This window comes from Hippocampus guttulatus, chromosome 15 (genome assembly GCF_054856545.1).
Source record: "Hippocampus guttulatus isolate MCC_2025c chromosome 15, RoL_Hgut_1.0, whole genome shotgun sequence".
Lineage (NCBI taxonomy): Eukaryota > Metazoa > Chordata > Actinopteri > Syngnathiformes > Syngnathidae > Hippocampus > Hippocampus guttulatus.
Genome location: NC_141275.1, coordinates 2118337 through 2238304, shown reverse-complemented (window position 1 = coordinate 2238304; position 119968 = coordinate 2118337). Strand labels below are relative to the sequence as shown.

Here is a 119968-nt window from a genome sequence, read left to right as displayed (position 1 = left end):
GATGTTTGGCCTGCAATTGGCTGACAACCAGTCCAGGGTATCCCCCGCCTACTGCCTGAAGACAGCAAGGATAGGCTCCAGCATGCCCTGTGATCTTTGTGAGGATAAGCGGATCAGCAAATGGATGGATGTAGCAGATGGAAAAGTCCGAGAAGTCCTGGAAAATAATTTCAAGAAAAGAATGGGAACCCTGCACCAAAATATTCACTCAAAATCAAGAAAAACACATTTTATCATTCTGATTGCTGTAGTGGTTGGCAATGGTTGCCCACTAAAATAGGTGTCAAATCCAGGGCCAGAAAGTAAAATTCCTGCCACAGTTTGGCTTTAGCCAGAGGTGCTTCTAATCAACCAGCAGGTAATTGAACTCCTGGATACTAGCTTGAGGGCGGCCCGGTAGTCCAGTGTTTAGCACGTCAGCTTCACAGTGCAGAGGTACCGGGTTCGATTCCAGCTCCGGCCTCCCTGTGTGGAGTTTGCATGTTCTCCCCGGGCTTGCGTGGGTTTTCTCCGGGTGCTCCGGTTTCCTCCCACATTCCAAAAACATGCATGGCAGGCTGATTGGACGCTCTAAATTGTCCCAAGGTGTGAGTGTGGGTGTGGATGGTTGTTCGTCTCTGTGTGCCCTGCGATTGGCTGGCAACTGATTCAGGGTGTCCCCCGCCTACTGCCCGAAGACGGCTGGGATAGGCTCCAGCACCCCCCGCGACCCTAGTGAGGATCAAGCGGTTCGGAAAATGGATGGATGGATACAAGCTTGTTAACCTGCTGACTGCCGACTGCCAGGCAGCAGGTTAACAAGCTAGCACCCGTTACTCCATCTGTCAAAATGTTTTATTGTGCATTTCTTTGTTGAGATAAGCCATTCCAACATCGCAGGTGTGGCATATCAAGGTGCTGATTAGATAGCATGATTATCGCACAGGTGTGCCTTAGGCTGGCCATAATAAAAGGCCACTCTGAAATGTGAGTTTTGCTTTATTGTGGAATTTTAGGGGGTCAGAAAAGCAGTGAGAACCTTGTGGTGAAACCACCATTTGCTTCAGGCATCTTCTTTGCAGAGTTGATCAGGTTATTGATTGTGGCCTGTGGAATGTTGGTCCTCTTCAATATCTGTGCCAAATTATTGGCTATTGACAGGAACTGGAACACACAGTCGTATGTGCCGATACAAATCATCCCCAAACATGCTAAATAGGTGACATGTTCGGGAGTATGTTGGCCATGCAAGAACAAGGATGTTTTCAACTTCCACGAATTGTGTACAGATCCTAAAGCCCATTTGGATATTCTGCCAAATTGTCTAAAACGCCTTTGGAAGATGACTTATGATAAAAAAAAAAGAACATTCAATTCATGTGCAACAGCTCTGGTGGACATTCCTGTAGTCACCATGCCAAATGCATGCTCCCTCAAAACTTGCAAATTTCACAGTTGCATTTTATCGTGGTCAGTCTAAGGCACACCTGTGCAATAACCACGCTGTCTCATCAGCATCTTGATTTGCCACACCTGTGAGGTGGGATTAGATTATTTTGTCATTAAGAATTTGTGTTCTAACTTAACCCTGGAGAACCCAAGAACCCTTTTCTTCTTTGGAAAATTATGAAGTATACATTAAATGACTGCTATAAATTCACTGAAGACCAAAATATACAGTATGTTTTATCAATTTTAACCCTTTATTCCCTAATTTATGATTAGGGTGAAAGTTGACCATTTGGGATTTAGGGGTATCATTTTGAAAAATCTGAATAACAAAAACTGTCAGTAAACTATTTAGAATTTAAGAAAATAATCAATCTAATACACAGCTGCATTGAACAATATAATTTTTTGTTTTGTTTGTTGCATTTTAGAACTGGATTTTGAATGTACAAACACACTTAGGCAAATGGAAACAAGGTGATTTTCCTTCTTGACAGGACAATGGCCGATTTGGTCAAAACGGACATCTGCACTCTGATAAACTCGAACAAATCTTGGTGGTGGCAGGGATGAAGAGCTAGGAGTTGATGGCCAACCCCGCTTTCTTGCTGTTCCAACTTCAACCAAATCTTGAGCAACGAAACCCTTAAACTTACGAAGCTTGAGAACTTTAGATCCAGTGATTCCCTGTGCCTCACAATCACACAGGTAAAGGAGCCATGCATTGATCACTGCAACAGACATGAAGTGCCAGCAAAGTATCATATACCAGCGACGGGTCCTGATGGGAAATTTACAGCGTGCAAGATGCGCATCCAGCATGTCAACACCTCTCATGGAAGCGTTGTACTCTTTGATGATGTTCGGTTGATCTATGTAGGTGTACTCTTTTTTTAGACTTGTCCCAGCGCCTAACCTTTCTCAAAGGTTTTGGTCCAGCATATGTTGACATCAAACTGACTGCTTTCGTGTCTTGCCATTTCAAACAAGCTGTTTTGGTGTTGGACTCCAATTGATAATCGTAGGATCCACGGCCTTTCTTGGACAGGTCTTTGTCAGGTATCAGGTTGCACTTGGACATACGGTTTTTCCTCACAGTTCCTGTGTAGTACATTCCATTTGCCAATAATTTCTCAATGAAGGGCATGGAATTGAAGAAATTGTCAGCAAAAATCAGGAAATTTACTTTCTCTGCAAGCGATTCGCATAACTTCACGACAATGTCTCCACCAACTCCCAACTGACTCTTTTTTTGGCCCTTTTTGTCCATTGCCACCACCTTTTCCTTGATATATGTCAAAGTCGTACAGGAGGCCAGTGACACAACAGCGCGCCCACACTTTGAATCCCCAGGGATGTCGCTTTCCTTTGATATATTGCCTTATGCCACCAAATTTACCTTTGTAACTGGCCATACTCCCTGAAAAGATATCGGTATTTATTAGTCGCTGTACCTTTAACTTAGTAAAATATATTACACAAATGAACTAATTTCAAGTCTTTAGCCAAATACAAGACTGTCACCATTCTCTGTAACAAAGTCACCAGAACCAATGTGGCTGACATTTTTTACCCCATACACCTAAAGATACTCCTAGGCATTCTGCAACATGATATGAAATAGATAAAAAAAAAAACACACACACACACAATTGTACTATCTGATGGTTTGCTGAGAAGATGGGTTTATTTGGATTGATTTCCAACTCAACAAAACAGTATGTTGCCAGCCATCTTGTCACCGCCACTCTGGTTCATGTAAGTGCAATATTCATCCACTAGATGGCCCCATGCAATAATAAGAAGTGGCACTCTGGTCTTTTGAAGTTAAATCCATCCATCCATCCATTTTCCAAACCGCTTGATCCTCACTAGGGCTGCGGGGGGTGCTGGAGCCTATCCCAGCCGTCTTCGGGCAGTAGGCGGGGGACACCCTGAATCAGTTGCCAGCCAATCGCAGGGCACACAGAGACGAACAACCATCCACGCCCACACTCACACCTAGGGACAATTTAGAGCGTCCAATCAGCCTGACATGCATGTTTTTGGAATGTGGGAGGAAACCGGAGCACCCGGAGAAAACCCACGCAGGCCCGGGGAGAACATGCAAACTCCACACAGGGAGGTCGGAGCTGGAATCGAACCCGGTACCTCTGCACTGTGAAGCCGACGTGCTAACCACTGGTAGGGCCGCCCCGAAGTTAAATCCGTAAAAAAAAAAAAAAGGTCTTTGTTATTTGCGTAGCAGTCTTCATAGGGGCCAAATTTGACCCCATGGGTTCTCTAGGTTTTAATACAGTACAACTTTGAAGAAGCTCCAAAGATATTGACACGGAGCACAAACTGAACGCTACTCAACAGCAGTTTACACTTAGTCCATACACAACCATGCAACATGGGGACACATTGTGGTGGTGGAAAGTAGTGATGAGAAAATGAAGCTTCACATTTGCTTCATGAACCAGTTGTAATTTTTGACTCTTCTAGATGGCAGTGTTGTTTTAAAGAGTATGAGTAAGTCAGTATGGTTTCAGCCCAATCTTGAACAAAGAGTCCTCATTTAACACAAGTTAATGAAGCATCTTGAAGATTCATTTCTCATCACTGTTGGAAAGGCTAGATAGAGGAGAGTGCAGGCGGCGGGATGTTCAAATAGGTCGATGCACCTGCTCCCTGACCACTGGCGTGGTTACAGTCAGGCGAGGCTAAATGGGAAAATTTGAGACCTCCCTTTGTCATGTATTACAGCAATCAGAACAAGAAAAAGGTGTTTTATTTATTCTTTGGTGAATATTTTTGTGAATGTAGGGCTATTTTCGTCTTGAAAATGACTTGTTCAAATTCACGTGTGATCAAAGTTAGTGGTGTAGTTATTAGTGACCTAGCTTTTGTCATGTACTACACTACAACATTCAGAATGAGAAAAGATGGTTTGCTTGTTTTTTGGGTGACTATTTTTGTCAATGTAGGACGACATTCGTCCTTGAAATGACTACTACTTCTCCAAAATCACATACATTATATGATAACAATTTGAGATGTAGTAATTAATGGTTAACCACTAAATGAGGAAATTTTAAAAACCACCAAGCAAAGGAATCACTCACTTTTCTGAATTCAGGAAAAGTATTGATGAGCAGAAACGAGGTCAACAGGCTCATGAAGAAGGCAAAGGCAGGTTTTTTTTAAATGAAAAAAAAACTTTGATGATGGATCTTTGTCCTCGAGGACACACCTTTGTCAAACATGTCCTGATAGTCAAATTATTTTCAAAGTCTTCTAGATGTACCATCATTTTCATCCAGATCTGTTTCATAAGTTGTTGTTGTTATTGTTTTTTTTTTACTAATTCTGTTGAACTATGAATGAAAAGCTATGTCTGATTTTCAATGGTTGGTTATCATTACATTTCTACGGTATTTATAATTGTTTTTGCTAGATTTCAATTATTTCTGTGACCACTGGGAGATTTTATTTCATTAAAAGGGGAATCAACAATTTTTTCCAAGTATATGTTACTAATTTGGCCAACATTGGCATCTTTTCACCAGTTGACCCACAAATTTGGCTTTCACAGAAACCAGTTTTCCATATATTTGCAACTCAGTTGCCCAAAAACACAACACCGTTCCCCCCCCAAATTTTTCATCTGTAATTCTGACAAACACCAGAGTTAACATCATGTATTTATTGAATCACAAACCAGACAAGGGACGAGAGTAAGTTCCTTACAAGTACTGAAAAGAAGTAGAAGGGATCAAATGTAAATGTACATAGTAAGACATGATTGAGAAACATTGCAGATGAAATCTGGATATAAATACAGTTAACCACAGACCAGACACAAATCACAAATATGTATGGTTTTTTTTCGCAGTTCTTCTTGGTGTGAATGAATATTATGATTTTTATTTTAGCAGTTTCTCTTGGTGCGGATGAGAAGATCTCTCTGCAAATTCACTTCAAGATTCCCAACAGGTTTGCTGCCAGGTGGGTCCGTAAGAAGAGTGAGTTTGTTAAAAACTCCTCGGCCAAAGTAGTCAGCCACCACAGAGAATCCATCATGAGAGCTCTGTAACTGAAAACCGAAAGAACAAAGAGCTTACATTTTCTTTCAATAACATCCACGTAATAACACGCAGTGGACATCTTAAAAAAATACAATGGGTAAATGGGCTTGGAAAGTGCTTTTCTACCTTCGGTATGCAAAACGCCTCATAGTGTTCCCTCATTTACTGACTGATGACGCAGCATCAGGAGCGACAGGGGGTTCGGTATCTTGCAGAAGGACACTTCGACATAGTCGCAATGGCCAGGGGTCGAACCCCAAACATCTGGGTTGGGAAACGATCACTGTACCACTGAGCCCTGCTGCCCACAATTTAGTCTGAATTCGAAAATATATTTTTCCCAGTCTTGACGGGAAAGGTAAAATTGCGCCATTGCATGGACATATCCACTAGCCAAGTAAAAGTACCCACAATAACAATACGGTCTGTATAAATGTTGGACACTTAATCTACTGGAAGTTCATGTAGCATGTGTATTGTTCTCCTATGCTGGTTGAATATCAGTAGCATTTCTTTTTATGGTTGTAATTTATGAAAGAAAAGCACAAGTCTGCGGGTTGATTTGTCAGAACTTCAACAACACGCTGGATGAGAGTTCTGTGTACTGTCGGTGTAACTCCACACTAGTATTGTACTCAGTGACAAATTGGATTGTACCGTATTTTTTGCACTATAAGGCACACCTAAAAGCAATCCATTTTCTCAAAAGCCGACATTCTGTGTATAGGGTGCTCCAATATTCTCAACAGAGAGCACCAAGCATTCAAATTCTGTTCCACCACTGATCTCGAAAGTTCTCAGAGGCAGAAATATTGAGTGATCACAAAAACAAAAAAGAAGAGAAACTTCCTGATATGCACCAAGTGTTTCCGAAAAGGTTCGGCAATGGGAGCATTGTGGTCAAAATAGTCTTGCTTTGAAAAATGATCCTTGCTGTCTTGGGAATGCAGACATCATCACATATCCAGGAGTGTCTGTTCTTTCTTGTTTTTGAGAGATCACGGGAGATTTCTGCGTCGGAGGATTTGTTTCAAGAATGGTGAATCTTTGTGTGTGTGGTGTTTCATGTTGATATGCATGGGGGGCAGGGAAAGAGTGGAAATCTAACCCAATTTATTATTATTTTTTAATCGGAAAAAAACAACAACATAATTCATTGGTGCCGAACCTTGAGTATGCGTGGGTCCAGTCTGTAATGAATTCAATTCTAAATTAACTGACTAGTTATTTGGGGGAAAAAAGCATCAAAACAATAATGATACAGACCGTATAATAATTTCTGATGCAGCAACAAACAAGATGCCTATTTCAAAGTACCTGTCTATTGAAGCGGTCATGCAGGTCACGCTTCTGGTCCTGGGCACGTAGCATGTCCATGACTTTGCGGTTTTCTGGAGCACACGTTGGGCACTCAGCCTCGTTGTCTGCATAACTTTCGAAGCAGTGTTGGTGAAAGGAGTGGCTGCACAGGAAGTGAACGGATGGCAACTCCAGGGGACTGTTGCACATGTTGCACTTGGTCTTCTGGAATATTTTGGCACTGTGGGTATACATTGATTTTTAGTTACAGTGTTAGGAAGTTTCTAACTTTTCATGCACAGATGGCTTGGGAGACAGAATTATAATAGCTGTGCAGACCACACCACACTTCAATTATTACTTGCACTTCATAACTAACCGTATATCATAACTAACTGTACAGTCAAACCTCGGTTTTCGAACGTCTCTGTTCTCGACCAGAAAATTCGAGATTTTTACGCCTCGGATTACGACTGAAAACCGGTTTTCAACCAAACTGAGCAAACCTGAATACACCACTTGACTCCTCTCGGCTTCCTTACGCGAGGAAGTGACGCTTCCTCATGTCGCCTTCATTGTGAGCATACGTGTTTGTTGTGATTTATGCAAATCTGACTCTTATTATGTTATTTCGGCAGAGCGTATTAGCCCCGTAATCATGAGCGAATAAAATAGTTTTGGATTTCGAACAGCCTTCTGGAACGGATTATGGTCGAAAACCTGTATTGTACTGTATTGTTCTCTTACAGTACAGTAAATATTCCCATCCCCGGAATTCTATGGAAAGGAATATCCTTCACCCGGAATAAAAACCTATGCATTAACATTTTGACTACGATATTACATGTTACCGGAAGTTGCGTAAGCGGAAATTCCACTACCCGTAACCCGGATGGAGGTGTAATGCCGCGGGAGCTTAAATACACGCAACGCCCACCCGATGCGACGGAAAAGACAACGCTGAAACAAGTTTTCACTTCGCGTTTTTCGATCATCAGATTCTAAACAACGACGTGCAAGTGAGTTTTTATTGCCGTGCGTTTTACTGTAATTGTGAATGATTTTAACTTTATTCACTTACGTCCTGTAGAACGCGGCACTAGCTTAAAAGCAGCACCCACTTGACACGACCGAAGAAACGTGTTCGCTTCGCCGTTTTCATTCATCAGATTCGAAACGAAGACGTGTAAGCGACTTTTTATTGGCGTGCGTTTTACTGTAATTGCGAAAGTTTCATCGCATCGAAACGTAGAAGAACTGTAACAACTGGAGCGGAGCGAGTGAAATGCATCCGTTTGAGTGAGGCTGGACACAAAGTTAAAAAGATCCAGCAGACACTTGGAGTCGGAAAGACGCAAATCTACGAAACTTTAAACAACAAGGCATCGATTCAACTCCTGATGACAAGCCACCATCCAGCAAGGAAGCAATGCAAATGGCAACAAAAATCCTTCAGTATGCACAAGAATTACCAGACATCGGTGATCAACGGGACAGTTACCAAAGAATGCATCCAACAAAACAATCCAAAATAGACACTTTTTTTTTCCCAAGACAGAAAAGAATAAACATTAAAAAACTGGACGTATTTTACTGTTGTGATTTTTTTTGGATACACCTGTATTGCAGTTTTTGTTATATAAACAGTTTTTGGACAGTAAATTTTTGTATTTTATTGATTGTGTTGTTGCACGTGCATTTTGTCAACATATTTGCAGGTTCATAAAGGACATGTACCATGCTCATTTCCCAAATGAGGAATTTCTGTTATCAGGACAAATTGGACAGCGCAAACACAAGTCCGTACTAGAGAATATTTACTGTATTGTAAAATTAACAGAGATGAAAGTGGACTTTCCTGAAGAAAAAAAAACGGAAAAAAATACATATATATATATATATATATACACACGCGCACACACACCTGGCCTATCACGCATGAATTAGTTTACACAAAACGCAATTCAAACACTCGACAGTCAATGATTAACCTTCCTTTTGTGTGCACACGTGCATCCACTAGATGGAGTTACGCACAAGGAAATGCAAACAGAAGGATCAGATGTCAGGAAAATGTCGGAGACTGGACTGTCTGAGAAGTCTATTTATTCCTTTGTTGTGTATTCACAAACGAGGAAATCACAGAATAAATTCTGCAGAGATGAAAGTGGACTTTCCTGAAAATTCCGAAAAAAACCCCTAATATATATATATATATATATATCAACCATGAGAGACGGAATGTGGGAAAAAAAATCAGAAAATTACATTGTTTGATTTTTAAAGAATTTATTTGCAAATTAGAGTGGAAAATAAGTATTTGGTCAGCTTCAAAGAAGCAAGATTTCTGGCTGTCAAAGAGGTCTAACTTCTTCTAATGAGGTCTAACGAGGCTCCACTCGTTACCTATATTAATGGTGCCTGTTTTAACTCATTATTGGTATAAAAGACACCTGTCTACAACCTCAGTCAGTCACACTCCAAACTCCACTATGGCCAAGACCAAAGAGCTGTCGAAGGACATCAGAGACAAAATTGTAGACCTGCACCAGGCTGGGAAGACTGAATCTGCAATAGGTAAAACGCTTGGTGTAAATAAAGCAATTATTAGAAAATGGAAGACATACAAGACCACTGATAATCTCACTCGATCTGGGGCTCCATGCAAGATCTCACCCCGTGGCGTCAAAATGATAACAAGAACGGTGAGCAAAAATCCCAGAACCACACGGGGGGACCTAGTGAATGACCTACAGAGAGCTGGGACCACAGTAACAAAGGCTACAATCAGTAATACAATGTGCCGCCAGGGACTCAAATCCTGCACTGCCAGACGTGTCCCGCTGCTGAAGCCAGTACACGTCCAGGCCCGTCTGCGGTTCGCGAGAGAGCATTTGGATGATCCAGAAGAGGACTGGGAGAATGTGTTATGGTCAGATAAAACCAAAATAGAACTTTTTGGGAGAAACACAGGTTCTCATGTTTGGAGGAGAAAGAATACTGAATTGCATCCGAAGAACACCATACCCAAGAATGAATGGGGCCATTATCGAGAGATTTTGAGTGAAAATCTCCTTCCATCAGCAAGGGCATTGAAGATGAGACGTGGCTGGGTCTTTCGGCATGACAATGATCCCAAACACACAGCCAGGGCAACAAAGGAGTGGCTTGGTAAGAAGCATTTCAAGGTCCTGGAGTGGCCTAGCCAGTCTCCAGATCTCAACCCCATAGAAAATCTGTGGAGGGAGTTGAAAGTCCGTGTTGCCCAACGACAGCCCCAAAACATCACTGCTCTAGAGGAGATCTGCATGGAGGAATGGGCCAAAATACCAGCAACAGTGTGAAAAGCTTGTGAAGAGAGTTACAGAAAACGTTTGGCCTCCGTTAATGCCAACAAAGGGTACATAAAGTATTGAGATGAACTTTTGGAATTGACCAAATACTTATTTTCCACCATGATTTGCAAATAAATTCTTTAAAAATCAAACAATGTAATTTTCTGAGTTTTCCCCCCACATTCTGTCTCTCATGGTTGAGGTTTACCCATGTTGACAATTACAGGCCTCTCTAATCTTTTCAAGGAGGAGAACTTGCAAAATTGGTGGTTGACTAAATACTTATTTGCCCCACTGTATAGATGTAAAATTCCTCGTCTCACCCCTCGGGTGATGTCCGTCCTCCATTCAGCTCGCGTCCTCTACCAGAGGCCAGGAAGCTTGAGGGTTCTGCGCAGTATCCTTGCTGTTCCCAACATTGCGCTTTTCTGGACTGAGATGTCCGATGTTGTTCCCGGGATCTGTGGCAACCACTCATCTAGTTTGGGGGTCACTGCCCCGAGTGCTCCGACCACCACAGGCACGACTGTCACCTTTACCTTCCAGGCTCTCTCCAGCTCCTCTCTGAGCCCTTGGTATTTCTCCAGTTTCTCGTGTTCCTTCTTTCTGATGTTTCCATCACTTGGGACCGCTACATCCACTACAACGGCTTTCCTCTGCCCTTTATCTATGATCACGATATCTGGTTGGTTCGCCATTACCATCTTGTCAGTCTGGATCTGGGAGTCCCACAGGATCTTCGCTCGGTCATTCTCCACCACCTTCGGATGTGTTTCCCATTTTGACCTTGGGGTTTCCAGTCCATACTTAGCACAGATGTTTTGGTAGACTATGCCAGCCACCTGGTTATGGCGTTCCATGTAGGCTTTCCCAGCCAGCATCTTACACTGCAGTTATGTGTTGGATCGTCTCAGGTGCCTCTTTGCACAACCTACACCTTGGGTCTTGTCTGGTGTGGTATATCTGGGCCTCAATGGCTCTGGTGCTCAGGGCCTGCTCCTGAGCAGCCAGGATGAGTGCCTCTGTGCTGTCCTTCAGGCCAGCCCTCTCTAGCCACTGATAGGACTTCTTGAGATCTACCACTTCAGTTATGGTCCGGTGGTACATCCCGTTTAGGGGCTTGTCCTCCCATGATGGCCCCTCTTCCAGCACTTCATCCTCTGTTCCCCATTGTCTGAGACATTCTCTGAGTACGTCATCCGTTGGAGCCTTCTCCTTGATGTATTCATGGAGCTTGGATGTTTCATCCTGGACAGTGGCTCTCACACTCACTAGTCCCCGGCCTCCTTCCTTTCGGCTTGCGTACAGTCTCAGGGTGCTGGATTTGGGATGGAACCCTCCATGCATGGTTAGGAGCTTTCGGGTCTTAACGTCCGTGGTCTGAATCTCTTCCTTTGGCCACCTTATTATTCCTGCAGGGTATCTGATCACTGGCAGGGCATAGCTGTTTATGGCCCGGGTCTTATTCTTGCCATTGAGCTGGCTTCTTAGGACTTTCCTTGTTGCCAGTTCGAGGTTGCCGTTGGCTTGTGATAGACCGAGGTACTTGTAGCTGTCCTCAATGTCTGCTATTGTTCCTTCAGGGAGTGAGACCCCTTCAGTGCGGACTACCATTCCTCTCTTAGTCACCATCCGACTACATTTATTAAGCCCGAATGACATCCCGATGTCGCTGCTGTAGATCCTGGTTGTGTGGATCAAGGAGTCTATGTCCCTTTCGCTCTTAGCATACAGCTTTATGTCATCCATGTAGAGGAGGTGACTGATTATAGCTCCATTTCTGAGGCGGTATCCAAAGCCTGTCTTGGTGATTACTTGGCTTAGGGCAGTGGTTTTCAATTATTTTCTGTCATGCCCCCCCAAGGAAGAGGAAAACATCTCACGCCCCCCCCCCCGCCCCCCCCGCACGTCTATAAATAGTATAATTTGTCTATTAAATTGTTATAAGTACACCTTTGCATAACACTGTATCCTTATTAATGTATAAGAGAATAAAAAAAGAAAGAAATATGGACCAACTTTATGGACCAACTTACAACAAAGAATAGCTTTTGTAACTGGAACAGAAAAGATTGAAAGTGCATCTGAAATTCAAAAATAACATTGAATCCTTAATTTAACAATAAATATTTTTTGACTGACCATGTCAAACCATACGATACTGAAAAATGACAAACTCAATAACAAATAATGCATTCAAAGTAATCACCAACATTATCTCAGAGCACAAGATTTAAAAAAAAAAACTTTAACCAGCAAAACAAAAATATATAAAAGAATTTGTGCTTTTTTTTCTTTTTTTAATCAAAGATGATGTCTGGATTAATGGCTACAATGAGCACATTTTGCAATGCACAGCTTTTCGAAGCGAGGTTTGAAGCAGGACACAGCAACTCTTGCCTCCTGCTCAATGTGTATTATTAGTTGACTGAAGTAGCAGTCACAAAGCGGCATGATTGTTGGCAATATTCGGCACGTTTTCGCTGAAAAAAAACTCAAGCAGCTTAACAGCGTGATTGGGGTGTCATGTCTTTAAGTGACGCCTTAATTTGTTTGGCTTCATGCTGTCCGCAACCAAAATTTTTAGACAAAGTAAGCACATCGATCTTCCCTCGTCTGCCACTGCAGGCACATTGAAGCCAAGCTCTACATACGCCTCGTCATATTTCCTCCCTGAGAATGCTCCCTGCGCAAACTCTGCCAATGAGAGCGCCACTGCCCCCTCACGTATTGGAGTTGCAACTGCAAGTTATTTTAGGACAGTAAAAAAATAAAAAAGCATGTTCCCCGAGGTACAACGCGCCCCCCCCCCCCAACCCCCCTGACGGAGTCTCGCGCGCCCCACTATTTGAGAAACACTGGCTTAGGGGGTTCAGTCCTATGCAGAACAGCAGTGGGGATCACCTTGGTACAGTGCTGTTCAAAATAACGGCAGTGCAATGTGACTAACCAGAATATCTTAAAAATATTCTGGTGAGTCATAATCATAATAATGCATAATCAGATTTGGACGGGAGGTGTCACGTTGGAAAGCCGAATAGCTGTAGTTATCCCGAGACCTACAGCCCTAACGGGATAACAAACTTTTGATTTTTAGGAATTTTTTCAAAACGGCCGAAAATGTCAACAGGTTCACATCAACTTGTCGGGCGCAGGTCATCTTGCCACATTTCAGAGGCCTCTTATTCCAAAATGCATAATCAGATTTGGACGGGAGGTGTCACGTTGGAAAGCCGAAGAGCTGTAGTTATCTCCAGACCTACAGCCCTCACGGGATAACAAACTTTCAAGTTTTAGGAATTTTTTCAAAACGATCGAAAATGTCAAAATATCAGATGAAATTGATGTGGAATTACCATTTTTATTTTCTATCTCCACTTGAGAATGCTTTTTTGTGCTGACAGCCAAGAAATTACTTATTTTATACGTTTATTAATTTCCTTTAACCCGAACAAATGACGTTTATGCATGAGTGGTGGCTCTTTTATTTTGAAGGTGGCCAACGCCGCTCGCAGGCGACAGATTACCGTAATGCACAGTATTGACAATCGCAGTGGCGGCTCACTTGACTTCGATTTTGCGAGTGGAGGCTGGCTTGACCGCAGTGTTTGAGCGAGGCTGGACACAGAGTAAAAAACATCCAGCAGACACTTGGAGTCGGAAAGACGCAAATCTACGAAACTTTAAAAAACAAGGCATCGATTCAACTCCTGATGACAAGCCACCATCCAGCAAGGAAGCAATGCAAATGGCAACAAAAATCCTTCAGTATGCAAAAGAATTACCAGACATCAGTGATCAACGGGACAGTTACTTGCAACTAGCAAGAAAACTGTGTGACACGCAGGCAAACATTGTCATAAACCAAAGAATGCATCCAACAAAACAATCCAAAATAGACACATTTTTTTTTCCCAAGACAGAAAAAAATAAACATTAAAATACTGGACGTATTTTACTGTTGTGATTTTTTTTGGATACACCTGTATTGCAGTTTTTGTTCTATAAACAGTTTTTGGACAGTATATTTTTGTATTTTATTGATTGTGTTGTTACACGTGTATTTTGTCAACATATTTGCAGGTTCATAAAGAACATGTACCATGCTAATTTTCATGACAGATTGGACAGCGCAAACACGAGTCCGTACTAGAGAATATTTACTGTATATTATATATATATATATACAGTATATATAAAATGTATGTATGTACACACACACACACACACACACACACACACACACACACACACACACACACACACACACACACACACACACACACACACACACACACACACACACACACGCACTCACCTGGCCGATCATGCATGAATTAGTTTACACAAAACGCTATTCAAATCCTCGATAGTCAATGATTAATCTTCCTTTTCCACGTGCACCCTTTGTGGCTTCCGTTCTCGCCAAAATTTGTGTGTTGTGAAATAAAAACAACAAAGGGACAATATCATTGCGGCTTCTGGGACCAGGAAGGATAAAAAAACAGCCAGCTTCCAACGGTGGCTGGGAGTCAAAAAAGAGCAGGCTTGGAGAAGGGGAAGTGAGGAGGTTGGTTTATCTGGTGAGTGTATTGACTTGTTTACAACTGTTGAAGGGTCAACCAAGATAGCATTTTGCAGCCGTCACAGTGACCGGAAACCTGGCGCATTTGATTGTGAACTTGCCTCGCTGTTCATTTTGGGTACAGAAGATTTGGACTTTGATGGACTTGATAATGAGGATTGATCAAAAAATAACGTGCGCAAATTGTTAAATACAACGAAATTAGGTTTGCTGCCGCTGCCTTTTTAAACAATACGCTAGCATGCAATGTTTAAGATAGCCTACGTTTTACCATGCCTGCGTCCAATTATACAATGCATCTTGTGTATGTGTTGAATAGAGAAATAGCACCCGTTACTGACACTACGCCTTCTAATATGGTGCGCCGTATGGTCGTGAAAATACGGTAATTTAGCAGGATGATTAATTAATTAATTAATGAAAACACAATTAATTACTTTATGAAAATGTGTCCAAGTTAAGTCTTCTGAATTTTGCAGGATTTTGATCTGACAGAGCAACTAATTTACGCAACACGACAAGTTTGCCCACTCAAGGATTGGCAGGTGATAAGACGAAGACACACAAAAACGCTATCATGTCAAAGCAGAGCTGCAGTGTTAACACAGAATAGTGGAAGCTAACATGTTAGCTTCTCAGAGGCACATCCTTGAATGTACTGCTAAGCTTTAAAAGGCGGTCGGGAGGGTTTTGGGGGTGGGGGGGGGGGGGGGTTAAGTGTGCTGTAATTCGGCAGTTTGGTGATAAAGTGCTGCATCCATGAGTGAAAGTGCCACTTTTTTTATCATTGTGGCGGCGCTCACTTTTCTTTGAACAAGTAGACAACTGTCGAGTTGCAAGACCCTAGCTCTGCCCCTCGGTTGTTAGCTTAACAAATGAATGAGACAGATTCAAGTGATTTTAAAGTGAAGTGACCAGATAAATGCAATTTTCTTCTAACTTCTAAATCTTGAATGGCATTCTGGTTAACAGAGGTCACAACCTGTTATGTTGCTTTTTAGTCGCATTGCAAATACTACTTAAAAATAATGTCAATGAGACACCAGAAATGACAAATTCGGTTTTAAGATTGCAACAGTTTGGATTTCACAGAGAACTATTCCAAGTATCACTTATTTTTAAGAAGAAATATTGTTTTGAAAACCCACCTAATCAACATTCGAACAGTGTCATGGGACTGATTGTGGACCATCTTCGTATTACCATGGTGCGGTGCAGCAAAAACTAAAGGTACAACAAACTCCTATTAACCCACCTTGTCTTGAGCTCCTGAATCTCAGAGCGTAGATGAGCAGTTTCTTCCCGATATTGGCGTATTTTACATTCATCATCCTCAATCTGTTGGTTCTCCCTCTGCAACTTGTTGATCAGGTAGTCTTTGATAACGGACAAGGTTGCTGTCGAGTTGTGTGCCAGCGTTTGCACTACTGCAATCACACAGCGATCAAGCTCACTATTTATTTATTTTTAAACTGGGGGGAGAATGACATGTAGATCTTAAAACATACCAAGTAAAGGAGGCATCAGATTATTTTGGTCAATGTGACCCAAAACCTCACTGATGTAGGCCTTGCAGTCTTCTTCTTTTCTGGCAAAGTAGCCCAGGGCTTGTTCCCACAGGCAACCTTCCTGGTCACCGTAACGTTTACAAGCTTCAACCACTTTATCATAGACCTCATTCTGCATGTGGTAGTGCATGATCTGTTGGTACCTGTGGGGTAAAAAGCAAACCACGGTCATGTGGAGATCAGGGTTCCGACATGTTTCTTCAAGTTAAGACCTAGAGTATTTAAGACTATTTTCAAAAAACGTATTAAACCTATTACACAGCCATATCGGCGATAAAGAAATAAAATCTGTGTATTTGTGTTAATGTATTTCTCCAATGTGCAGGATGGAAGAATGCAGCTCGAACATCAGCACAGAGCAGACAACAGGCAAAGTGAAAAACATCTGCACCAAAGGGCGTATGTGTAGTCGTGTTGTAGCGCGTGCTTTTCAGTGAACTTTCAATGTAATTTGACCACAGATTGCGACCAGGGGCTGTTTTTTGCGTTTTCAATGATTCACTCCACTGTACCATTCATTTCAGCTACGCTGTTGAATTAAAATAAGAAAGGACACTTTTTGAGAAAATGTGGGACACAGACAAGTTACATCCAGCACAAATTCTAAGACCCAGATATCAAAATTTAAGACTTAGTAAGGGGTAAGTAATTTCCACATTTATGAATTGAACGCTTGTAAGATTTTTTTAAGGCCCCGCGTGAACCATGGGAGATGTGGCAAATGATGAAATGATGAGACAAAGGCAAGTCATGTCTCATTTACTCTCCACAAAGAAAACGGTTTCCCAAGCATACTCGCATGTGTCATTGTCGAGTTTGGTGCACTGTAAACTCGAAGGAGTGTCAGATATGAACTTGGAGTGAAGGCAACAAAATCTGTTCTGCAACATGATTTGCATGTATGTACTGTATTGTGTAGACTGGTACTTACAGTTTGCCCTTCTCATACAGGTAAAGAACACCCTCTTTAAAATTGTGCATCTGACAGAGGACCAGGGCTTTATCAAACACAGTATTGTCACTCCTCAGGAGTGACAACGCTTCATCCTGCAAGATCTTTTTTCTCTGCAAACAGTTAACGTTAAAAATAAATAAATACACACATATATATATATATATATATATATATATATATAAAATCAAGAATTATGAAATGTATTCAATAGAAAATATCTGTATTTTTCAAATCAATAAAACACATCGCTCCACAAAAAAAAACCCTGCACCAAATACAGTACATGATTACTATACATACTGCATCAACAGGATACATAAAACAAATGGTTCATAAGTGAAGTCAAGTCAAGTCAACTGTATTTATAGAGCACTTTCAAACAGCCATCGCTGCATACAAAGTGCTGTACATGGATTAATATAACATGCACAATAAACAGTAAGACAAATCGGTAATAAAGACGGTAGAAAGCACCAAACATAAATTGTTGTGTTGCTCTGACCTCAGGGTCCTCTTCGTGTGCCCAGTCTTGCAGTCGGAGCTCCAGCAATGTGTCATAAACACCTTGAGACGAATTGGGATCTACCTCAATCATGTGCTCAAGGTAGGCTTTGAGCTCCCGCGGGTTGTTAGCAAAAACTGGAATGAATTCTTCAGAGTTGGCCTGAAACCAAAAGACAAAAGTAGGTAAAATTGTTGGTGTACCTCTGGTGGGAAAAATGTATGAAAATTATATATATATATACACAATAATAAAGGAAAAAGAGTAATAGTAATTTGGAACATCCCATGAATAACGCACCCAATTATAATACGCCTCCCCCAAATCACTCTTTACAAGATTTTGTGGACGCCTGCCGCCTTGCATCAAAAATATAGCATCAAGAATACAGTATGAAAATGCTTGAAAAGACAGCCTCAAAGTGGTAGCAGAAAGAGAATATCAATGTCAACATTTTTGTATTTTTCAAACTTTTGTTCGAAAATATGGAATCTCAAAAACTAGAGGCAAAAAAATAAATATATCACATTTTCGGATTCAGCGACATCAAAATATTCTAAAATCCATGGCACCAAAATGTGTGTTAGGCAGTGAATATCCATCCTTTATCCATTTTCTAACCTGCTTATTCTCATCAAGGTAGGGGGCGTGCTGGAGCCTATCCCAACTGTCTACATGCGGGGTACATACACTCAAAACTGGTTGCCAGTCAATCGCAGCGCACACATAGAAAAACAACCATTCACATTCACACCTCGGAACAATATAGTGTGTCCAATTAAACTACCATGCATGTGTTTTTGAAATGTGGAAGGAAACCGCAGTACCCGGAGAAAACCCACGCAGGCACGGGGAGAACATACAAACTCGACACAGGAAGGCCATGGCTAGATTTGAATCTGTGACCTCTGCACAATGAGTCGGACATGCTAACCAGTCCCCACATGCCGTCCGTCGAGTAAATCATATGAATGACTAAAGATTCAAAACATACATGCTGCACCAAACAATCTCAGCGGAATTTATTTGAGATTTTTTGCATTCTTAAAATGTATTTCTGGCAACCCATTTTGAGCTACTGATGGGAAATGGAGCAAAATTGTCACGTTTGATGCATATCTGATCTTCCCATTTCTAGTCTTGTATTGGCAAAAATGATACCCCTGGTTACCGTATTTTCCGCACTATAAGGTGTTTATTTATTATTGTTTATTGGTTTGTTTATTGAACATAAAACATATACAGTAATAATTTGACAGAAAATAAGGTAGATAAAATAGTAAAAAGAAAGAAATCAGTCTTCATTCAACACAGTTATTATGTTCAAGGGAGTAGGAAGAAGTAAAAAACTTATCTAGTCCTACCCCGTTATGTGTTTATATCTAATAAATCATTTTTATATCAATCAGAAAAGAAAAAAAAGTAAGAAGAAAGAAGTCTCAATTAAGGCTCATACTTTACCCTTAACGGTGATATTTTTACAACTTTTGGTTTGTATCGGGATTATATACAGTACTTCCACACCCTGGCACTCTTGTGTCAATTTTCTCTTGTATTCATAATGGATATTTCAATACCTTTCTCTATTTATCAACTTAGTTCTGATTTATCATTATATTTAATGTTTAGAATTTATCATTTTAACTCTGATTGATGTAGGTTGTTTGTACTATTTTTTTGAATTTGTTTTTGAACTCAGCGATTTACTCATTTTCAGGTCCGTTTCGAAATTATTCCACAGATTAACACCTTTGATAGATACACTTCTTTGCTTGATGTTTGTTCTTGTTTTGAGTTTTTTGAATTTTTTTGAATAAGTTGGTACCTCTTAAATCATAGCTGCTTTCTCGAATTTCGAAAAACTTCTGAATGTTTTGGCAGAGCAGGTTATTGTGTGCTTTGTACATTAATTGGGCAATTTTAAAGTCAACCAGGTCATAAAATTTCATCGTATTTAATTTGATAAATAGTGGATTTGTGGGTTCCATATATTCTATTAATAATTGGAATTGCTTTCGGTGCACCGAAAAGTCTTCCATTTCCTTAAAAGCTCACAGCGTGCCTTAAAATCCGGTGCGCTTTGTGTATGGTCATTACGGTAATATGCAGACCCCAAAATGGCTCCTTGCTGGAAACATGCTGACAATGTTACAACTTGATGTTGGTTCAGTGAACTGTGTTGCTGCTTTATTAAATACGTTTTTGTTGCAGCGCCGAAAAAAGGAGAGCTGTGGTGTTGTTTTATTTAAAACGCACACTTTATTTATGGTTTTCACAGTCTCAACAAATAAGATAAGATAAGAAAACCTTTATTAGTCTCGCAATGAAGAAATTCCCGATTCACAGCAGCAAAGTTATGAAAGGAAGAAGTAGAACAACAAAATATAGGAGCTGCTGGAAAGGCAGCCACTCACGCGGCGCCATTTTGAAGTCAAAATAACACAACACAACACATAGGACACAGACAGTCGTGCAATCTTCACCACTTTTCTGCATACATACAGGCACGTCTTTGTCTGTCTCAGTGCCTTCTCTTCTTCTGTTCGGCTCGAGAGGCGTTCATGACAGCCTCAGAAAAACGTAAATTAACGATTCCTTCAATGAAACTACGAAAATTGAAAATAATACATCAAAACAGTGTAATGACATCTGATCGTTCTGTTGGAGCTATGCTCAATGACATGCCAAGGGGGGCTATAGAATTTATTTTGTGATTTCCTCGCTTGATTTTCTGTTTTGATGCATTATTTTCAATTTTCGTAGTTTCATTGAAGTAATCATTAATTTGATTTTCGGTGGCGGTCATGAACGCCTCTCGAGTCGAACGGAAGGAGCGTAGCTCCATCTAGTGGATGCGTTTGTCGATTGCGTTTTATAATCCAGTGCGTCCAATATATGAAAAAAGTTAAAAAATAGCCCATTCATTGAAGGTGCGCTTCATAATCCAGTGCGCCTTTAGTGCGGAAAATACTGTAATTTTAATGCAGGGCGGCATGTTAGGAATGGATGTGACGTCAAGTCGATGACTGGTTCGTCCCCTTGCCCGCACCAGTTGAAATTGAATGAAACGCCAGATTACTTGTCGATCAATGTGTATCTGTCATTTCTTATGATTTTTTTCTTGCTAAGTGACCCTAATTAGTAGTCAAACTTAAAGCAAAAGAAAAGTCCACATCAGCACCACCCGCTTCCTCGTCGGACAGCGAGACATCCCGAGACCCACCCGGCTGGTAAGATGGTGGCGTGCATGGCATCCAGACTTGGATATCTATCTATTTATTCATTTCAACAGAATGGATATAAACTAAACTGCATCACATAAATGCGGCGGCTAATTAGCTAGTATGTGCTGCTGCACTGGCCTTTTCTGACACAGAGCCAGCAAAACAGGCATCATCACTGATGGCTTGATGGACCTTGACTGATTGACAGACTCTATCGAATCTGTCTGAGAAAATATTGCATTGGGCAAGACGGCTTTTAACTTTTTGACGTCACGGCTCTGCTTCTTGCAGGCAAGTATGGCTGCACGCATCAGCTGTCATGGCATTTTGACAAATAGGTTAAATGAGCTATTATAATGTGCCTGTCCTGTGAAAAACACTAATGTCCATTTTTGTTTTCCGAACGGCAAGTGAGGAAGGACATATTACATTGGTGTCGGCATGGACTGAGCTGGACAAGAGCTGGTCGACCACTTGGAGGCGCTACTATTAAGATTTCTTTATTGACCAACTGGGCCAGTTTCAGATGGGGACCCACCTCTCCAAAGGCTGCAGTGTTTTCATCTTGTTAAATTGACTTTTTATATAATTCTAATTAACATTAATACAGTACAATATTGTGTCCAATGTTGCCCACTGGGCATCCATTGCAGCCTGGTCATCCTAGAAGGGGATTCTCCCATCTGCGGCCCTTTCTCAAGGTTTCTCACTTTTCCCCCAGATGGGGTTTTTTGAGTTTGTCCTTGCCTTTCTGGGGGTTAAGGTCGGGGATGTCGTTAATATGTGTCAACTGTGGGCATGTGAAGCCCTTTGAGACTGTTTGTGATGAAGGGCTGTGGAAATAAATGTCACTTCACTTGAAATCTTGTGCCCTTAATTCCCCAATGATTGGAAAAACATGGGCACAGCCCACCAACCTTGTTGAAGGGGTTCCTTTCCAAGTGGCTGTCAATTTCAGCAGTGTCCCCACTTGGATGGTAGTTGGTGCATAAGCCCTTTAAAAGCAGTGTTGTACCTTCAGGAATATGATGCATTAACGTCTTGCCATAACGCTTCATGTTGCTTTCAGCTTGATCAAAAGGTAGCCGTCCAATGTAGCGTAACCCTTCCTCATAGTTCTGGGTTTTGGAAGAAAACAATATGGTAAGTAACCAATTCACACACACACACACACACACACACACACACACACACACACACACACACACACACACATATATATATATATAAAAACAGTGGTGCAACGAAGCATAGTGCAGCTCAAGACAGGCCAGCCTCAATTCAAAGTCAAGTCACTCGCCACAATGATTGCTTCCCTTCCAAGGGAAAACAAAACAAAAGCTTAGTAAGGCATTGATATCCAGAGGTGATGGATCGGGAACAAAAATTGCACCAAACAAGAACCTCTGGTGCTCAGTTGACAATGTATTTGTGTATGTGTGTATTCATATATTATATTTCTGTATATATGCAGGTACTGTATATGCATATGTAAATATAAAACATACATGTCCACGAATCACTTATTTTTAATAAACCTTTGGGCTGCTTGGAAATGAAAATCAAGACCTTAAGGAAGGTATTTTGGGGAAAAATGTCAAAATAATTTTTTTGGACCAAACAATTTTTGTCAATAATTTTAATCTCCGTGACATTATGCCTGATTTTGTGAAAATACATCACATACATGCCCACACATCTTGATGTCCATTTGGAGGGCTGTCGTTTCCTCTTAGATGTTGCACTAATGATGCTCACTAGTCCACACACCGCCTCTCCGCTTTGTGTAGTCTCAGGATGCTGAACTTGGGGTGGACTGTGCACTGTAAGGAGCTTTCTTGTCTTGATGTCAGTGGCTTGCATGTCCTCCAGCGGCCATGGTATTATTATGCCTGTGGGATATGTGATGACTGACTAGCAGAGTGTTTATGGCCTGGATCTTATTCTTGCCATTCAGCTGACTATTCAGGATCTGTCTCACTATTGGTATTTGTCTGTGGAATTCCATGGTATTTGTAGCTGTCTTTTGCATCTGTTATACTGCCTTGAGGTAGTACAATCCTTCAGGTGTGATCACCTTCACTCGCCTACATATCATTTGCCCACACTTATCTTGTCCGAATGACATTCCGATATACCGTATTTTCACGACCATTCGACGCACCGTATGGTTGGGCGCAGTCTCATTAATGGGTGCTATTTCTGTATTTTACACATAGACAAAACGCACTGTATTATTGGGCGCAATTTTAAAGTGGTAAAACATACGCCAGCTTAAACATACGGCATGCATGCGCGCACGCTAAAAACACGTTAGCTTGTAGCATACGGTAGCATGCCAAGACATACAGCTAAAAACACGTTTTTAAAAAGGCAACGAAGCAAAACGGAGTTCCGTTGTATTTTATTTAGCCATCGTACAATGTACTCACGTTTTTCGATCAATCATCACCCAGAAATCCATCAAAGTCCTCATCCTCTGCATCAGAATTGAACAATTGTGCAAGTACCGGTAATCCATCAAAAACGCCGTGTTCCCTCTCGTTGTCAGTCACTCTCATTGCCATGTGGCTCCACAGAAATGATGCCGGCTTTGCCAAAAACTCGAACAACAGTGCAAGCAGACACGTTCGTCCAAGCAGCCACAATCCATTCGCAAATTGTGGCGTAACTCGCCCGGCGCTGCCTCTCACACAAGTTGTGTTTGCCATCGATCATTCATTGTTCCCATGCCGCTCGCAACTTTACTTTGAACGCCCGGTTGATGCCGATGTCCATCGGTTGGAGTTCTTTAGTCAAGCCTCCGGGAATAACGGCAAGCTCAGAGTTCATTTGCTTGACTTGGTTTTTCACTGCTGCTGTGAGATGGGCACGCATGCCAAAAGCATAACCGATGGCTTGAAGTTTGAACTGAGCTTCGTAGGCGTGTCTCTTTGTAGAATTTATTTTCGGGGGTTCTTAGAAACCAAAACCGAAGTTGTTTTGCAACAATGCACATAGCCACACTCTATACAGGTGTTGGTACCTGCTTGTCGCGTCCCTTTAGCGTCCACTTACACGCCCACCCTTCACTGATTGGCGGACTGCTTCCCCGCATGCCTGTCACTCACGTCTGCCTTTTCTCTCTCTTTCTCTCCATATATGTATATATACACGCCCACCCTTCACTGATTGGCCGACTTCTTTGCCGCATGCCTGTCCACAGTCACTTCCGCCTTTTCTCTATATAAACAGCGTGTCGGCTATCAGTCAGATTTTGGAACTCAGCGCATTGACAAGACGCTCCGCATCATAAGGCGTCCTGTCCATTTTGGAGAAAATTTTAGACTTTTAATGGCGCCTTATAGTCGTGAAAATACGGTAATTGCCTTTTGAGGTGAATCAGGAAGTCAATGTCACGCTCATTCTGAGCATACAGCTTTATGTCACACTTGGAGATGATGTGGTTCCTGCCACAGGTTTCCGGCAAATACTCAAAATACGTTTGGGTCTGCCAGGTTGGACTGGCATCTTTCCCTACCAGCGGCGCTGCCACTCAACCAAGGGGTGATCAGTTGACAGCTCCACTCCTCTCTTCACCAAAAAGCCAAAACGGGTAGGAAACCTTGCTTCCTCGAGAGCCATCTTCTGCTTGTGTTATACGTAAATCCTACTGGACCCCCCGCTCTCTGCCCACCACCTTTTCCAGCTACTCCCCTCAGGCAGGCGCTACCGATCCATGCGCACCAAAACCAGCAGACACTGAAACAGCTTCGTCCCTCTAGCCATTAACTCCCTAAGCAGTAACCCAAATCTACCTGTATAGTGGCTTTTTGCAATTTTGCACAACCCTGTGGACAGTATCCCGTTATATTTATTGTAGCTCCAGCTCTGTACTCACTTGAACCACTCTCACTGATCTATATTTCACAGCACCAGACACCTTAAAGCGCTCAAGGACATCTGCATAATTGCACACTTGTTGTACTACAAATACTGCTACTGGTCACTTTAAAATGGTTCAATGATTTTCTGCACCAACTGTACAACTGTTATCATATTTTATTCTACCACTGATCACTTTAGCTCTGCTTGATACTTTGCACATTGTCTCACAGTTGTCACTGGGAGGTACCACAACGGTTCACTTATATTACGGAATGCCCTTCCATACCTATTTGTCATGCCCTTGTTTATGATGATACGAGTGCAGTGTGTTCTACCGGAGACAAATTCCTTGTGTGTTCTACATACTTGACCAATAAAGACGATTCTGATTCTGATGTCTCCCTACTTCAACACAAATGAGTCAAATCAACCAAGTACTGTATCAGCAAGCTCTGTAGAAACCTGAAACGATCCTCATCATTTGAATGAGGTGTGTTGGCGCAGGAAGAGATATAAATCAGGCAGGATACGGCTCTCCAGGAAACAAAATTCTCTACACTTGGACCAAAATATGCAGCCACAAATCCAGTGACAAAGTCAATCATCGAACAGCGACTTAGGGTGCCAAGTGCAAGTATGGACACCCCTTATGTTTGAACGTGCTGTTTCAACAAACACCCCCTAACAATCCAACACACCCCGTTTTTAGCGAAAAACATTTAATGAATGTTAATCAGAATTTTTTTGAAGATTTTTTTTTTCTCCATCAAAGCATTTTAATGGTTGTAAATCAGAGGTGGATTTCTCTATTTGCAGGCTGGCCTGGTCTCTTTTCCCATTGATTAGCAGGGTTCTATCGATGCCAGGGATGTATATTGACAGGCAGAACAATAAAATACTTTTCCATGGGATGGCAGATGGCACAATGAACCTCTGTATCGACCTGATGTATTTCAAACAAAAGATTTTGTCTTGGCTGACTGCAATTATTTCTAAAATGCACAGGCAGCCAGTACAGGGAAATAAGAACAGGAGGGAAATGCGCTGTCTTGCATGTCCCTGTCAGCAGGCAAGCAATGCACTGTTAGCTGGCGTGACAGTGATCCCATGTAATCAGATCTTAACGTGTACAGCATTTCATCACAATGGCAAGCTATTACTTTTCCCCCCATTTTATTTGTAATTTACCTTGAGATCTTCCAGTTGAATCTTTAAATACCACTCATGGTGCATGTGCTTTTCTGCCAAGAAAACAGCGTGGCTGTGGTAGCCGGCCTGTCGAAGAACCTTAATGGCGATCTCAACATCAAAGTGAACCTCGCTTTCACTGCTCTGTATAGCACATGGGAAATCAAGGAGGATAAACATGCAAAACAAGTTATTAACTTTTTGTAATGAAACCACACAACAATGGCACTGCAGATTAAGACTTTTTTTCATAATTTCTCACATCTCCGAGTCACCTTAATAAAATCTTCCAGCTTCAAACTGTCCTTGAGCTTTGTATAACAGTTGAGCAGCAGTGTGGTGTGGTCTGCATTGGCCAGTGACTGCCGATGCAATGCTTGTAGATAAGCCGTCAGGTTATGTATCCTTTGTGCATCAAGAAATTTCCTGATAACATAAGATGGCTCGAGTTTTCCAATCGTGCTGTGGGAAATATTAAACACATGTTTAATGTCTCCATTTCCAGAGAAACAATGAAAATTAACCATTTTGCTCATCAATGACTGAAGTGGAGATTCGCAAAATTTGAGGATAATTTTCTTGCAGGTTGATCTCAGGGACCTGAAGTAAAGATTTTATAAAACAAAATATGATAATATGATAGGGGGGTTGAATATAAGGCTGCAGTTATTTAATATTTAATATTTGAGTCTCCTACAGAAAATCCTGGAGAATAATTGTGTATTTGGAATAAAGATATAATGGTATGTTCGGATAAATGATATTTTTACTTATTGATACATTTCACTTTGGAACAAACATCAAATTGGCATCCTGCTTTACACAATCAACAGTTTTAAATCTCTTAAATTCACAATTTGCATAACAGCAAACTGTATTTAATTTTATAGAAACATTTTCAGGCGGCACTGTGATCGACTGGTTATCACGTCGGCCTCACAGTGTGGAGGTGCAGCGTTCGATTCCAGCTCTGGCCTTCCTGTGTGGAGTTTGCATGTTCTCCCCGTGCCTACATGGGTTTTCTCTGGGTATTCTGGTTTGCACATTTAAACTGCATGTGATATTATCATATGCATTTGAATAAGTAGACCATTTCAGAATTCGAAATTTGGGACTCTCTAAATGCATAATGGGACTCATACTTTTCTGATCAGCAAGTCCCTGGGACTAGCTGGGGGTAAACTGTAAAATTATCACTGTATAGGGCGCACCGCATTATAAGGCGCATAGGAGAGAAGCTACAATAGTGGCTGCGGTTGCGTTATGCGTCCATTAGATGGTGGTGCGCTAAAGGGAATACAATACAATAAAGCTTTATTTATAAGATAAGATAAGATATCCTTTATTTGTCCCACACTGGGGAAATTTACAGCCTCCAGCAGCAAGAATGTGGGTAGAAAGAAGAAAGAAGAAAAACAAACAGACACCGTTCAATTAAGTGCAATATAAATACAAAAGGGATAAATCGCAGTGCTATTTACAATTGTTTTTCACATCATGTAATTATTATTATTATTATTGTTGTTATTTTTATTCAGCAGCCTGACAGCAGTCGGTAGGAACAGCGCGGGTGTAACAGTCTCTGGCTGAAGGAGCTACCGAGTGCTGTCAGGGCGGGCTGGAGAGGTTATATAGAGCTTTCGCAACCGCTGCAGCTGTAACAAAGCGCTTTGCAGAACATTTAAGATACTACATCCAAGAAAACAGAATATTGATCCATATATAAGGCACATCGGATTATAAGGTGCACTGTTGGCTTTTGAGAAAGTGGAATGCTTTTAGGTGCGCCTTATAGTGTGGAAGACACGGTCATTTCAAACAAATATGAGTGTTTCTCAGAAAGTGTGGTCCAACAAGATGGTCAAATGTCCATTATGTGATATGCCACGAGAAAAACATAGTTTAGTTCATTACCAAGCGATTGGCTGTCAACAAGTTAAGGGTGTACCGCACCTGCTCCCTGAAAGCTGGGATAGCCTCCAGCATGCCCACGACCTTCATGCGGACAAGCGAATCAAATCAGGGATGGATGGAAGAAAGGGTCATTCCCTTGGGTGTCCTTTTTATTGGTCATGAACGTTCAATAAAATAGATCGATAAAGGTTTTTGGGCCATTTTCATGCACTATTTCTGACGTGTATTCTTGTGTGTGAGTTGCCAAGCTTTTTCACAGCGTACAATTCAGCTGCAGGCTTCACATATTTAGCAAAGCATATCATTAAAGCTGATATGCTGATAATTAAAGATACAGTGATACTCCTCGAGAACGAAACCTACATGGGCGAAAATACCCCCAATGAAAAAATCTTCATGCATTAACACCATTCCCATGCCCCCCATACGACGAAAACCCCTACGTTGCCTTATACGAAATGATTTTCTCTGCTCTAGCCTCGCGAAGAGATTCACTCCAACGAAGTCTAAACCAACAGCGACCTCTAGTGCTTCGTTCGGAAACGGCATCAGCAACCACCACATTGGTTTACAGAGCTCCGAGTTCCCTGAACGCAACATACTCATAGCTGCTCTGCCATTGGCTTACCGAGCATCATCCTGGCCTCCGATTGGCTAAGAGGGACCTCACTGTCTATGTGTGTAGAAACTGTAACTAGATCCGTGAAAGATAGAGTGGAATGCATCCGATTGGCTGCTCAGAGTAAATTGCTTATGGCTCGACGGACATTCAAATAAATGAACGTTTCCTCGAATGCTTTACTTGTTATCATGCTGAAAACCTTACGCTAACTGGAGCGCTAATGAGAGAGAAGGCGAGTTCCATGGCACTAACTATGGCCATCGAGGACTACGAAGCGTGCCGTGGTTGGCTTAAAAGTTCATGGCATGACATCAGTTGAGCAACGCTGTCTTGGGTGGCGATCGAGGGGGGGGTCGAGTTAGAGACAGTGAGATAGTGGAAAGAAAAGCCACCGGGTCCAGGAAGTACCGTATTTTCACGACTATAAGGCGCCATCAAAAGTCTTAAATTTTCTCCAAAATGGACAGGATGCCTTCGGAGCGTCTAGTGTATGAGCCGAGTTCCAAAGCATGACTGAGAGCGCTTCTGGCCGACACGCTGTTTATATAGAGAAAAGGCGGAGTGAGTGACGACAGGCATGCGGAAGTCTGCCAATGAGTGAAGGGTGGGCGTGTAAGAGGACGCTAAAGGCACATCCCTAGCAGGTACCAGTCGCCAATGAGTGAAGGGTGGGCGTGTAAGAGGACGCTAAAGGCACGCCCCTAGCAGGTACCAGTCGCCAATGAGTGAAGGGTGGGCGTGTAAGAGGACGCTAAAGGCACGCCCCGAGCAGGTACCAGTCGCCAATGAGTGAAGGGTGAGCGTGTAGGAGGTGAAGAGAAAAACGTGAGTACATTGTAAAATGGCTAAATAAAGTACAACCGAACTCAGTTTTGCTTCCGTTGCCTTTTTAAAAACGTGTTTTTAGCGTGCGTTGCATGCATGCCGCATGTTTAAGCTGGCGTATGTTTTACCATGCCTGGCTGCGCCCAATAATACAGTGCGCCGAATGGTCGTGAAAATACAGTATCTATTATTGTTGGATTCAGACGCAGCATGAACGTTGCATTGCTAAAATGGCTACAACACGGACCTTTGGATGTCAAGCAGCTAAGACAAGAAGCGCTCTGACGCTGGAAGAGAGGGTAAAAGTGATCAAAATGAAAGACAGAGGAAGCAAAATAAAAGACACTATCCAAGAAATTGATGTAAGTGAAAGTGAATGCTGATCGTAAATTTCGCAATTTCTTCCCCTTTTTTTCTTTCTACACTGACAATATGAAGTGTTTTATTGTTGTTGTTGTTTTATTGTTTATTGTTTGTTTATTGAGCATATATAGTATACACAATAACAGGTTGACAAAAGTCAAACAAAAATTATGTAAGGAAAATTAGAAAGTAGATAGAAGAAAACACACATCATCACGGTTGTATGCTCAAGGGAGTAGGAAGAAGTAAGTAACTTATCTAGTCCTACCCCTTATTTTGTAGAAATTTGATTTGATCATTTTTTCAAAACAAAGAAGAAAAGAAAAATCTACATATCATCAAATGCTTTTACCCTTATGTATACTATACACCTTTTGGTTTGTATATATATAGTTATTCTTTCTCCTTTTGTATTTCAATTTTCTGATATTCATTATAATTTTCATTTCTTGAATACAATTGATAAGTTGATCAAACCCAAAACAAGAACCAACGGTTGTCTTACTATATTTTATAAGTATATCAAATGTATCTTTTTAATTCTGATTCATGTAGTTTTTTTGTACTAATCTTTTGAATTGGTTTTTGAACTCCTCCAACGATTTGCTCATTTTCAGGTCCGTTTCAAGCTTGTTCCACAGGTTAACACCTATTACTGATACACACCTTTGTTTGATGTTTGTTCTTGTTCTGGATTTTTTGTATTGATTTGTACCCCTTAGATGATAACAGCTCTCTCTAATTTCAAAAAGCTGCTGGATATTTTGGCAGACGAGAATGTTATGTACTTTATACATTAATTGGGTAATCTTGAAGTCAACCAAGTCGTAGAATTTCATTGTGTTTAATTTGATGAATATTGGATTTGTGGGTTCTATATATTTAGACCTATTGATTATTCTGATTGCTTTTTTTTGTAGTTTTAAAACAGGGAGTGTGTTTGTTTTACAAGCTTTTCCCCATATTTCTACACAGTAGGTCATATATGGGAGTAATAATGAGTAATATAATGTATACAAGGAGCTCTTACTCAACACATCCTTCGTTTTGTGGAGTATCCCGATAGTTTTGGATATTTTTATTATGTTATCTATGTGTGGCTTCCAGGATAGTTTTGTATCTATTACTAGTCCAAGAAACTTATTTTCATAGACTCGTTCTATTTCAATTGAATTTATCTTTATTTTAACTTGGTCTTTGATTGGTCTCGTGCCAAAGACAACTAACTTAGTTTTTGTTAAATTTAAAGATAGTTTATTTCTGTCTAACCAGTTTTTTAATTTTGTCAATTCATTTTCCACAATTTTCAGGAGTTGTTTCATATTTTTTCCAGAGCAGTAAAAGGTTGTGTCATCGGCGAATAGGACGGATTTGAGTTGATTTGATACCCTACAGATATCGTTTATATATAAAATGAATAGTTTTGGTCCAATCACTGACCCCTGAGGCACTCCATGGATAATCTTCAGTAGATTGGATTTTTTGTTTTTGAACTGCACATACTGATATCTGTTTTCTAAATAACTTTCAATCCATTTATATGCTGTGCCTCTTATGCCATATCTCTCTAATTTATTCAATAATATAGTATGGTCTATAGTATCAAAAGCTTTTTTTAGATCAAGAAAAATCCAGACCGTGTATTCTTTATTATCTATATTAGTAGCTATTGCTTCCACAAACTCCATTGCTGCCATTGAGGTGGTCCGTTTTTCTCTGAAGCCAGAAAAGAATTGTCAAATAAGTGTGTGCTCATACTTATGCACTATTGAAATAAAAATAGAGTACACATACGATTGTGTGTGCGTGTAAACTTATGTTTGTGTGTGTGTGTTTACATCTGAGATCAAATTTGCTACTTTCGCAATTTATTTTCCTTTTTCCTTTCTACACTGACTATATGAAGTGTCAAATAAGTGTGTGCTCATAATTATGCACTATTGGAATAAAAAAGAGTACACATACGTTTGTGTGTGCATGTACACATTCATTTGTGTGTGTGTGTGTTTACATCTGAGAACAAATTTGCTACAGTGAAAAAAAACCCTGTTGTGAAAAATTTCTTGCTGCAAACATGATTTCATTGTAGAGGAGTTTCACCGGATCCAACATACCACCAAAGTAAGGCTACGCAATGATGGCCATTGTTTCAACACTATTCACTATTCAGAGTTCATTTTCAATGTACATTTAATCATTTGTACCAATTGTTTGTATAGAGGTAGTGAAGCTGTTTAAGTGTCAGATTTTTTTCTGACTTGAGTGCTCACTGCTCAGGTACCAAGCAATTCAATATGAAACAATGGACGAGCACAACATTTAACAATCTCTTGCGATCAAAGGGGGAACTGTCTTTATTTATTCAGAGCACACGGTCGGAACGTTTTATTCAAAGTAAATATCATTTTGACCTGGTTCTGAACAAGATTATTTTTGGCCTCTCATGTCACACTCCTGGACCACAGTTTCTTTGAGAACCACCCATACACATTTAAACTAAAAGGTCAAGTGTGAAATAATTGCAGAAAATCCCAAACAAAATTTTTCTATGTCACAAGTATTAAAAAAAATAAAACTGGTTTACGTAATCACTCTGATTGTTCCATGCTGTGACACGCTGCTACTCATTTTTGGACTTGTTTCCTGGTGTATTGTACCATAAATATGCTGTATGGCTTCGTCAAGTATTGCCATAAATTACCGTATTTTCCACACTAAAAGGCGCACTGGATTATGAGGCGCACCTTCAATGAATGGCCTATTTTGTAATTTTTTTCATATGTAGGACGCATCAAATTATAAAATGCACTCTACAATGCATCCACTAGATGGAGCTACGCTCAAGGAAATGAAAACAGAAGGATCAGATGTCAGTAAAATGTAGGAGACTGGACTGTCTGAGAATTCCTTTGTTGTGTATACACAAACAAGGAAATCACAAAATAAATTCTGCAGAGATGAAAGTGGACTTTCCTGAAAATTCCGGGAAAAAAAAAATATACAGTATATATATATATATATATATATATATATATATATATATATATATATACAGTGATCCCTCGCTATTTCGCGGTTCGTTTATCGCGGCTTCTGTGCATCGTGGATTTTTTCAAAATATTCATAAAAATATATATATTTTTGAAGTCCGCAAACGGTCCGCGAGAAGCAGTGAAAGTCAGCAAAACAACAGTGAGTCACATAGAGCAACATATACAGTACATGTGGGGTGGGGGGGGGGGGGGGCTGAGAAGATGTAAAGCCATGTTGATTGGCTGTGCATCTTCTTTCTGTCTTATCGCGTGGGTTACTCTTTGATCTTTCATCAGTGTCTAAGTGTTGTTTACGATGCTTCTAGTGTGTGCGTGAGTGTCTGTGTGGCTGAGCGCGAGAGAGAGAGAAAGAGAGAGAGAGAGAGAGGAGGCTTATAAGAACAAAAGCAGGCCTCTTCCATCCTTAATTGTCTGTGTGTGTGTGTGTGTGTGTGTGTGTGTTTGTGCGCTCTGCTCAAGCGCAAAGGCCCATGTGGGGCAATTTAATTTTTTTTTTTATACATAGGTTAACTGGTCGCTATTTCGCGGATTTTCGTTTATCACGTGTGGTTTTGGTCCCTATTAACCACGATAAACGAGGGATCACTGTGTGTGTGTGTGTGTATATATATCTATATATATAAAATTCATCGTCTCACCCCCCCTCGGGTGGTGTCCGTCCCTCATTCAGCTCGGGTCCTCTACCAGAGGCCAGGAAGCTTGAGGGTTCTGCGCAGTATCATTGCTGTTCCCAGCACTGCACATTTCTGGACTGAGATGTCCGATGTTGTTCCCGGGATCTGTTGCAACCACTCATCTAGTTTGGGGGTCACTGCCCCGAGTGCTCCGACCACCACAGGCACGACTGTCACCTTTACCTTCCAGGCTCTTTCCAGCTCCTCTCTGAGCCCTTGGTATTTCTAGAGTTTCTCGTGTTCCTTCTTTCTGATGTTTCCATCACTTGGGACCGCTACATCCACTACAACGGCTTTCCTCTGCCCTTTATCTATGATCACGATATCTGGTTGGTTCGCCATTACCATCTTGTCAGTCTGGATCTAGGAGTCCCACAGGATCTTCGCTCTGTCATTCTCCACCACCTTCGGAGGTGTTTTGACCTTGGGGTTTCCAGTCCATACTCCGCACAGATGTTTCGGTAGACTATGCCAGCCACCTGGTTATGGCGTTCCATGTAGGCTTTCCCTGCCAGCATCTTACACCCTGCAGTTATGTGTTGGATCGTCTCAAGTGCCTCTTTGCACAACCTACACCTTGGGTCTTGTCTGGTGTGGTATATCTGGGCCACAATGGATCTGGTGCTCAGGGCCTGCTCCTGAGCAGCCAGGATAGGTGCCTCTGTGCTGTCCTTCAGGCCAGCCCTCTCTAGCCACTGATAGGACCTCTTGAGCCACTTCAGTCACTTCAGTTATGGTCCGGTTGTACATCCCGTGTAGGGGCTTGTCCTCCCATGATGGGCCCTCTTCCAGCGCCTCATCCTCTGTTCCCCATTGTCTGAGACATTCTCTGAGTACGTCATCCGTTGGAGCCTTCTCCTTGATGTATTCATGGAGCTTGGATGTTTCATCCTGGACAGTGGCTCTCACACTCACTAGTCCCCGGCCTCCTTCCTTTCGGCTTGTGTACAGTCTCAAGGTGCTGGATTTGGGATGGAACCCTCCATGCATGGTTAGGAGCTTTTGGGTCTTAACGTCCGTGGTCTGAATCTCTTCCTTTGGCCACCTTATTATTCCTGCAGGGTATCTGATCACTGGCAGGGCATAGCTGTTTATTGCCCGGGTCTTATTCTTGCCATTGAGCTGGCTTCTTAGGACTTGCCTCACTCGATGGAGGTATTTGGCCGTAGCCGCTTTCCTTGTTGCCAGTTCGAGGTTGCCATTGGCTTGTGGTATACTGAGGTACTTGTAGCTGTCCTCAATGTCTGCTATTGTTCCTTCAGGGAGAGAGACCCCTTCAGTGCGGACTACCTTTCCTCTCTTAGTCACCATCCATAGCCTGTCTTGGTGATTACTTGGTTCAGTCCTATGCAGAACAGCAGTGGGGAGAGTGCATCACCTTGGTATATGCCACATTTGATGGACACTTGGGTAAGTGGCTTGTCATTGGCTTCAAGTGTGGTTTTCCACATCCTCATCGAGTTTGTAACAAAGGCTCTTAGGGTCCTGTTCACCTTATACAACTCCAAGCATTCAGTGATCCATGTATGTGGCATCGAGTCATAGGCTTTCTTGTAATCAATCCAGGCTGTGCACAGGTTGGTACGTCGGGACCTGCAGTCTTGTGCGACTGTTCTGTCAACCAGGAGCTGATGTTTGGCTCCTCTGGTATGTCTACCAATGCCCTTCTGTGCTTCGCTCATGTATTGATCCATGTGTCCACTTATCTTAGCCGCAATGATGCCTGAGCTTCCATGTTGTGGAGAGACAGGTTATTGGCCGATAGTTGGATGGGACTGCACCCCTTGAGGGATCCTTCATGATCAGGATCGTTCGCCCTTTGGTTAGCCATCCTGGGTGAGTCCCATCCCTCAGCAGCTGGTTCATTTGTGTTGCTAGGCGCTCATGGAGTGCTGCGAGTTTCTTTAGCCAGTAGGTGTGGACCATGTCCGGGCCTGGTGCTGTCTAGTTCTTCATATCCGAGACTCTTTCCTGTATGTCTGCCACTGTTATGGTAACTGGGTTCTGTTCAGGGAGGTTGCTGTGCTCCTCTCTCAGGGTCACCAGCCATTGTGCACTGCTGTTATGTGCAACCTCCTTCTCCCATATGCCTTTCCAGTACCTTTCAGTTTCCAGTCTTGGTGGGTCAGCTCTGTTGTTAGGACCCTGCCACTGAGCGTACACTTTCGCAGGTTGTGTTGCGAACAGCCTGTTTATTCGTCTGGCCTGATTCTCTTTCGTGTACCGCTTTAGGCGGCTGGACAAGGCTTGGAGCCTTTGTTTGGCAGTTTCGAGTGCTTCAGGTATGGTCATCTTGATGTACCTCTCGGGTATCGGCCTTTTCATCACACCTCTCTGGGCCTCCGTCAATTGACTCACATCTTTCCGAGCCGCCTTGATCTTAGCCTCCAGCCGTCTTTTCCATGGTGGGTAACGTATCTCATGGCTTCCATGGTTGCTCTTATAGCCAAGCATCTCAAGGATCACTGATGCTGAAGCGTATATCAGCTCATTGGTTTCCGTGATCATTACGGTAGGGATCGCCCTCAGTGCTGCATTCACACTTTCCATGAGACTTTCAGGTGGTACTTCACATAGCCATTGTAATCGGTTTCTAGGATGCCCAGCTTTCATTCTCGCCATGATCTTAGCTTTCAGGTCAGTTGCTCAGCATTTCATTCATTGAGGCTTGCCTCCCAATCTCTGGTATGACCTCCTCCTCTGATCTGGAAGCCTGGGGCCCTTCACCATGGAACCTGCGTTGTACCTCATCAATCTCAAGTTGTGACAGCAGTTGCTGTTTGTGGATGTTGGAACACTGAGCTACTAGTTGTTTCGTGGTCAACCGTGACTGTGGGTTTCGAAGTAACCATTTAGCCCACATTCTCTGCATGTAACCCCTCTGACTAGGGTTGCTTGAGTAGTAGCATTCCAACAGAGCTATCTTTTCGCATCTCGCCCATCTCCGCTTTGTTCCAGTAGCCCATTTTTCATCAAGGTGCTCTGGTTCCCCAGCACCTGACGCAGACCTTGTTTGGCCGGGCGACGTCTGAGCCGGCATGTCATTCATTTTATTGTCTCTCATCATTGTATGAGGTAGGCATTCGCGTGAAGGATCTTGCCCAAGGACCCACACTGGATGGTGTTATGTGCTCATTTTTTTGCCAACTGAGCTATCCAGCCGAGCTTTATATATACACACACACACACACACACACACACACACACACACACACACACACACACACACACACACACACACACACACACACACACACACACACACACACACAGTATATAGCTCTCACTGAAATACATTTCCAAATATTTTGCTTTCATGGCTCTCTTAGTCAAAAAGGTTCCCGACTCCTGGTCTACAGGATGTTACTCTTGACGCGGGTAAAAGGCGTGCTTCTCGCTCACGTGATAGGTTACAGCGGAAATAAAATCCAGGACCTCGCAAAATAAGTAAGAAACAAACATCTTTGGAAAGTTGCTTTGGGAAGGGGAAAAGGCCCAGCCAGGATAAAGAAGAGGAGCCTACGACTTTCAAGAAAAAGACTCCATTTAATAGACAGCAGTAGGAGTCCTACTTAAAATGTGGATTCATCTCAACATACCAAGCCCACTCTGCGTAATATGTGGCGATGGTGAGTCATATTTTTCATGCACTTTGTATTTGCGGTGTATCTTATTTTGAAGGTACGTTTAAACGTTACCATAGCGACCAGAGAGTGTTGCGGCCATATCGGATGTTCTTCGTGTCAGGATTTGTGTTTAATATTATGTTTAGAAAATACCACCGTTTTCATGCAGGTCATATCATATTATTTTGTTGTTTTTGTCGGGCCATTGTATTTATCCGGCGGATCCCTGAAAATATTGTCTGACATCGAACCGGTTCGTGGGCCAAAAAACTTTGGGGACCACTGTTATAGAATACAGGGGCACACAAATGTGGCATTTCCACCAACAGGATTTTGTTGTTGGTGTATGTCCATGGGAATACCCCGTTTCTTGGGCAAGCCAGCTAAGTGACGTGTGATCTAATTACCGAATGTACTGTTGAATGGCCCCATCATGGTCTCCCTTAAGGTAGAGGTGGTCGCCATACTGTCTGAAGATCTCTGACAATCCGTCACTGTCTAGATGCTGGCTTTTAGCCAAGTTTATGGCCATCACAAATAAATTCTTCTTAAACAACATCTATAACAACAACAATAAAGACAAGGATGTTGAGAAAGTAAAAAATTAGCAGTGTGGCAAATACTAAATGAGAATGTTGATACAATCATTCAATCAAATTACTACGAAGACACTTTACAGTATGTACCCCGAGGTATTTAGTCTTACTTCCAACTTGGTCTGTGTGTCCTTCTCCTGGAGAATGTGCATTTTACCATCTCTGGTGAGGACGTAGAAAGAGCCCCACTCGGCCACCACATCAATGACATCATCAAATAAGGCACTATAGGCGATGAACTTGTTGTCCAAGTCATAGATGGTCAAGAGCTGTTTATCTGATGGACCGCTACCAAACCTTGTCCTGTGTAGGCATCAACATAATAACGTTGATTTTTCCTTCAAGAAAGTAATAAATATATAATTTCATAAACCTGGAAAAACGTTGAACAGATGCCAGTTGTCGTGTGTGTGTTTGTGTGTGCGTCTCACACACACACACACACACACACACACACACACACACACACACACACACACACACACACACACACACACACACACACAGGAAATGACTTAACTCATTCAGTACCAGCCAATTCTAGACCCCATTTTTCTTTTCTTTTTTTTTTTTTAACCCTAAGTCTTGGAAAATTTGGAGAAAAAAAATAAGTATTTGGGCTTGAACGTGTGGAGTGTGAAAAGACATAAATGTGTCTTTGGAGTGAATGAGTTTTAATTGTCAAACAGTGTCAATAATTATGAAAAAAAAACATGATCATGAGAATAACGTCATATGATATTGCATTTTGTATATACAGTCTGTGTTATGCCCAAGAACTTTAGTTTCAATATATTTGAAAGGTTACTGAGAATTTAAAGAGTATGTGAAGACAAGTCGAATCTTTTCAGGAAGCTCAGTTTAAAACATGCCACTCACTAATGATTTGCCTTTCATTTTTACCATTTGTATTCTTATTTGTTGGGTGACTGTGTATTCACGGTTGGTGTTCTTACTTTGTATTCCGAATGATTAAGAAAAGATATCCACGATGCCAGCGGGCCAAAAGTTTGGTTCCATCAAAGGCAAAGCAGGGACCTCGTTCATCAGGCTGGTAAAGATAGACACATTCATCACCAGCCACAATAAACTGAGAATCCTGCGAAGGATCTGTGAGTGATGAGCAGCGAAGAGCACACCCATGGTTATCCAGCTCTACTTTTGGATACTCTTTGATCGTCAGGGTGTAGCACTAAAAGAAGTGAGAGAAGGTGATTGAATAAGAAATGACTCTCACATTAATATTGCCATAAACAGTGTTTTAACCCATTCATGCACCCTGGAATGGATTCACATGATAAACTGTCCACTGTAGTAACCGCTGTCCCTGAAAGGGTTGAAGTTGACAAACAATAGCACAGCAAAGCCCCATATTCATATATAGTGGCAGTTCTTCGACTTACATGGACTTTCTCAAGCGTGACAACATACAGATGTGTGACTTTAGCTACTTGACGGAAGGCAAGGCCCGTGACTGGGATGGTTCCCTCATGCAGAGTCAGGGTTTTACTGTGACGATCTCGAGTTATGTCACCTTTGGTCAGAACCACACTGCCATCTGTGAAACCTGTCAAGAGACATGACATGCCTTTTTAGCCTGTGCCAAGGAAACTCAAAGTCAGATACAATTAAACACCAGAGAGAAGAAAACATTTCTTAGCCTCATACCAATGGCCATGTAGTTGAGGTTCTCATGTACACTGAGACAAGAAACCTCTGTTGGTTTGTTGCCTGGAATTGCAGGGAAAATCCTTGTGCAGAGGGGACTTCCACTGTCTCTTTTGTCTAAGTTCCAGACCTTCACCTGAGAAACAATTACAGGTTAGTAGGTGTCCATCACTGGCTCAAACATTCAGAGTAAAATGCCTCATTTGACAACAGTACAGGACTTACGAGAGGGTTTATTCCATGTTCATCCTGTCCCACGGTCACAAGAATACTGTGTTGTTTCAGTTGGTAGAGATGTGTTACGCGTAATTTATACGCCTGAAAATTCGTCAGCTGCAAGAGCCGCATCAAAAGCCAGATGTTGCCATCCATATGTATTAGGGCTAAGGAAAAAAACTATACAAATGCAGTCAATGCCTAGTTAGCTTGGCAATGGCATGCCCACAGACAGACCTGTCTGTTGATAAAATTTGCTTGCATTTCTGAACCTCAGTGCACAATTTGTCCTGGCTCAGAATCAGCTATCAGTGTTACCAAACATTGCCCAGTAAACCCACCTATCAAATCAACTGTATTTATAGAGCACCAGATGATGAAGAGATGGGGATGTCTTGCCAGACAGAGAAAGGAGGAGATAAGTCAAACTGCCATATATCTATAAACACACACACACACACATATATATATATATATATATATATAATGTATAAAAAATTCCTCGTCTCACCCCCCCTCGGGTGGTGTCCGTCCCTCATTCAGCTCGGGTCCTCTACCAGAGGCCAGGAAGCTTGAGGGTTCTGCGCAGTATCCTTGCTGTTCCCAGCACTGCACATTTCTGGACTGAGATGTCCGATGTTGTTCATTATGTGCCGCTGTATTCAAAACTGCTGGCCGTAGAAACAAGCGCACGCACTTCCCCCTTGCTGCTGGAGCAAACCATTCTGAAAGGGGGGGGGGGGGTTCACTCCCTCTAACACAGTCAGGCTATGTTGATTGTGTTGGTCCTTCTTGCGCGGAAGTCTCTCTACGGTTTTGTGTAGACCTCATTTTGAATGACTACACTTGGTTCGATGACAACACTGGAGACGTTTTATTTTTGCTAGGTTGCTATCACTGCAGCGCACTGTCACTGTCAGACGAACACAGAGAAGCTCCACCCGCTCTATTTATATGGACACAGAACACTGTAACCTTCCACACAAAATAGTTCCAAACAAGTAACAATCGCGTTAGTGGCATACATCGTATACCTGTATGATACAGAGAGAGAGAAGAACAGATAACTTTGGTCTTGTCAGTGGATCAATCTGGCAACTTTTTAAAAGTAAACTTTCCATTCATAAACTCTTGAAGTATCCGTTTTCGGTGTCTCGTGCTGCTGTGGCTGGCAAAACAGACATGGGCGTGGACTTCTGCAGCGCGCTTGTTGTTTTGTTTCTGGTGTATTTATAGAGCAACGTAACATCCGCTTGTGACGTGTGCCGCGTTAATCTCGCGAGAAAAAATTTAATCCCGTTAAAATTCATTTAAATTAATGCCAATAAAAACGCGCTAAACTGACAGCTCTAATATATATATATATACATATAGAAGCTACTCTCATCCTGTTATTCCTTTGCTCTGACTGTCTCTATAATAAGCCGCTCTCGCACAACTCTAATTGCCCCACGGGGATAAAGTTTTCTGAATCTGAACATATATATATATATATATATATATATATATGTACAGTGTATATACACACACACATATATATATGTATATATACAGATATATATATATCACTCATCTTATCCCTCTCTCTGGAATGACCTCCCACTGAACATTCGGCAAGCCTCCTCGCTGCCCATCTTCAAAACCCTCCTCAAAACTCACTTGTATTCTTTGGCATTCGACTCAGCATGACTTAGATTTGTTCTTGGTTTTACTGTTTGGTGCTTTCTACCGTCTTTATTACCGATTTGTCTTACTGTTTATTGTGCATGTTATATTGCTCCATGTACAGCACTTTGTATGCAGCGATGGCTGTTTGAAAGTGCTCTATAAATACAGTTGAGTTGAGTCAAGTCAAGTCAACTGTATTTATAGAGCACGTTCAAACAGCCTGTTATATATATATATATATATATATATATATATATATATATATATATATGCCACAGTAGAGGCTAAACAACTACATTATTCCAAAATATACTGATAGTGATTTTAAAAAATCATAGTGATGGCTCATAACATTCAATGAGCATGCATTTTGAATGTTCAACAACTGTAAATGTGCATCTTGTGTAGACAAAAATAGCAAGCAGCTAGAGTAAATTTAGGTTGGGGTTTAAGCTCCAGTACATTTTTGTGTAGAAATGGAAAGCTCAAAAACATCAAGCACTTCGTCAGATTTTGTCTTCGGATAGAAATGAATGAGCTACTTGACACGATATATGACGTAGGCGTTGCTTGTCACCTTGCTTTGATCATCGATAATCGTAGGCACCGTGGAACATGCATGAGAACGCTTTTCGTTTTAACTGCCGCTTTACGATTAAGCTGTGCTTCGAGGCTAAGCGCAATTTAAATAAAGCCTATAGCCTAGCATAACAACAGCTGTGCGGGCTAACTACTTAAAGGATATCTCCAAGAACAATGTGACCACGTCCAGAGTCGCAGGCCGATATTCCATTTGGAAGAATAAAGCTTTTGCCATTATCCAAAGGGTATTGAACTGTATCTTTGTCAAAAAATACAAACTTTCTCCACTGTAAGAATGCTGCCATCGTGTTTTGGGCGTCCCGCTAACGCTAAACAGAACAGTACATCATGTGACAGTGCGTTCACGTGAGTAATGCTGCATTCGAGGAAAATGGGAAATCGAAATACGTAGTTTTTTTTCTTTTTTTCCCCCCTTTTTTAAGCTATCTTAAATTACATTCTTTTGAAATTACCAAAATCGTATTCATCTATTCAAAACATTAACAAATTTAAAGCCACTTCATTTTTTTAAGTCGGTTCTGTCATATAAGAACTATATGCATTGAACTTTACGACAGCAGTTCGACATGCCGTAAAGCGCTGCTATCGGGTTACCATAGCAACCGACCTATTGCATGTGAAGAGAACGTGTCTTCTTACTGTTATACTGGCCTGTAGTGATGGGAATTCCGGCTCTTTTTAGAGAGACGGTTCTTTTGGCTCGGCTCACTAAAAAGAGCCGGCTCTTTCGGCTCCCAAATGGCTCCTCAGTTTTTTTGTTGCTTAAATTAATTTACTACCAAAAATCATGTAAAAATATGTGTAAAATGAATTACTAATGTAAAAATATACAGTATATGAAATATTTATTTCTATGGCTTTATTTACATTCTTCTGAACATCTCAACATGGAGTACAACATGGAGTGCTACAAAAAATAAATTACAAAGTACAAAAACAAAGACCCATCTCAAAACAAGGTCAACAAAAAGTTCCAATCTCTGATTGTGTATATTTATACGCTTTTAACTATTTACAGTAAAACAACATAAGTAAGCTTTGATTACCACACAACAAATTATAAATTAAAATTTGATATTGGATATTTTAACCTTGCAGTCTACACACTGCCTTTTAACTATCAATTAAGTTGAAATCAGTCCAAATTTCACTGCGTTTCCTATCCATTTTCTCACCTTTCCACCGTGTTGTCTTTTTCTCTGTCGCGCTACCTGTTCGCGTGCTGCTCACAGTGTGCTGCTGTGTGTGTCTCTAACGCCTCCCTCTTCTCTTCGCTGCAGCATGTGTGTTACCCTCCCCTCCCTCTTCTACCACGGATCTTGACCAATCACGTGCGGCTTTAACCAAAGGGGGGGGGGGGGCAGGAGAAAAAAAAGTCGGCTCCTATTCGGAGCAGCTCCCTATTAGGAGCCGGCTCCCGTCGTTCACTTCAAAGAGCCGGCTCTACGAGCCGGTTCGTTCGCGAACGAGACATCACTACTGGCCTGCACTGTTCCCGAGCGACGAGCGAAGAACCTCTGTTCAGCACAACTCTCTGAGTGGACATTTTCAATAACATTACAGGTTGTACTTTTCCAGGTTCACATTGGAAGCTAAAAGTATGACCACCTTCCCTCGGCTTAAGCAACATTTTGCACTGTGGATGCTCAATCAGAGTATGACATTTAAAAAATGTTGATGCTCTGCCAATAAAGTCAGAAATATGCTATGCATTGATGTACAGTATTTAAATATTTTTTCTGGGATAACATATTTGAAATGTATTACGAATATATACGTTTGTGTGCCCGAGTGTACCCTAGGCCTGTTCTGGTTGAGGGATAACTAAAATTCATTTTTAAATTATTTTTTTTAAAATCAGGTGAAAAGGTCAAAATGTCATATTTTGAAATGGAAAATCAGATCTGAATGCCAGGATTGTGGTTGAATACCTGGGGTGCCCTCGCGTGTTGAAAACCTGGTGTGGTTGTGGGATAACTAAGATTCATTTTCTAAAATATCAGGTGAAATGTAATCATTGATAGTTACGATTGACTTTATTTTCAATCTCAACTTTAGAATGCTTCTTGGCGCTATTCTGACAGAGTTTTAATTCTCCATGGGTGAACTCATCGTTGCCTGACAGCCAATAAATTATTTTAGAACAAGCGTCCTACATTTGGCATGCGAGTTTGAGACCCCTGTTCTACAGGTTGTAAAACATCTGAGTTTGATGTGACTGCAATCGTATGCACAAGCATTTTTTTCCCATCCATCCAAAATGTAATCTTGATTTTTTTTCCCTATGAGTGTAACAGATCAGTTAATTTGATTTATTTTTGGTATCCTGAGTAAATAATGTGGGTACATGTACTGTATGCCATTACTCCCCAAGCTTGTGTATTTTTTAAAACGTTATGTATTCATATTGACAAAAACAAGAAACTCTTTGTATAGGTGTGATATATGCCATTTTATTAAGTGTTCACAAGCGAATAGTTTTTTTTCCCAGCAGAAAATGTAAAAAGACTACGAATTACATCAGCAGTGTTATGATGCAAGTTGTAAGATGGCATACTAAGAGAAGATGGGCTGAGAGAATCATCACCAAGCAGGGTAGGCAAGGCTACATTTATCAACAGATCTTAACAAATATTTCAGTTGTGAAAAGAACCAAGAAAGTCAATGAAATAAGACGTTTTAAAGGTAAAGACGTGAAGATCTGGAATAATCTATTCATGGGGGAAAAAAACGATCTACATTCCAGTTAAGGGTTTATCGAGTAAAAAATGACCATACACTCTATTACTAATGCATATTCTGCCATAGATCAAATGTATTTTATTCGACTAAACCTTACAAAAACAACAATAAATACATTTTAAACTCCAAGATATACTTACTCTAATTGCAGCCGTCTCCCTGCCATATGAACCAACATGAACCAACTTAATTTGTACTGTAAGGAAAACATCAAAATGGGGGAAAGCGCTAATAAATCTACATATGATTCAATGAATTTGGTGGACTTTTAACTTCTTACATCTTTGCCTCGCTCTGCAGCTTTCTCACCATAAGATCTCGTCAAACTATGCACCACCAAATTTTAGACCTTCATAGTTGACAGTACAATCAATACTGAAATTAGAAAAATACAGGTATAAAATCATTTACATTCAACACGACCGTATTAGCACAAAAGGGGATCTAGTAATTCGTGTCCTTAAAATAGGAATTTGAGAGAACCTTGTTAAGTAGTTTAGGTGAGTTTATGGCTATTTCCTGGATGTCAACTTATCTTTTTCAAGGATGCATTTTTGCTCCAGGGGAGGTAAAAAGTATATACCTTCTTCAAAGACAATTATTCATTTTGGTTTGAGTCATTATTGTGCAAATATTACATTAGAAGGAGCATGCCCCCCCCGCCCTCCCTTTAAAAATAAAATCCTATTTAAATTGGACACTTGTGCTGACAGGTTTTGAGAAAAAAAGCAGTGCAACTGTTCTAGCCTTGTTTAAAAAAAAAACCAATATTAATATTTCCAACCCTTTTCTTTGGCAATTTGTCTCACTATACATCAGTATTGTGTACTTTTGCGGAAGATATTTTGTTTATGTGAAAGACTTCATTGATGAAAAATGTGTTTACCGCTCAAATGCATCACAAATGTAATGTCCCTATTTTCAAAAAGTCTGACTAAAATCGAATAGCTTCAGTTGATGGTGGAATGCAAGATGTTAGGGAGTACAGATATGGCGCTTGCTTATTAAAGTCTCGGGCTGACTTTAATAAATATTACTTTGTACCTTGTTGAACCTGATTTTGGAGAAAATAGGCAAGAATCACAATTTCTCCAGGAGATTTTCCATTCATCAAACATCCAAAAGCATGACACCGTTTACAAAATTAGTTGAAATACTCAAGACTCAAAGACTTTGAGAAGAAAAGAGACAATCTCATTTCCTAGAGCTGCGCTAGCTTCTGTCCCTGACAGCTTAGCTAGGTGACAGCTTAGCTAGCAAGGACACATTTATCATCATTGAGTTTGACCTTAAGTATAGTTGACATTGGGACAAATAATCAAGTTCCTAATAAATAACTACAATGTAGTAGTTAGTTGTTCTAAATGCAAATACATTTTAAAAATAAATGTTAAATGTGTCCATGTGCCTGAATTTTTAAAAATGTCATTCTGAACACAGGAATAAAAAATCTTGGCGGCAAGTGAGGAAATCTATAAACGAGTGAAATCTCTGAGCTTGTAATAAGTCTCGGCAAGTTAATAATTCAACAATTTTGAGTTGCAGTACTTGTCTCATTTACAGATGGTATTATGTATATGCCCTACACAAGAAACAACTCATGGAAGGGACAGAAAACAAGACTTATGTAACAGACAAAAAAAAGACGAGCCAGGAACAAATATCAGCATCATATGAAACATTTTTCATCTATGAGAGTTTGCATATTAATATATGTTCTGATTGGAACGTCTGATGCAGTTGGGTCTTTGAATTTTCCTGCAACTATTAGAACATTGCTGAAACAAGAATCAACTTTAGTTCAAGGTCTTGTCTGTTGGTGTTTGTGTTTTGAAGACACTGAAGATACAGATGAGACAGTAGTATGAAGACAATCTTTGATTGGGATTCGGATACACTTTCAAGATTAATGACAATAAAATGGGGACTGATATCATAACCAAGTAAACAATGATGCTTATTCCAATTTTACAAGTGGCTCATCAAGTGGTAATAAAAACTGTAATGTTAAATATTGAAGAAATCTTTTTCTTTTCCCCCATTCAAAAATTCAAACACTAAATGAAAGACTGCAACGCACGGAGCAAGCAAACTGGTGAATGACTTTGCAGTGAGATTTCGGGCATAAACTGCATGAGCTATTATCATCGCTTTCACAATAAATTCATTTTGATAACCTGCTTGTCTCAATGACAGGGACAATGAGCCACGGATTAAGGGAGGGGGTGGGGGGAACACCTTCAACTATGGTTAACTCTAATACAAAAACAAGGGTAAGTGAAGGTTTAAACTTTCAAAGATTCAATCTTCTTTTTTTCTAGCAACAACATACCACCTTTGTCTGTGTAGTATAGTTTGTAAAAATACCATAGGACATATATACAATGTACAATTTCAAATACTCAACCGTGGTTTCTTCATGTTTAAAAGACATAATGTATGTATTATAGGCCAAAGCTAAGGAACACACAGAATATCCTACGTGACCATTTACCCTGGTTAACAACATTAGAGGTTAAAGCTACTAAAAGTGATGGTGGTCCCCTTTTTATCAGAGGAGAAGGTCTTATGAGTGTGGTGGTGACTTAAAAAAAGTGACAGTAACTTCATTTATATCCTTTTGTTGTTTTGTTTGATTATCCGCCAGTTGTGTTTTGTTTTAAATTGCAAGTTTAGTTTATGACCCTGATAATGGCCAATGTGAACCACTCTTAATGTGAGCAACGCACTGAGGAGTATGTAAAGGGTTAAGAGAAGTTTAAAAAAAAGGCATTTTACGCATCTAAAAGGAAGGCTTTCAGCCACAAAAATAGTGAGTGATGAGCAAGGAAAGGTCAGGGGTTTTTCCCCTTTATAGAGGGCTTGCCATACTTGCCATAAAAAAAAAATATATATATCAGCAAACTTTCACTGATCAGCACAAGAGATGAGGACAGGAGTCTGGGCGAGTTCTCTCTTCAAACTCTCAGCCATGCCTTTCTGGCCTCTGAAACGAGAGATTGAAGTAAACTTGAAGCAGACGATTTCCAACAGTAATCCTTGTAAATGCTGCATCACAAGCACAAGAGTCATGATTATTTCGTTTGCCCCCTTCAGACAGAATTCACGAAAATGGACCTTGCTGTGTCTGAAGCCCTCAGTCGGACAGCCATTGCCCCATTAAAATGACTACACTTGCTATGTCGATGCAGCATTTGCTTTTAACACAAAGGGGCGTAGGTATAAGTCTCGGGTGCAAAATGTCAAACTGTGGTTGCATATTATGGTGGCATTCCACCTCTGTTATGTCTCTCATACAGTACTACCTCAGAGGGCCAAAAAATTCCAGTGTCAAAATTAACCCTTTGACTTTTCTTGCTGAGTTTAAAAATGTGAAAAGTTCAAGGTGGCAAATAATCACAAAGATGTTCACAGTTTTAACGTTTGTAAACAGTTCTTGTCGGCAAGAAATTTTCAACAGGTTTGAAACACTTACAAACATTCACCGCTCAGTGGGATATGGTCTTAAATAGAAAAAGAAAAAAGAACAAAGACAAAATGGCGGGCCATATCAGGCTGGCTGCTCTGCAAACAACTGGCAGTTCATGATTATTGGCAGGGATGGGCATTCCCTGGGAGGGAGGAAAGGAAGTTATTTTTTAAAAAAAGGATGAACTAAGCAAGGACGGAACTGGGTTTTCATCCGTCCCTCATGGTCCCTAACCGGGGCAAGTACCTATGGACACCCATTTCTTGTTTTATGTTGAGAGGGAAGAAATTTCATCTGTGCTGTATGTAGCACATACAACACATTTGACAATAAAGTTGTATTCAATTCAATTCAATTTCAATAATGACTGACGGAAACACATCCATGCCTGTTTTACGTGTATAATCCCACAATACACGACTTCAGACCGAATGTGACACACAGCTTGTCTTGTGCGTATTCACCGTGTTTGTATGCAGGGAGGGAGTAACTTCACTTTGCTTCAAGCAAACAAGAGGAGGGGCAGTCGCCCTCCGTCCAAAAAAGTTTACATTTTGCCAGTCATTCTTGTGAATGACGGTGGTTGTAATGGCAGCTAAATGCTATCTTGGTTTACACTTAAACAATTCAATCCAGCTGGTTAAGAAAGCTGGCTGTGTTGTATGTCAGTGTTTTCCAAACTTTTTTGAGCCAAGGCACACTTCTTTCATTGAAAAAAAATCTCGCGGCACACCACTAGCTGAAAATGTGAAAACCCCCCCGCTTATTTTAACAATTAACGTCTTATATTGTTACTATAACCGTTTTTAACATTGAAGAATGACGTTATAACAGCTTGAATTGGAATCAAATGAGCACAAAACAAAAGTATTTTATAATCTTTCATATTTTTGACAATAAAGTTGAATTCAATTCAATTCAATTGTTTCACTGTCGTCCTGCATTCATGCGGCACAAATTCGCTTGTCTCTAGTGGTCGAAACACAAGGCAATTGGCGAGCTGTTGCTGGTCCCTAGCGGTATGGGACAGTACTACATGATTACTTTCTGGACGATAGACCGCACAGGCATAAAAATTGGATATTTTACCACGGCACACGGTTTGAAGAACACTGTTGTACAGTATGTCTCTCGGTGCCTGCTCACCAAGAGGCTTATATACCCCTATTTGAGGCACGGACTTCTAAAAGTAAACTTTTTATTATTATTATGGCAAGATGGCATGTGTTTTGTCTTTTATGGATGACACATTTCTCTCGTGAAGTGACATACGCTTTGTAGTGAGCGCCTCTATGAAGAAGAAAACACACTGAAATCCCTAATGCTTGAGCGATCACGCTTATATTTTCAGCGGTTTATGTGAGCATAAGTAAAGATGTCAACATACATTTTGCAGTTTTGGCACATTAGGTGCTGTTTAGATTCCGACATTATGGGCAGGGGTGCCCAAACTTTTCGGATCGAAGATCTACTTTTCGATCAACTAACCTCCCGGGATCTACCCTTACCGGCGCGCACGCACACGCACACGCACACGCACACGCACACACACACACACACACACACACACACACACACACACACACTATGATGAGAAACAGCCTGAATCTGAGGCATGCGATGCACTTTTGCAGCCTGTTAACTATCGTAGCTCACACGTACCGTTTTAAAGTGCTTCATTGCAGACTGCTGAGCGCTAACAACTTCCGGTGACGTAATCACAAGCCACCCTAAATTCAGATGTACCTGCTTTATTTTTATTTTTTTTATATTTTTTGGTGAAAATGAGACTGATAAGATGATTATGGTGCAGCGTACATTAACACAAAAAAATATGTTACTAACATATACAAAGACACACAAACGGTTGTTTGTTTTTTTTCTCCTCGACACTCTTCGGATCTACTTGGGACCTGTCTTAGATCTACCGGTAGATCAGGATCCAAGTAATGGGCACCCCTGGTTTAGACTGTCATGGTGGATCACTGTACGGCAAGTAAGGGGCGACACATTAGTGTCCGCAACTAAAGAGCCTTTTGAAGGTTTCAATACAAGATTCCATGGGAACCATAAACTCTTTGGAAATCTAAAATAAAGATACAAATCATTTTCCCTTTTTTTTTTTGTCAATTCTGTAGCAGGCAATTCTTGAACCGGGTTGAAGAGATATGTCAGCCCGTCCGCCATATTGTATTGTGGCTTTAATATGAGACATAAATTCGGCAAATAATTTTATAAAACGAGCTAGAATAACATCCATCCATCCATCCATCTTCTACCGCTTATCCGGGGCCGGGTCGCGGGGGCAACAGCTTTAGCAGGGAAGCCCAGACTTCCCTCTCCCTAGCTACTTCTTCCAGCTCTCCCCGGGGGATCCCGAGGCGTTCCCAGGCCAGCTGGGTGACATAGTCACTCCAGCGTGTCCTGGGTCTTCCTCGGGGTCTCCTCCCGGTGGGACATGCCCGGAACACCTCACCAGGGAGGCGTTCAGGAGGCATCCGAATCAGATGCCCAAGCCACCTCATCTGGCTCCTCTCGATGTGGAGGAGAAGCGGCTCGACTCTGAGCCCCTCCCGGATGACCGAGCTTCTCACCTTATCTCTAAGGGAGAGCCCGGACACCCTGCGGAGAAAACTCATTTCGGCCGCTTGTATCCGGGATCTCGTTCTTTCGGTCACGACCCATAGCTCGTGACCATAGATGAGGGTTGGAACATAGATCGACCGGTAAATTGAGAGCTTCGCCCTTTGGCTCAGCTCCTTCTTCACCACGACAGACCGATACAACGTCCGCATCACAGCAGACGCTGCACCGATCCGCCTGTCGATCTCTCGCTCCCTCCTGCCCTCACTCGTGAACAAGACCCCAAGATACTTAAACTCCTCCACTTGGGGCAAGATCTCTCCCCCGACCCGGAGGGGGCACTCCACCCTTTTCCGACTGAGGACCATGGTTTCAGATTTGGAGGTGCTGATTTTCATCCCAACCGCTTCACACTCAGCTGCGAAACGCTCCAGTGAGAGTTGGAGAGCCCCGTTTGAAGGAGCCAACAGCACCACATCATCTGCAAAAAGCAGGGATGCAATACTGAGGCCACCAAAACGGACGCCCTCAACGCTTCGGCTGCGCCTAGAAATTCTGTCCATAAAGATTATGAACAGAATCGGCGACAAAGGGCAGCCTTGGCGGAGTCCTACCCTCACTGGAAACGATTCCGACTTACTGCCGGCAATGCGAACCAAACTCTGACATCGGTGGTATAGTGACCGAATAGCCCGTATCAGGGGGTTCGGTACCCCATACCCACGAAGCACCCCCCACAGAACTCCCCGAGGGACACGGTCAAACGCCTTCTCCAAGTCCACAAAACACATGTAGACTGGTTGGGCGAATTCCCACATACCCTCGAGGACCCTGCTAAGGGTGTAGAGCTGGTCCACTGTTCCACGGCCGGGACGAAAACCACACTGCTCCTCCTCAATCTGAGGCTCGACTTCCTGACGGACCCTCCTCTCCAGCACCCCTGAATAGACCTTACCAGGGAGGCTGAGGAGTGTGATCCCTCTGTAGTTGGAACACACCCTCCGGTCCCCCTTTTTAAAAAGAGGGACTACCACCCCGGTCTGCCAATCCAGAGGCACTCTCCCCGTTGACCACGCGATGTTGCAGAGGCGTGTCAACCAGGACAGCCCCACAACATCCAGAGCCTTGAGGAACTCCGGGCGGATCTCATCCACCCCTGGGGCCCTGCCACCGAGGAGCTTTTTAACCACATCGGTGACTTCAACCACAGAGATAGGAGAGCCCACCTCAGGGTCCTCAGACTCTGCTTCCTCCAAGGAAGACGTGTTGGTGGAGTTGAGGAGGTCTTCGAAGTACTCTGCCCACCGGTTCACAACGTCCCGAGTCGAAGTCAGCAGTGCCCCATCCCCACTGTACACAGTGTTAGTGGTGCACTGCTTCCCCCTCCTGAGACGTCGGATGGTGGACCAGAATTTCCTCGAAGCCGTCCGGAAGTCGGCTTCCATGGCCTCACCGAACTCTTCCCACGCTCGGGTTTTTGCCTCGGCGACCACCGAAGCTGCGTTCCGCTTGGCCAGTCGATACCCGTCAGCTGCCTCTGGGGTCCCACAGGCCATAAAGGCTCGATAGGACTCCTTCTTCAGCTTGACGGCATCCCTTACTGCTGGTGTCCACCAGCGAGTACGAGGGTTGCCGCCACGACAGGCACCAACCACCTTACGGCCACAACTCAGATTGGCCGCCTCAACAATAGAGGCACGGAACATGGTCCACTCGGACTCAATGTCCCCCGTCTCCCCCGGAACATGGGAAAAGCTCTGTCGGAGGTGGGAGTTGAAACTCCTTCTGACAGGGGATTCTGCCAGACGCTCCCAACAAACCCTCACAATACGTTTGGGTCTGCCAGGACGGACCGGCATCTTCCCCCACCATCGGAGCCTACTCACCACCAGGTGGTGATCAGTTGACAGCTCCGCCCCTCTCTTCACCCGAGTGTCCAAAACATGCGGCCGCAAATCCGATGATACAACCACAAGGTCGATCATCGAACTACGGCCTAGGGTGTCCTGGTGCCAAGTGCACATATGGACACCCTTATGTTTGAACAAGGTGTTCGTTATGGACAATCCGTGGCGAGCACAGAAGTCCAATAACAAAACACCACTCGAGTTCTGATCGGGGGGGCCGTTCCTCCCAATCACGCCCCTCCAGGTCTCACTGTCATTGCCCACGTGAGCATTGAAGTCCCCCAGCAGAACAAGGGAGTCCCCAGCAGGAGTACTCTCCAGCACACCCTCCAAGGACTCCAAAAAGGGTGGGTATGCTGAGCTGCCGTTTGGTGCATATGCACAAACAACAGTCAGGACCCGTCCCCCCACCCGAAGGCGGAGGGAAGCAACCCTCTCGTCTACCGGTGTGAACCCCAATGTACAGGCACTGAGCCGGGGGGCAATGAGTATGCCCACACCTGCTCTGCGCCTCTCACCATGAGCAACTCCAGAGTGGAAGAGAGTCCAACCCCTCTCGAGAGAACTAGTACCAGAACCCAGGCTGTGTGTGGAGGCAAGTCCAACTATATCCAGTCGGAGCTTCTCTACCTCACACACCAGCTCGGGCTCCTTCCCTGCCAGAGAGGTGACATTCCATGTCCCAAGAGCTAGCTTCTGCAGCCGAGGATCGGACCGCCAGGGTCCCCGCCTTTGGCTGCCGCCCAGCTCGCATTGCACCCGACCCCTTTGACCCCTCCCACGGGTGGTGAGACCATGAGAAGGGGGACCCACGTTGCCTCTTCGGGCTGAGCCCGGCCGGGCCCCATGGGTGTAGGCCCGGCCACCAGGCGCTCGCCAACGAGCCCCACCTCCAGGCCTGGCTCCAGAGGGGGGCCCCGGTGACCCGCGTCCGGGCAAGGGAAACTGAGATCCTTTAATTTTTTTTATCATAAGGGGTCTTGGAGCCGTGCTTTGTCTGGTCCCTCACCTAGAACCTGTTTGCCATGGGTGACCCTGCCAGGGGCATAAAGCCCCAGACAACTTAGCTCCTAGGATCATTGGGACACACAAACCCCTCCACCACGGTAAGGTGACGGCTCACGGAGAGGCTAGAATAACATCATATAATCAAAAGCAGTAATTCTGTATTGTTTGAATGAGTTTTTGCTTGATGATACATCTCCAAGATGAAAGCATCTTTACAATTTGCTACCAATATGGCTGTGGCGTAGACGTACTCCAGAAGGCATCTTTGTATATGTAATAAGATAAGATATCCTTTATTTGTCCCGCAATGGGGAAATCACAGTCAGAATTCAGAAAGGAAAACACTGGGTAGGGAGAGGGGAAAAAACCCCACGCTCGAACTATCCTCTTCTGAGGATAATTTAAGTCCAGGATAAAAAAAGACCCTAGCACATAAATAAGCATACGACAGTTACAACAAGTCACAAGACATAACATGTAATAAGGGGGAGGATGAATGGGAAGGGGGGGGGGGTGACCACGACGCGGCACCCCTGGCCAGCTGCACGGACCACCTTGCGCTCCGCAGATCGTACCACGTCACGGGGGAAAAGAATCGGAGCGATGAAGACGGTGATAATAAGGATGTGTATGCACGTGTGATTGTCTAGTTGTGTATGTGTATGCGTGTACAGGTCATAGCTGCTTCGTCGAGGTCTGCTCATCATGAAGACAGTCCCGGCTTATCAGTCCATGGCCGAGAAGGAGGGGGGTGATGGTGGGGGGCACTAGCTTCCATGCATACTTCCATCCAGGGGAAAGGGTCCAGATAGCGTTGTTTGTTTTGGAGGGACGGCCGCCAACAATTTCAGACAGCCTTGAGTCTGTGGTCTGTATCTCTTCACTGGCACCGATCAGCCAAATCCGCAATCTCTTTCCACAGCGTGGATTCCAACTTCTCTAAGTTGTTGTCGATCGTACGGAGTCGTTCCAAAACCGCATCTATATTGCGGTTGAGCTCAGTCACCGCTTGAGTCTGAGTGTTGGACATTCGCGCCAAACCAGCCAGAATGACCGGCAGCTTCTTCACTTCCAATAAAGCCGCTCCCGTCGGTTGAATTTTGCGATAGAACAGGAAGCTGCTAACACCAAACAGCAGCATACCTGCTATCAGAAGGCCGATAATGTAGATGTCTTCCTTCTCCTTAACGGACAGTATTGACAGGCACACCATTCTCCAGTTTCTCCATGGATCAAGGGCGTATCCGGCAGCAAATGTCCCAGAGGGGCAAGCAGGCTCCCCACTGCCTGCTCTTTTCGTCGAAATTTTTTTCTTGTCGATTGCATCGAGAGACCAGCCAACTAATTCCATGGTTAGTTCTTTGGATGAAAATACGGTAGGAGGCTAGGAAAAGTTAGACAAAGACAGCACAAAGACTAAGTGGCGAGCAAGGAGAGGGTGGGGGGAGGACAGGAGCTGTGCAAAAAGCGTCCGCCTTCGTCGAGAGCCAAGCAGGAAAAAGTATGTATGTAAGTAATGTACATGCTGTCTGATAATACAGTACTTGCTTGCGGTTGTCGCAAAAAGCACCACTCAAGATGGGATTGGCAGTGCTACACAAATATACGGAGCAATGTAAGTGCTACCTGTAGGGTATTAATTGACCCCCCCCCCCCCCCCCAACCCATGCATTTCATGTGTCCACCTTAATGCTGGGTTCTGGTGACAGGTCTGCCACTCCCGTTAAAGACTCACTCTCATGCACGAGCGCTTAGTTTTTTTTCCCGGGTTGGGGGATGTCCTGGTGAAATGCAAGGATGGAAGCGCTTCAAAAGGATGAGGACGGATGGGGACAGGTGATGATTATTTTATGAATGAGGACGGAGGGACGATGACAGAAGGGTACCCTAACAGCATGGACGGAGGACGGACTCGCAAAATAGCGTAAAGTGCCGCTCTGTTTATTGGTATTATTTTTATAAAATGTAAAATGTATACACCTTTTTAACCGCATTATTGGACAACTATAAAATATTGCTAGTCAACGGGTGTTTTATTTTGTTGAGAGCATGTGATTCAAAAGGTGAGAGCATTTTGGCCTTTAAAACAAACACAAACATCATACATTACATTTAATGAAGTGCTGTGCGACACAATCTTTGGGGTTTGAACAACTTGGTGATTGACATTGCACTGATTCTACGTACCTGTGCATGTTTTCCATGGCCGCAACTTCTGCAAGAGCAGCTAAGCTGAAGAAAGCAGGTAGCTCTTCCGTTCCAGCGCTCCCCTCCACTGGTCTGGAATCACTGCTATATCCTTTTTCATTGCATAAAGTGAGTTGGGGAAATGGAATATTCTCCTGCACCGGAGTCAGATCGCTAATTTTGTCCTCTGCAAGACAAGACAAAAATACCAGTTCAGAGAAAAGTCTGATGTTCTTAACCCATTGCATGATAAAATTAGCTGTGACAGTCTCCACCTGAATAATGCCAAACAGTTCAAAGAAAAGCATGAAATACCTTCAGATCAGGATCTTGCCTGTTCCGCACGACTATAAATAGTATCATTTGTCTGTAAAATTGTTATAAGTACACCTTTGCAAAACACTGTATCTTATTAATGTATAAGAGAATAAAAAAAGAAGGAAATATGGACCAACTTTATGGACCAACTTACAACAAAGAATAGCTTTAGAAACTGGAACAGAAAATATTTAAAGTGCATCTGAAATTCAAAAATAACATCAAATCCTTAATTTAACAATAAATATTTTTTGACTGACCATGTCAAACCATACGATACTGAAAAATAAAATTACATAAAATCAATAATAATGCATTCAAACTAATCACCAACATTATCTCAGGAGCACAATACTGTATTAAAAAAAACTTTAACCAGCAAAACAAAAATATATAAAATAAGTTTTTTATTTTTATTTTTTAAAATCAAAGATGATGTCTGGATTAATGGCTACAATGAGCACGTTTTGCAATGCACAGCTTTTCGAAGCGAGGTTTGAAGCAAGACACAGCAAGTCTCGGCTTCTGCTCCATGTGTAGCCGGGACCTGTATTATTAGTTGACTGAAGTAGCAGTCACAAAGCGGCATGATTGTTGGCAATATTCGGCACGTTTTCGCTGAAAAAAACTCAAGCAGCTTATCAGCGTGATTGGGGTGTAATGTTTTTAAGTGACGCCTTAATTTATTTGGCTTCATGCTGTCCGCTACCACAACTTTTAGCACATCGATCTTTCCTCGTCTGCCACCGCAGTCACATTAAAGCCAAGCGCTGCATACGCCTAGTCATATTTCCTCCCTGAGAATGCTCCCTGCGCAAACTCTGCCAATGAGAGCGTCACTGCCCCCTAACGTAGTCTGTTGCACGTTATTCTAGGACAGTAAAAAAATTAAAAAGCATGTTCCCCGAGGTCAAATGCGCCCCCCTTGATGGAGCCTCGCGCCCCCCCAGGGGCACTATTTGAGAAACACTGCTGTAAAGTAAGGCTGGGAGGTAGAACATTGACATTCCGATCTAGAGCGGTGGTTCTTAATCTGGGTTCGATCGAACCGCAGGGGTTCGGTGAATCAGTCTCATGGGTTCGACGAAGCCTCTGCCATGGCGGTTAAGACACATCCGACTCAAAATGTCATTAAGTTATGACGCCCGGTTTGCCATCACTGGCTGCAGATGATCACATGACATTGCTTGTCCAATCAGTGCTGTGGGAAATTTAGTTCGCTCAGTAGTCAGCGCGTGACTGTCGTGACTGTACATTGTGTGATCATTGTTATTTAAAAAAACATTTTTAACACATGCTATGTCGAGCAAAAAAAGAAAGTGGTCAGACGAATATGTACAACATGGATTCACATGCATCACGAATGCTACACTTGTGTGCAGGCGTCCCCAATTGGACGGCCATATTGGCAAAACATTAGGTAAGACCCAATTCAAAGTTTTACACTGTTCACAATCGAAATTAAACATGTTCAGCTCATTTATTACACCTTGGGTAAATAAATAATAAAAAATCTGACCAATATATTGGGACATGCCACAATTATATTGCTGAAAGCAACATGCCGCTGAAAATTAATTGCCCTTTATTTGGTTAGGCAGTCTGTATAAACATTGAGAACAAATATCAATGGCATCTGATTCCGTGAAAGAAGTTTCAACCGATTGAGTATCAACATAATGACCTGCTCAGCAACATCTTCAGCATTTTTGAGCAGTTCACGTAATGACTGGGATCTAACCCATGCTGTCACATGGCACTTGGCTTGGTCTATTTTGCCAAGATGCTGTTTAGCATTGTCAAGTATTGCCATAATTTAGATACCATTGCACTACTTGCTGTCTCAGGTTTCATATGTTCTTTCGTCAAGAAAGGTGAAAAAAAAAACATTAATTCAGACATTAGCAGTAGCAATGGCTGGATAATGCACCCGGGTCTGCGAGCCTCCAAAATAGTCTATGAAAAGCTCTACATCCAAAAACCCTGGTTGATCCTCACGAAAATGTACGTGTACATTGTATATGCATTCCCACTTCACATTCCGAAAATGTTAGAATGCTTGCTTCAATATTTTGGATTTAATTAAGGTCATGAGCCCTTGTCGATGAATTGGCAACCTTGCAAGCCAACCATAAAATCAAAACTATTGCAACTTCCACATAACTCATAGTATGATTGGGCATGCATATACCTGTACATGTGCACGTAAAATTGGGTGAGGATCGATCACGGTTTTTGGACAGAGAACCTTTCACTGACCTATTTTGGAGGTTCGCAGCCTGGCTGCATTCGTAAGACACTGCCTGCATAAATACCTTTTTTCTCCCTCTTTCTCGAAGGAAGAACATATGAAATCTGAGACGGTAAAGAATATTATGACAACACTTGACAACGCCATATGAAACTTCAGATAAAAATATAGACCAAGAAACAAGTTACAAATGAACAGTGCCATGTTGTTGCAAGTGTTACGTCACAGTGATTATTGCTCAAAATAATAAAAAACAAGAGGGTGCAGCGCAGGGTAAAGCATTATTTTTGATACTTCGTCAAACATTTTTTCAGGAATCAGATGGCATTGATATTTACACTATTAATGTATATACAGGGCGGCCCGGTAGTCCAGTGGTTAGCACGTCGGCTTCACAGTGCAGAGGTACCGGGTTCGATTCCAGCTCCGACCTCCCTGTGTGGAGTTTGCATGTTCTCCCCGGGCCTGCGTGGGTTTTCTCCGGGTGCTCCGGTTTCCTCCCACATTCCAAAAAACATGCGTGGCAGGCTGATTGAACACTTTAAATTGTCCCTCGGTGTGAGTGTGAGCGCGGATGGTTGTTCTTCTCTGTGTGCCCTGCGATTGGCTGGCAACCGATTCAGGGTGTCCCCTGCCTACTGCCCGAAGACAGGCTCCAGCACCCCCCGCGACCCTAGTGAGGATCAAGCGGTTCGGAAGATGAATGAATGAATGAATGTATATACACACTGCCTATTCAGAGGTGTGTTTCTTTAATAAGAATAAATTGATTATTGAATGTGATGGCTCATCAGGCACTGACTGTATTTTCCAAACTAAAAGGCGAACTGGATTATGAGGCACACCTTCAATGAATGGCCTATTTTATAACTTTTTTCATACATTGGGCGCACCGCTTTTTAAGACGCAATCTACAATGCATCCACTAGATGGCGCTACGCTCGAGGAAACACCAACAGAACGATCAAATATCAGTAAACCTTATTTAATAAAGCAACGACACAGTTCACTTAACCAACAGCAAGTTATAACATTGATTCGTTAACATTGAACTCTCTTGCCGCTGCTCCATTTCCGTGTTCAACTGCGTAACCCAGTGGTGTCAAACATATGGCCTGCGGACTGGAACCGGCCCGCAAGAGGTTTTATCAGGCCCACAGGATAATTTAAAAGTGAAAAATGCATAAAAGACACGGAATGAATATTTTTAATAAGGTGCAATTCGTGGAATATCCGCTAGGGGACACAGTTTTGATCAGAGGAAAAGACAACATTGTTTTGATCTGAGAAGAAGACAACAGCAGCCTCAGTCTGTCACTGAGACAGACCCAACACAGCAGACGCTATCAAGGACATGTGAATACTTTATTCTTTACACATATTATAGCACTCTCCTTAGTTTGTAAGGTGTAGGCAGGGATTACATTTAGCAGAGATGAAAGTGGACTTTTCTGAAAATCCCGGAAAAATAAATATACACACGCACACACACACCTGGCCGATCACGCATGAATCAGTTTACACAAAACACTATTCAAATACTCGACATTCAATGACTAATCTTCCTTTTGTGTGCACACGTGCACCCTTTGTGGCTTCCGTTCGACAAAATTTCAAAATCTCAGAGAAATGGCGAGGCAATGAGAATGCGAGGCGAGGGTATGACTGTTGTGGCGACGCCACTCAAGCTCAGCGAGCCTCAGCAGTAGATAGTCCGCTGCTCCCTGCTGTGCGTGCTTCAGCGCGAACATGTACGCAAGCGCGTCTTTTGATTTCAACCAATCAGTGCCGACGCAACGACCACACACACCCGATGTCACACACGACAACAGCTAAGCTAAACTAGCCGACGCTCTAAGTTGGACGGACACGTTTTTCTGCCAATCTGTGTGTTTCCCTTTTTGTCCAAATATATTTTTTACGACAACTGTCTTGTCCACGGTGTCTTTTATTCGTTCCACTGGGGTTTAGCAAGTGTGTTTATAAAGAGACGAAAATCTCTTTACTGTTACTAGTGTTAGTGTCTCAACATGGCTACGCTCGTGAAAGCAAAACAACGAACTCAAACGCGTATTCGTTCAATGTTGTCAACTCATATCATTTCTGACTTCTGGGTTGAGTGAACGCTGGCGCGTTTTGGCTGCCGCTGCTCAACCCGTATTGTTTTGTGTTTTTTGTTATTGTAAAGTGTCCTTGGGTGTCTTGAAAGGCGCTTATAAATAAAATGTATTATTATTATTATTATTATTATATCCGGATTAATTTTAGGCAAATTTTCCACAATTCTCCAGAGAGATTTTCATAAAAAATTAAAAAACCCGCAATTCCGGAAGACTTTCATCTCTGATTTAGATTTTATATGCTCGTGTAAATGGTTTAAAAAGTCCTTTCTTTATAAGTCTCATTTAATCTTAAAAGTGCATTACTATATTTTTCAATACCAATTACTTGTCAAGGTTTTGTGCCTTTGTACAGTCAGTGGGATCAGTTGCAATGCATATATGTGAATGACAAAAGTAAATTGCACATTTGTCTAAGGAAATCTTAGGTGCTTCATGAAATGTTTTGTAAAAGATATGTTCATTAAATTTCAACATTTTCCTAGTGTTCTTGTGCTTCTTTAGACCAAAACAAAGGAAAGACATATTATTTTGGTTATTTATAGCAGAGTATGGTATAATTTTTAATGGTCCGGCCCACTTGACATATACTGAGGCCGTATGTGGCCCACAATGTGAAATGAGTTTGACACCCCTGGCGTAACAGATCGCCTTAAGTTTGAACTCTGCGTTGTTAGCATGTCTCGAGCAAGGAGCCATTTTGGGGTGGAAATATTACGGTAATGGCCATACCAAGGCGCATCGGATTTTATGCATAAATGATGCACTTATGCCGCACAAAATTCCTTGATATCGTCGGCTGACATGAGCATAAAAGAAGAGAAAATTGTGTGTGGACCCATGTCCTCTGACCATCAACCCCATTGAGAACCTCTGAAACATCATTAAAGCCCATAGCTCACTGAAGTGTGAAGGTGAGCTGATGTTCAATTCTGTTTCTGGAACAGGATTTCCAATATTTTATCATGTACAATGTGCTTGTACGGAAATAAGCAATTTTGGCAAGAAGGCTACCTTTTTGGTATGCTCTGGACTGAACATTTGTTAGCTAGCTTTTGTATGGGTATGCCGTATCCTCTTTTTTTTTTAATGTATGTTTTATCTTCACCATTGATATTGTCATTGTGCACCTTGGGCATGTAGAAAACTCAGAAAGTAAAAGTACCTTATCATCAATGAGAGAAAAATATTGTTCTTGTGTTGTCAAAGTAGGGGAGGGAAGGTGCAATTCTGAGTTTAGTTTGAAAGACTACTGACCTTAAATTTGTAATTGTGAGTGCGAAATTTTAATCCCGACTGCCATGTATAACAAAATTAAAAGAAACATTATGAAACAAATTTTCAATAAGGACTTGGCATTATAACTACTCAGGAATGCACATAAGATGTTACGAATGTAATTCTGAACTGCAATTTCTTGAATATAAACTGTGTGTCTTTGTGAGTACAGTACCCTAGACATTGATTATTAATATTTTTCTCTGTAGTAAAGCTTTGCAGTTAAGCTCATCGAATACATGAAGTTAACCAAAACAGGGGATCAGCACACACTTAACCCTTTCATGCACCCTGTAACCTGATAACATGATAAGCACTGTAGTAGCTCCTGTGCCTGAAAAGGTTAAACCTCCCAAAAAAAAAAAATTGCTACACGATACTAAACTTTGTTCAGCGGAGAGATCTGTGCTGTTGAACGGTCTGCGGCTGGATGGATGTAAGTCTTGAGGAGCCGACGATGAGAAGAAAGGAGCGTTAGCGCATAGCGCCGATGCGGATTTGGAACTGGGAGTCGCGGCTTGGAGTTTGAAGCGGATTACGTGGGACAGAAGAAGTGAACTAATCTCTTTTCGTCAATGGACGCTACAGCTTCGTGTTTGCTTTCAGAATTTAGCTTGTAGCAGACGTGTGCACATTTTCAGCATGACGTCTGTGATCCACTGGTGAAAGGACACTTTGATCCTCTCCTCTTTCATCTAGAACTGCTTCAGACAACAAAGTGTATGCAGAAAATTGGTGAAGATTGCATGACTGTCTGTGTCCTATGTGTTATTTTGACTTCAAAATGGCGCCTTTCCAGAGTGGCTGCCTTTCCAGCAGCTCCTATATTGTGTCGCCGGGTTATAGTACAATTAGATTAAATATATGCAATATTCACAATGCATTAAGATAAGAAGATAAGATAAGAAAACCTTTATTAGTCTCGCAATGGAGAAATTGCCAATTCACAGCAGCAGAGTTATGAAAGGAAGAAGTAGTACAACAAAATATAGGAGCTGCTGGAAAGGCAGCCACTCTGGAAAGGCGCCATTTTGAAGTCAAAATAACAAAAATAACACATAGGACACAGACAGTCATGCAATCTTCACCAATTTTCTGCATACACTTTGTTGTCTGAAGCAGTTCTAGATGAAAGAGGAGAGGATCAAAGTATCATCGGATTTGCGGCCGCATGTTTTGGACACTCGGGTGAAGAGAGGAGCGGAACTATCAACTGATCACCACATGGTGGTGAGTAGGCTCCGATGGTTGGGGAAGATGCCGGTCCATCCTGGCAGACCCAAACGTATTGTGAGGGTTTGTTGGGAGCGTCTGGCGGAATCCCCTGTCAGAAAGACTTTCAACTCCCACCTCCGGCAGAGCTTTTCCCATGTCCCGGGGGGTGCGGGGGACATTGAGTCCGAATGTACCATGTTCCGTGCCTCTATTGTTGAGGCGGCCAATCTGAGTTATGGACGTAAGGTGGTTGGTGCCTGTCATGGCGGCAATCCCCGTACTCGCTGGTGGACACCAGCAGGAAGGGATGCCGTCAAGCTGAAGAACGAGTCCTATCGGGCTTTTATGGCCAGTGGGACCACAGAGTCAGCTCACGGGCATTGACTGGCTAAGCGGAACGCAGCTTCGGTGGTCGCCGAGGCAAAAACCCGGGCGTGGGAAGAGTTCGGTGAGGCCATGGAAGCCGACTTCCGGGCGGCTTTGAGGAAATTCTGGTCCACCATCCGACATCTCAGGAGGGGGAAGCAGTGCACCTCTAACACTGTGTACAGTGGGGATGGGGCGCTGCTGACTTCGACTCGGGACGTTGTGAACCGGTGGGCAGAGTACATCGAAGACCTCCTCAACTCCACCAACACGCCTTCCTTGGAGGAAGCGGAGTCTGAGGACCCTGAGGTGGGCTCTCCTATCTCTGTGGTTGAAGTCACCGATGTGGTTAAAAAGCTCCTCGGTGGCAAGGCCCCAGGGGTGGATGAGATCCGCCCGGAGTTCCTCAAGGCTCTGGATGTTGTGGGGCTGTCCTGGTTGACATGCCTCTGCAACATCGCGTGGTCAGCGGGGAGAGTGCCTCTGGATTGGTAGACCAGGGTGGTGGTCCCTCTTTTTAAAAAGGGGGACCGGAGGGTGTGTTCCAATTACAGAGGGATCATACTTCTCAGCCTCCCTGGTAAGGTCTATTCAGGGGTGCTGGAGAGGAGGGTCCGTCAGGAAGTCGAACCTCAGATTGAGGAGGAGCAGTGTGGTTTTCGTCCCGGCCGTGGAACACTGGACCAGCTCCACACCCTTAGCAGGGTCCTCGAGGGTATGTGGGAATTCGCCCAACCAGTCTACATGTGTTTTGTGGACTAGGAGAAGGTGTTTGACCGTGTCCCTCGGGGAGTTCTGTGGGGGGTGCTTTGTGGGTATGGGGTACCGAACCTCCTGATACGGGCTGTTTGGTCACTATACCACCAATGTCAGAGTTTGGTTCACATTGCTGGCAGTAAGTCGGAATCGTTTCCAGTGAGGGTAGGACTCTGCCAAGGCTGCCCTTTGTCGCCGATTCTGTTCATAACCTTTATGGACAGAATTTCTAGGCGCAGCCGAAGCGTTGAGGGGGTCCGTTTTGGTGGCCTCAGTATTACATCTTTGCTTTTTGCAGATGATGTGGTCCTGTTGGCTCCTTCAAGCAGGGCTCTCCAACTCTCACTGGAGCGTTTCGCAGCCGAGTGTGAAGCGGTTGGGATGAAAATCAGCACCTCCAAATCTGAAACAATGGTCCTCAGTTGGAAAAGGGTGGAGTGCCCCCTCTGGGTCGGGGAGGAGATCTTGCCCCAAGTGGAGGAGTTTAAGTATCTTGGGGTCTTGTTCACGAGTGAGGGCAGGAGAGAGCGAGAGATCGACAGGCGGATCGGTGCAGCATCTGCTGTGATGCGGACGTTGTATCGGTCTGTCGTGGTAAAGAAGGAGCTGAGCCAAAGGGCGAAGCTCTCAATTTACCGGTCGATCTACGTTCCAACCCTCATCTCTGGTCACGAGCTATGGGTCGTGACCGAAAGAACGAGATCCCGGACACAAGCGGCCGAAATGAGTTTTCTCCTCAGGGTGTCCATGCTCTTCCTTAGAGATAAGTGAGAAGCTTGGTCATCCGGGAGGGGCTCAGAGTCGAACCGCTTCTCCTCCACATCGAGAGGAGCCAGATGAGGTGGCTTAGGCATCTGATTCGGATGCCTCCTGAACGCCTCCCTGGTGAGGTGCTCCGGCATATCCCACCAGAAGGAGACCCCGAGGATGACCCAGGACACGCTGGAGACACGCTATGTCACCCCGCTGGCCTGGGAACACCTCGGGATCCCCCGGGGAGAGCTGGAAGAAGTAGCTAGGGAGAGGGAAGTCTGGGCATTTGGCTAATGAGCTAGCTGGCATGTATGTATTACACTGTTGGATCTGTACAAAGATCTTTTCCCTGTCAATGTTATAATAATAATAATAATAATACATTTTATTTATAAGACACCCAAGGACACTTTACAATAACAAAAAACACAAAACAATACGGGTTGAGCAGCGGCAGCCAAAACGCGCCAGCCATCCATCCATTATCTGAGCTGCTTATGATCACAAGGTTCGTGGGCATGCTGGAGCCTGTCCCGGCTGTCCACGGCCGCGATACCCTGAACCAAGTGCCAGCCAATCACAGGACACACATAGACGAGCAACCGTTCACACTCACAATCATACCGAGGGACAAAATTTAGAGTATTCAGTTAACATGTCATGCATCTATTTGGAATATGGGAGGAAACCGGAATTCCCAGAGAAAACCCACGCAGACATGGGGAGAACATTCAAACTCGACACAGGAAGGCCGGAGTCGGATTCGAACCCATGACCTCTGCACTGTGAAGCGGACGTGCTACCCAGTTGTGTCGCCGGGTTATAGTACAATTAGATTAAATATATGCCACAAAGTCAATCATCGAACTGCGGCCTAGGGTGTCATGGTGCACATATGGACACCCTTATGTTTGAACAAGGTGTTCGTTATGGACAATCCGTGACAAGCACAGAAGTCCAATTCCAAAACACCACTCGAGTTCTGATCAGGGCGGGGGGGGGGGGGGCGTTCCTCCCAATCATGCCCTTCCAGGTCTCACTGTCATTGCCCACGTGAGCATTGAAGTTCCCCAGCAGAACAAGGGAGTCCCCAGCAGGAGTACTCTCCAGCACACCCTCCAAGGACTCCAAAAAGGGTGGGTACGCTTCGCTGCTGTTTGGTGCATATGCACAAACAACAGTCAGGACCTGTCCCCCCACCTGAAGGCGGAGGGAGGCATCCCTCTCGTCTACCGGTGTGAACCAGGCACTGAGCCGGGGGGCAATGAGTATGCCCACACCTGCTCTGCGCCTCTCACCGTGAGCAACTCCAGAGTGGAAGAGAGTCCAACCCCTCTCGAGAGAACTGGTACCAGAACCCAGGCTGTGTGTGGAGGCAAGTCCGACTATATCCAGTCGGAACTTCTCTGCCTCACACACCAGCTCGGTCTCCTTCCCTGCCAGAGAGGTGACATTCCATGTCCCAAGAGCTAGCTTCTGCAGCCGAGGATCAGACCGCCAGGGTCCCCGCCTTTGGCTGCTGCCCAGCTCACATTGCACCCGACCCCTTTGGCCCCTCCCATGGGTGGTGAGACCATGAGAAGGGGGACCCACGTTGCCTCTTTGGGCAGAGCCCAGCCGGGTGTAGGCCCGCCCACCAGGCGCTTGCCAACGAGCCCCACCTCCAGGCCTGGCTCCAGAGGGGGGCCCCGGTGACCCGCGTTCGGGCAAGGGAAACTGAGTGCCATTGATTTTATTCATCATTAGGGGGTTTGTGAGCCGTGCTTTGTCTGGTCCCTCACCTAGGACCTGTTTGCCGTGGGTGACCCTGCCAGGGGCATAAAGCCCCAGACAACTTAGCTCCTAGGATCATTGGGACACACTAACCCCTCCACCACGGTACGGTGACGGCTCACAGAGGGGTAAGCAAAATGAATTCCTCACAATTACATATTTTTTTTCCATAAAACTACAAATATGTGACATTTTCATGATACAAGTTACTATTGCACCAAACATCCATGCTCAGTGGCCCTCAGCTCAGTGGCCCTCGTTCGTTGCAGGCATATGCACATGGCCACTCGCCCAGTCCAAGACACAGAACAAATCTGGTAATCTGACAGAGCGACTGTCGTGGACAACACTTTTTTGTGTAGTTTGACAGATGGATGATGCAGTGATGGACTGACTAGTGGCATCGCCTGACTCCTTTTAGTGGCAGACTCGCCATCGGACTGGCAGGTAAGGCCGAAGTGGGAAGAAAAAAAATAATTGCTGTGCAGTTGTTCATATGTCACAGCGAGCAACAGTGTTTCTCAACATTCATTAATTTACAACCTAGGCGTTGCTTTTTCCCGTCCTTCCTCCTCACCCCTCCCTTCCCCACTCATTGTGTGTCATGCGGCACTAGCAGGTGGGCCCCACCTCCGACAGATGGCTGATATTGGCCTATATCAACACAAATCTAAAAGGTCATTCCAATGACATGTTATGCATCAGACACTACTATCAAGTTTGTAGAAAAGACAAAAAAAAAAAAGAATGTATGGCGCACACTTAGTGAATCAGGTCACGCAAAAAGAAGATAAAAAAAACCTAACGGGTGCAGAAAAAACCCCAAAGAGATGGTGGTGCTTTATGTTACATCAGAAAAGTAGTGCTGATAGTTTGTCCAAGGATCAAGAACCACCACAATGTTAACTACACATGAGCAGCTAACATTAAAAAGCAAATCAGCAGATGAAACAAAAGAGTGTGTACCGTGTCGGTTTGAATTTGTTTACACATAACAGTTATTTCATTATTAGCCATGTGACAATAAGTCAGTCTTGGTTGACATTGATCATTTCCGATTAGAATTCTTGATCTGTCCAAACTTATTATTTTGTTTGGGAAGATATTACATATATCTCCAGGAATTTTCTAGTTGAAGCTAATTATTACATTAACCAAAAGGTAAACATGAAACATTGGAGTTGAAACTGTAAATGCAAATTCATTATTCCATACAGATATCAGTGTTTAAATTGACCAATACAGTTCTTCACTTACATGAACATATTAAATAACCCTATCAGGGACAGCGGTTTCTGCAGTGGACAGCATATTATACAGGGTGTCCATAAAGTCTCTTTACCATTTCGAAAATTTATTAATAATGCAATTGATTAGATATTTTATTCAGATTTGTTCTCTTGTATTCAGTGTTTATTAAAGTTTTTTTTTACCTCTTTTCATACACTTCTACATGGGCACCTTTAGTTGCACGAAGCACATCAAGACGGTACTCGATTTCTTGCCATGTTCACTGTAGCATAGCCTCATCAAATGTGGCAATGGCATCAGTAATCCTTTGCTTTAGGTCAGTAATGTCCCTTATCTTTGTGCGATATACGATATCTTTAACATAGCCCCATAGAAAGAAGTCCAGGGGAGTGATATCTGGTGAACGTGGCGGCCAAGGATTTGGCCCATCCCTTCCAATCCACCGGTCTGGAAATGTTTGATTGAGGAACCCACGAACATGCAGCCCCCAATATGGTGGTGCACCATTTTGCTGAAAAATTATGGTTAAAAGTTCAAGGTAAACATTTGCAGAAATTGATGTCTCGTTGAAGAAAAATGGACCAATTATTTGTTTGCACATGATGCACACACAAATGCAGTGTGATAAAAAAAAAACTTGAATAAACATTGAATACAATAGAACAAATCTGAAAAAAAATCTAATCAATTGCATTTTTAATAAATTTTTGAAATGGTAAAGAGACTCTATGGACACCCTGTATTATCAAGTTACAGGGTGCATGAAAGAGTTAAAGCGAGCTGACCAAATTTATAGCTTATTCAAGCTATAAAGTTTTTGGATACCAACAGCAACTGTCTTCCAATCCAAAGAGGACTTTATCAAGTTTGTACACATACATGGTGCCATCCATGCAAGCCCCTTCCATGAGCCGGTGGGTACTTACTGTGGTGGAGGGGCTTACATATCCCAATGATCACAGGAGCTGTTGTCTGGGGCTTTATGCCCCTGGAAGGTTCACCCCTAGAAAACAAGTCCTCGGTGAGGGGCCAGACAAAGCACAACTCAGGGACCCCTTATGATGAGTAAAATTATTGGTCCACGACTTCCCTTGCCCAGACATCGGTCACTGGGGCCCTCCTCTGAAGCCAGGCCTGGAGGTGGGGGTCCCTGGCAAGCACCTGGTGGCTGCACAAGGCAGTCCGATCTCCGGCGACAGAAACTAGCTCTCGGGACATGGAACATCACCTCTCTGGTCGTGAAGGGGCCCAAGCTGGTGTGCAAGGCAGAGAACTTCCGACTAGATATTGTCAGGCTCACCTCTACGCACAGCTTGGGCTCTCGTACCAGTCCTCTTGAGTGGGGTTGGACACACTTCCACTCTGGAGTTGCCAAAGGTGAGAGGTGCCGAGCAGATGTGTGGGCATAGTTATTGCCCCACAGCTTAGTGACTGTACGTTTAGGTTCACACAGGTGGACGAGATGGTAGCCCCCCACCGCCTTCGGGTAGGGGGTTTGGTCTTAACTGTGGTTTGTGCCTATGCACCAAACAGCAGTTCGGAGGTGCCACACTTTTTAGAGTCCTTGGAAGGTATGCTGAAGAGTACCCCCCTGGGAACTCCATTGTTTTGCTGGGGGTTTCAATGCCCAAGTGCCCAATGCTGGTGAGACCAGAGAAGGGTGTGACTGGAAGGAACGGCCACCCCAATCTGAACCCGAGCGGTGTTCTTTTACTCGACTTCTGTGCTCATCACAGATTGTCCATAACATACACCATGTTCTAACTTATGGGTGTCCATATGTAGACTTGGCACCAGGACACTCTAGGACACAGTTTGATGATCATCAACTTTGTAGGTGCGTCATTGGATTTGTGGCCGCATGTTTTGGACACTCGGGTGAAAAGAGGGGAAGAGCTATCAACTAATCACCACCTGGTGTTGTGCTGGCTCCGATGGTGAGGAAAGATGCCAGTCCGACCTGGTAGAGGCAAATGGATTGTGAGAGTTTGCTGAGAACATCAAGTAGAATACCCAGTCATAGAGAATCACCCCCGGGAGAACTTTGCTAACGTCCCGGGTGACGTAGGGGACATTGAGTCCAAGTGAAACATGTTTTGTCCCGTCTTAAGACGGCTGATCTGAGCTTTGGCAGTTTGGTGGTCGGTGCCTGTCATGGTGGCAATCCTCGAACCCGCAGGTGGACACTGGTGGTAAGGGATGCTGTCAAGCTGAAGAAAGAGTCCGACTGGGCCTTTTTGGCCTGTGAGACTCCGGAGGCAATTGACAGGTATCGGCTGGCCAAGCAGAATGCTCAGTGGTTCAGTTGGTCATACCCCAGTCAGGGAAAACAGTAACCTCCAGGTGAGTCCTCAGATAAAATAGATGGGTTTTTCGTTGACAACCAAACATATCACATGAGTGTCTCGCTGTGGCAACCAGACAGGAAAAAGTCGAGAGTCACATCTTCGCTGAAGCTTGAACTATTCACCTTGGTGGTTGGTTGCCTGATACCTGATTGAGAAAGAAGTGCTTTATCAGATATACAGAAGAGCCTGGAGTGAGCCGGGTGCACTTACAGTCAAGGGGCCAAATAGTACCTCACGCCCTACTTGTCATTTTTTTTAAATTTCTAAAAAAAATAAAATAAAAAATAAAAAAAGGAAAATATCGTATGAATGTCATTCCACTTCACGATTGTGTCCCACTTGGTTTTGAATCTTCATAAAAACTTAAATTTGATAACTTTGAAGCCTGAAATGTAGCAAAAAGTTCAAGGGGACGAAAACTTTCTCAAGCCACTGTATAAAATGCACTACAAGCACATAAATCATTCATTCAGTGGTAGGCGGCCAACAAATCCGAAACAAGGTCTTTTGGTTACTTTGGTTTTATCAACTTGGGTCCGCATATCTCACCCGTGAACCTATGTAGCTACAACCTGAAAGGTTTTGACAACCCAACCAAAACTGGTGATTACTCCTAATTGATCGCAATCCACTTTAATGAAGAGTCTGCTCACCCTTACTACTTTGGCTGATATGGCAGAGGAAAGCTGGTTTTGGTAACCGCCAAAGGAGTACACCATCACTTTTGTCCACAGCAAACAAAAATTATTGCACACATCATCAGTGAGTGCTAAACGTTAGTTTTTATGAAGCTGAATTGTCGATGTTAGATCACACAGTCAATACAGTACAGGAAATGTATATGCGTTATGGCTAAGAGGACTGTTCATGATACTTACCCTCAAGCAGAGATGCACTGCCCTCAGCTGTGCGAACCAAGTGTGTGATCTTAGTCTTCCTAGCCTTCCTCTTCTGGCTACCAACTAGCATATCGACACTAGTGGTGCCTTGCACATCTGGGCAAATTATGGCAGTCGTGGCACATGATTTGGCTTTTGAAACAGAAAACAACATGGTGGAATCCGTCTGTCCCACTGCTGTTGAAAAGGGTCTCATTAGAAAGTTACACAATTTTATTTCTACACAAACAAAGTAATCAGATTATCGGACTAAAATTTGGTCAGTTTCTTGATGATGTTGATATCCCCGCTATCAAGATTTGAGATCACAATTTTCTACTGCACCTGGTTTCTCCTTTAAGTACTTGTGCTTCCTAACAATCTTGTGGAATGAAGTCTTTTTCTGTGATGGAGATGGTCCTAATACAGAAAAAATACAAATAAACAAAAATGAATGTACATGCTATGTTACGGAGCATACAAATCATAGACATGATGGTGGAAAACATGCCGCGAAAGACTGAGTCATCTCTATAAAGCTCAAGAATGCCCTGAAATAATCACATCTTTCCCGTAAATTTTAAGACAGTGCGAGTATATCTTTCATCTACTTGACATATTTTATTTTAGGAATATCAACTCTGTTTTGCTGCTATCTAACTAGTGCGCAAAGTTCAACCCAGTCGGCTATCGTGGACAAATGAGCGAAAACACAACAATGGCAGCTTTTCAATTAGTTCATCCTTGTGCCTTACTTTCTAGGCTTGACTAATCGATTTATGATTGAGGATTAAACGTTGTTTGATTGGTCATGCCTTGAAAAGTGTCACAGAGCTGATGTGCTAATGAGGCAACTCTTATCGTTGCATTGGTTGTTGTAACAGATGCCAGCATGCATTGTGCAAAAGTACGTTAAACCTCACTCTTCAATAACCTTAAGCGTAGCGTCAGCCAGTGTGTTAGCAACCCGGGCTCTTAGTCAGGTTAGCGCACTCAAGCTAAAACCTGGGGACGTTGGTCACAAAAGTTCAAATTTCAGCCAGGACTGCAATGAATTACCACAATGCGCTCTAAGATAAGATGTGCTCCTGAGGTTTTAAGTGCAGAGTGACTTTTACCCTGCACCTCTGGAATCGAAATGATTTAAGATTAATGAAACTGGAGCAACATTAGAACTTCACCCGCAAATACTGGTTTACAGCTCTGCTAGAGAAACATGGATGAAAACATTACACGGCATTACAATATACACAACATTGTACATACTGTATTTTCCGGATTATATCGTATTGGCCCGAATATAAAACGGCCCTGATTATAAGACGACCCCTTCTTTTTCAAGACTCAAGTTTGAAAAAAGACTTTTTGAACACCAAATTAATTTTTATACAGAAAATAATTACAGTACATCTGAAACAAATGATTCTTCTTCTTCTTCTCCTTTCGGCTTGTCCCTTCTCAGGGGTTGCCACAGCGAGTCATTAATTTCCATCTTTCCCTGTTCTCTGCATCCTCTACTCTGACTCCAACTACCTGCATGTCCTCCCTCACGGCATCCATGAATCTCCTCTTTCTGAAACAAATGATTATAACAATATATTTGAGAGAAAAAGCATGTTATTTTGCCTCATTCAAAACTAAAGTGCAATCAAATTCGTAAATGAATGGCTTCTGGTTTTGGAAATGTAAATTACATTATAACTTCTCCTCAGATGCCGGTTAACCTTGCCGATCTTCGGCCCACTTTTCTCCAGATTGTCACTACGTTTCTCCATTTTCTGTTATCTCTTCTATTATTTTCTTCTCTTTTTCTTCTTACTGCTATTTTTTTTTCTTCGTGCTACCACTAATTTTATTTTTATTCTTCGTGGCAGGGGTCACTTTGGCCTGGGGAGTCAAGTTCAACATTCGCTTCCTTGATATCCGGTGCCATCTAGCGTCGTGAATGGGTATAATGTCTAGACCCCGAATATAAGACGACCCCCACTTTTTCAGTCTTATTTCAATGCAAAAAACACCGTCTTATATTCGAGCCAATACGGTAAATCACATTTTTTTTGGCCGGGGGTGCGATTTACTCTCTGGAGCAGGGGTCCCCAACCGCCGGTCCGCGGACCGGTACCGGTCCCCAGGGCATTTGGTACCGGGCCCCACAGAAAGAACTTGCCTTAATTCCATTTTATTTATTTCGGAATACGAAAGATGTTTTATTTTGAAAAATTACTGGATTCTTCGTTACATCCGTCTGTGTCACGCTTGACGCACATCAAGCCACGCTTCTCCGTCAAGTAACCGATTACGCTAAAAACAAAACTCCGGAGCTCGCAAAATGAGTAAAAAAACTGCTGCAGATCGCAAATGACGGCGGTCTTAAAAGTACGTTCGAGACAACTGGATTAAAGTTATGGCTGAATACTCTGAGATCGCCACAATAGCACTGTTGCTATTTCCGACATCCTACCTGTGTGAGGCGGTTTTCTGCAGCAACGGCGACTAAAACAAAATTACGAAGTAGACTGGACATAAACCACACACTTGAGGTGTCATTGTCTCCTATTACCCCGAGATGGGACCGTTTGGTTGCAGAAAAGCAAGCTCGGGTCTGTGGTGAGTCGTCATTTTCATGCACTTTGAATTTGCGTTGTATTGTATTTTGAAGGCATTAAACATTACCATAGCGATCAGTGTTGCGGCTAGATTAGACACGACTTGTGTTTATAATTATATTTCGAAAACACCACAGTTTTCATGCAGCTCATACCATATTATTTAGTTGTATTATTTCCGCCACACCGTAAATGCCGGTCCCTGAAAATATTGTCTGACATAAACGGGTCCGTGGGGCAAAAAAGGTTGGGGACCCCTGCTCTGGAGCGACTTAGGCGTGAAATGATTAACACATTTTATCATTTCACAGGATATTTTCACATTAAACCGCAAGTGGGTGCTCTAGGTCTGTGTTGATACTTTCCACATTGGTGGTAAGTGATAAAAACAACTGACGATGACTCTGACGTAAGCGACGTAGAAGAGGAAGCGTCGCATCTTCTACCTCTGGAGTTGGCAGAGTTCTTTAAAAGTGACAGCGAGGATGAAGATTTCATTGGATTTAGTGATAGGAGTGACAATGAATGTTTGGTAAACTTGTTAGCATGTTCTTTATGCTTTAAGTGATCTGAATAACTCTTAATATGTTATGTGAACATACCAGGCACGTATAATTTTTTATGCGTCATGTAACGTTAGCATATCGTACACTTATTCAGCCTGTTATTCTCTATTTTTATTTGCCTTTCAGGATGACATGCCTGTTCTTGGTGTTGGATTTTATTCAATAAATGTCCCCCCAAAATGCGATTTATACTCCAGTGGGACTTATATATATGTTTATTTCTTCTTTAGTACGCATTTTATGGCTGGTGCGACTTATACTCAGGAGCAACTTATAGTCCGGAAAACACGGTACAGTGAAACTCATCTACAACGAAATCATGTTTGCAGCAAGAAATTTTTCACAACAGGGGGTTTTTCACTGGAGCAAATTTGATCTCAGATGTAAACACACACACACAAACACAAACGTATTTGTCTAACAATAACAAATACTTCTTGGACCCGGTGGCTTTTCTTTCCACCATCTCACTGTCTTTAACTCGACCTCCCCTCGATCGCCACTCAAGACAGCATTGCTCAACTGATGTCATGCAATGAACTTTTAAGCCAGCCACGGGACGCTTCGTAGTCCTCGATGGCCAGAGTTAGCTCTCAAAGGCTAAAAACCTTACGCTAACTGGAGCGCTTCTCTCTCATTAGCGCTCCAGTTAGCGTAAGGTTTTTAGCATGATAACAAGTAATTTTTGTTTATTTGAATGTCCGTCGAGCCATAAGCAATTTACTCTGAGCAGCTAATGGCATGTATTCCACTCTATCTTCTCCTAGCTTCAGTATCTACACACATAGACAGTGAGGTCCCTCTTGGCCAATCGGAGGCCAGGATGATGCTCGGTAAGCCAATGGCAGAGCAGCTATGAGTACCGTATTTTCACGACTATAAGGCGCCATTAAAAGTCTAAAATTTTCTCCAAAATGGACAGGACGCCTTATGATGCGGAGCGTCTTGTCTATGCGCTGAGTTTCAAAACCTGACTGACAGCCGACACGCTGTTTATATAGAGAAAAGGCGGAAGTGACTGTGGACAGGCATGCGGCAAAGAAGTCGGCCAATCAGTGAAGGGTGGGCGTGTATATATATACACATATGGAGAGCGAGAGAGAGAAAAGGCAGATGTGAGTGAGGACAGGCATGCGGGGAAGAAGTCCGCCAATGAGTGAAGGGTGGGCGTGTAAGTGGACGCTAAAGGTACGCCCCAAGCAGGTACCAACACCTGTATAGAGTGTGGCTATGTGCATTGTTGCAAAACAACTTCGGTTTTGGTTTCTAAGAACCCCCGAAAATAAATTCTACAAAGAGACACGCCTACGAAGCTCAGTTCAAACTTCAAGCCGTCGCTTATGCTTTTGGCATGCGTGCCCATCTCACAGCAGCGGTGAAAAACCAAGTCAAGCAAATGAACTCTGAGCTTGCCGTTATTCCCGGAGGCTTGACTAAAGAACTCCAACCGCTGGACATCGGCATCAACCGGGCGTTCAAAGTAAAGTTGCGAACGGCATGGGAACAATGAATGATCGATGGCAAACACAACTTTACAAAGAGTGAGAGGCAGCGCCGGGCGAGTTACGCCACAATTTGCGAATGGATTGTGGCTGCTTGGACGAACGTGTCTGCTTGCACTGTTGTTCGAGTTTTTGGCAAAGCCGGCATCATTTCTGTGGAGCCACATGGCAATGAGAGTGACTCTGACAACGAGAGGGAACCCGGCGTTCTTGATGGATTACCGGTACTTGCACAATTGTTCAATTCTGATACAGAGGATGAGGACTTTGATGGATTTCTGGGTGATGATTGATCGAAAAACGTGAGTACATTGTACGATGGCTAAATAAAATACAACGGAACTCAGTTTTCCGTTGCCTTTTTAAAAACATGTTTTTAGCTTGTATCTGTATGTCTTGGCATGCTACCGTATGCTACAAGCTAACGTGTTTTTAGCATGCGCGCATGCATGCCGTATGTTTAAGCTGGCGTATGTTTTACCACTGTAAAACTGCGCCCAATAATACAGTGCGTTTTGTCTATGTGTAAAATACAGAAATAGCACCCATTAATGAGACTGCGCCCAACCATACGGTGCGTCGAATGGTCGTGAAAATACGGTATGTTGCGTTCAGGAAACTCGCAGCTGTGACCGAAATAAACATCGTTCACTATGTAAACCAGTGTGGTGGTTGCTGCTGCCGTTTCCGAACGAAGCAGTAGAGGTCGCTGTTGGATTAGACTTCGTTGTAGTGAATGTCTTTGCGAGGCTGGAGCAGAGAAAATGATTTTGTATAACCCAACAGGGTTTTTTTTCGTCGTATGGGGGGCAGTAGAATGGGAATGGTGTTAATGCATGAAGATTTTCTTCACATTAGGGGGTATTTTCGCCCATGTAGGGTTCGTTCTAGAGGAGTTTCACTGTAGCTTGACTGTTTGTACTACCAGATATTTTGACTGGTACTTCTACATATTTATTGTACTTTTATCTTTGAGTTCATTAATATTTCATCTACAGGGTTCCCACTCTTCCACTTGCTTTTTATTTATGGACCTTTTTATGACTTTTGTGGACCAATTTAGCCATTTTTAAGGACTTTTTCTCCATTCAGCTGGGGATTCACGGTGGATTTAATGCCCGCTCAGCAATACACAGGCTGAACAGAAAGCCACATATCACTGAGCTGGTGTTCAAATCATTGCTGCCAAAGGAAGGGCACATCTTTATTTTTAGAGGCAATCACTTAACCCTTTATTTGACATACTGTATGTCAAATTTTTACTTTGCTACCTGTATCACCGGTACAAAAATGAAAAAAAAAGTTTTTTTAATTCATTCTCAAATAAAACACACAAAGAAAAATTTAAATTGAGAAAATATAAAACTTCAATTTATTTTCGAATAAACACAACTCTAAGAACAGAGCTAATGGTCATATGGGTCACCTGGACAGGGTTTAGAAAAATCTGGTTTCACGAACAGTAGTACTGATTGCCCCTTTTAGCAGTCCAGTATACCTGAACAGCTGAAATGCATGTCAGAAGTCTAAATCCCAAATGGTCCAACCCTATTCTTTTCCCTCATATCACCTTCAATGATCAGACATGTTTTATAATGACAAATATGAAACTGATATGACAATTAGGGAATAGCAGACAGTGACTTAGTTTTCTCCTCAATCTCTTTTGCAAGTTCTTGGCGATCAATTTTCTTCTGTTTTGCTGTGTGCTATGACAAGTTTTACCTCTCACGGAGATGCCCTTCTTGCACACTCGGCAGTAGGCCGATGTATAATCGCCAGCAATTTTTCCGACCCAAACACGGAACTCCGGCTTCTCCAGCCACACCACTTAAAAATAGCATTGTCCCAGAATATTTGTAGCGACGCCACTCGAGCGAAGCGCGCCTCAGCAGTCGAAAGTCCGCTGCTCTCTGCTGTGTGCGTCCGCGCGAACATGTACGCAGGCGCACGTCTTTTGGTTTCAACCAAGCAACCGACGTCACAAATCAAATACGCTTTGATCTACGACAACAAAAAGCTAGCCTAGCCGAAACGATAGCTAAGCTTAGCTGACGCACACACAGCAGAGAGCAGTGGACTATCGACTGCTGAGGCGCGCTTCGCTCGAGTGGCGTCGCTACATATTTGTCTGTCACTTGTTGAGATCGATAAATTATATGAATAGATTTTTCCAGGAAATACGGTAATTGTTTGCCGAGCCGGCAACCAAACCATCCATTCACTGCCCCAGGATGGCATCAATCTATTGTTGTTTCCCGGAATGACCCGAAGTGATCACGTGATCATCGTCGGAACGGATCGGAGACGGCGAAAAAGCAGAGCGGGTACCAGGTCCTGCATGTTCTGACAAAACTATGAATTGGAAGGGTGGGGAAAATACACAAATGAAATGAACACCGCAGGTTAATTTTTATGGATTTTAGAAGATTTCCCTGAAAATTATGGACAATTAAGAACATAATTTTAAAAATTCTTTTTTCATTGATTTTTATTAACTTTATGGACCCGTACGAACCCTGATCTAATTTAAATACATTGGAACCTTGAGTGAAAACGTTCCCGAAACGTTCATAAACCATGGGGGGAAAAAGAGGAGGAGGACTGCAGCTTTCTCAATGAAGAAGAGTCCTCGTCCATAACACATGGAAATTCGGATTCAGTTGTTTTTTTTTTCCTTTTTGTCAGTTCAATTCATTAGTATATTTCAGCCTAACAAACCGAAACATGTGTTTTTCTACTCGGAACAAAACAAAACAAAACATCGGAACGTTATGTTTTTGACAACTAATAACTCCAGTGGCTAATTTGCTGCATATTTCTTTTGATCATTATTTGATGGCTTCACTCATGCTATCTCCAGCTCATTTTTGTTGTGTAATAAAGAGAGAGAGAGAGAGAGAGAGAGAGAGAGAGAGAGAGAGAGAGAGAGAGGAAAAAAAGATACAGTATCCTAATAGGGTGAATGTGTGGAGGCGGGACTTGTGCCAAACTTATGTCTTGACACATGTGTGGAGACCTATTTTGAAGTGACTCCGCCAACATTAGCTATTGTCTTAATTAAAGAGATGCCGTAATTCACTAAAGAACATGCACTGCTATTTGATTTGTGATTCGAGGACGCTGAGGTGAAACTTCCACCTACAAGAGGAAGAAGATGAAGAAGAATCATCATCATCATCTTTATTCGTTACGTACACACTTACACACAATTTGACCTCTGCATGTCACCCAGCACAGTAGTGGACATAGCAAATACACTGAGTGGCACACAGCGGAGCAGCGTGGTACTTAAGCGTAATTTTTCTATGAGTCGCTCGTAACCTCTGGTTCCACTGTATTTGTTTTATTACTAAATGGAGAAATGATCAGCGAAAACAAGTTTCATGTAATTTTTAGGAAAATTACAATACCAACATAATTGTCCGACATATATTAAAAATATGTATATTGTTACATATTTCTTTCCCCAAATTACACTAATTGGACCATTGTTGAAATTAGGTTGGAATTTAGGTCATTATACGATTTCACTGAATTTAATACTCAATATGAAATATTTTACTGTCGTTTGGGAGCTTTTTTAGTGGTGTGTGTTTGCTTTGGCTGAGACACAATGTACAGAATTTGAGGGATGAAAACAGAGAATGGCCAAACCTAGTGTGCCAAATGAGACAATTCTTGATGATGAATATGACTCATTTTTTGAGGAAAAAGTTGCGATAATGAAATATTTGTTTTTTACGATGAGTGGCTGCAAAAGTTCAACCTGGCTGGGGTATTTCAGGGAGACATTCAATGAACTGCAAATTCCACTGTCGATACACAGGGCACAGTTGGCCTAAAAATGAATTTTATATTTTTTTAATTGGGACAGTGCAATGAAAAAGTAATTGCACATCTCCTGATTTTTGTTTTCTTTGTTTGTCTGACACACACAAAGGTTTGAAATAATCAAACCAATTATAATATCATTCAGAAACAACCCAAAAAAATACAAAATGCTGTTTTCAAATGACAATTAAATTTATTAAGGCATAAGAAAATCCAAAACTTTCTGATCCTCTGTGAAAAAGTAATTGCCCCCTGAACCTAATAAGGGGTTGTGCCACCCTTGGCTAACTGAACTCAAGCGTTTGCGATAATCAGTGATGAGTCTTTCACATTCCTCTGGAGGAATTTTGTCCCACTCTTCTTTGCAGAATTGCTTCACCTCCACCATATTGGAAAGTTTTCTCACACCACAGCATCTCAATTGGATTTTAATCCGGACTTTGACTTGGCCACTCCAAAACCTTAATTTTGTTCTCTTTTTGGACAAAAATTTGGACTTGATGGTGTGTTTCGGCTCATTGTCCAACTAAATGATCCAAGAGCGCTTCAGTTTGACAGCACGAACTGATGGCCAGACGTTCTTCTTCAGGATTTTCTGGTACACGTCAAAATTCATTGGTCCATCCCTCATAGCGAGTTGTCCTGGTCCTAAAGCAGGTAAGCAGCCCCCACCCATCGCACTGCCACCATCTTGTGTCATTGTTGGCATAATGTTCTTTTTATCAAATGCTGTGCCATTTCTGGGCAGTTTTAACAGGTCGCACAACGTTCAAAAAGTTACATTTTTGACTAGTCAGTCCAAAGAATGTTTCTCCAAAAGTCCAAGATGTTTTTTTGGCAAATATGAGACGAGCCTTTGTATTCTTTGCTGACAGCAGGGGTTTTCACCTGGGAACTCTCCAATGGATGCCATTTTTGGCCAGTGTCTTTCTTATGGCCTCCTTGCTGCCCATCTTCAAAACCCGCCTCAAAACTCACTTGTAGTCTTTGGCATTTGACTCAGCATGACTTAGATTTGTTCTTGGTTTTGCTGTTCGGTGCTTTCTACCGTCTTTATGACCGATTTGCTTTACTGTTTGTTGTATATGTTAAATTGCTCCATGTACAGCACTTTGTATGCAGCGATGGCTGTTTGAAAGTGCTGTATAAATACAGTTGAGTTGAGTTGAGTTATCGACACTGAACTTAACTAAGGCCAGCAGGTATTTAGAGATTGTTCAAGGTTCTTTTGTGACCTCCTGAATGAGTCGTCATCACACTGTTGAGGTAAGGTGGGAAGGTTTGCCACTGTTCCCAATTTTCTGCATTTGTGGATAATAGCTCTGACAGTGGTTCGCTGGAGTGCGAAAGCCTTGGTTATGGCTGTGTAAGATTTTCCAGACTGATGGATTTCAAATTACTTTTTTCTCATTTCTTCTTCAATTTCTTTGGACCATGGCATGATGCTTTGATTCTTGAGATCTTGGAGCCTACTTCACATTCTCTGATAGATTCTATTTCAGTGATTTTTTGATTCAACAAATACCGTATTTCCCGCACTAAAAGACGCACTGGATTATGACGCGCACCTTCAATAAATGGCTATTTTGTAATTTTTTTTCATACATTGGACGCTTCACATTATAAGGCGCGATTTACAATGCCTCCACTAGATGGTGCTACACTCCTTCCATTCAACTTGAGAGGCGTTCATGACCGCCTCTGAAAAATGTAAATTAACTATTACTGTACTTAAATGAAACTACGAAAATTGAAAATAATGCATCAAAACAGAAAATCAAGCGATGAAATCACAAAATAAATTATATATCCTCCCGACAGAATTTATTTTGTGATTTCCTCGCTTGATTTTCTTCGTGGTTTCATTGAAGTAAAAATTAATTTACGTTTTTCGGAGGCGGCCATGAACGCTCTGGAGTGGAACGGAAGAAGGCACAGAGACGGACAAAGGCGTACAGTACCTGTATATGTTGAGACTGTGAAAACCATTAATAAAGTCTGCATTAAAAAAAATAAATTAAACCACAGCTCTCCTTTTTTTAACAAATACAGGTGAGTCTATGTCCGTCTCCGTGCCTTCTCTTATTCCGTTCAACTTGAGAGGCGTTCATGACCGCCTCCGAAAAACGCATTGGCATTTACTTGATCATAGCTCCACGACTACTACAATCAGATGTCAGGAGTAGCTATTTATTCCTTTGTTGTGTATTCACAAATGATGAAATCACAATATAAATTCTGTAGGGGTGTCTATAGAATTTATTTTGTGATATCCTCGCTTGCTTTTCAGTTTTGATGTATTATTTTCTATTTTTGTAGTTTCATTGAAGTAATTGTTAGTTTGTTTTTCGGAGGCGGTCTTGAACGCCTCTCGAGTGGATCGGAAGAAGGCACGTAGACAGATAAAGACGTACCTGTATTTGTTGAGACTGTTTTAAAAAATGAACACCACAGCTCTCCTTTTTTCGGAGCTGCAACAAAAACTTATTTAATAAAGCAGCGACACAGTTCACTGAACCAACAGCAAGTTATAATATTGGGAGCAGTCTCCAGGGAGGAGCCATCTTGGAGTCAATGTATTACCGTAATGACCATACAAAAGACGCACTGGATTTTAAGGCGCTCGTGAGCTTTTAAGAAAATTGAATGCTTTTTGGTGCGCCCTATAGTGCGGAAAATACGGTAATCAGGTTTTGGTGTGGCTTGTGAAATTGAAGTCACCTTTGCCAAACTTGTGGCTAGTCACAGTGACTTTGTGATTTAATAAGGGTGGGGCACTAACCTTTTCACAGAGGGTCAGAAAGAATTTGATTTTTTGCTGTGCCTTAAATTTAATCCTTTGAAAACTGCCTTTTGCATTTCCTTGAATAGTTTTTGAGTGATATTAACTGGTTTGATGATTTGAAACCTTTGTGTGCGATAGATAAGCAAAAACAAAAGAAAACAAAAACAAAAAAACAGAAATCAGGGGATGCCGGGGGCAATTGCACTGTAACATGTATATTGCTGCCGTCATGCGGAATTACTGTACCTCCAAAATTATCATTTTTCACCACACTTCAAAAACGGCATTGCTCACAAATACTATAGATTTGTGAAAAGAAAATATGACATTTATCTGACTGTGACATTGGAGGACTCGGTCAAACGCTTATATTTCTGTGTTAGAACTTACACAACAAAATGTGAATTTACACCACCGTAGTTTCTGCATTTATTGTCAAAGTAGTGATCACTAATAGTGAAAATTTTACGAAAATGCAAATATTTACAACAGGAATTTACTGCTTTAATAAAACAAATTTGAAGTCCCGCTTATACAGTATGAGCTGGAAAAACGGTTACATATTCATGATGTTTTGTCCTCACCTTTGCCTGTTTTGGATATCTCCACGTGGGCAGAAGAACAATCAGTCTTCTTTCTCTTTACGACAGAAGGCCCCTTCCTATCAAATGTTGTTGGACTATACTGTGGCAGGCTGTTAAACTTCTTTTCAAATTCTTCTTCGAGTTTTCTGTTGGGTTGAGATTCGTGTTAACATGACTGACCAAGTGACCATATAACTAAAGGGAAACAGAGCAACAAGCAACTGGCTATTTCTCAACGGTGATTCTTGGAGCAGAATGTAGAGCCTAAGAGACGCTACTTGAAGCATATTTTTCAAGTACGCTAAAATGAATGTGATTGAGCGACCTATGTAATATTAAAACAGTTTATAACTTCAATGTCTACCTGCTTGCATCAAAAATTTAAGTAGAAAAAGTCAAAACAACATGAACTCTAATTTCTGTAAAATTTAGTGGTGCAATATTTTATCGGACAGCGGGGCTATAGTCAAGTCCATCTTTATCGAGTCCATGTTAAGGAGGTGGTCGACATTGGGGTAAACTGGGCGCTGGGGAGCAGCTAACGGCACTGTGCAGTGAGAGGCAGCTACAAAACAGCACCGAACTGAAAGCTAATGAATTAACATGAATGCATTGCTGAGACGGGGTTTGTTGTCCCGATTCTCACCAAGATTCTGTGAATACACAATAAACAATGCACGATGATCGCTTGGTTCAGCATATGAAGAGAACTGTTGTTTTTGTTTTTAAGGTTGACATTTTTGAAGTGTCTGTCTAAATGCCTATGTCGTCGATCGTGATTGACCGGTAGCTCGCGGACTGGTCCCAAGTCGATCGTGAAGGAAAGTTTACAGTAAACCCCCCCCCCCCCCCCAAAAAACTATGAAACATTTGTGTGTCTCTGTACATGTTAGTAATATATTGTTTTGTGCTGCACACTGCAGCCTAATCATCCTATCAGTCTTACTTTGACAAAAAGTATTTTATAATTAAAATAAAATATAATAAAGCAGATCACCTTGAACTTACGGTGGCGGGTGACTTGCGTCACCGGAAGTTGTTAACGCTTAGCAGTCTGCAATTGCGGCTTGCGATCAGAGCTGTTACGATAGAGCTTTTATTATTATTCTTACTATTATTATTATTACGATCAGTCAAAGTTTGTTTCGTGTACATTTCACCGATGGCACTGAATGCAAAGAATGCATTCTGTAGGGCCGAGAGAAGCGTTTTAAAACGGTGTATGAGCTACGATAGTTAAGAGGCTGCACAAGTGTGTCACATGCCTCCGCGTCAGGTATCCCACTAAGGTATGCACGTAATCGTTTTCACAAACTCATAAACTCTTGTGTCTGCTAAGGTATGCACGTAATCGTTTTCACAAACTCATAAACTCTTGTGTCTGCTAAGGTATGCACGTAATCGTTTTCACAAACTCATAAACTCTTGTGTCTGCTTTAGTTTTCTGTTTCGTTCATCTTAGGGACCGTTATGGCTGTTGCTCATCATGGCATGCGTGTGTGCATATGCGCGCATGCGCAGTAATGGGTCGATCACGGGTGGTTGGTTGATCGAAAAGTAGATCTTCGGTCCAAAAAGTTTGGGCACCCCTGTCTAAATGAACAATAAAATTTGGTGCTCACGGTCAGGGTAACCAATCAGATGGCTATTTTGATTACATGAACAACAATTTCAAGTTTCTTTTGAAAGAGGATATTGATTTTCAGGAATAAAAACTGTTGGACTAAGTAGAGTCGATAAAAATAGTTTGAGAATCCAGTGGCCGAGGCCAAGTCAAGTCTGAGACAAAAAAAAATGTGTTGAGTCCAGACTCAAGTTCTAGAGCCCTGCAGGATAGCAACTCAAGTGTGTGGCTTTTGAAATAGTCTTTGCTGCTTTTAGTTTAAGTTCTGTTAACATGAATTATTTGAGAGCTGTGACTCACCCTTGTGAAGAATCATCTTTGGACTTAGACTTTTTTAGTCTCTTGCTATTAGATGATATTTGAGAAAGCATCCAGCTATCCTCACCCCAGTTTGCTTCATAATCAGAAGTACGAAAGCCGCTTCGTTTACCTAGACATAAGACCAGAATATTATCAACATTGTTCATAAGACTAATTGTGAACATTTTGGATATGTATTGGTCAAACAAGAAGTACCCCGGTCAATATTGGCTCTCAACGAGGTCAGCATTCCTTCAGAAACAAGGGTCTTGTACAAGGCGCCTTTACAGGTTCTCTCAGATTTCCTTGCACCACGGACCTCTGTACTGGACTCTACTTCACTTGGGCTTTCCATCTTATTGTCATCTTCTTTCAGCATCATAAGTGAAGACCTGCCAGGGACTTTTTGGCATCCCTCCATGTTGTCCTTAATTTCCTTGCTTTCTCTACCTGTTTCCTCTATTTCTGTCATAGGGTTCATCTCTTCTTTTATTTCCACCTTAGAGACACTGGGCAGCACATATTTGCCACTGTGGTCAACTAGTTCTTTGTCTTTAACAGAAGTCTTATTTTTGGGCTTTGTCTTGTTTTTGGGTGGACAAGACTCATAGTCACTTGAAACATCTTGGATTTTCACCTTGGGCTTCTCTGAATCCATCCAGACATTTTCAGCCACTGTCTCAATTCCAAAGCTAACATCGCCATTTGATTCGACAGGTTTAAGCTTTTGTTGAAATTGCTTTGATGAATGCAGGCTTTCATCAATGTTATTTAACATGAACCACTCTTTCTGTCCGTTTTTCTTTTTGACACATTGATTTTGACTGTCAACTTCAAGGGAAATTGTGTCAGTACAAGTGACTGAAGTGGGAGAGGGTAAAAATGTCTCAGAGGTTAGGGGGCAACTAAAATTATCCAGGGTCTCCTCCTTCACCTGAAGACTATTTGATGTAGTTTTTTGGAACGAGGATGAAGACGAGGTGGTTCCTTGCGTAGATATGACTGTGTCCATTTTCTCAGCTTCAGTTGATAAACACATCTAAACAGAAACAAAAACGTCCATTTGTCAGTAATTTCTTGCTTTATTGGAACTATGAAGCATTAACCACATACTGTATGTGCATAGTGTCAATTCACGTCAGCAGCCCTCTTTTTATCACGATCCCAAATCGAGGGGGGAGGTGGTATTATATAGGGGGCTTAAAAAGAACAACTTTTTCACATTGTTCAGACATTTACCAGTACCAAGTCAGTTAAAAAATTTTTTTTTAAAACTGATTTATGACACATTTTATACACAAACTTCATATGCTTCACATACTATAATTTCAAGTACAACATTGAAAGCAGGTACAGAGTTAGAGAGGTAAAAAGCAAAGCAAAGCAAAGAAACAAAAAAATAGACTAAAATTGCATACAGTACAAGAAAAAGACTTTTGAAAATAAAAATATGACTTCAAAACGACTTGAATCACAGGTATGGGAAAAGAGAATACTTACCTCAGCAAGCTGAAAGAGAGCAGATCGTCTGCACGATTTTCTGTCAGGCGCCGCAGATCCCGATGACTGCTAATATAAGAAAACATGTTTTAGCTCCCTCTTTCCCGAATGACAGTTGTCTTGCGGATGCTACTGTTGTCTATATTTAGTATTATGATGACAATAATAGTCACTTTCTAGTTAATGAATTAACCTCTGTAGCTTAAATATGTATGTTTTCAGCTACACCCCATTAAATAATTAAAATGCAAACAAAATACATCACGATTACAATAACATCTTTGATAGCAGACGTGGCCCTCCTGTCAGAAGGAACACAATTGGTCATACTGGAGCTCACTGTCTCATGGTCTCAGGTGGAAGAGGCGACTGAGCGGAAGCGAGCCAAGTAAACTGAGCTGGTGAATTGCCATAGGCAAGGGTCAAGACTTGGTGCCTGCCTTTTGAAGTTGACTGTAGAGGATTTGCTGGTCACACCCTCTGCAAAGCCTACAATCTCTGGGGCATTACATGTCCCCACAAAAGGCAGGCTATCAGGCACAGCACTGAACAAGCAGAAAATGCCTCAAGGTGACTGTGGCTAATGAGGAAGGAACTGTGGAGTCAGGACCTGATCAACCCTGGCTGGATAACGCAGGAGAGGGTGTATGGACACCTACCTTATCAATTAGCACAGAATTATTTTTACTTGATCCCTTCCCAAACACTGGAAACATAAAATAAATAAATAAATAAATAAAAGCAAAGACTGAACATGCATCAAATCTTCAAAGGCAGTAAGGCAGTGCTACCAAATCAGTGGCGGATGCTGGTCTGTCAAGGAGGGGAAGCTCAATTTCTGCCTATATCATAAAATGTGTCTGCTTATTTATACGTGAATTCTACTCTCCGTTCCTTTTCAAGAAAATGATCTGTGACCCTGTCATACTGATAGAGAAATCTATGAACAAAATTGTATCATGTTTAAAGTTTCGGAAATCTCTGACACATACCAACAAGGCGTCTTTTCCAGGGACTTAACTGTGGTGATATAAGTCAGTCTGCGAACACAAGCAACTACAATAAAATGATAATGGCCTTTTGTGGGGACATGTAATGCCCCAGAGATTGTAGGCTTTGCAGAGGGTGTGACCAGCAAATCCTCTACAGTCAACTATGAAAATGGATGGACAATAAAACACATCAGAAATAAAATATTAATCTATTGCTAGTCGTTTTCAACAAAGAGAGTGTCACTAAGATTATTAGAAGAAGTCTCCAGTTGAACTCAGAACAGAATGAGAATTGAAAAATGCTCCCACGGATGCCTTCACCAAAAGATCGGTGATTGGCTCATTTTGCTGTCAATCAAAAAGAGATTCAGCCTCAGACAGATCATTAAATCATCATGCAAAAGCTGAGCGTCCGGGCCAGCCGATACACGCCCACTGTCCATAGACTCCCAGAGACGCTGAGCGTCCGATGGGCGGGACAAAACCAGCATTTATCCAATGACTCATCTCATTTCAATGCATTGGGACAACCTACACTGAACTCTCCAGACGCTCAGCGTCCATACAGTTTAAAGCACAGTGAAGCTGCGGGAATGAATGAGAAGAGAGTCGCGTCGTAACCAGTAGTAAGAAGCTGATTCGGAACAACAGTTGAGCGTGTTGTAGCGCATATTTAATCAATGACATGTACACACAATTGTATGTACACACATTTTTTTTGATCACTTATTTTTTGACAATTTAGGGGAAGCTGAGCTTCCCTTGCAGTCTTAGAGCAAATGCCTCTGTACCAAATACTGTACATTTTCAGAAGAATTTGTCAGAATTTCCCAAATTTTTTTAATAATGTCAAAAACCTGGGAGCAGTTATTATAGTATGTTATGTCAAAGAATGAAAAAAAATCTGTAAATTGTTCAACTGCCGACCATAATCATTACTCTACAATCATAATCGTAAATAAATTATGGTTTCAATATTTGATCTTTTAATGTATGATTCCATCAAACTGTAAGAATGATAATGCAGTTGAATATTAATAAAAATATTCAGTGTTTCTTAACTAGATGTAGCGGAGCATGTTCTGAGTGGATATCCTAACACCCAAAGTTTATTACTTGCTGTGGCGCACCAGCAACACCTCAAAATTTCTCTTCTTGTCTTCCTGCTTAGATTGGACAATTTTTCTTGGGTCATCCACAAGAACGAAAGCAAAAAAGAAAAAAAAGAAAGAGTTAGTATCTTTGGCTGTCTAAATGTGGGGTAAACCCATCTGTGAGTCACAGATGGGCACTCAGCGCTTCCAATAGGCATTCTTATTTTGAAACTTGATTGCATTTCCCTGACTGTCATATACTACATACAAGTACTGTATAATCGATGCTATGCTAGATTACCTTGCAGATGTTTACAGCATATTATTATCATTATTATTATGATTAAAGAAACTTAAAGAATTCAACATCAGCATCAACAGTCTTAAGACCGGTTAAGATATACATAGACAACAACTGTACAGAGGAGATCTGGCACTTTGAATCTGGCACTTTGGACCTGTCCCATGCATATGGATCTTCAATCTGATGAGCAAAAAACATCCCAAAGAGTTGGAATGAATGGATGAAGACGAGGATTATAACTCCTAAAAACCACGAAGCACTTCCATATCATCTCTATACTCTGTCATCCATACAAGCTGTTTGAGTACCGTATTTTCACGACTATAAGGCGCCATTAAAAGTCTAACATTTTCTCCAAAATGGACAGGACGCCTTATGATGCGGAGCGTCTTGTCTATGCGCTGAGTTCCAAAACCTGACTGACAGCCGACACGCTGTTTATATAGAGAAAAGGCGGAAGTGACTGTGGACAGGCATGCGGCAAAGAAGTCGGCCAATCAGTGAAGGGTGGGCGTGTATATATATACACATATGGAGAGCGAGAGAGAGAAAAGGCAGATGTGAGTGAGGACAGGCATGCGGGGAAGAAGTCCGCCAATGAGTGAAGGGTGGGCATGTAAGTGGACGCTAAAGGTACGCCCCAAGCAGGTACCAACACCTGTATAGAGTGTGGCTATGTGCATTGTTGCAAAACAACTTCGGTTTTGGTTTCTAAGAACCCCCGAAAATAAATTCTACAAAGAAACACGCCTACGAAGCTCAGTTCAAACTTCAAGCCGTCGGTTATGCTTTTGGCATGCGTGCCCATCTCACAGCAGCGGTGAAAAACCAAGTCAAGCAAATGAACTCTGAGCTTGCCGTTATTCCCGGAGGCTTGACTAAAGAACTCCAACCGCTGGACATCGGCATCAACCGGGCGTTCAAAGTAAAGTTGCGAACGGCATGGGAACAATGAATGATCGATGGCAAACACAACTTTACAAAGAGTGAGAGGCAGCGCCGGGCGAGTTACGCCACAATTTGCGAATGGATTGTGGCTGCTTGGACGAACGTGTCTGCTTGCACTGTTGTTCGAGTTTTTGGCAAAGCCGGCATCATTTCTGTGGAGCCACATGGCAATGAGAGTGACTGACAACGAGAGGGAACACGGCGTTTTTGATGGATTACCGGTACTTGCACAATTGTTCAATTCTGATACAGCTGGAGGACTTTGATGGATTTCTGGGTGATGATTGATCGAAAAACGTGAGTACATTGTACGATGGCTAAATAAAATACAACGGAACTCAGTTTTCCGTTGCCTTTTTAAAAACGTGTTTTTAGCTTGTATCTGTATGTCTTGGCATGCTACCGTATGCTACAAGCTAACGTGTTTTTAGCATGCGCGCATGCATGCCGTATGTTTAAGCTGGCGTATGTTTTACCACTTTAAAATTGCGCCCAATAATACAGTGCGTTTTGTCTATGTGTAAAATACAGAAATAGCACCCATTAATGAGACTGCGCCCAACCATACGGTGTGTCGAATGGTCGTGAAAATACGGTACTTCATTCTTAACAGGCTCGCTGTTGTGAAAGCGCTATAAATCAGCATGTCTCTACCGTCAATGAACCCCTTTTCATCTCTCAACAAGGTAAGATTTTGACCTAGCAAATGCACAACAACCAATCGCTGAACCATTCTCAACACAATGAAAACGGGTTTCAGAGAGGACTTATAACAGCAACTGTCTTTGTTGATCTGTCTGCAACATATGACACAGAACCATCACTTTCTCCTGAAAAAGATCTAGGAGATGACAACGGATCTGGCACTTGCAGACCTCATTGGAGTACTTCTGAAGGAAAGGAGCTTCTTTGTTGTATTAAACTACAAGCAAAGCCGTTGGGGTGAGTTCTACAAAATGGCCTACTTTAAGGTTGAGTCCTGGGTCCCTTGCTGTGTAACATTTTCACCAATGTCAGCCAACAGACTAAAGGACTGAATGTTTCATTTACGCTACCGACTTCTGTGTAAAATCCCAAGAGTACGTTCGAAGCAGTGGAAACCAACATTCCCACAGCCCTAGACAAACTCCTCCTTTGTAGATCTGTATAAAGACCGGATCCAGCTGATCACCTCAACACTTTCAGGCAGGAGGGAGCCACCTTAGCCTGAGTTTGTGTACTTGGTCAGCCAGCGTTTGTAGCGCTGTGTTCGCGTTCGTTTGCAATAAACACCCATGAGTATGAAAGAGGAGAACACACGTGGTGAGTGTAATGGCTGACAGTTTAGGAACAGCAACTTCAAGTCCGAGCTGCAGGTGTTGAGCGTCGTGACATCTGTGCACCATTTCTCATTGATATAGAAGCATATTCCACCACGTTTTGAGTTCCCAGATATGTCTGTGTCGCGGTCCACTCGGTGGAGACGGAAGCCAGGTAGGTGAAGCGTGGTGTCCGGGGGGTGGTCGCTAAGCCACTTTCGGTCAAGTAGAGCGCGGCAGAAGGTGCAAAGGTTTTGTTGGTCTTTGTGAGAAGAAGTTCATCCATCTTGTTTGGCAGAGAACGTATATTAGCTAAATGTATGGTTGGGAGTGGGGTATGAAATCCACGCTGATGTTGCTTGACAAGCGCGCCGGCTCGTTTCCTTATCCTCCTCCAGTGACATTTCGATGATCTGTACAGAGCAGCTGCTCGGCCAGCTATAAACTCTGATTAAATTTTTTATCGCAAGATTAACACGGCACACGTCACTGCGGATTTTACGTTGCTCTTTAAATAAATAATCGGAAACAAAACAACAAGCGCGCTGCAGAAGTCCACGCCCATGTCTGTTTTGCCAGCCACGGCAGCGCGAGACACCGAAAACGGACATTTAAAGAATTTATGAATGGAAAGTTTACTTTTAAAAAGTTGCCAGATAGGTCCACTGACAAGACCAAAGTTACCTGGATGTTTTGCAGTCGTAAACTGAGCTATCATCATTGCACATCGAGTCTGAAATACCACTTAATGACCAAGCACACAGCTGATGTGAGTACTCCGCCCCCTCGTCGAAGACAGACAGCTATGGATCATTTCAAAGCGAAGAAAATGGATAAAACGACGAAGAACATATTTGCTGAAGCCATAGCTAAATGTATGGCTACTGCATGCAAGCCTGTCAACATTGTCCACAGCTCGACTCAAGCTGTAATCATTCGCATTGCATCTAACGACTTCACTACGGATTGCCAGCGAGAGCCTCCATTACAAGCTGTGTACAGAGATTGTACGTAGTCGAGAAGGCTAAGGTACACCAAGCGGGAGAAGACACTGTTTTGGGAGAGAAATAAAATACAGTCTGGCCTGCTACTCTTATAGCTGCTCTACCATTGGCTATTACCGAGCATCACCCTGGCATCCCATTGGCTAAGAGGGACCTCTACCGTAGGAGTCTATGTGTGTAGATAGATAGACAGATAGATCGGTGTCTATGCTAATGTTTGACTTGTACATTTCCATTTCACATCGAAGGATTGTTAAAACGTTCTTGAATATGGCAAAAAACACTTCTTAGAGAGAACATGGACTAAAGATGGCAAAAAACGATGAGAATGTAGCTAAAAGTTAAATTACCATCATTTTTATTATTTATTCTTTGGTTTTTACATTATGCACAACTCTCATTTTTTGTGCAATAATTGAATTGTAGTATGTATTTGTTACATATTTTTAAGAAACATTTATGACTCCCAGGTGACTTAAAACAATAACTTACCTCTCGGTTTGTGAGGGCATGTTCTCCAGCTAACAGCAGCATACTGAGGCCACCCATTTTAGTTGGATCTGATAATGACAGTCAGAAATGCTTACACGCACACACGCACGCACACACACACGCGCACACACGCACACACACACAAACACACACAAACAAATCCTTTTCGTGTTGTTTATACGTACCGGCCATGGCAAAGTTCAATTGTGGGACATCAGTTTTGGGCCTTTTTTTGGCAGCAGGCGAGTCCTTGGATATATTTGAAGCGAAGGACCACACTTTTTTGCGTGAGCTACAAACTGTCTGACAGGATGGTCTCTTAACTGGTTTGCTGGTGGTAGGACACCATTTATATTCTGGGTGTGCCTTCATAAATGCCTCCTTGTACTGAAATGACAGGAAGAAATTGCAAAACAAAGTAACTTTGTAGACCATCAAAAAAGATTAAACGAACACAAAACAAAAGCCTCCCAGAAAAAAAGCAAATGTGTATCAATTCATCATACATGCTTGTCTTTGTGGAACAGGCAGTTCTCACCTCCTTGGCCATATCAGTGTATTTCAACTTTTCTGCAGGCTCCAACGCAGCCCACCAGTCAGCCAGGATCTTGGTGGCCCCTCGGTTGTCCAAACGAGGATGTTCATGTCGTACGAGGGAGCGATGGCGTTTGCAAAAGAGAAGAAAGGCATTCATCGGTCGACGAGCTCGCTGTTCATTTGCGTCCTCTTGCCCTTCCCCTGGTAGGCCTTCACACCGGCCTTGGGACACCTGGCCCTGGTCACAATGGAGTGTTTGCGGAAAATTATTTAATACATCCTGAGGATGAGGAAGAATGTCCAATAAGAAATAATGTCCAGACGAAAACCAGTGCAATTACTGAACTCTTGAGTAGTCACCAATATGATTCTAAGTAATGATACCACAAGTACTTATGATCCATCCATCCAACTTCTGATCCGCCTATCTTCACAAGGGTCGCGGGGTGTGCTGGAGCCTCTCCCAGCTGTCTTTGGGCAGTAGGTGGGGTACACCCTAAATTGGTTGCCAGCCAATCGACAAACAACCATCCATGCTCACACTCAGCGACAATTTAGAGTGTTCCATTAACCTGCCATGCATGTTTTTAGAATGTGGGAGGAAGCCGGAGTACCCGGAAAAAACCCATGCACGGGGAGAACATGCAAACTCATCACATGAAGGCCGGAGCTGGAATCGAGCCCTGCACCTCGACACTGGGCTGACACGCTAACTAGTCGACCACCGGTCCGCCTACTTTTGATACTTTTTTTTAAAAAATCAATGACAGATCATGTTAAAGAAATACATAAATATCACAATAAAGAATTTTCCTTCACTCTGCCTTCCGTTGATGTCTACATTCATCGAACAAAATAGTTACACCCACTGCCTTTGACTAATGTATTCGTCAAACGATTTTATTTTAAATGTAATGGGCTGGAGGCAATTCTTTCCCCACCTTAAGATGGCAGCACTGCGGGAGATGAATGATCAGCCAATGTGAGGGGAGGAGAAAAGAAGAAGGTGGGGATAATCACGCGTAAGACAGACAAACTGTCCACCGCAGAATTGCAACTGGAGGCCGAGACAGTTGATGCTCAACCAGAGTATATTTGGAGCAAAACACAAGACAAAGATGTCATCATCCTTGATGATGATGGCAATCACAGCGAAAAGGGAATGGTGACTCTTGTGAATGAGCCGCAGTTCAAAAAAGCCAAGTCTAACAAGCCCACCATGATCCAGAACTGATGCATGAAAGACTCTCTCCTTGACAGTCGCGAAAGTATGCTACTAAATGCTCACTGTCATCAATCCTGTGTCATGCATTTGTCGGCATTGCTCAAGTGTTTTCAGATCATGAACCGTGTAGATGGAGACGACAATATTTAACGCCTAACAGGAGTGCTTGTGGATTTGCTCGTAATGTGTTTGTGGGCAAACCCTTCATTACTTGAATGATCGCCCAGTCAAACATTTGTAGCAATGAGATGAAAATGACCATAAATGTAAGTAAATAAAGTACAGTATATTTTCCTGTGTATGGTACAGAAAGGCCATTTTTTTAATGCTTGAGCATAAGCTTGTCAGAAGATGGATGGATGGATGTACAGACAGATAAACTGACAGACAGATCAATACATAGATGGAGGCATGCTGCAGCAATAACACATTTTATGGGTAAATATGTAAATATTTTGCCAGTTTCCAGATCATGCATCCAACAAGAATGTCCTTCCACTCCCATTGGCAGAGCAAAAAATGAGGTAAAATGTTTAAAAACCTGCAGCAATCTAGAAATATATACATATATATGTTGAAATTATTTTTCGATAATTCACAGGCAGGTTGGAAGCCAAAAGTTGCTGCAGAGTTGGACTGAGCATCCTGTCAACTTTGGCAGATGTTTTTCAAAAATGATACTCGAAACATTTTGTGGTTGAGACACGCACAGTTTTATATTGTTCTTTAAACTCAAAGTACTTTTTTTTTCAAATGTAAAACTTGGAAATCGTTGTAATAGGGGTGAACAAATCCAGAGTTTTGGCAACACGAGTTTATCACCGTTTAATTCAACTGTGGTATCTCAGTCTGAACACTGGGTGGCACCCACATAAAGAAGAAGAAATTTGATGTCATGCACAGTTGTACCTCTAATTACAAGCGTCTCATCATACAAAATTTTTAAGTGACAAAATGCCTCAACAGGAAAATACTGCCTCTTGTTACGAAAAAAAATTCAACATACGAAAGGTAAGAATACAGTATGGGCTGTTAGTCGCAGCTCCAAGTTTCCTGAACGCTACTTATACATACTTAGACCTACACTACTCAGACCTATTAGCTAAGAGGGACCTCTACCGTACGTGTCTATGTGTGTAGATAGATAGATAGAATGTGTCAATGCAGCGTCCTCATCCTTTGCCCCTCGGGCCATGAGGGGTTCCGATAGTTTTACATAAATGGGAATCAGCCAGAAAAGTGTTCACCAGTTGGGCGAGCGCTCACTTTGCTGATGTTTGCTTTGGACATATTCGTAGGATTGTTAAAAGCCGACAAAAGCAAACGTCCTTGGATCAGTTCTTTACAAAATGCCAGGTAAATACCACTTCTGAGAGAGAACATGAACTAAAGAGGGCAAAAAACGATGAGGACGCAGTTATAAGAATAAATGACCATCATCTTTATTCTTTAATCCATTCTTTGTTTTTTACATTATGCCCAACTCTCATTAATTGTGCAATAATGTAATTTGAACATGTATTTGTCACATATTTTGATGCATTTTTATCCTTTAGAAAACATTTTTGTCTGAATTTTGGGGGGGGCTTGTAACAGATTAGAGCATTTACATGAAAAACGAGTCTCGACTTACAAAATTTTCTCGTAGAGAAATTTCTTCTAGAACCAATTAATTTCGTAAGTAGAGGATTTTCTTTGAAGTCAAGATGGCGCCCGAGTAGGCAGCCGTCAGCAAGTGCTCTCATGAGCCTTGCTTTTTTTTGTTGTTTTTGTGTTTGTTTTGTCACTTTGTGTTTGTTGTTACGTCGTGTGGACCTGATGTGGACTTTTTTCAGCATTTTTTGGCCACGACATTCATCAAGGAGGAGACTTTGTGCTTGGTGGTTGCGCCTTCTCGGCATCATGGGTATACCAGCACTGTTTTTGACTGGGAGGAATGTTGGCGCCATTTGACTGTCGTTGCTGGACAGTCCCGGGGCGCTTGTGTCTTGCGCCTGTAATGGGCAGCATTTTCCACAGCCTTTTCCAACCTTTGTTCAGCGGAGAGATCGGTGCTGTTGAACGGTCTGCGGCTGGATGGATGTAAGTCTTGAGGAGCCGACGATGAGAAGAAAGGAGCGTTAGCGCGGAGCGCCGATGCGGATTTGGAGCTGGGAGTCGCGGCTTGGAGTTTGAAGCGGATTACGTGGGACAGGAGAAGTGAACTAATCTCTTTTCGTCAATGGACGCTACAGCTTTGTGTTTGCTTTCAAAACTTAGCTTGAGCAGACGTGAGCACATTTTCAGCATGACATCTCTGATCCACTGGAGAAAGGACACTTTGATCCTCTCCTCTTTCATCTATAACTGCTTCAGACAACAAAGTGTATGCAGAAAATTGGTGAAGATTGCACGATTGTCTGTGTCCTATGTGTTGTGTTGTGTTATTTTTGTTATTTTGACTTCAAAATGGCACCGCGAGAGTGGCTGCCTTTCCAGCAGCTCCTATATTTTGTTGTTCTACTTCTTCCTTTCATAACTTTGCTGCTGTGAATTGGGAATTTGCAGTCGTTATTTGCGAGACTAATAAAGGTTTTCTTACCACTGTATTAGCACTCTCCTGAGTTGGAAATAAAATAACAACAAAAAAAAAATCCTCGTCTCACCCCTCGGGTGGTGTCCCTCCCTCATTCAGCTCGGCTCCTCTACCAGAGGCCAGGAAGCTTGAGGGTTCTGCGCAGTATCCTTGCTGTTTCCAGCACTGCACATTTCTGGACTGAGATGTCCGATGTTGTTCCCGGGATCTGTTGCAACCACTCATCTAGTTTGGGGGTCACTGCCCAGAGTGTTCCGACCACCACAGGCACGACTGTCACCTTTACCTTCCAGGCTCTCTCCAGCTCCTCTCTGAGCCCTTGGTATTTCTCGAGTTTCTCGTGTTCCTTCTTTCTGATGTTTCCATCACTTGGGACCGCTACATCCACTACAACGGCTTTCCTCTGCCCTTTATCTATGATCACGATATCTGGTTGGTTCGCCATTACCATCTTGTCAGTCTGGATCTGGAAGTCCCACAGGATCTTTGCTCTGTCATTCTCCACCACCTTCGGAGGTGTTTCCCATTTCGACCTTGGGGTTTCCAGTCCATACTCCGCACAGATGTTTCGGTAGACTATGCCAGCCACCTGGTTATGGCGTTCCATGTAGGCTTTCCCTGCCAGCATCTTACACCCTGCAGTTATGTGTTGGATCGTCTCAGGTGCCTCTTTGCACAACCTACACCTTGGGTCTTGTCTGGTGTGGTATATCTGGGCCACAATGGATCTGGTGCTCAGGGCCTGCTCCTGAGCAGCGAGGATAGGTGCCTCTGTGCTGTCCTTCAGGCCAGCCCTCTCTAGCCACTGATAGGACTTCTTGAGCCACTTCAGTCACTTCAGTTATGGTCCGGTTGTACATCCCGTGTAGGGGCTTGTCCTCCCATGATGGGCCCTCTTCCAGCGCCTCATCCTCTGTTCCCCATTGTCTGAGACATTCTCTGAGTACGTCATCCGTTGGAGCCTTCTCCTTGATGTATTCATGGAGCTTGGATGTTTCATCCTGGACAGTGGCTCTCACACTCACTAGTCCCCGGCCTCCTTCCTTTCGGCTTGTGTACAGTCTCAAGGTGCTGGATTTGGGATGGAACCCTCCATGCATGGTTAGGAGCTTTCGGGTCTTAACGTCCGTGGTCTGAATCTCTTCCTTTGGCCACCTTCTATTCCTGCAGGGTATCTGATCACTGGCAGGGCATAGCTGTTTATTGCCTGGGTCTTATTCTTGTCATTGAGCTGGCTTCTTAGGACTTGCCTCACTCGCTGGAGGTATTTGGCCGTAGCCGCTTACCTTGTTGCCAGTTCGAGGTTGCCATTGGCTTGTGGTATACCGAGGTACTTGTAGCTGTCCTCAATGTCTGCTATTGTTCCTTCAGGGAGTGAGACCCCTTCAGTGCGGACTACCTTTCCTCTCTTAGTCACCATCCATAGCCTGTCTTGGTGATTACTTAGCTTAGCGGGTTCAGTCCTATGCAGAACAGCAGTGGGGAGAGTACATCACCTTGGTATATGCCACATTTGATGGACACTTGGGTAAGTGGCTTGCAATTGGCTTCAAGTGTGGTTTTCCACATCCTCATCGAGTTTGCAACGAAGGCTCTTAGGGTCCTGTTCACCTTATACAACTGCAAGCATTCAGTGATCCATGTATGTGGCATCGAGTCATAGGCTGTCAGTTCTGTCAACCAGGAGCTGATGTTTGGCTCCTCTGGTATCTCTACCAATGCCCTTCTGTGCTTCGCTCATGTATTGATCCATGTGTCCACTTATCTTAGCCGCAATGATGCCTGACATGAGCTTCCATGTTGTGGAGAGACAGGTTATTGGCAGATAGTTGGATGGGATTGCACCCTTCAAGGGATCCTTCATGATCAGGATCGTTCGCCCTTCCGTTAGCCATCCTGGGTGAGTCCCATCCCTCAGCAGCCGGTTCATTTGTGCTGCTAGGCCAGTGGTGGGCAAACTACGGCCCGCGGGCCGAATTCGTCCCGTTGGTCTTTTTAATCCAGCCCACCAAAGGTTGGTCCACAATTAAGGTTCGATGTGAATGATTGCATTCATTTCAATTGGACTTGTAATGACAGGCATTTCACCGCCAGGTGGCGCATTGACTTGAAGTTGCAGAACACGGGGGGTCGGGGCAATCTTTTCGACCACCTAGTACCTCTGTATCGCTCTACTTCTACTGGTCTGATCACAACCCATCTGCAGCGATGCACAGGCTAAAATAGGTCATCAACAACACTTTTGTCATTTAAAAAAAGTATATTAATAACGTACTTTCATGCTTTTGTTCTGTTGATGTTTGATATGGACTGTCAACAAATGCAGTTTTTTTAAAAATGTAATACCATAGCTCGTGCTGACCTGAAGTCAATGCGGCCCCCGAGCCAAAAAGTTTGCCCACCCCTGTGCTAAGCGCTCATGGAGTGCTGTGAGTTTCTTTAGCCAGTAGGTGTGGACCATGTCCGGGCCTGGTGCTGTCCAGTTCTTCATATCTGAGACTCTTTCCTGTACGTCTGCCACTATTATGGTAACTGGGTTCTGTTCAGGGAGGTTGCTGTGCTCCTCTCTCAGGCTTGGAGCCTTTGTTTGGCAGTTTCGAGTGCTTCAGGTATGGTCATCTGGATGTACCTCTCGGGTGACGGCCTTTTCATCACACCTCTCTGGGCCTCCGTCAATTGACTCACATCTTTCCGAGCCGCCTTGATCTTAGACTCCAACAGTCTTTTCCATGGTGGCTCACGTATGTCATGGCTTCCATGGTTGCTCTTATAGCCAAGCAGCTCTAGGATCACTGATGCTGAAGCGTATATCAGCTCATTGGTTTCCGTGATCGTTACGGTAGGGATCGTCCTCAGTGCTGCATTCACACTTTCATTCTCGCCATGATCATAGCTTTCAGGTCAGTTGCTGCCTCGCTCAGCATTTCATTCATTGGGGCTGGCCTCCCAATCTCGTCATCTGCATTCATTGGGGCTTGCCTCCCAATCTCTGGTATGACCTCCTCCTCTGATCTGGCAGCCTGGCGTTGTACCTCATCAATCTCAAGTTGTGACAGCAGTTGCTGTTTGTGGATGTTGGAACACTGAGCTACTAGTTTTTTTGTGGTCAACCGTGACTGTGGGTTTCGAAGTAACAGTTTAGCCCACATTCTCTGCATGTAACCCCTCTGACTAGGGTTGCTTGAGTAGTAGCATTCCAACAGAGCCATGTTATCGCATCTCGCCCATCTCCGCTTTGTTCCAGTAGCCCATTTTTCATCAAGGTGCTCTCGTTCCCCAGCACCTGACGCAGACCTTGTTTGGCAGGGCGACGTCTGAGCCGGCATGTCATTCGTTTTATTGTCTCTCATCATTGTATGAGGTAGGCATTAGCGTGAAGGATCTTGCCCAAGGACCCACACTGGATGGTGTTATGTGCTCATTTTTGCCCCAAGCGGGATTCGAACCACCGTGCCAAACCGATGCCTTACCAACTGAGCTATCCAGCTATATATATATATATAAATGGGCTACTGGAACAAAGCGGAGATGGGCGAGATGCGATAACATAGTATACATGCATGTAGAAGTAAATTTTGAAGTAATTGACATGACTTAATGCTGTATACAGTAAATATTCTCTCGTACAGACTCGTGTTTGCGCTGTCCAATTTGTCCTGATAACAGAAATTCCTCATTTGGGAAATGAACATGGTACATGTCCTTTATGAACCTGCAAGTATGTTGACAAAATGCATGTGTAACAACACAATCAACAAAATACAAAAATATACTGTCCAAAAACTGTTAATATAACAAAAACTGCAATACAGGTGTATCCCAAAAAAATCAAAACAGTAAAATACATACAGTATTTTAATGTTTATTTTTTTCTGTCTTGGGAAAAAAATTTGTATTTTGGATTGTTTTGTTGGATGCATTCTTTGGTTTATGACAATGTTTGCCTGCATGTCATACAGTTTTCTTGCTAGTTGCAAATAACTGTCCCGTTGATCACTGATGTCTGGTAATTCTTGTGTATACTGAAGGATTTTTGTTGCCATTTGCATTGCTTCCTTGCTGGATGGTGGCTTGTCATCAGGAGTTGAATCGATGCCTTGTTTTTTAAAGTTTCGTAAATTTGCGTCTTTCCAACTCCAAGTGTCTGCTGGATCTTTTTAACTTTGTGTCCAGCCTCGCTCAAACGGATGCATTTCACTCGCTCCGCTCCAGTCGTTAACAGTTCTTCTACGTTTCGATGCAATGATCTACACGACGTAAGTGAATAAAGTTAAAATCTTTCGCAATTACAGTAAAACGCACGCCAATAAAAAGTCACTTACACGTCTTCGTTTCGAATCTGATGAATGAAAACGGCGAAGCGAACACGTTTCTTCGGTCATGTCGAGTGGGTGCTGCTTTTAAGATAGTGCCGCGTTCTCCACGACGTAAGTGAATAAAGTTAAAATCATTCACAATTACAATAAAACGCACGGCAATAAAAACTCACTTACACGTCGTCGTTTAGAATCTGATGATCGAAAAACGCGAAGTGAAAACTTGTTTCAGCGTCAGTCTTTTCCGTCGCATCGGGTGGGCATTGCGTGTATTTAAGCTCCCGCGGCATTACACCTCCATCCGGGTTACGGGTAGTGGAATTTCCGCTTACGCAACTTCCGGTAACACGTAATATCGTAGTCAAAATGTTAATGCATAGGTTTTTATTCCGGGTGAAGGGTATTCCTTTCTATAGAATTCCGGGGATGGGAATATTTACTGTACTAATAGATTTAAACATGTATAACTTAGGTTAGTTTATGAATAACAAAATACAGTAAACATATAAATATTTACATGTGTTACAGTACTGTATATGTTGCTCTATGTGACTCGATGTTGTTGCTGACTTTCGCTGCTTCTCGCGGACCTTTTGCGGACTTAAAAAAATTAAAATTAAAATTATGAATATGTTTGAAAAAATCCGCGATGCACTGAAGCCGCAATAAACGAACCGCGAAATAGCGAGGGATCACTGTGTATGAAGGACAGCCGCAGTCCAATTTAGCAATGCTGATGGCAGGTAACGTTCCTTCAAAGGCAATGCATATTTCTGACCATTGAAAATTGGTCAGAAATTGTGAATTTCACAATCAATTTTCATAAAGGTTGAATTCATGTAAACGACAAAAGTTTATTTGAACGTTTTTTAACTTGTAAAGCCCTCCATATTTTGAATATTTGGTTTTTGTGACATCCACGAACATGGAAAGCAGCAACGTTTTGCCCATAAGAGTCGTGATGCCGCCGGAGCCCCGTGCCAATGTTCATATTGATGACAATGATGGTAAAGGCAACACAGTTCCCAGAATTCATTATATGGCCCAATACGTTTAATGAAGGGATTTATGAGAATGTTAAACCTTCTCCAATGTGTGTTTGGAGTTGAATGTGTCATATTTAACTGTCCCATCTGCATTCATGTATATGTAGCAGTTTTTATTTTTGAAAAACAAACGATGACTTTAGAAAGTAGTGTCAAACATTCGGCCCGCGGGCGGCCCCCAAGGAGGTTCGATCAGGCCCGCAGGATACAGTAATCCCTTGTTTATCGCGGTTAATGGGGACCAAAACCACCCACGATAAACGAAAATCCGCGAAGTAGAGACCAAAAAAAATTGCCCCAGTGGGCCTTCAAGCTTGAGCAGAGCGCATGAACACACACACACACACACGCACACACGCCAGGATGATTAGACAATTAAGGATGGAAGAGACCTGCTTTTGTTCTTATAAGCCTCCTCTCTCTCTCTCAGCCACACACATACACACACTTGCTCGCACGTGCGCGTGCACACACGTGGGCCTTTGCGCTTGAGCAAAGTGCACTAACACACCCACGTACACACACACACACACACGTGCCCCACGTGGGCCTTCGCGCTTGAGCAGAGTGCACTAACACACACACACACACACACACGCACCGTAACCAACACTTAGACACTGATTAAAGATCAGAGAGTAACCCCCGTGATAAGACAGAAGGAAGATGCACAATCAACATGGCTTTGCATCTTCTCAGCACCCCCCCCCATCTCACCCCACATGTAGTACTGTATATGTTTCTCTATGTGACTCACTGTTGTTTTGCTGACTTTCGCTGCTTCTCGCGGACCGTTTGCGGACTTTAATTTTTTTTTTTTTGTGAATATGTTTGAAAAAATCCGCAATGCACTGAAACCGCGATAAACGAACCACGAAATAGCGAGGATCACTGTAATTTAAAAGTGGAAAAAAATGCATAAAAAACAGAATGAGCATCAAAGCCGTATTCTCCGACGATGAATGTGTGTTTGATTAATGAAGTTTACACATTTTCAAGAAGTGAATACTTTCTTTTTTACACATTTAATAGCACTCTTTTTAGTTTGTAAAGTGGAGGCAGGGATTAAATTTTGATTTCATATGCACATGTAAATGGTCTAAAAATTCCTTTCTTTATAAATCTCGTTAATCTTAGAGTGCATTACGATATTTTTCAAAACCAATTACTTGTTAAAGTTTTGTGCCTTTGTACAATCAGTGGGATCAGTTGCAATGCATATATGTGAATGATAAAAGTAAATTGCACATTTGTCCAAGGAGATCCAAGGTGTTTCATGAAATGTTTTGTAAAAGATACAGTATGTTCATTAAATTTCAGCAATTTCCTAATTTTTTGCTTCTATATACCAAAACAAAGGAAAGACACGATATTTTGGTTATTTATAGCAAAGTTTGGTATACCGTATATTCCGCACTAAAAGACGCACTGGATTATGAGGCGCACCCTCAATGAATGGCTATTTTGTAAAAAAAAATTCATACATTAGACGCGTCGCATTAAAAGGCGCAATCTCCAATGCCTCCACTAGATGGCTACGCTCCTTCCATTCAACTCGAGAGGCGTCGGTTCAACTTGAGAGGTGTTCATGACTGCCTCTGAAAAATGTAAATGAACTATTACTGTACTTAAATGAAACTACGAAAATTGAAAATAATGCATCAAAACAGAAAATGGGGAAATTCTATATCCCCCAACATAATTTATTTTGTGATTTCCTCGCTTGTTTTTCTTCGTGGTTTCATTGAAGTAAGAATTTACGTTTTTCGGAGGCAGCCATGAACGCCTCTCGAGTGGAACGGAAGAGAAGGCATGGAGACGGACAAAGACGTAAAGTACCTGTATTTGTTGAGACTGTGAAAACCATGAATAAAGTCTGCGTTTAAAAAAATAAAACCACAACCACAGCTCTCCTTTTTTCAACAAATACAGGTGCGTCTCTGTCCATCTCGTGCCTTCTTTCCTTCCGGTCAACTCGAGAGGCGTTCATGACCGCCTCCGAAAAACGCATTGACATTTCCTTTAGCATAGCTCCAACAGTACGATCAGAGAAGATAAGATAAGAAAACCTTTAAAAGCCTCACAATGGAGAAATTCCCACTTCACAGCAGCAAAGTTATGAGAGGAAGACGTAGAAGAACAAAATAAATAGGAGCTGCTGGAAAGGCAGCCACTCTCGCGGCGCCATCTTCTTTCTTTTGATAGCGGCGCGGACACCCGCAGCGGCTCCTCTTGTTTTATGTTGAGAGGGAAGAAATTTCATCTGTGCTGTATGTTACACATACAGTACATTTGACAATAAAGTTTATCCAATCCAATCCAATCTTCAAGTCAAAATAACACAACAAGTGTCATCGTTATGTATTCCTTTGTTGTGTATTCACAAATGATGAAATCACAATATAAATTCTGTAGGGGTGGCTATCGAATTTATTTTGTGATATCCACGTTTGCTTTTCAGTTTTGATGTATTATTTTCAATTTTCGTAGTTTCATTGACGTAATCATTAGTTTACGTTTTTCAGAGGTGGTCTTGAACGCCTCTCGACTTGAACTGAAGAAGGCACGGAGACGGACAGAGACGTACCTGCATTTGTTGAGACTGTTTTAAAAAACAACACCACAGCTCTCCTTTTTTCGGAGCCGCAACAAAACTTATTTAATAAAGCAGCGACACAGTTCACTGAACTAACAGCAAGTTATAACATTGGAAGCATGTCTCCAGGAAGGGGCCATCTTGGAGTCTATGTATTACCGTAATGACCATACAAAAGACACACCGGATTTTAAGGCGCTCGGTGAGCTTAAAATTGAAGACTTTTTGGTGCGCCATATAGTGCGGAAAATACGGTAATTTTAATGCTCTGGCCCACTTGACATCTACCGAAGCCGTATATGGCCCACAATGTGAAATGAGTTTGACACACCTGCTATAGAATTTGTGTAAAAACCAGGTCAATAACTACAAAACATTAATATAAACCGTATAAATATACAAACAATTACAGAAAAAGCATTTTAATGGACATCGGTCAGAAATGTCTGCGGTGGTGAGTATCTACAACTTGAAATTAGCCCGATACCAATACCCGGTATTGGTACTCGCCTATACCTAATCCTTGTCATTGTTTTCAGTGGCATTAATGTGGAAAATGTTCAACAAATATCGAGGCAAAAAAATACAACATCACCTCAGCCAGCTCTTCTTCATCCTCTTCCTCCTCCTCCTCCTCCTCAGAGAAATCCAGAGCCTTTTTCGAAAGTAGTGGGTGCCACTGCAGGCATTTACGTTTGGGCCGTTTTCCAGTGGTGTCGCCAACGTCGGGGAGCTCCTTACACCTTTCTTCACCCTTCATGGTATTACCACACCTAAACACAGCAGATTTGTATTGTGACAGATCTTTTCCAATCCAAACAATTAAGACTCGAGCCACGAGCGGCTACAAAGAGCCCTTGCTGCCTCGGCCATGTTGGGGAACTGGCATATTGATAATTTTTTTGAGGGGGGGAATGGTAAAATAAACCTCTAAAATACCGATTTTTTATTTTTCTTTTTAACCAGACCCAATGTGTGAAAAGTTGAATGATTTTTCGCAGATGTTTACACCCTCATCGATGGGGTCTTCTCAAGGATTCTTCTTTGGATGGGGTTTTGAGTTTTTTTCTTGCTCGTTTGGGGTCTTGAGAATAGATCATGGGATACCGCACATTTTAAGGTGGGGTTCCATTTCCCTCGGTCATGCGCAAAATGCAAATTGCGCAATAGCACACTGGTAACGGAAACACAGAAATTCAAAAAAACCCTCAAATATCGGAAAAACGCACTGTGGCAGGGGAAGTTTGCTCGGCGGCCGGGCACTGTCATGACCCAGTGTGGGATCACCCTCCGCAGTGGCCGCCACGCCCCCCGGGTAGAATTGCCCACGCGGTGCACAGGCCCCACCCTATTGACACGTTTCACCTTCAAAGGTTTCATGCCCTATCACGAGTCTCGCAAAACATTTGATGAGATTTTACAGGAATAATGAGATATCGCAAGATGGGACATTACGAGAATTAGGTTTCAGAAGCAAAAAAACTCTTCAATGGAAACACAAGTCACAATTGCTCTTTATCAAAATTGTAGAAATATCACTTTCATTTTGTCAAAAACTGTAATAGAAACCCGCTATTGTTAACTGGTCCTGTGAAACCCTTTTAGACTCGGGCTATGCAAATAATTTGACTTAATTAACATTTTTCATGCATCTGAGCAGTCACACAAAGTGCTTGAGCATCCATTGGACCACAGTGAGGAACATCAGACATGCAACGGTGGACAAACCAGTATTATAGTTGTCCAAAACCTGAGAATATAAGAAGTTACATGATGTAACCGACAAATTCCTTGTGTGTTCTACATACTTGGCCAATAAAGATGATTCTGATTCTAGGTATGGTGCAAAAAAAAATAATTGAAACCCTATATATCAAACTAGATCGGGGGTTGGCAACACGCGGCTCCAGAGCCGCATGCGGCTCTTTAGCGACATCTATTTCGATGTAATTTCTCCATTGCGAGACTAATAAAGGTTTATCTTATCTAGTGGCTCCCTAGAGCTTTATAAAAAATGTTTGAAAATGGAAAAAGATTATGATAGTAGGCTAATATAGCTCAAATAGATAAAGATACATGTTGCAGATCCAAAAAAGAAGAGCTGTGGTGTTGTTTTTTTTAAAACGTACATTTTATTCATGCTTTTAACAGTCTCGACAAACACAGACACGTTTGCGTCCGACTCCGTGCCTTCTCTCTTCTCGTTCGACTCGAGAGGCGTTCAAAGACAGCCTCCGAAAAACGGAAATTAATGATTACTTCACTAACACTAAGAAAAGTGAAAATAATGCACCAAAACAAAAAAATCAAGTGAGGAAATCACAAAATAAATTCTATGGGGGCGTTTGTGAACACACAACAAAGGAATGAATAACATAAACAACTCTGAGACAGTCCAGTCTCCTACATACATACAGCATGTGTTTACTTCATTGTAAGTTTTATAGAAGGCTTTAATTTTTTTGCAGACATATTTGTTTTTTGTTTTGTTTTTTTGTCCTATATGGCTCTTTCAACATTTTGGGTTGCTGACCCCTGAACTACATCATATCACTGAATAGAGATTTGTGACACGAATAAAATCAGTCCTAGTTTGTTTAACCACTTTAAGCACAATTAATTCTCAATCAATACAAATTGTCAGCATGGTCCCACCTTGTCCACTCATCCAAAATGGAAAACATGTCATTTAATAAAACAAAAATGTATAGTCATCTGACCTCTGAAAAGCACGAAAGAGACTCATTTAAGGGGCTCATAAATTATGCCCATGTTTGGACTTTGTGAATGGAGCGGTCCGCGGTTCACTTGTAGTTTCACATCAGTGTGAGTGTGTCTGTGTGTCAATATATGCTCCAAACTATAGTAGAAACCCAATTCGAATTCAGTTGGAATGTTGTGTTATACATTTGAAAAACTGAATACAATGATTTGCAAATCATGTTTGCAACCGATATTTAATTGAATATACAAGAAAGACAGGTGGCCGACTGGTGAGCACGTCCGCCTCACAGTGCAGAGGTGAGGGTTTGATTCCGGCTCTGGCCTTCCTGTGTGGAGTTTGCGTGTTCTCCCCGTGCCTGTGTGCGTTTTCTCCGGGTACTCTGGATTCCTTGCACATTCCAAAAACATGTGTTAGTTAGTTAGTTAGTTAGTTAGTTCCACCCGCTCCTATTTGGAACATTGGGCGACGAGTCTCCTCCATTTGTTCCGGTCACTGGTGACCCTTCTCGCTCCATGCCAGCTGACACCCATCTCACTTTGGCCTACCTCTCTTCCTCTTTCCACCCTCTGGCATCCAGTCCATGGCCACACTTGCCGGTCGCTCTCTTGGCAGTCGGAGTACGTGACCAATCATTTTCCTTCTCCTTTCAGAGACAATGTCTGACAGTTCAGCTACTCCTGCCCTCCTCATCACCTCCTCGTTGGTGATGTGGTCTCTCCATGAGATCCTCAGGATGGATCTCAGGCAACGCCGATGGAAGACATCTAACTTGTTGGTAATATTGGCTGTCTTCATCCATGTCTCACAGGCGTAAATCGCTGTTGGGATGACCACTGACATGTAGAGGCGTAGCTTGGTGGTCATAGTGATGGCTTTCTATGACCAGATGTTGCGGAGGCATTGGAACACTCCCGCAGCTTTACCAAGTCTACTGTTGACGTCTTTCTCCACACCACCTTTATTTGAGATGTTACTCCCAAGATATGTGAAGCTGTCAATGTACTCTATGTCATGTTGGTGTAGAGTGAGTGGTTGAAGGTGTTGGTGCTGTCCGGTGGCCATGGCCTTGGTCTTTTGATGGCTAATTCGTAAACCGACCTTAACTCCGTGCTCATGCAGATTGTTGGTCAACTCCTGGAGTGCGGGCTGGGTGTGACTTAACAGAGCCAAATCATCTGCAAATTCCAGGTCAGCTAGTCTGCTCCCTCCCCACTTGATACCAACTTTTGCCCCTGTGATGGACTTCCTCATCACAAAGTCAATTATGATGATGAAGAGTAGAGGTGACAGAATGCAACCCTGTCTTACACCAGTGACAATGTCAAAATCATCAGTTGTACCACTGTTGGTTTTGACACGACAGGTTGAGTTGTGGTACAATGACCTGAAGATGTTGATGTACTTGAGGGGTACACCATACAGCTGGACGATCTGCCACAGTGACTCCCAGTGGATGCTGTCGAAGGCTTTCTTGAAATCGATATAGTTGATCATGAGTGGTATCTGAAGTTCTTGGCACTGCTCTATGATGTTTCGAAGAGTAAAGATCTGTTCGGCGCAAGACCTTCCCTTCCTGAAACCGGCTTGCTCTTCCCTCAAGATGTTATCCACTTCGTCTTCAAGGCGATGTAGCAGAACACTGCAGAATACCTTGCTGGGGATTGACAGCAGTCTCCAGGTCGGCAGTCTCTAGTCGGCAGGAACCTCTTCAGCATGCCAAATCAGGTTGAACAGGTGGGTAAGGCTCTCCACAACAGCGTCTTGGCCATGTTTCAACAGCTCGGCAGCTACCTCATCGAGTCCCGGTGCCTTGTTGTTCTTAAGGCCCTTGATTGCTCTGGCAAACCTCAGTCTCGGATATCTCTTCCGATGTAATATTTAGAGCTGGAGCTGGTGTCTCTTGATCGAAATTGAAGAGCACGGGAGGCATTGGTTGGTTGAGAACCTCCCTGAAGTGTTCCAGCCATCTTGCTTCTTGCTCCTCGTCGCTTAGGAGTGTCCTGCCATCCTTGCTCCTGATTGGCACGCGAGAGCTGCTCCTGGAGTTGGTTAGCTCCCGCACGATCTTGTATAGGGTCGTCGTGTTGTTGTTCTCTGCTGCTTCCTGTGCCTCTCTTGCTTTCTCTTCTAGCCACTGTCTTTTATCCTTCCTGCAACTCTTCTTCACTGCCCTGCCCAAGCGCCTGTACTCCTCATCTTCCATCCTCCAGCTCTGGAGCCTCCTCTTTTGTTCTCTTTTTATCTTGGCCACTTTCCTTTCATTAATCAACTTCCAGGTGTTGTCTGTTACCCATCTCTCTTTGTTGGTACCCCTCTTTCAGCCCATAACTGCTTCTGCAGTTTCAGCAATGGCAAAAGAGAACCTACTCCACTGCTCCTCAATGTTTGCAAGGTTTTGTGATACCTTGAGCTTCCTACTCAACTCCTCACAGAAGCTTTCTGAGATGTTGTTATTCTTTAGCTTCTCCACTGTGTAAGGTCTCTTGGGCTGCACCTTTTTCACCTTCTTCAGCTTGATTTTACTCACCACAAGGAAGTGGTCTGAACCCACATCTGCACCTCTGTGGGAGCGAACGTCGAGCAATGACGAGCACCACCTTGTGTTGATGCAGATGTAGTCCAGTTCGTTCCGGGTCCCGTCACCAGGTGAAACCCAGGTTACTTTGTGGATCCGCTTGTGCTCAAAAAAGGTGTTGCCAATGCTGAGGCCATTGGTACTGGTTAGCATCAACAGTCTCTCCCCGTTGTCGTTCGTGGAGCTCGCAGACCCATGTGGTCCAACTGTGGCATTCAGGCCCCTTCTGTCATTATCCAGTTTTGCGTTGAAGTCTCCAATCAGCATTTTGATGTCATGACTGGGGATCTCCTCAAGCACGGTCTGGAGCTGGTTGTAGAAGGTGTCTTTATCGTCCTCTGAGGCAGCTTCGTTTGGGGCATAGACTCGCATTTAACTACTAGTAACACAAACACAGATGACAAGGATTTACCCTTACAACTTAAACGCAATGCATTCTGGGAACAACAGATTTGCAAAACAGGTCCTTATGACAAGTCTCTAAGGACACCTGAAAGCTTGTACGGTGCCGTGTGTTCCATGTTCAAGGACCGGACATCATAAAAACAAAACAAACAATAAAAAACAAGGAGATAGCACATATGTTGGTCTTAAAAAGAACTTTTATAATCACAAATTTTGACTGGGGCTTTTTAAGCATACTAGATATTTTTTTTCATTTTATTCATTTCGGTTTTCAAATTAATTTTATTGTGTGATCGACTGTGTGTCTATATCAGGGGTGCCCATTACGTCGATCGTGATCGACCAGTAGATCAGGGACTGGTCCCAAATCGATCCGAGGGCTGTGGAGGGGGGAAAAAAAAATGTGTCTCTGTGCATGTTAGTAATATATTTTTGTGTTAATGCACACTGCACCCTAATCATTCTATCAGTCTCACTTTCACAAAAAGTATTTTTAAAAATTAACTAAAATAAAGCGGGTCATCTTTAACCTACGGTGGCATGTGACTGCGTCACCAGAAGTTGTGAGCGCTCAGCAGTCTGCAGTTGCAGCTTGTGCTCAGAGTTGTTGCGCTTATCTTTTATCATTATCATTATTCTCATTCAGAGTTTGTTTTGTACAATTCACAGAGGGGACGGGCAAAGAATGGGAATCTGGAGGGCCAAGGGAAGCATTTTAAAACGGTACTTGTGAGCTATGATCGTTAACAGGCTGCAAAAGTGCGTTGTATGCCTCAGCGTCAGGCTGTTGCTCATCATGGCATGTGTGTGTACGTGCGTGCGTGCGTGTTAATGGGTCGATCCCGCGAGGTTGGTTGATCGAAAAGTAGATCTTAGGTCAAAAAGGTTTGGGCACCCCTGGTCTATATAGACTGGACACAGAGGTAAAAATACAAATGACTCAACAAGTTTCATAAATACATATTAATATATATCTACAATTTGACCATTATGGTTCATTATTAATTCGGTTATCTTTTATCTTAAGATAAGATAAGAAAATCTTTAATAAAGATTCGCAATGGTCTCGCAATGGAGAAATTCCCAATTCACAGCAGCAAAGTTATGAAAGGAAGAAGTAGAACAACAAAATATAGGAGGTGCTGGAAAGGCAGCCACTCTCGCGGCGCCATTTTGAAGTCAAAATAACAAAAATAACAACACAACACATAGGACACAGACAGTCGTGCAATCTTCACTTTTCTGCATACACTTTGTTGTCTGAAGCAGTTATAGATGAAAGAGGAGAGGATCAAAGTGTCCTTTCACCAGTGGATCAGAGACGTCATGCTGAAAATGTGCACACGTCTGCTACAAGCTAAGTTTTGAAAGCAAACACGAAGCTGGAGCGTCCATTGACGAAAAGAATATCATGAATCATGATATTTACTATTTCTATTACCGTACTTATTATTAGAGTAATCTTTTCTTTTGTTAGGTGGTATCATGCTTGTGGTGATGTGATGACAAATTCTGTTGATGTGATGTGTTGTGATCGTCACATTTCATTTGAGCCCAAGAGTTGTATTTTTGTTCAATCTTTGACATTACTTCTCAAAGAAAGAAAGCCATCTTCAACACACAAAATTGGCGAATAAATAAAAAAAAAACACACACACACACGCACAAGTGGGGTATGGCTACGGTAATAGTATGGATTTTTGAAAAATTATTCCATTGACCAAATTCTGACAGATGAGGTTTCGGCACAACAGCAGTGATATAAGCAACCAGTACTGGTTCTGGCAGGGCCACCACAATTTGGCTCGTAGTGGCCCGAAAAAACTACCACCCGAAAAGGCTAAACATCAAACCCTGCACATAAAAGGGAAAGTTAATTGAAAAATGGTCAATAATATGCTCTATGTTTACCCACGAGTGCAAACACTAATCAATACTGTGTTTGTTGGTTATGACTGAAGCAGAAAACTCCACCCGTTTTGATCCATCTTAGGGGGCTTCGATTGTGCCTTGTACTGCCACTTGCTGCAGACTGAAAATGACATCACAGTGCCTAAGGGATCAGGTAACGGCCGTCACGGGTAAGCTGGGTTTGGTCATGTAATGCTTGCAAGCAGAATATTGAACACTGTCATTAACATCATGACAGTCATGACATGGGTGCAATATTCTAAGAGAAGATCTCAAGAAACGCCAGCACTTGTCTGTAAGACTGTTAAGTGAATATTGGGTACTTACTGATGAAGTGATGGGAGTGTGGAAATGTGTGATGAAGATGTCTCTGCCAAAGCCTTTAGGCTATGCAATGTCCTATAAAATACAAAACACAATTCTGAGTTAGATCCATTATCTGGCTATCTGTGTATCATTTCTTTCGCCATTATGGTTGTAATTTTAAGCAAAGAAACTTTAAGTGCATATATTGAATAACATTCTGCTGAGAGGTAGCTGAGATCTCAGTCAACATAACTCGATCGGACATCATCAGTGTCGAACATTTCTTGTTTCTGCATGTGGATCGGGCGAATACACAACACACAGTGCTCTACAATTAATAAGCTCACAATTTTCAATCACCTTTCAAAATTCGATCCACGCTCTAAAAAGCCGAAAATGAGTCCATCTTGCTTTGGTTTCGAGGAGGGAACCCAAGTACAGTATAACAGTATTTCACACTGTCAAGCTCCCCAACGGCAATTCCCCTGACGTGTATTACTTACCCTCAAAAAAGCTAAACTTATTAATGTCACTGGTGCTATTCTAAACATGCATATGGATTTGTGTGCAACATTCTGCTCTACTGTAGCTACTACTGTAGCCATTTTTTAGGAATTAAAGTAGCTAGTTAGCTCGTTAGCGCTACCCCATGCTAACTGACTGTGCCACAGTTTTAAGGCAGAATGATAAGAACAGGGCGAGCTTGTTCAAAATCATACAGCACATTACACTGACGAACTGAGGTATGAATACTTTGGCAACAGTTGTTTTTCATCGGATTTGGTGAGAGCAGTGATGCGGACATGTACCGGATGGGGTAAATTATACCATCTCACGGATTGCAGTTGTGAGTGATGCAAATATTTTACATGGTAGTTTATGAATAGAAGCGAAAATACATCACAAATACAACCTAACACAAAATCAGTCGCTTTTCATATTGACAAGGCCAGCGGGCAAACATCTCCAAAGCAGTGAACATTTCACGATGATAAACGGTGAGCCTGATGAGTTACGGCAGAGTTTGTCCGGAAAATCGATAAAAGACCATGTTCTTTGCCTTGATTAATTATTTAATATTTTAACTTACCTTCTTTTTTCCCCCGTTCAAGTACAACGAGGGCCTCTCATTATCGGTGCCGTCCACATTTTTTAAACTCATTGACACATCATAACAGTTCAGCACGAGCTGTACTCAACAGAACGGGAAATTCCACTAATCTATAACATTGAAATCCGGAAGCCAGGTAATTTTTTACCAAATTAAAAAAGAGCAACACTGCATTTGGAGAGCAGGCATAGTCGTCAAAATATCGACAAAATTGATCATTTTATGTTCGTCCAGCTCTAATTTATTCTTTGTTCCTATGTCTGAGAATTCAAATTATTCATGCAATCTTGATCAACAAATTACCAAATTTACTTGATAGTCTGTGCATTATTTTTATACTTAATTTTAAAAAACGATGACGTTTTCACGACCGTGTATGTCTATAACCCAAGGGGTTACATAATTGTATGAAAAATATGTCTTTGGAGAGAGCCTTCTTTTTCAATACATCAAACCGGAAGTCGTGTCACTTCTGGCTATTATGAAGAAAGTAGAACTCGACGAGATGCAAAAGCGATACATAAAATTACCACGGCCCTCATGAAAAAAAAAAATCCAATCATCAGTTGTGACCGTTTATCAGTCACAAACATGAAAATCGTGTACATTGTTTTTGTTTTCCTCTTGACGATGAAAGTCTTCCCAAAACCACCCCCTCCCCTCAGCCCACGGTTCGCAAACGTGGGGTGCTTTTGGAAATACGGTCCGAGCACGCACTGGTTCACTACGACCGTTTGTAAACTCAGAGCGTTGCTCAGAATTTCCGTTCCGATATTCAGAGAGCACTAAATACGGATTGCCGGTGCGCATATGAGGCGCTTCTACTGTCGACACGGTTCGCTGTGCTCGGAAATGAATAGGAGCGGAGCGCACTCTCACTCTACGAACACAACCACCCTCAGAGTATGACGCAGCCCCAGCCATAACATTGGGAAAAATAGTTTATGCACGCGAACTTCTAATTTGTGCGCACAAACAACTTATTCGTGCAGACTACTCAGTATTTCATGTGCACGATCTATTTATTCGTGCACGCCGTAACTATTTTGTACGCACGAGAGGAGCGCTGACTCCTTATTGGACAAGAGGGTAAGCAAATCGAACGCACCTTCACAGACTCGATTCTCACTGAACTCGAGTGCCTTCCAAGAGCCAGAAATTATTGCATCTGACATTTTTATTTTATACCAACATTAAACAGTGATATGACAAAAAAAAAATTACATTTCGGAATCATCCACTGGTAACCATCTCAGATTCTTGCTGCACAATGAAATCGATCCCGGCGTCCATGTCCGACCACCACCGGGAAAGCAACCTGTTGTGTCCGAAAAACGTGAGGACACGACTCACTTTTTCAACGGTCTTTATTCAACTGCCGTAACAGGTGTCAGTCGTCACCCTACCAACCAATGCTTTGCGACACTGCCGTAACATCGTGTAGCAGTAGGGTAAACGGCCACATGCTACATTTACCCCGTCCCTTAATGGAATCTGGCAAACTTGTCACATCACTAACAACCTAAACAAGGGCTGAACGAAGCCCTTCCTGAGCTGAGCAAACCGGGTAGACTGCCGGTTTACCCGCTTAGCCTTGTGGGTTATTCTGTCACGCAACAGGCTAAGCACTGGCTAAGATCTTAATATTAGAAGTCAGTGACTTAATCGTCTAAATAACGAGGCCGAACCCGAGCTGGACGAGGCCCCGGTCCCTCAGGCACAGCTGGTTCACCATGTTCTTGAAGGCGCCTCACTGGGGTCCTAGGACAAGCAGCAGGAAAATTATAGTCCTTGTCCGAGAGGTCCAGATCTGCTACAGCTCCTTCATTCAAAGGAGTCGGTGACGCCACTCTCCTGAGGCGGCTGGCGTGCCAACGTGACCCGTCGGCCAGACGGAAGGTGGCTGGTCCAAGTTGGGCAGGAATCTGGACCGGCGCTGTCCAGAATGAGTCCAATTTGTGTGAACGGCCGGGCTGGCGAAGGCAGACCCAATCTGACAGTCAGTGTGGGTTGCTTCGCCCGGCGCTTCTCATCAAATCGCTGCTGCTCATTGCCATCCTGCTGGCTGGGGAGGATGCTGATGCTGGAGTGGCTCTTGTCGGAGGACGGAGGCGATCGAGGGGCAGCTGCAATTCGCGTCCCAGCATAAGGAAAGCTGGGGAGGTGCCAGTCGTGGCATGAGGTGTTGCTCTGGAATGCAACAGAGTGCCCTGCAGTGTGGAAGAGAAGGGAAGGCCGTCTGCCAGGTGTGCTCTTAGTCCATTCTTTAGCGCAGGGGTGCCCATTACAGTGATTCTGATCCACCGGTAGATCTAAGACAGGTCCCAAGTAGATCCGAGGAGAAAAAAACCCCAACCATTTGTGTGTCTTTGTACATGTTAGTAATGTCACGTAGTGAGGTGGTGGACCCCAAAAAGCAAGCAGGAGAGAGGAGCAGGGTTTATTTGAAGAAGTGTATTGATAAAACACAGAAAACTAAATCCTAAGCAAACAAAGTAGCAACCGAAAATCATGACTGAAGATAAAACATAACAGCAACCAAAACATGACTGAAACAAACATGACAGTAGCCAAGAGCAAACAATGACCCGACACTGAGTGTTCGGGCTGGGAGTCCTTTTAAGGCCCTAATTACCTATGACCAACAGGTGTGCAGCTGCCGGGGCAGCCCTACAGTGCCACCTGTTGGTCCCTAAACCGAATCATGACAGTACCCCTCCCTCAAGGGACGGATCCCAGATGTCCCAAAGTTGTCCAAAAGCTTGCCTCGCCGGGGAACAGGAACTAAAAGCGACGGCAACCCTTGCCTCGCCGGAGAACAGGAACAAAAGCGATGGCGACCTTCACCTCACCGAAATACGAACAGGAACAAAAGCGACGGCAATCCTTTGGCTGGGCGTGGCCTGACGTGGACGGAGCTCGATGTAACGGGGGACATGGAACAGCCGGACGTGAACAGGGGCTTGGCCTGACGTCGGCGTGGACGTGGCACGGCTCGTCGTCGACGTGAATGTGACTCAGCTCCAACAGACACATGACGAGCCTCGGCTCAACGTAGACGCGGACGGGGCTCGGCCCACCGTAGACGCGGCTTGACAAGACGAAAACAGGACAGCCGCATCACCAGCGCTGCCTGAAAGGGGAAAGGGTGTCGGCCGCAGACGCGCTCCGCCAGGCACATGGTGGAATAGGGAACAGTCCTTAGTACCTGCGGGGTCCAGGTGGTCGGGTCATTCTAGGGGTGTTCACACAGCAAGATTTAGTCCGGTGCTACGCCGGGGCTGCCCCAGTAGACCGTTCACACGTGCAAATTAGCTCCGGCGTAGCCCCGGAAAACAGCTTACACCGGACCAAATTTGATCCACCTCAGGGAGGTGGTTTAAAAATTTGCTCCAGAGCAAATGCTTGTTAGCGAAGCAGCACCGATGTAAATTTGCACGTGTGAACGCAACTGGGTTAAATTTGCTCCAGAGCAAATGCTTGAAGAGTTTACGTACAGCGAGAATGCGTTGCTTTCGCGCTCTGTCGGACTTCGTCATGCGTTTGTTTAATAACGACACAAGACTTGGCTGGTAACATCTTTCCTTTTGTATGAGACTGGACTGTCTGAGTTGTTTGTCAAGTCAACAAGTCAAGTCAACAGTATTTATAGAGCACTTTCAAACAGCCATCGCTGCATACAAAGTGCTGTACATGGAGCAATTTAACATGCACAATAAACAGTAAGACAAATCGGTAATAAAGGCGGTAGAAAGCACCAAACAGTAAAACCAAGAACAAATCTAAGTCATGCTGAGTCGAATGCCAAAGAATACAAGTGAGTTTTGAGGAGGGTTTTGAAGATGGGCAGCGAGGAGGCTTGCCGAATGTTCAGTGGGAGGTCATTCCAGAGAGAGGGACCAGCAACAGAAAAGGCTCGATCCCCTCTGAGCCTGTTGACTTAAGGAGACAGGGGGCCCAAGTCTACAGGATGGAATGTACAAGGGCCACTGGGACCAAACAATATCACCTCTTGTCTTCTTTTCTTTGAATCTCAAGAAATTTTGTGCCATCCAGGTTTTGATTTCTTCCAGACAGGATAGTTTGTGTAGTTTGTTCCTTTGTTGTGTGTCCACAACCCCCCGCCCATATAATTTATTTTGTGATTTCCTCTCTTGATTTTCTGTTTGGCGCATTACGTGTTTACTTTTCTGAGTGTCACTGAAGTCATCGTTGATTTACGTTTTCGGGGGCGGTCACTCTCGAGCAGAAGGCACGGAGACCGAGAAGGAGAAGGACGTGCCTGTCCAGTAGTCGCTTGAGTTGTGTATACGTTTTAAAAAGAACCAACACGACAGCTCATTTGTTTTCCGTCGTTTTGCTCCGCTTCAGAAACTGCCGTGTGAACGCAAGTGGGGCTGCACCGACGCTGTACCGATGCGGACACGCTCAGCGGCTTTGTACGTGTGAACGCTCCACACAATTTGCTGCGGTGCAAAATATATCACAACAAAATACATCGGTGCAGCGCCGGAGCAAATGTGTGCCATGTGAACACCCCTTCTGTCACGTAGCGAGGTGGTGGTGGACCCCAAAAAGCAGGCAGGAGAGAGGAGCAGGGTGTATTTGAAGAAGTGTATTGATAAAACACAGAAAACTAAATCCTAAGCAAACAAAGTCCAAAGTAGCAAACAAAAATCATGACTGAAGATAAAACATAACAGCAACCAAAACATGACTGAAACAAACCTGATTGCAGCAAACAAGCATGACAGTAGCCAAGAGCAAACAAACAAACATGACAGTAGCAAGAGCAACAATGACCCAACACTGAGTGTTCGGGCTGGGAGTCCTTTTAAAGCCCTAATTACATATGACCAACAGGTGTGCAGCTGCCGGGGGAGCCCCACAGTGCCACCTGTTGGTCCATAAACCGAATCATGACAAGTAATATATATTTTTGTGTTAATGTACGCTGCACCCTAATCATCCTATCAGTCTCCTTTTCACAAAAAAAAAATAAAATAAAATAAAGCAGGTAAATCTTGAATTTACAGTGGCGCGTGATTACGTCACCGGAAGTTGCAGCTTGTGATCAGAGCTGTTGTGCTCTATCTTTTATCGTCATTATTCTCATTCAGAGTTTGCTTCGTGTACAATTCACAGAGGGCGCGGGCAAAGAATAGGAATCTAGGAGGGTCCAGGGAAGCACTTTAAAATGGTACATGTGAGCTCCAATAGTTAACAGGCTGCAAAAGTGCATCGCATGCCTCAGTTTCAGGCTGTTTCTTATCATGGCGTGCGAGTGTGCGTATGTGTGTGTGTGTGTGTGTGTGTGTGTTCACGCGCGTGCCGGTAAGGGTAGATCCCGGGAGGTTAGTTGATCGAAAAGTAGATCTTCGGTCCAAAAGGTTAGGGCACCCCTGCTTTCGGGTTTGGTTGAACCTCTCTACGCCTCCGTTGGCCTGGGGGTGATACAAGGCGGTCCTGATATGCTTTATCCCCCTCGCTCCCGTGAAAGCTGCGAAGTCAGCTGAGATGAACTGAGGCCCATTATCCGTTGTGATCATGTCAGGCACGCCCCATCGTGCAAAAAGAGGATAGGAAGTCCGTGACGACTTTGGTCGTGATTGACCCAGCAGGCAGAACCTCGGGCCATTTTGAGTGGAGGTCGTATGCAACCAGGAGGAATCGCAGGTGTTGGGGCATGGCATGGAGATCACCGCAAATGTCGACCTGGATATGAGTCCATGGGCTGGCCGTCCATGCCAAGGGCTGTAGAGGGGGAGGAGGGGTGTGGCCAGTCTTGCCGCTTGTGAGGCATGCTGAACAGTCCTTGACCATGGTTTCCACATCGTTGTCAATACTGGCCACCAGACTAGGCCTCTGCAGTGTTGCTGGACCCTCACGATACCCAGATGTCCCTCGTGAACCATGGTCAGGATGCGGGGCCTCAAGGTGAAAGGAGCCACAGTACAAAGCCCCCTAGCCACACAGACATCGTTCCAACAAGAAGGCTCACCTTTCACCCGGTGGAAGGGTGCAAGTTCCTCCGAGACCTTCGCAGGCCAGCCCTCACGGATGAAGGTCCGGAGCTTGGTTAGTGTTGGGTCTACGGCAGACGCTGTCTGAAGGTCTTGCAGTGAGACGGCAGCTTGGAGGGGTGTGTGGAGATG

The 119968-nt window shown here is 42.9% G+C and overlaps 2 protein-coding genes across 5 annotated transcripts; both read right to left on the bottom strand.

Moving 5' to 3' along the window:
- Nucleotides 1-5101: 5101 nt before the first annotated feature.
- vps11 (VPS11 core subunit of CORVET and HOPS complexes) lies at nucleotides 5102-42175 on the bottom strand. Of its 2 annotated transcripts, none has more exons than XM_086130862.1 (16): nucleotides 41992-42175; nucleotides 39588-39736; nucleotides 39363-39498; nucleotides 39098-39261; nucleotides 38651-38886; nucleotides 37805-37997; nucleotides 37506-37657; nucleotides 26297-26483; nucleotides 26022-26165; nucleotides 21884-22084; nucleotides 17743-17904; nucleotides 17217-17350; nucleotides 16226-16428; nucleotides 15973-16144; nucleotides 6816-7038; nucleotides 5102-5506 (listed from the first exon to the last, which is right to left on the bottom strand). In XM_086130862.1, the coding sequence occupies exons 1-16, from the start codon at nucleotides 42131-42133 to the stop codon at nucleotides 5342-5344; spliced, it is 2763 nt and encodes a 920-aa protein (XP_085986988.1). In that variant the 5' UTR covers nucleotides 42134-42175; the 3' UTR covers nucleotides 5102-5341. The 2 variants fall into 2 exon arrangements, with proteins under 2 accessions (XP_085986988.1, XP_085986989.1); XM_086130863.1 differs by having other exon boundaries at nucleotides 38651-38745.
- A 2111-nt stretch (nucleotides 42176-44286) lies between these two features.
- On the bottom strand, nucleotides 44287-113934 carry bbx (BBX high mobility group box domain containing). 3 transcript variants are annotated; one of them, XM_086130654.1, is made up of 14 exons: nucleotides 113793-113934; nucleotides 112724-112795; nucleotides 105376-105553; nucleotides 93024-93260; nucleotides 92671-92872; nucleotides 92486-92553; nucleotides 86354-86422; nucleotides 85070-85892; nucleotides 84854-84983; nucleotides 82930-83075; nucleotides 71398-71472; nucleotides 71053-71250; nucleotides 55746-55932; nucleotides 44287-47577 (listed from the first exon to the last, which is right to left on the bottom strand). In XM_086130654.1, the coding sequence occupies exons 3-14, from the start codon at nucleotides 105538-105540 to the stop codon at nucleotides 47499-47501; spliced, it is 2379 nt and encodes a 792-aa protein (XP_085986780.1). In that variant the 5' UTR covers nucleotides 105541-105553; nucleotides 112724-112795; nucleotides 113793-113934; the 3' UTR covers nucleotides 44287-47498. The 3 variants fall into 3 exon arrangements, with proteins under 3 accessions (XP_085986780.1, XP_085986781.1, XP_085986782.1); XM_086130655.1 differs by having other exon boundaries at nucleotides 71053-71247; XM_086130656.1 differs by lacking the exon at nucleotides 71398-71472.
- Nucleotides 113935-119968: the final 6034 nt, after the last annotated feature.

What these genes read in the sequence shown, in the direction of transcription:
- bbx (XM_086130654.1), bottom strand. Translation starts at nt 105,540, where the DNA reads ATGAAGGGTGAAGAAAGGTGTAAGGAGCTCCCCGACGTTGGCGACACC. An exon ending in CTCTCTTTCAGCTTGCTGAG is followed by an intron (nt 85,893 to 86,353) that starts GTAAGTATTCTC and finishes GTTTCTGTTTAG; the next exon opens with ATGTGTTTATCAACTGAAGC. An exon ending in GAGAGCCAATATTGACCGGG is followed by an intron (nt 84,984 to 85,069) that starts GTACTTCTTGTT and finishes TCTTATGTCTAG; the next exon opens with GTAAACGAAGCGGCTTTCGT.
- vps11 (XM_086130862.1), bottom strand. Translation starts at nt 42,133, where the DNA reads ATGGCAGCATTCTTACAGTGGAGAAAGTTTGTATTTTTTGACAAAGAT. An exon ending in TGGTCACATTGTTCTTGGAG is followed by an intron (nt 39,737 to 41,991) that starts ATATCCTTTAAG and finishes TAGCCCTAATAC; the next exon opens with ATATGGATGGCAACATCTGG. An exon ending in AGCTGGAAGATTTTATTAAG is followed by an intron (nt 26,166 to 26,296) that starts GTGACTCGGAGA and finishes TGTGCTATACAG; the next exon opens with AGCAGTGAAAGCGAGGTTCA.